Raw genomic sequence first — 144,179 nt, forward strand, 5'->3', positions numbered from 1 at the left:
AGGCTAAAGCATTTTTGTTAGAACCAACATTTCTCTATACAAAGTCTCCTACAGGCCTTACAAACCTCTGCCAATGACTTTTTCCAAAATCCAACACTAGGCATAAAAACATAATATAGGCATTCAACACAGTGTTACATATAACCACCCTATCATGGAATGGAACTCTGCTGATGCCTTCCCATTTTTTTAGTTTCAAATAGAATCTATCCAATGCCTAATCAGTTAATTGCTTGTTGGTCACCTCAACCCAAAGGGGACACCTAGATATCTAACAATTTGGCCTGTCTTAATCACCTCACACCCCCATCTTTCTAAGTCAAAATCATTATCTTCAGAGAGGCTTATTCGTTTAGATTTATGAATATTACATTTGGATCCAGAGGAATCGGCAAACTCCTGAATTATGCTTAAAGCCAATCTAACATTATCATTATTAGCTCCTCTCAAGAAAAGTAAGGAGTCATCTGCAAAGCATTGAATGACCAGTTATTCCCCATTACTCAGCTTCAGCCCAGTTACACTCCCTTCAACAGAGGCATGTTCCAAAGACACAATCAAAGGGTAGGAAGTAGTAGCAAATAATAGAGGAGCGAGGGGACAACCCTATCTGACTGACCTGTTCACTTCAAATCCCCCTATCACTCTCCCATTCAACAGCAACTTGGAATCTCCTCCCAAGGTAAGAGTGTATATACAAGAAGCCATTCTCAATACAAATGCCAATTTTTCCATTACTCTAGCCACAAATGACCAGTGTACCCTGTCATAAGCCTTCTCCAAATCAAGTTGCAAGAGAATGCATTTCTGCTTTGTTCTTAGAGCCAAATCTCTCCCCAACATAGCAGCATATATATTGTTATATATAGACCTTCCCTTGATAAAGCCATGTTGTTTCTTAGATATGATCTCTTGAAGAGCACGAGTGATCCTAATGGGAATGATTTTGGCTCACTGATTTTGGCTATAATTTTGTATATAACAGTTAGCAATGTAATAGGCCTCCAGTGATTAAATCTATCACATACATTTTGTTTGGGAATGAGCTTCACCAACCCTTCCTTCAAGTCCTTATCCAGATTTCCTGTCTTGAATGCTTTTCTACAGATTTTCCAAACAAATTCCTTTAAGGATGACCAGAAGGCAATGAATAATTATATAGATAGACCATCATACCCAGGTGATTTGTCTCTCCCTAGCTTTAAAAGGGCATCTTTCTCTCCAACCATCTAGCCCTATCAGGATCCAATCTATTGCTAATTTGTTCTAGCAAGGCTTCAACTTGAAATCTTCTAGTTGAGTAATCCTCTTTGAGACTTAGGGTTGAACCCCAAAACTCTACGCATTTTTTGTTTATTAACCTAACCCCCTCTATCTCTTGACCATTTTCATCCAGAACCCTCTATCTCTTGACCATTTTCATCTAGAACCCTCCCCATAAGCTCCTTACCCATCTTCCCCTCAGTGAAAAATAGATACCCATCTGGCTTCCTTTTGTTATTAAAGGTTTTCCACTTGTATCTAATTTCCTCCCTCCTGATGCATTTCTAATCTTCACTCCTCAACCCATCTACTTCTCTTTATTTCTCTCTTGGCCCCTTATTTTGCATATGCAATACAATATATATATCTATCTATCTTATACATGTACATAGATAGATACATGTATGTATATATATGTATATATACATGTATTTAGATACATATATACATACATGTATATATGTATCTATATACATGCATGTATATATACATATATACATGTATGAATGGGTGTATGTATACATGTATATATGACCTATATGCATGCATACACACACACACACACACTACAAGGGAATAGAAGCCTACCAATGAAAAATACCAACGTTTCACCAGCGTTTTTTGCTAAATGTCGATCATTGGATACTAGCAAAAAATCGATGGTATTACGCGATATTTCTTGTTGGTAAGAATGTTGGATACCTACGATCTAGGTTCAGGCCTTCATTTTGTATTTTTTATAGCCCGTGCATGGTCAATACATCAGCCGAAGATTGTAAAATTTATAAGACTAGCACACACATTCTCTTCCTTCATTTTGTCTTTTTTATAGCCTGTGCATGGTCAATACATCAAGAAATGACGAAGATTGCAGAAATTATAAGACTAGCACACATCCTCTTCCTTTGACCTCTCTCTCTCTCTCTCTCTCTCTCTCTCTCTCTCTCTCTCTCTCTCTCTCTCTCTCTCTCTCTCTCTCTCTCTCTAACCACCAGCACACACAAAACACACAACCAATTTCATCTTGTATAAATAGCTTGCAAAACCCAAAAAATAAGGAGACCAATACAATTATTCAATGATGCCAAATGCATCTAATATGTTTCATCAATCCCATCTTGTAGAAAATCTACTTGAGTATCATGATCAAAGTCTAGCTCAAGTGAGAGATCAATAAAAAGTCGATCCAAGCCATCATCAATCTCGAGGTCTACATCTACATCATCATCATTGTCGAGCCCTATTTTATCTTCATATACACCTTCCTCCACATTGTCTTGGTCTTCCACTTGCTCTCTTTGATCTAAACCCTCCATATTGTCATGGTTTTCATGACCTTATCATCCACTACATTATCATCCAATTCCTCCTCTACTTCTTCATGTAAAAATACGCAGGTGGATTGCGGGGTGATTTTAATCACACACCACCATCTTGTATCAACATGATTGGGTACAAATAACGTGCAAAATCCTCAGCGAAATCACAAAAGAATGAGAAAGTAGCCCATTTTAATCTATCATAAGTAAGTTTCTTTATTTAAAGATTGGCACAAACTTGCTCACAATGTTGTGGCAACACAAAAGATTCTTTCTCATCTCTCCAAAGCTTTGTGGAATCAATTGTAAAGAAAGCATTTGGATGCTTCTTCACAATTGCATGAGCACCACTACATATCACTTTGAACCACTTCACATCAAAGATGTAGATAGTAAAATATCTAAACCTGACCTCAATGATGTCTTGAATGGTTCCAAAATAATCTAAACCCGACCTCTATGATGTCTTGAATTGTTCCACAATAATCTAAGTGGTTGGGTATGATGTTTGTGTCATGTTTACTTGCTCTTGTTATGTCGTAGCCTCACCATAGCCATGGGAAAGAGGAGGGGAAGAAGATTTGGCTCAAATTCACCACCTAACCTTAGAGATAATATGTGTATGTCCACACACACTCACCTAGTTATGTGTAAGCCTACCCGTACACACTGGCCGGTCATCTGATCGCCCAGTTACCCGATCATCCCCATCTATGGTGGTCGTGGCACTCCGACTACTAGACATCTCATCCCTGAAGCTCACTAGCACCCACCATGCTTTGAGGTCCAAACTCTACTAGTGGTCGAGCCATAAAGGGTATTACATGCTACATGACATTACCCTCTCTTAAGAATATTTTTCGTCCAAGAAAACAAATCGAGGAAAAGATTTGGTAAATGTTCTTACTTGGTCCATGTTCTTACTTGGTCCTTTGACTTAGCAAGTGCCTATCGATACACAATATGCCTCATGTTCTGATCTCTGAATCCAAGAATCTTCTCTAGCTCATGTGGAAGTTATTGTGGCTCCAAGAACTCAACCAAAACTTAGGGCCAACTATGTTGTCCTGATGATGGAACACTAGAGTAGAAAGGGGCTTGGAATCCATCATGTTGAACCTTTCTGATATCTCTTTCACATACTTTGATTGAGTAAGAAACATGCTTGATATCTCTTTCACATACTTTGATTGAGTAAGAAACATGCTTGAATCCTGTCTCCATACTTCAATGCCAAGACAATAATGTAATATACCAAGATCTTTCATATCAAACTCCTGTGAAAGATTTTGCTTTGATTGAGTAAGAAAAATACTTGAATCCTGTCTCCATACTTCAATGCCAAGATAATAATGCAAAATACCAAGATGTTTTGTATTAAACTCTTGTGAAAGATTTTCCTTTATTAGTTGAATAAGACCTGTTACATTCCCGTAACGTCGCTACGGGCGTTACCACAGGAGGGGACGGCCTCTGGCTCACCACCCAGCCATAGAGGAAGAATGAGAATTGCCCCTCATCCCCCAGGCTATATGCTTATGGGTTATCTATATCTCAAGATGACATTAGGATTAATTTATGTGTTTAATTAATTTTTTAACTAGCATGGACAGTGTTTATAAGTATAGCCAACGAGAAGTGAAAGGGTTTCAATTGAGGTGTTGCACTGCATGAGATGTGCGAGGGTACCGATTGAGGTGTCGCACTTTACGAGGGTACCAATCAAGGTGTCGTATGGCTGGTGGATTGAGCGATGGTGTGAAGATGGTGATTACTTTTGTTAAATATGTATTATAATTTTATGTCATCTATAGCCTTTCATGTTGATAGGTCATTTTGTGCATATTACTTGTGATTTGATGATGAGTGCGAGGACCACCAGTTTAGATATCGCACGAGTTTTTATTGTTCCAGTCTATGTTTACCCAAGCCTCTAAGCCATGCCTTTATGCCTCTGAGCCATGCTTGGTTAATGAACCTCTGAGTCTGTTTATAGTATTCCATAGGAACCTCTAAATTTACCTTGCAAGTTATGACATCGATAAGTACGAGCATAATGTTGTTATTATAGCATTTTCTTCTACATAAATGAGGATAGTTGCTTCCTCAAACGGGAGGACTATTACAAGTATATATTTTATCATATTTTTTATGAATTAATAATCGTAGAAAAATATGCTTGATTTAATGTGTGCAAGAATCGGCTTAATGGAATGTGCAAATGTGCACACAAGGTTATTGTATATGCAAGTGTGCACAAAGTTAATTCGTGTAACAGCCCATTAGCATTTATATTTGGCCAAGGGTTTTGATATGTATAAACCTTAGGAACTTTCATTAGGTTAATAATATTTAAAACAATACCCAAAAGTGGGGAAAGCAAGCCTAAATTGTACGCACATCTATTATTAGCTCCTTGGGCTATTTTTATGAATACAATTCTCTAAATACTCAAGTCGTTGAAGTGGAGCTACACACTTGAGGAGGGAGATTGCACCCAATCTTGTCTTGATGGTGATGTTATTCTATTTCTCTTATCTTATGCTATGCTATGCTCTTTGATTCTTAATTTGATTCAAGTCTTTGTTTTAATCTTTGATGTATTTGTGAGTTTTTAATTATTTCTTCAAGAAGTACAAAAAGGATCCCGTGATAATGTGATTGCCAAAGAAAAGGAAAAAAAAATAGAGAGAGAGAGAGCAATCACACGCAATGGCCCCCACCCCAATCAAGATCCCATCTGCTATTAACTTTTTCTTTACTAGCTAGCTTCTTCATCCCTTTGGAGGATCAAAGACATGCAACATTTACTTGTCAACACCAAGTATAAACCTACCCCTCAATAAAGTCTTCAATCCTATCACGAGAATGCGATTGATATCAAGAAGGGGAGATGTTAACCCATTTTAGGGTTAACAAGGTTTGCCACACCCAATTATATGCCAAAGCATGAGTAATCTACATCAAATGTCAAGGATAGACACACTAAACTCATGTACAAACAAGATATGAAGGAATGGTGTCCAAATCTCAAACTTGGATGGGCGCGTAAAGATCCGATGAATAATTAATGGTGTTTTTTACGCTCCAAGACCATGTGGTAGTGAGCTAGGATGTGCTCCCTAGTGTTATAATGCATCAATTTATTATGAGATGAAGCAATGTACAAGTAATAGGCCAAATAGAAGCTTCGCGGTCATAGTTTAAGTGTGTGTGTGTGTGTGAACACTTATGGCCTTGTATATATAAGGCAATTTCTCTCATAATGTAGGAACACTCTCCCATTGTACAATTGATCTTTTCCTCTTTTGCAAGACCTCTCTCTAATATTCTCTCTAATGCTAGTGAATGTGTGTGAGTGATATGAGGTGAGAGGAGGGAGTAGTGCCAGTAGTGCACCGCGATGGTGTGACAACGAATAGTGCCCATAGTGCAACACTCGTGGGAGAGTACAAATGATAAGCTACCCATGGCGGTGTTGATTTTGGAGAACTCAAGGGTTACAAGGTTGACCACATCAAAAAGATCCCCACGACACGTTGAGGTTAGTGATTCTCTCTTTACTATCTCTTAGCCTTAAAATTGCCATACTTTGTGGCTTCTATTTATGCTTAATATATTATAATTACTATATGGCTGCTATTTTGATTGCTATATTATGATTACTATTTAATTAGTCTTGACTACCATACTTTATGATTATTTTAAGATTGCTACATAACAGTTATGAATCACTTGCATCTTAAAAAATCTTATTGTTTTACAAGAGTAAAGGTTAAAAGGTAAAACTGGTGACAACAGATTCTTGTATATATGTAAATAGTTAACTTAGTTGTTAATATTACTCTTGACCCATATAACAATAATATGTACCATATCTTTAATATTATCTTAGCTTAGCTATTAATATTACTCTTGGCCTGTATAACAACAATCTATACTATAAAAACAATATTAGCTTACCTTAGCTTTTACTATTACTCTTAACCTGTATAAAAACAATATGTACCATATCTTTAAACAAATATATGTATATTATGTCATATATATGACATAAAAAGTTATGTGAGCTACGATGAATGAAAATGCATTAACATTTATTAATAATTGTCCTAGACAAGATACAATAGATTTTAAACATGCATAACAAGAAGTGTGTTCACTATTCAATGTCATGAGCTTCCAAATATGTGGACAATTGGTTGAGCTTTTGATGCTACTCTTTGGATCACAAATGTATTATATCTTTAAACACTTATATGTGTATATGTCTTGTATATGTTTGGAGACATAAATGTTAAACAAATAAGTTTTAGTGAATAGTAATGCGTATAACATTTATCAATAATTATCAACATACAAGATCTACAATAAACTATGGACATGTAGCCACATTAAGGTACTTTCAAATGCATTTAAGGTAGTTTTAAATGAATTTAAGGTAATTTCAAAAACCCTTAACATGTGTGTTTTCTATTTAATGTCACCCTCACTCGTCATCTCCAAGATGGGCTTTCAATTCTTGCTCATTCGCCACCTCCAAAATGGTGTTCGCGCTATCTCCAAGATGGGCTTCTGATTCTTCTTTCCTTGTGCCCTTAAATAAACCATTCAATAAGATGCTTGCAGTCATTAGACCAAATCAATACATAAAGCTTACTGCGGATGGATTAGTCTAATGATCAAAAATTTATCACCACAAATCTCTAGCAACCTCTCCAACTTACTAGGATCCAATCATAAATTTATCACCACAAATCTCCCTTAGGATTGTCATTTCTAATGGGATCCTCATTATCTTCACCAACTTGCATTAAAACACACATTTACAATGTTACATAGCAAGAATATATAAAAGACAGCACTCTTGTATAGATATATAAAAGTCTTATGCATAATAATCACACACACAAAAATGAATAATTCCAACTCCCTACAAAAATACAAATTGAAGGTTAAAGCACATCTCTTCTTTTCTAAAGATAGAAGAAGAAGAATATGACAATGATGATAATGTTTTAATGCATTGGAGAGAAGAAGCAAGGGAGAAATAAGAAGAGAATGAAAGAGCTAATCTCAATGAAAATTTTACCATCTCCTAAAAGGTACACAAAAGAAACACAATAATAAGAAGAAGAAGAGTCTTTTTCTCAAATAGCGAAGAAAGACTAAATAATCATAAAAAGAATAAGGTTAAAAGAATATGTTGGATATTACTAAGGTTAGGTGCAAAGATTAAATGATAATAAAAAGAATAAGGTTAAAAGAATATGTTAGATATTACTAAGGTTAGGTGCAAAAAGCTTAAGGTGTGAGATAAGGCTAAAACTAGAAATAGCTTTATTGTAGATAGGTTGATTTGTTTTACAAGGTAAAACAATTTTAGGACTAGAGTGTCATGCATTTTTGGCTAGTCTATTGTAAATTAAGCAGTCCTCCCTATCATAATGAAATTACACTTTTTTGGAAACTTGCACGTATTCCGTGTACTAAATCTCAATCAAACGCAATCTCATTCTTAAGCTTTGCCTAATTTTTCCATCCATGACATCTTTCAAGATCTTTGAGTTGAAGAAATCAAGTAAGAGAGAGAGAGAGAGAGAGAGAGAGAGAGAGAGAGAGAGAGAGAGAGAGAGAGAGAGAGAGAGAGAGAGAGAGAGAGAGAGAGAGAGAGAGAGAGAGAGAAGAAAATAAAGGAAACTTAAATATTTACTCTCCATGCTTGCAATTTAAAAGCACTAAAAGATTACCATAACACAAAACCTCATAGAGGCAAAACAAAACTAAGAAATAGGTGAGGGTAGCATGTTCTCCCACTACAATAGGAGGAAAAAGATTGAAATGTAGACATACGAATACTACAAAATCATGCACATAGTCATGGGATCACTGCTATGTAGTAGACATAAGAATACTATATATAGTACATGTGCACCACTACTACATAGCATGCATAAGAATGTTATATAGCAGACATAAGAATGCTATATAGTAGGTATTACTGCTATATATCAGACATGAGACTAATTTTTTTAAATAAATCATAAAGGAGGTATGACTACTATATAATAGCTTTAATAGCAGGTATGGCTTCTATATAGCAGTCATACTTGTTGCCTACTATATTTAAAAAGTAGGTATGGCTGCTATATAGTAGTTATACTTGATGCCTACTATATTTCTCTTATATATCAAATAATAGACTTAATAATATAGTAGTTGAGATTAATACATAGCATTGTTATGTTTGCAATATTGCAATGACCTTATATAGAATTTTTGTATTTGGAATCTGCTGAACAACATTCTTATATCTACTATGTAGTAGTGGTTCCTACTTTACGACTACTATATATAGCATTCTATTGTTTGTTATATAGCAATGGTGCATGCTTCTCGCATTCATAACTTCTATATATATCGTGCTACGTAGAGGCCCTATATTAGTCAAAATCTACAAGGCTTTTAAAAAATATATTTCAAAAGTTATTGCCACGTACTAAAATTTACAAGATTGGAATAAAATTCAATGATAGAACATCATAATGAAAATAGCTATGAAAAATTTAGAGTTTCCATTCATAAGTACAAGTGATAAAGTTATGAAAAAATGAGCATGGGATAGCACAAAGATGGCTTGGGCATGAAGGCACCAAGTGTTATAAAAGCCTATCTAATGTAAATGTTCCACACATCCTATATATCATTATGAAATTCTTGACAAGCACTATCCAATGAAGCACACACTGATCTGCAAATCTGAAAATATGTTATCATTATTTCCTTTATGTCTGGCCCTTAATGATCAGCTTATTTTCCTTTACTCCCATCATGTTTCTGAAGTGGTTTGGTTAAGATATCTACAACCTAATCATTTGTAGAGCAATAAACCAACTCTACTTCTCTTGCTTGGAATTTTTCTCAAACAAAGTGATAATAAACTGCTATGTGTTTTGTCCTCACATGAAACACATGATTTTTTCTGAGCTCAATACAGCTTTTGTGGTCACAAAAATAGGAGTGGAATCTTCTTGTTCTTCCATGATCTCTCTAAGAAGCCTCCTTAGCCAAACACATTCACACACTGCATTCTAGGCTTAATTATACTCTGTCTCTACTACTGAAGATAAAGCAGATTGCTTTTTACTTTTCCATGAAATAGATCCCAACCCAAGAGAAAACACATATGCTGATATAGACTTCCGATCATCAACATTACTTGCCCAATCCACATCACAATAACTTAAGAGAACAAGATCACAAGATGATGTGTACTCAATGCCAAAATTAAACGTACCCTTGAGATACCTGAGTACTCCTTTGCTTCTCTCCAATGTGACTCTCTTGGATCAGTCATGTGTTGGCTAATTATACTCACTGCATTAGCAATATCTAGACAAGTGATTGTAACATATATCAAGCTGCCCACAAGCTATCTAAAGAGAGTAACATCCACACATGCTTCCCATGTAAAAGCTGAAAGCTTTTGATTAGGTTCCATTGGAGTAGAAAGAGGCTTGCAATCCATATCTCTTTCACATACTTTGATGGAGTAAGAAACATACTTGAATCATGTCTCCATACTTCAATGCCAAGACAATAATGTAATATACCAAGATCTTTCATATCAAACTCCTTTGAAAGATTTTGCTCTGTTAGTTGAATAAGACCATCGCCACTTCCAGTAATGATTAAATCATCCACATACACTAGAACCAAAATAATGTGATCATATTTATGCAAAATATAGAGATCTGGATCACACTTACTCCTCATGAATCCACATTTCAGAAAATACTCATCAATCCTAGCATACCAAGCTCTTGCAGCTTGCTTCAATCCATACAATGCCTTGGATAGCTTACAAACAAGATGTTATTTACCTTTCACCACAACCGTCAGGTTGTAGTATATAAACTTCTTCTTCTTCAAGAAAACCATTAAGAAAATCTCTCTTTACATCCATTTAAACAACATCCCAATCATAATACGTTGGCGATTGCAAGAGCAGTCTTGATAGTATTTATTTTAACAACTGGAGCAAAAGTTTCTTCATAATCAATACCCTCTTTTTACACATATCCTTTTGCTACCAATATTGCCTTGTAATTGTCAATGCTACCATCTGATTTGTACTTCAATTTATATACCCACTTTCTTCCAATTTCCTTATTTCCTTTTGGGAGTGATACAAGCCACCAAGTATCATTCTGCAAGATAAAATTATACTCTTCATCCATGGCTTCTTTCCACTTTTTGTTTTGACATGCATCTGCATAAGATTTAGGTTCTGTGCTTTGTAAAACTTTTTCCACCATCAATGCATAATTCACATCCCTCTTAGGTTTCCTTTCTCTCAAGACTCGCTTTGAGGCTTGCTTGCTACTCTTTGGTTGATCCATGGTGCTTCAAGAAATACACCAAACATTTACGTGAGTAGTCATTAATAAAAGTGATATAATAAGATGAACCTCCAAATGATTTAGTTGGAGAAGGTCCCCAAATGTCACTATGAATCAAATCAAGAATCCCTTTTGCTCTAAATGCTTCATGCTTTGGGAATGGTGTTCTTGCCTACTTGCCCATCATACATGGCTCACACACATGAGAATTCATATTTATCTTTGGAAGGCCGACCACCATACCTTTCTCATAAAGCATTTGAAGATTGCCATAACTCAAATGTCCATATCACTCATGTCATAAATTACTTTGATCACCTTTGGATACCACCAAAGCTTGTTGATCTAACATGGTGTCAAGCTTATAAAGCCCATCATCTCTCACTCCTCGAGCCACTACTTTGAAGTTTTGCCTCATATCTTTGATGAGACACTTGTCTTTATAAAACTCCACTTTCATATTTTGATCGACAATACATCCAATAGATAACAAGTTCCTTGCTGATTTAGGAATAAGCAAAGCATCCTTAATGTGCCCTCTTTCTCGTGAGGAAAGCTGAATTGGGATATCACCATATCACATCCACAAAGTTAGAAAACCAATCTTTATGGTGTGTCATATGGGAGGATGCACCAGAATCAAGAAACCACTCACCATCATGCATTGTGCCTTCAGCTGCTATGAGAAGAAACTCTTCCTTTAGCTCTCTTTGCCCCACAAAGTTCAAAGTTTGCCTTCCACGATTGGGGAAGCTTCATCCTCTCCCCCTTCCTCTACTTCCTTGTTGAGATGATTTCTTTATGCGGCAATCTCTCTCAAAATGACCATCTTTTCCACAATAATAACACAAGCCTTTTCTTTGGTTTGTAGTTTGATTGGATGACTTGAAATTTCCACTTCCTCTAGTGCTGTAATTTTGATTAAATCTTTGTTGTGGTGATTGATCAAATAGAGAATTATCACCTTTGACTTTGAATAGGACGATGAGAAGAAGCAAACCTAAAATTTCCTCTTCCGGCCACGTCCTCCTCTTCCACTTTGAGAGCTGGTCCTCACATTGTATGCCTTGTCACTCCCCCTGAAACCTTTTGGATTATTGCCTTTCCATGATATCTCCTCTTGAAGCAAGATTCTTGAAAGCTCTTCAAAGGAAGGAGTGTTCTCTCGAACCATTAAAGCTGTCAGCAAGCTTTGATAGCTTGGAGGAAGTGCCTTGAAAACTATGCTCAACATATCCACACTATCCACTTGGTCACCAATCCCACACAGCTCATCACACACTTCTTTTAGGCTTGTTAAGAAAGACGCAACTATCTCATGCTCTTTCATCTCCAAATTGTGAAGCTTTTGCTTCAAGTAAAGCAACCTTGTTGTATTTGTTGCTTCATACATGCTACGGAGGGTATTCCATGCCTCCACTAGGTAATCGACACCACTTATGTGTGGAATGATGTGGTCCTAGACTGATATGCTGATCATGCACAATGCCTTTTGGGATCTCTAATCATAATGAAGTGATTTGTTGAAGCTCAACCTCTTTGGCTCCAAGCTTCTCCTTCTCTTTGGGAGTCAACTCCTCATCATCAAGGGATGACCCCTCTTTGGCTTCACTTGTCTTCCTTCTATACATCTTCTAATTGGGGGTAAGAGGTCTTCTCTCTCAAACCAATGGTGAGTTCCCATAGGTCTTTTAAGACTAGCAAATTTTTCATCTTAAACTTCCGTATTTGATAATTCTTGCCATCCAACTTACTACTATCCAGCAAGACCAAGGCATGCATCATCTCACCCATCTTCACACCAAAGCTTATTGAAACAATGGAGCAAGGTAGAGAATTTTATCGGCAAAGTAGTTGAGGAGTGTCACGGTGTCTTGCCACACTTGACGCCAATATGGGCGAAAAACATAAAGATCCACGCGTCTATTGATGCACGGTTGCTCTTGTGGGGTTCTCTTTTCCTTGTTTCCCATTTGCCAAGCCTCGGGATTGTCCTCGATCAAGCTTGTAACTAGGGGAGAGGACTCTTGTCGTCACCCTAGCTAGGCCGACTTCCCACGGCAGAGGGCTGGAGTGAAAACCACACGTGAAAACTCCTTTTAAATGGTTTTTATGCTCGTTAAATTGACCAAAAAACTTGACTCTATTTTGTTTTGTAAATTGCAGGTCCACATTTCATTTGAAAATGGCTGCATGTAACATTATAATTTTGGCCGCTCCGAACTTTTTTTAAATGACCACGGTCACTTTACAAGTTTGGCTGCCCGAGATTTTGTAAGGGCTTGGACCTTTTTTTTTAATGATCAATATTTTAATGTTTTTTTAATTCCCATCCAACGTGTAGCTTTACCTCCTTAGAAAAGCCTAAGATCATTAGACCTTTGGCAAAAACTTGATTAAGCTTAACTAAGCTTTATGAAATGCCCCTGACCTACCCCTTAACCAGCCGTCGTCATCGCCATCTTCGAAGAAGCAGCCACCATCGCCATCACCATTGCCTCTCTTCTCATCACCCAAACCGCTTGAGCATCACTGCCATCTGTGCCAAATGACAAGCCTGCTCAGTCCTCTCAAATCTTCTCTACAAGTGCTAGGCCTCCATCAAGCCTATACGTGAAGGCCATTTTCTGCAAATTGGGATCTTCTCCCCTATTTCTTTCTCTACCCATGTTCAAGTCCTTATAAAGGCCATGATCCACCCGTGTGTTCAAGTCCCACCGTTGGTCGTATATGCCCTCATGTTACATTCTACCGACGTTAATACCTCTCTCTCTCTCTCTCTCTCTCTCTCTCTCTACACTTGGGCTTCACGATTGTCCTCCTCACAGATCCCCAAATTGATTTTCTTTGATACCAATTTAATAAACAACTCTCTTTGCTCGTTTTCTCCCTCTTCTTTGTAACATCCTCGTACTTTGTAACTAATTTAAAACCATATAATTTTTTCTTGGATTTTTCGCTTCCAATTCAAACGAGCTTAAAATGAGAGCTTCCTTTGATTAATTAAAGCCACCAACATCTACTTTTTGGTATTAGTCAATTAAAGCTACCAAAAAAGAAGATGTTAAGTCGTTAATGTTATAAGGTTGAAATATGTTAGTTAAAAGATCTTTCTTTATGGGGAACAACGTTGGGACATTGAGGCTATGATGCTTCCTCCCTAACGTTGATATGATGGCTTCCCTGTCGTTGATATGATGGCAAATCGTGTGTAGGACATGATGCTCGTCCTCTTCCAATAGCTATGGCTTCTGCTCGACCTCGTGCTCACTGGCTTCCAATTCCAAGTGATATGTTGGGATTTCTCTCATCCCTATCCTTATGCTCAGTTCTTTTTGTTTTATGATGTGGCTATGGTTGAATCGTTTGCTCGACCTCATGTCCCTCGTCTTTTGATTCTAGGTGATATGTTGGGAGTCAGTGGTGGTCGACTTTGGTGTTGTGATCTGTGGTGGTTAGGTTTGAAAAACACATGCATTCTTAGTTTAATTAGGGTTTTATGGGTATTTATTAAAAAAAATACCAGCTTTCACTCTTGTGCTTTGGTTAGGTTAAAAAAAAGCATGCATGCCTGATTTAATTAGGGTTTTATGGTTTTTTTCCCCATGTATGCCCATGTGTCTCTGTGCATGCCTGTGGTCTGGTTTAGTTAGGTTAATTTTTTTTTCCCCAATGCATGCTCATACGCAGGGGCTTTGGTTTAATTAGGTTAATTTTTTTAAAGCCATGCATGCCGATGTGTGTTTGTGCATGCCTAACCTCTGCTTTAATTAGTTTTTTTAATTGGCCATGCATGCTGATACTACGTGTATGTGCATGCATGTCCTCTACTTTAGTTAGGTTAATATTTTTTTGTATGGCATGCATGGCCATGCATTCGTGTGGGGGGTTTTAGCCTTATCTCTTGGTGTTGTTGTCTCGCACTAGGTATGTGCTATAAAAATAAATCTCTTTGATTTTATGTGATGCCTCATGTATGTGTGTCTGTCTTCGATGGCTCCCTCACGATGTCATTTCCTCAATGATGATCCTTCTACTTCTGTTCCTAGACGTTCTGTTTTGTAGGGTTTGGTTGATGCCTGAACTCCTTTGTACAATCCGTGTCCTCCTCCTATTGTTCGTCGACATGCACATGGCAAAACTCCTATTCGTACCCCTGTGTTGGATGCCTTACATTTTGGTGTTGTTTGTGTAGATGGACGTGGCAAAGCTATCATGGACACAACTTTGTCGTGTGTTGAAACTAAATTCACACCTTGCACTGCTCCTTGTCAACATGCCCCCTCCTAAAGGAAACCAGGGCCTGTAGAACCTCCACTCTGTCAAAAAATCGAGCAAGGTCTCGTGAATCTAGTGAACCTTTGAAAGAGAAGAAAGGTGCATCTAATCCCAACGTAAACAACAAAGTTATTTAAAAACTAAGCTACTGGAGATGTCTGTCACTATTAGCAATGTTAATACAAAAATATGTTTTTTGTATACTTTTCGTATTTCAAATAAGTGGAACAAATGCAAATCTTTGTACATTATTTTTAAGCCATTTAATTGATTTCAGATTTATGATGGCATTTTTTTATTTTCAATTTTAATACAATTATATATTTAGATAGCCACAAAGTTAGATTAAGATTATGGACTCTAAACCTTTGATTGAACCGTCGATTTAAAGCTTAGTGGGTGATTTTGGCCGTAGTTGACTGGTATTCTGTTTTCCGACAACACTTTGCAACCAGTAGTCGTCCCTGCAGAATAAATCAGGATGCGGTGGGTTCAGTCAGCTCCTGCAGATTTCCATGGCGTTCCCCCCTCGCCACGAAGGTTATACCATTTTGCGCTTTCTGATTAATCACTAATTATAGCTTCTTAGCTCCTAATTTGCAATTTTTGTTGTGTTTTTAACTAAATTTGAGCAGTGGGCACTCTGCCGTCAAAGTGGGCAAATCGTACGTGCTGATTTTTGGCGGGCTCGTGGACAAAAAGTTCCTCAACGACCTCACAGTGTACGACATCGGTAGGCTTTCTTTTTCGTACAGAGTTAACATCAAGTCCTTGCCTTAGCTCTTGGCCAAATAATCATTAGTGCACAAATTTGAGCCTTCCATGAAAGGTTGATCACACAGAGGATGCTCACACACACAGCTGATCTTCCACCCAATTGATCAATGCCCATTAGACACATATGGATGGCATGTACCTCATTATTAATAATTGTAATAATGTACTTACCCCATTGAAAAGGTGTCATATGATGATTATGGAATGTACAAGCGGACCCCACCGCCTTCATCGAATGATGAATAAATTTCAAATGTACAATCAGACTCCACATAATCAATCACGAGATTGTGGGATTGCTTGTGGCCAACAAGCTTGTTTGACATATTATTCAAGAGGATATATGACCCCATATGAGCACTTAGGGAGAGCTCTTAATTCCCAATAGTGAGGTTGTGGGCTCAAATGTCTCAGGGGCTTCACGTGGTCTATGTATCTCCCATGCAGGTATTAGTTGCTAGCCTTTGGTTTCTCTTGCAGAGCCTCCTTGGTTTTTGACAAATCTTTTCCTCCTTTGGTTGGGCTTTTGACTCCTTGACTTTGGGTTTTATGGGATGTGGTGCAAGTTGATTGGATGAGGTTTTGAGTTTACAGATGATCGCACGATTCAATAGGACCTACTTGTAGTAATGTCCATAACTTCTGGATCTTGGTAGAGATATGTTTTGGTTCTCCTTCAGCGAGAAAAAGGCTCACCGTCCGTTGTGCTAGCCTGATTGTGGCTGTCCTCATGGTCCAATTGGTCTAATCTATGCTACTATCATGTTTGGCAATCCATCCCCTTCCAAGGATGATCTCTTCCGGCATTGTACTTGCAGACATAATGTAAAAACTACCTTTTGGTACCACACCCCCACATTGGATGTTGTGAGAAACTTGCCTGGTGCTCTTCATCTTTATTTGGAGCAACTTTGTGTCAACAATGGCAAGCAATCTAGTTCCGGAAAGCTTTGTGGTCTGTGGTGCTTAGGGACATTGGTCGCCATGTATATCCAAGCTTGTGGCGTTGCTCGGATGCGTGGTAGTTGCAACATCCACAAGCTGGATGCCATTGGCAACTAGCCTGGCACTCTCCACCTTCATCTGCAGTGATCAGCATGAACAAGAAACATGATTTAGCTGAAATCTGTTTCAGTGAAACACTGAATCATTCCATGAAACACAATTGAAACTTCTGTGATTGCCGAGAATTCAGGTGTGATTAGCTTTCACAAAAAATTTAGGTTTATTTCCATGTTTTATGAGATGATACACTTCTCCTCTTCAATGAATATTTGGAGCTCCTTAAGAGAGTCAAAGAAAGCACCTTTACCTCCATTTTTACCTTTATTTTTTCCATTGGGTGTTTTAGGGTGCTGTTTTGGCAACCAAATTTTGGACCATTTTGTTTTGGCCATTTCAAAAACCAATTTGTTTCAATATTGCAACTGTTTTATGTAACACTGGTGCTGGTCTAGCTCTGACCCAGGTGGTCATGGTGGTTGCCGAATTCACACATTGGATATAATGGTAACTTGCCCATTGCGGCTCTTGTCATATTGGGACATGCAATCTCGGCTCCTTAAAGCTTCATTATCGTAGACATAGGTAAATTGGTTGCCATTGACATTAAAGATTATGACTCTGCTCCTTTGCATGATTCTCCGAACTACTACTATGCAGGGCGTTCACTTCAACATGCAAAGCTCCTCGGCTTGTCCTGGGGCTTGCTTGCTGCATTGACTACCAAGTATTTGGAAGGGCGTGTTATCCTTGTGGTACTTGGGTGTGTGAGTGCAACGTGCTTAGAAAAGAAAAGAGCTCAAATTAATACCCAGCCAGAGGGGATTACTTAGTCATGTGACATTGTGGGGTCATGCAGCATCTTGTAGACCAAAATTCATAAGAATCAAAGTGAGACGAGAGGTGGCCCTATCCCTAGAGCTAACAAGGGTAGGCAGAGATACATGGAGGGTGTACAACTTGGCTACCCAAGGGCGGAGATTTTCTTATGCCAATGTAGCTGAGGCTCTTTGTTAGAAAGCGAACATGCAACAACATTCATAATACCACTTTTTAGAAATTTTGAAGGACAAATAATATGCATACATTTTGTTTATGCTACCTGTTTCTGGGCTTTACTTGTCTTTCTATAAATTTCACTGCTGAAATGAAAGTAAAGTTGATGGTCATGTGACTCATCCAAGTCATGGTTTTGTTCCTTCTTGTGCTGTGCATCATGAATCGGAAGGATGTTTAAGTTCAAAATATTGATTTTTTCCAACAGAAAATAAAGCGTGGTTTCAACCCAATTGTACTGGGAGTGCAAGTGATGGTGAAAATGTTGGGCCGAGTCCACGGGCATTTCATGTTGCTGTGGCAATTGACTGTCATATGTTTGTATTTGGTGGGCGGTCTGGGCGAAACCGGTTCGCTCTAATTGCGATTCTTTTTGTTCAAACATGATCATATTCTGATATTTCTGAAGTGTATTCAAAGTGGGCTTATTGATAGTTGCATGCTTTTGTATGCAGGTTGGGAGATTTTTGGATGCTTGATACTGGTAAGTGTCATATTGGAAGACTAATATGAAAAATATAATTAGGGGGGGGGGTGGGGGACGGGGACGAACAATGAAATGATGCACATTTTTGGGTTATGCATGCTGTTAGGCGCAAATGCAGAACATAGTTTGCCATGCTACTGTAGAGAGTCCTGCTAATTCTCTAATAACAAGAAGTTCAAAATTGGATGATGCCGTTTTATCATTTGGAAGATGTCCTAAATTGCCTTTCTGTTTAGTGCATCATTAATCATATTAGAGTTGGTAGGCTATTTTCTTTTCCCATATACCACCATTGACTCGTGTTTGTTATGTGTGTGTGCGTGCAGGCATGCATGCATGTCTATAAATATAAGCAAATAACATTATACATAGTTATGTACGTATGTATGAATGAGGTTGTCACAGAGTGTGGTGATAGCAATTCAATCAGCACGTAATTGAATGGAGATAAGTGTTTAGACAGCATACTTAATGATGCACTTGGTCCCAATGGCCAGGAAGCCCGCTCCCCCCCCCTCCCCTCCCCTGTTAGAAGTCATCTCCTGTCTTTATTAGACACCAGGGCCTCTGTTGTGGGTGTGCCCGCCCTTTGTAGGTGTTTTCTCATTTTTCCTATATTTTTTCCCCATTTTTCCCTAATTTTACCAGGTGTGGGAGGCAGTTTTCTGCACCCTGGCTGATCCAGATGCTGGCCGCTGCTGGTCAGAGGTTCTGGATGATGGCCGACTGCCCCTTCTGGTCCCCGACCTCTCCTACATGCTGGCTGACTGTGCGCAGCTGGCCGACTGCTGGATGGGGCTGGTCGTGGAGATGAAGGCCTAGTCGGCTGCCTTTGCACAGGCCAACTGCATGTATGGGGCCATATAAAATGGCCCCATGGCCCCCACATCATTGTATCTTGTTTTCGTATTCGGGATCTTGTGTATAGAGAAGAGTTACATGCCTATCTCTCTCCTTCTCTTGTGCTGTCTATTTTCTGCACTCTACTTGCTCTTGTGGTCTCAGATTTGGTTATCATCTCTGTTGCGTATTTTTACATGGTATCAGAGCCCTAGGCTCGTGAAAGATCTTGGGAGTTTTCTGAGCAAGAGGGAGATTGTTGCGTTGCTGATTGGTGGACTGTTAGGGACTGTTCGGGAAGAGAAGAAGCAAGAGGAAGGCGGGTTGAGTTGCTGGACAGCCACTTGCAGGTTTAAAGTTTTTTTTCCCACCCACCGACCCTTTACAGTTACATCCCCGCGATGGCAGATTTGTTAGAGCTGGCTGAGAAGCATGTGAAGATCCCAACTCTCCCCACGTTCCCAGGGGACCGTCAATTGGATGGGAGCAATTACGGCATCTGGAATGTTATGATGGAGTCTGTGCTGGAGTCATATGACCTTGCTGATTTCATCGTTATCGGGGTTCCACGGCCGGAAGCAGAGGAAGGGGAGTTACTGTCAAAACGAGGAAGGACCGCGAGGCACAGGCACAGATATGGGATCGTGTCAACGCCAGGGTCCGATCATTTATCTTCCTCAATTGCACATCGCAAGTAATCAATCACGTAAAGCATGACGCTGGCCAGAGGCATATGGCAGCACTTGGCTTCCCTTTATAACAGGGTATCGTCCATGAAGAGGATTTCCTTGGAAGTACAGATGCGGGTTATGAACCTTGCAAAGTCGTCGATGATGCGAGAGCACATTAACAAGCTGCAGGCCCTTCAGCAGGAAGTTCTCCAGGCTGGGAAGGAGATCATCAGAAGATATGGCCATTACTTTGTTGTCCCACTTGCCTGCTCAGTATTCCGCTTTCTACTCCTCTTTGATTACTAGTGGCACTCTCAGCACCATTACCTGGGAGGAGCTTGTGCCCATGGTCTTGGACCAGGAGGAACGATTCACGAACCCTCCTCACAGTGGAGGTTCGGAGGCCTTAACTGGCCAACGGCCGAAAGGCCGGAGTAACAACAAGGGCAAAGGGAAAGCTTCACTGGAGAAGTCTTCTGAGAAGAAGCCTGACACAGAATGAGAGAAATTGAAGGCCGAGAGGTCCTGCAATGATTGTGGCGAGAAAGGCCACTATTGGAGGAAGTGTCCTAAGCGGACTGGGAAGAGTGCTGATTCTTCAGCCTCAGCTGCAAAGACTCCTTTTTTTTTTTCGAGAAAAGATCCTTTCATTAGTTATATTAAAAACCACCCGTTGGGCTACAAAAGACCCTCTCCTGCTCATAAGAAAACGGAGCAGAGATCCAAGCAGGGCAGCTAGGGAGATTCTCCCTAGGTGCAGAAAAGTACAAATATCAGTACAAAGAACTGAGGGGCTATATCATACAATAGGAGGGGGGAAAAGCCAAACAGGTGGCCTGTAATGCCAGCGGGGGGAACTCGCATGTAGGGTATAGAAGGGGCCGCTGCGCCAAGTGGAGTGAAAGGCCTGGCGTCGTAAGATCGCCTCATCCGAGTCGCCCCGGATGCGGTCATACTGTCCTCGTAGGGTGTGGAGCAACTCCTGCCAAATCCCCCGAACAGTCTCTGCTGGTGGCTCCAGTCTCCCCTCAAAGGCCTTGAAACTCCGGGCTCTCCAGGTGAACTAGATGGTGAGGCTGCTGAGGAGCTCCCATCGTAGATCCCTCTCCTGTGTCCAGCCGGCGGACAAGAAATCCGGTGAAGGAACAAGGCGAGGCTGGCCCCTAATGAATCTGATGGCCTGGCTGTCCGGCTCCGTCTCATAGCCCAGAGCAGGCCCTGACGAAGTCGACCAAGCAGCGGCACCCCACGTATACATGCCCTCTGGAGAGAGGGGGGCCAGAATGCGCAGCATCCGCAGCCAAATCTGCTGCGCCTGAGGACAGTCCCATAGGCAATGTCTCTGTGTCTCCAAAGGGTGGCCGCATCGGACGCAGGCCGCTGGTAGTCCACTGTAGACAAGCCAAGTGCCAACTGCAGAGCCCCTGTGGTGGGCGACCAACCACTGGAAAGTCGAGATCCTGCGTGCTTGTCGACTAGCCCAAAGCCTGGCCCAAAAATCCTCCAGGAACTCCTGTGAGAGTCCCTGTAGCCGCCAATGCTCCGATGCAGCTGGAGAAACCGTCGTCCTCGCCGTCAAAATATGCCTCCCCAACCGAACAGTGTACGGGAAAAAGGTGATCTCGGTGGCCTCGGGGGATGCATAAGGATCATGCCACTTGTACTCGCCAGGGTCCCACTGGAGCCGGGCCAAGGGGCGCGCTGCATATGCCCATATGCGCCAATTAGAGTCCACATCTGCAGGGTCTGGATCAATATGCCACTTCCAGGAAGCGGCGGCCACTACCCTTATCCTTTGAAAGATGCACTCTGCAACCAAAGGCGACTCCGCCTCCACTCTCTGAAGTCTGCCCTCATCCTGGATCTCATAGTAAAGGCATCTACCATCCTTTGTGCAAGCTCTGACAGCAATCAGGATCTCCAACTGTGTAAAGGCTCCCATCCACCGTGGGGCCACTGGCTCGAGAGGCGTGAACCACTCCTCTGTGAGTGCCTCCTGAATGTCATCCCTCATAATCAGTCCCCCTCTGAAGTGACACAGCCTCTCCACCTGGATCTCCTCTGGGAGACTGCAGAAGGCCTGCCAGTCTCCCAAACTACGTGCTGGGCCTGCCGCCAATGGTCCCCAGGCTAGACGAGGCCGAGAACCTGCTCTGTGCGTACCGCTGGGCTCCAGATGAGCGGCGCTCCTCATCACAAGAAGGTTGTCTCTGAGAGAGTCTCGGTCTTAGCAACTCCCAAGCTCGCAGGATGCTCAAGGCAAATCTGTCCTCCCATCCTCTACTGAGGCCTGTCCTCCTCATCTCTATGAAGATCCACCGTATCTTTGGTGCCCAAGTGCCCCCTGCTGGGGGAGCCCTAGCCTGCAGCCGCTGAAAAAGAAGCTCTTTCCAAGGCTCAGCGCCTGGAAGCAGCCCCCGAACAATAAGCTTCCCCAATAAGGCTCTACTCTGGTCAAATGGATCGATAATGCCCAAGCCCCCCTGGGCCAGCGGAAGTGTAATAACTGCCCAAGCAACCTTAGCCCGGGCTGGCTGACCATCCCGCCCAGACCAAAGAAAGTTCCTGATCAGCCTCTGTACCTGGCTGATGCAAGAGCTCGAGAAGATCCAGCAAGACATGATGTACCACATGGTCGCTAAAAGCACCTGATTTGCCACCACCGCCCTCCCAGCCAAGGAAAGGCGAGCTGTACTCCAATACAAAAGCTTCTTCCGAATACTCAGAAAAAGCGGGGCAATCTGCTGCTCAGGTGACAAATCTAGTCCAATCTGGCATCCCAAATACCGCACTGCTGTGCCAGGAGGAATCCATCTAAAACCCGGGTCTGGGCTCCATGCCGGAGTGGGAGCACTACTGATCCAAGAGGCCACTGTCTTGCGCCAATTGATCAATGCTCCCGAAGCTGCACAAAAAACCTGAAGCGACTGCTCTACCCGCTGAAGATTCCCCTCCTGGCCATGCAAAAACAAACCCGTGTCATCAGCAAACTCAGCATCGAGCAGGTCCTCCCCCCAGACTGGGAGCTGGAGTCCTCTCAAACCAACCTCCTCTGCCGTCAGATACATGCTCATAGCCTCAGCAAAGAAGAGAAAAAGAAACGGGGCGAGAGGACACCCCTAACGGACTGATCTGGTCAACTCAAAACTCGGCCCCCGTCCTCCTGCCATCAGCACCTGGTTGCGAGCTGTGGAATATAGAGCCGCCACTCCTCGAATCCAAACTGGCTCAAAGCCCAGGCGAAGCATAGTGCCCTCTAAGAAACCCCAATCGACTCTATCGTATGCCTTCTCAAAATCGAGAAGCATCACGACCAGGTCCTCACCGAGAAATCTAGCTCGGGCCGTCGCCTCCCAGAAGGTGAAAATGTTGTCAAGGATACTGCGCTCCTGACGAATCCTGTCTGGGTAGTAGCATGAATCAACTCCCCAAGGAAGGGCTGGATCCTCAAACTCAAGGCCTTTGCTAAGACCTTGTAGATAGTATTGAGGATCGTAATAGGTCTCCAATGCCGAATATCATCTGACACTCCCTCTCCCTTGGGGATAAGAGAGATCAAGCCCTCTGAAAAGCTCCGTGGCATCACCCCAGTGTCCAAAACATACTGAAAGCCCCTGCGGAGGCCTGGCCCCAAAAGGTCCCAATAGCGCATAAAAAAGGCAGGCGTCAATCCATCCTCCCCAGGGCAACTATGGCGCGGAAGGACCCTCAAGGCCTCAGCAAGCTCAACCTCTGAAAGAGGCGCACCCAGAACTGTGCGCATACGATCTGTGACCCTCCTCTGCACATGGGCCCATACAGTCTGTCTGCAAGCATCCTGAGCCTCAGTGGCAAGCTCCGCGGAAAGCAGGTCTCTATAGAACTCAGTGGCAATGGCTCTGATCTCCCCAGGCTCAGTGGCTACCGATCCGTCCTGCCTCCTGAGCTGGCGAACTCCTGCTCGAGCATGGCGGGGGCCAGTAATCTCAAAAAACTCCCCAATCACTCTATCACCAAGCTGCGTCCACTGAGAGGCTTGGCGACGATAGTAGAACTCATGTCTCTGCCTAACCTCCTGGCGTGCCTGGCTCAGCTGGGATGCCACCCACTCACATGTAGGCTGCTGCTCCTGAAGGCGCTGGAGCGAAGCAAGGCTACGTCGCAACCGACGCTCCCGCTCGCGAGTCTCTCCCAGCCGTGTCAAGGCTGCAGCGTGCAAAAAAGAGCTGAGCTCGATGAGTCCCTGGGCACACTGGCCTGCTGCATCCTGGTCAAAGAGCTCTGGCTATCATGCCATATCCTCTCAATGTCCTCACAGAGACTAGGATCTGTAAGTACCCTCTGTGGAATCCTCAACTGCAAGCTGGTCTCCCGTGTCCTCTCCTTAAGTGTCAAAATAACTGGCGCATGGTCTGAAAAAGAGGTGCCAACGAGAATGCCAATGGAGCCCCGCCCACATAGAAGCGATCAATCCGTGATAGGTTAGTCCCTCCCTGCCGCGGCGATCCGACTGAGAGAAACTAAGACTGTCTTGAGAGCGGGAGAAAGCCTCATTCTACCATGCATGAGTGATCCTCAGCGTCATGCAAAATTGCTCCCAAGCTGCAAGCTCCGTGCCGTGCACTATAACATGACTGCCTCCCACCCTATCGATCGGGTCCTCAAGCATGTTGAAGTCTCCCCCGACACACCAATGTGCGGCCTCTGGCAATGCATCCGTTACCTGGGTCCAGAACTCTGCTCTGGCACTAGCATGGTTGGGCGCATAGACATTGAGCACGCCAAAGAGCTCATCATGCATCCTCAGAGTGACATACTGTGCTTCACCAGGCACAATGATCCCGCGATCCACAATGGCCTGCCGCCATACATCCGTAATGACCATACATACTCCTCCTTGCCCACCCAAGGGGCCAAACCCTGCCGACCAAAATGTGTCCCATCTACCAGGCATCATCGAACCGTATCTCCGGATCCTGCTCTCACCCAAATGGTGCTCCTGCATCATCAAAATATCAATAGTTCCCCCAACCAGGCATCTCTGAAGCTCCTGCCTCAAGCAACCACGATAACGTATATAGTGTGCGCCGCCAAGGCCCTGTACATTCCATGAGATGATCCTCATGGATGACCTGCTGAGGTGGAGGCTGTCTCAGTCGTACGGCGGGCCTTCGCAAGCGGCTTGGATGGAGAATAGTCCCCATCCGAGCGGCTACGAATCTGCCCACCCAGTGTGTTGCAAGAATCTCGGATCAGGCGCCAGTGGGCAGTGTCCCATGGCGACTGCCTCCCGCTCAGACAGAGCAACCTCGTGTATGCATACATATCCCGGGTCGCGTGCTAAGTTTGCCACTATGCGAACCACCAAATGGCGAATCCCTGAGGCATCCACACTCCCGGTATCAAAGAAAAAATGAGCCAACTCCCATAGTCGGCCTATCACGTCTGTCACCTCCAGATCACTCACGTGGTGAGAAAACTCAACTGCCTGAGTCTTCAAAATGCTAAGAGCGAGCTCCAGAGTCCACACCCGATCACTAGGGCCACAGAGAGGGAATGAGAAGGCCACCGCCGCTGAATCAAGTGCCTCCTCCCCTCGGGCCGGAGGTATCACTACATGAACTCTGACGGGTGCTAGCTCATGGGGGCCCTCTGCTCCAAAAAGCCGAGTGAAAGAGTAATCAAAAGCCTCCGAACGCTGTCGAGTGTCGAGACGACTGAGCCGACTACGAATAGAGGATATCCGTGAAGCCCGAATCGGCATGGAAAGTCTCCTCTGCAGTGCTCGAGCAAGGTCGGTGCTCAGTGTCCGCCGGACTGCAGGTGAGCGCCAGGGAGCTGCCAGGACCTCCCGGGGAGCTGAGGCGAGCGGGGGGGGGGGGGGGGGGGGGGGGGAGAAGGGGGGAGAAGGGGGGGGAGAAGGAGCCACTACCAAAACCGGAGCGGGAACGGGAGGAGGCGAAGGTGGAAGCGAGGCGGGAGGGGGGGACGGGGGGTGGGGGCGAAGGAGGGGGAGCTGGCATCTCCTGGTCCTCAGTCGGCGCTGGGGTCTCCTCCTGAAGGGGAGCAAAGCTGTTCCTCACGGGAACCCAGTGATGCTGAGACTGAGGCTGCTGCTGCATCGGTCTCTGGGCGTGCTGCTGGGGCTGTCTCCCTCGACGGCGCCCCTGCCCAGGCTGCCACTCCGAGGTCGCTGTGGGCTGAGCAGGAGTCCCGAAGGCTGCCTGCCGAGCGGCATCTATGGGCGGGCCATCAAGGGCCTGCTGCTGCGGTGAAGGTCGGGGTCTCCTGCGAGGGTAGGCTTTGGCCATGCGGCCGACCTGCTTGCAGATAAAACATTGGTTCGGGAGCCCCGAAAACTCCACTCTCTGATCAATTCATCCCCCCCCTATCCTAGGTAGCTGAATGACCTTCGGAAGGGAGGAGATGTTAGGAACCAAAACTCTGACCGAAGGTAGCCCAGCTGCTCTAGCCACCGCTGAAGCTGCTGTGAGGCCAGTCTCAAGCACCGAGCCCACCAATGCTCCTAGCCTAGAAAGGAGTGGAAGGTACTAACGGCGGAGTCCAGGGAAGCAAACTGTAACATGGAATAGACGCTCTCCCTGCTTGGCCGCTGCTGGGTCAAAGCCATGCTGCCAAGGTCTGAAGAATGCCCGAGCGCTCCTGATGTCAAGGGGACTCATGGCTAGGACCTGGGCCACGCTCTGGGCTGTCTCGAACTCAATCTGGTAGTGTCCACGGCCCAATAACTGAACGTCCAGGATCTTGCCCACATCTGCAAGAAGGCAGGCTTGGAGAAGATCCCGGATCTCCCCTCTGCTGGGGCGAGTGCCGACTATACGGCAGATGGTGGAATGTGCCTAGAGGCGTTCCACCTCTGCGCGGCGAGGCTCGCTTCCTCTTCTGGCGAAAGAGAAAGCCTGATGGGGGTATCCTCAGGGGCGGGCGAGGGGGCTGCGGAAGAGTCCCTTTGAGGTGGGGCAGGAGGAGCCTCCATCAGTGTCTGAAGTTGTGTCGAAGGCGGAGCGAAAGCGGAGAGTCCTGCAAGAACCGAGCTGCACACAAAGGGCGAAGGGGGAAGGCGAAGGCAAAGGCAAAAAACCCCCAGGGGACGGAGAAGAAAAACAGAAAGAAGGGGAGGGGGGGGGGGGCGAAAGCAAAGCGAAAGGGGAAAGAGAGGGCGGAGGCAGGGGGCGGGGGGCGGGGCGCTGAAGAAGGGAGGGGGGTGCAAAGGAGAGAGGCAGGGGGCGGGGGGCGTAAGAAAAAAAACCAGGCGGGGGGGGGAGCGGATGCGGGGGCGGCAGAAGCACAGGCGGGGGGGGGGGGATCTTATGAGGTTTGGTCCTATTGGTTGGATCAATGATGACAGCTTCAGATTTGGCTCCCGTACCACTTTCTTGTTATTTCCTAGATGAGGCAGACAAGTTGGATGATGGTAACTTTCAGTCATGGAAGTTGCAAGTTACTTCTATTCTCAGGGAGTATGGTTTGATGGAGTTTCTCTCGTACAAGAATCGGTGCTTGCCGGACCTTGCCTCTGCGGAGGATGTGTGTCGGTGGAGGAAGACTGACGGACAGATCTATGGCTTTCTCCTCCTGAATTGTCAGGATTTGGTTCTTCGACACTTCATCTATGCTCCTGATGATGCTTCTACTTTCTGTGTGGGGCAGTTGCTTTGTACAGGCGCGAGGGCGGGAAGGGGGGAGGGCGTGCAGTCAGCAGCGCGAGCAGGGGGGTAGCGGCAGCTTCAAGCTACAAAGACTCGTGCATTTGTGCACTTAGAGATGATGGACTTCGATGCTTCATCGTCTTCGAGGGAGGAGGCAGTTGGCTTCACTGCAAAGGATACTCGGGAATGGATTCTTGACAGCGGTGCTTCAAGGCACATGACTCTGTCCTGTGACTTCTTTTTGGATCTGAAACGGCAGTCAGGTCGCATTTTCATTGGCGACAACTCCACCATTCCGATACACAATGAGGGCTGGATGATGGAGATTATTCCCGACGGCAAGGGGGGCAACCATGCCTCCCGTGTTCTTTACGTCCCTGCTCTTGGTTTTCATCTTCTGTCAGTGCATGAAGTATGCAAGACTGGCTTTTGGGTGGAATTTGAGGAGCATTCATTTGCTCTACGAGACCGTGAGACTGGCCAGGTTGTTTGGGAAGGTGGTGTGGAGAATGGTATCTACAAGCTCTCTGCACTCTCCTCATTGACAGGTTCTCAAGTCGGAGATTTGTGGCACTATCGTTTTGGCCACTTAAATGTGGATGCACTGCGGCGAGCTTTCCGGGACCAGATGGTGGTTGGCTTGCCAGATGTTGGCAGCAGGCAAGGACGTTGCAGTTCTTGCATGCGTGGTAAGCAGCACAGGGAATCCTTTCCGAAGCAGGCTTCCAGGCGGGCTTCAAAACCATTGGAGTTGATTCACACTGATTTGTGTGGACCTCAGCAGACACCATCATTAGGAGGATCTCTCTATTTCATGCTGCTTGTTGATGACTGTACCAGATTCACGTGGGTCTACTTTTCTTCACAGAAGGACCAAGCTTTTGCACGGTTCAAGGATTGGCACGTGATGGTGGAAAAAGAGTATGGATTGCAGGTAAAGACTATCAGGGCTGACAAAGGGGGTGAATTCTCCTCGAATTCAAGAGGGAACTGGCCAATACAGGATCGCCTTCAGAGAATGGAGTTGTAGAACGCAAAAACAGGTTGTGGTGGAGATGGCGAGGACCATGCTGGAGCATCGTGATCTTCCTCGTCCACTTTGGAGAGAGGCTGTGGCAACGGCTGTCCATACCCTCAACCGGTCTCCAACGACTTCAGTACCTAATATGACTCCGTTTGAGGCATACTTTGGTAGGAAACCTGATGTCTCCCACTTCCGTGTTTTTGGGAGTGATGCGTATGTACATATTCCGAAGAAGCAGAGGGGGAAGCTTGACTCCAAATCCCGCAAGCTTATATTTGTTGGGTATAATTCTCTTTCCAAGGGATATAGATTGTATGATCCAGAGAGGAATGAGATTGTTGTCAGTCGGGATGTGGTCTTTGATGAGCATGTTCCAGTATCCACTGTCGAGGAGCCGCCACTTCTTGGAGATCCAGAAGAGTGTGATGATGATTCCTAGACCATTGTTCCAGTTGATCAACCTCAGTCAGTACAGGAGGTTGAGCCCGCAGTTGGAGTAGAGCCCCCGCAACGGCAGGAGGCTCCACGATCTGTTCAAGTACCCAGGTGGTTGATGGATACCCTTCGGGAGTCAGGTGTCATGAAGTTACCCTTCGAGTGGACCACAGAGAACGGCCCTCGAAGATCGCACAGAGTCCGCGACAAAAGCAATACAACGGAGCTTCTTCAGGTAAACTATGCTTTGATGTCTCGTATTATGCGGGACAAGGAGCCCACTTCGGTTAAGGAAGCCCTTTCACAGGATACTTGGAGGAAAGCCATGCAGGTGGAACTTGATGCCATCGAGAAGAACAACACATGGGAGTTGGTACCGAGGCCGTCGAAACAGTCAGTCATCATTGGTGTCAAATGGGTCTCTAAGACCAAATATGCGTCAGATGGGTCGGTGGACAAACACAAAGCCAAACTCGTGGCTAAAGGTTATGCTCAGCGGCCAGGCATCGACTACGAGGTTACCTTTGCACCGACAGCACGGGTGACCACGATTCGGACCGTTCTAGCCCTTGCTTCTTCTCAGAGGTGGCCCGTGTATCAAATGGATGTAAAATCTGCGTTCCTTAATGGTGACCTGCAAGAGGAGGTGTATGTTGAGCAGCCTCCAGGCTTTGTTGTTCCAGGATCAGAAGGGATGGTTTACAGGTTACGTAAGGCCTTGTATGGTCTTAAGCAAGCTCCCAGGGCTTGGAATCAGAAGAAGATTGATTCCTTCTTTGTTCGGACTGGTTTTCAGAGATCGGTTGCAGATCCCAACCTGTATCTCTTTCGGGAATGCGGCATGGTTACGATTATCATCCTTTGTGGATGATCTCATTCTCACCGACGGTCATGTGGAGCACATCGGCGTGATGAAGGCTGCCTTGTCAAAGGAATTTGAGATGACCGACCTAGGCGGCTTACTCCTCTTCTTTTTGGGATTGGAGATCTGGCAGACCCAGAGGGGGTTTTTTGTCTCTCAGCAGCGGTATGTTCATGAGTTGCTTGAGGCCTTTGGGATGGAGAACTGCAAGCCTATTACTTCGCCGATGGACCCAAATACAAAGTTAACTGTTAATGATCCTTGTGAGCCAGTTGATGCCTCGTAGTATCGGAGGTTGGTTGGCTCATTGATCTGGTTGCTGAACACCAGATTGGACTTGAGCTTCTCCGTGGGGCTGTTGAGCTCTTTTATGCAGACGCCATTGAAGTCTCATTGGGACGCAGGATTGTGGATCTTGCGGTATCTGCAGAGTACGAAGGATCTAGGACTCTTTTACACAAGAGGGGATGGAGTCAGACTCCAAGGTTGGAGTGACCTAGATTGGGGAGGAGATCCAGACACGAGGAGATCTACTTCAGGTTACAGTTTTACCCTCGGCTTAGGAGCAGTAAGAGGCAGCCAACTATTGCCCTATCTTTGACAGAGGCAGAGTACCGGGCTGCTTGTGGTGCTGCTTGCGAGGTTGTGTGGCTGCGGAGGCTACTAGGCGAGATTGGATTTCCACTGAAGGAGCCCACAGTCATCCAGTGTGATAACCAGAGTTGTATAGCTATTGGTCAGAACCCGGTCTTCCATGCCCGGACCAAGCACATAGAGATACAATATCACTTTGTACGTGAGAAGATCTTGGCTGGTGACATCTTGCTACTTTATTGTTCGACGGAGGACAATGTGGCGGACCTCTTCACGAAGTCTCTACCTCAGGCTACGCTGAGGCGGCACTCCAGCTCCCTAGGGTTGATTTCACAGCCAGGAGCTGAGAGGAGGTGTTAGAAGTCATCTCCTGTCTTTATCAGACACCAGGGCCTCTATTATGGGTGTGCCCACCCTTTGTAGGTGTTTTCTCATTTTTCCTCACTCCCCGTATTTTTTCCCCATTTTTCCCTATTTTTACCAGGTGTGGGAGGCAGTTTTCTGCACCCTGGCTGATCCAGATGCTGGCCAACTGTTGGTCAGAGGTTCTGGATGATGGCCGACTGCCCCTTCTGGTCCCCGACCTCTCCTGCATGCTGTCCGACTGTGCGCCTCACTGTGGAGTGTTTGTTTGCTAGAAACACTATATTACCTCACTGTGCACTCGGGGCTGATTCTGACACTCTTGGTCAGAATTGATCTGTCAAAGTACTGCCTGGATCTGTGTGCTGACAGATCCAGCCAGGAAGGCGATTCCGACACTCTTGTTAGAATTGATCTGTCAAAATACTGCCTGGATCTGTCTGTTGACAGAAAGGTGCCTTGTGTACACCGATTTCCGGGCTGAGTGGGCTGTTGTAGAGCACAACAGGAATGGGTTTTTCTTGGGGGTGGGGGCGGGGGAGGGGGTTTGTAGTCTAAAACCTCCCCTCTACTGCTGGTTAGCCTAGAAAGGGCTATGTTTCTCCCTTTTCTCCCTTTTTAATGGGATTTTACATCTGCAGCCCCTGGCAGGGTTGTTTAGGGTGCCCCTGGGCTGTCCAAACCTGCTCCAACTGGGCCTTGCTCTGGCTTTCCTCCAAATGTACACCATTCCTGCGCCGGCTTTTGCTTGCCTTTTGTTTCCTGAATTGCTCATTCTCATAGGCATGTGGGCACTATTAAACCATCTCTCACAGTTTACTATACGGCCCTGTCACTGCGGAATGAGGGCTGACTATGGTCTATCTACCTTACCTATACACTGTACATGACCTCAGCTAGCGTTGGCACATGCTTCTGAGTCATTATTCAGGTGATAGAGGCATGGCAGATTAACCAGCTGAAAGACGCTGCTTTCACTTAAGGGTATGCATGCTTTTACTAATCTTTGGGGGAGATGAAAAAGAAGAGAAAGCATCTGGGCATTTGTGAGTGTATACACATCTGACAGGAAGAAATGAGAGCCTGAGCAGCAGCTGATTCTGGCTGCACAGGTTGTCCCAACCACATAGACTTGCACTAAAAGTGGAAAATTTCGATCTTTCAACAGAGGGACCAATTGTGCTATAACATAAGCATCATTCCTACCTACTAGCACCCGCTCTTCCTCCCTCTTCCCCCCCCCCCCCTCCCTCCTTCCCTCTCTCTCTCTCTCTCTCTCTCTCTCATTAGCCCCATGCTTGATATTTTGGAGAGTGGTATACCATCTACTCGGAGCTGATACTGCTCTCATGTTTCTATGTTCTTAGTATTCCATGGACAGTTTTGTATCACCCCAATGAGATAGCTATGTTTATGTTTTCTTTCTGTTTTATTTTCCCCATTCCATGATGAGATATGCCATGGACATTATTGTATCACTTTGGTCTCATAGGCCCATTGGGTCTTCATGCGTGCTTGCTGTTCATGCCCCTTCTCTCGGTTCGCGCTGCGTGATGGTGGCCGCCCTGTTGTTTGCGCTGCCCCCTGCATGCGTGCTTGCTGTTCACGCCCCTTCTCTCGGTTTGCGCTGTGCTCGGTCCCTGCTGCTAGCGCTGCACGCCCCCTGCTATTTGCCCTATACACAGAGCTGCACGCTGTCACGTGCGGAAGCTTTAGCAGTCTTCTTTCAGCCCTAAGCGCTGCATAGGAACACCTGATGCAAGAATAATCAGCATAGACAGAATAGAGAGAGAGAGATGGCTGTATTTTCAGTACATTCATAGTATATTAAAAAGGTTACAATATCCTTGGCCTTTGGCCTCCCCAAACAGGTAAACATAACCCTAGTCTATGACCTACTCCTTAAAGGAGTGAGATGATTCACTATTGGACAAGCCATTGCCTTATATAGGCCTTTGACATGCTGGTCGGCCCATTTAACTCCCTGTTGGCCTGCTCACGACCTAGATAAACAGTCCATGCTAAGGCGCGATTCCCAAGTGAGAACCGTCTTGGCCGACAACTGTCCTTATCTGCCCCTACGGCTAATACTGCCCAAACCTAAAGTTTTATCCTTGCGTAATCAGGGATTAACCTTGGAAAGCTGCCATGTCCATGTGTGCACATGACACGCGCGTACCTCTGTGCATGCCATCTGCCTCCTTTATCCCTCCCACCATGCTCAGGCCCCCAAGGCAGCAACTAGGGGCGAATAGCCAAGATGAACCTACAGGAGCTGGAGGCATACATCAAGATTGTGGAGGACAACAGCAAGAAGGTGTTGATCGAGCAAAGGAAGGTGTTGGATAGGGTCCTGAACCAACACCAAAAACAGTTGGAAGGCCTCCGCAAGGAGATACAGGGCAAGAATAACAAGATTGAAGGATTGGAGGCAAAGATGAACCATTTGGAGGAGGAGATTTAGATGCTGAAAGAGACCGAGATTCTACAACAGGCAATGCTAGTGTCACATGCACTCTACACTCAGTGCATGGTGACAAACTGGCTCATCATCAGCAGTGCAACATTGTACATTATTAGAACCCAGTAGGATGATAAATGTTGTACGTCGTGACCCCATTGTACATCCTCAGTCTAGGATAAGTCAGGCACGAGCTACGTAGGTCATTCCTCAGCCTTAGCGGGTCAGTTAGTCAGTCAAGTCCCTTAACCCACTTGGAGAGAATCATTCATGCATGTAGAGTCAGTAGAAGCCTTAGGGTTTGCATCAGAAAGCACTGTGCATCCTGCATAATATGCATTCATATGCCTGTGCATCATTTAGAACATCCCAGAAGCCTTAGGAAATTTACTCGGATTTATCTGGTATTTTTTCCATATTTTATGGTATTTATTTGGCATTTATTGTCATTTATAAACATAAATTTTATTAAATTATGACCAGCCAATTTGACCAACCCCTATCTAGTATAAATAGGCTTGCATAGGGCTTAGTTTCTCATTCAGTCTTCAGTGTGCTAAGAGCTTTCCTCCTCAGCCCTAGGAGTACCCTTGCCTTCAGCACTAGACTAGTCTCATCCAGCCCTTGGAGTACTTGAGTTTTGCTTCTCCAGCCTCTGAGCATCTGCGTTTTTTGCTTCAGTCATCCATAGTCTCAAGCGCAGCGGTTCAGCAGTCTCAACGCAGCAGCAGTCCTAACGCAGCAGTACAGTAGGACAGCCTTCAGGCGCAGCCGTACAGTCCTCCACAGTCCCCAAATCAGCAAACAGACCTGCGTTGCTGTCCAGCATCAGCCATACAGCCCTGCGTTTCTGTCCAGCATCAGCCATACAGCCCTGCGTTTCTGTCCAGCATCAGTCTCACAACAATATTCAGCCCTATAGTTTGCGTTTGCAGATCTACAGCAGTTTCCAGAATTGCGTTTCAGTCCTACAGCAGTACCCCGCCTTCTGTGCATCATCCATACATGCAACAGTCATCTGGTGAAGGTAACATATCATTCATAAGCATTTACAGCATAGTTACATAGCTTAGAATAGTCCACCGCAGTCCTTTCTCAGCCTCAGGTGTGTAGTCCTTCCTCATGCCCTTGGGAAGAGTGCATTGGCTCGTGTTCATTGAGGTGTTTCTACAGCCATGTATAGTTCAACCAGGCTTCCGATCCTCCGAGATCTTGCGTTTGGCTTATCTACAGTCCACAGTCATTCTCTCTAAAGTAATAAAGCAAATACTATCTCGTTATCGGGATAGGGGGCCCTTCAGTGGGTAATTTGGGACCCAATCTGGTGTAAAGTTCTCATCTCTCTTTAAAGTTTGAAGTATTAAAGTGGATTGCTAAACTCACAAAACTCAAGATATAGAAGACGGTGTGAGCATTTGTGTGACGGGATCTTCCAATACAAAGACTTTCGTTGCATATCACATTGGTATCAGATTCAGATTGTCCACACACACCGTATCCTAGTGTGGGGGCATCATTTGATGGTTAGATTGCGTTCTGGCACGACCACCGACTTCAGCATCATGTCTACAGAAGAGAGTACTCATCAGCCGGAAAACGTCTCCCCCGAAGGAGACCATGTTCTTCCGCCTACAGCAGACACCATAGCTCTTCTGAGAGCTTAGAACCAGCTGCTCATGGAGCGTCTCCAACGCTGGCAGCAGCAGCACGTCCTTCTCCTTGATAATGGTAGTGGTGCCATTCTCCCCTTTCAGGCCATAAGAGGCCCTGAGAATGGGAGTGGTGCCATTCTCCCCCTCAATTAAGTTAATGGGAGGCCTTGAGAATGGTATTACTGCCATTCTTCCTTGAATGTAAGGGAGAATGGTAGTGGTGCTATTCTCCCCTTCAAGATGATAGGAAGCCTTGAGAATGGCACCAATACCATTCTTCCTTGAATGTAAAGCAGGATGGCAAGTGGTGCCACTCTGCCCTTCAAAAGTCATGGGATGGGAGGCCTTGAGAATGGCACCACTTCCATTCTACCTTGAATGTAAGGAAGAATGGAAGTGGTGCCACTCTCCCATTCAAGGTGATGGGATGGGAGGCCTTGAGCCTCCAGCAGCACCTGACTACATCTCCCTCTTTTTTCAGATGGAACAACAAAGGAGAGAGGATGAGGCCCGAAGGAAAGAAGAAAAATCAGAAAGACAGGACTATGAGGGAGCCCAACGCAAGATCGACGAAGACCGGCGTCAGGCTGAACTCGCCGCTCGGGAACACCAACGTGAGCTTGATCGAGAACGTATGTTACTCGAGGACCTACGGGAAAAGGAGGCCATACACTTGAGGTATCAACAGCTCTCCTCAGTCTCCCCAGTCATAGGTGCCACCAGCCAGCAGTCCGCAGCAGCATCAACCACCGTCATTCGCAGTCAACCAAACTTCAGTAAGTATGATGGTAAGTGTGATCATTCAACAGTTAATCAATTTATTCATCAGTTTAATGCTCATTTTCCATTAGCTAGGATCACAGACCCACAAGATAAAGTCCACTTAGTGGCTCCCCATCTCACTGGTGAGGCAGTCACTTGGTGGTAGCATTGGTCTAGTATTCATACAGACCAAGCCACAGGTGTCACAGCCTTTGACTAGGACATCTTTGTCCTTGACCTGAAGACCAGATTTCTCCCGCCCCAATACATGACCGATCTGAAAGATGAGTTCTATGGACTCAGACAGAACGGATCCCTAGTGCTTCAGTTTTCCGGTAAGGTTATTACTTTAGCACAGCAGTTAGGGTTATCTGCACAGGCTAAGATGGAGCAATTCATTCATGGATTGGACATTCGGTTCACAGTTCGTAACTTTGAACCAAGTACATATGACCGGGCTCTGACTCGCTCACAATGAAGAAATGAATCTCAACGGGGGCAAGCCCAAGCAGTCATCTCCATCCAGTACCCAAACCCAGCAGCAGCAATCAGCTGCACAGACAGGGAAAGGTAACGCTTCTTCTAAAGATGCTAAGAAGGACGACAGTAATAGCTCCAGTTCAGGAGGTAAGAAAGATAAAGAACCTAAGAAAACCCTTGATGAAAAGGCTAAAGCAGGCATTACTGGAGGTTATCTTCCTCCAGAGGAGCAAAGGAAGTACTAGCCAGAAAATAGATGTTTTTTCTGTCATATTATAGGGCATGGTAAGAAGGATTGCCACAAATGGCAAGTGGCACAAGCCGCCAAAGCTCCTTCTGCCACAGTTGCCACAGCCTCCCCAGCTCCTCCAGCCCCGCCTACTACCCAAATGCAGTTCAACTTTTACCTCTATGCATCCTATGCCATCCGTGGTATTTGATGCTGAGCAGGAGGGTGACAGCGATGCTGCGCAGAAGAGCCTCATCCGAGCTTATGGCTCTGCCGCCCAGGGCCGACAGTTTGTAGTCCTTTTCGATATGGGTAGTTTTGAAGACGCCATCTCTCCCCAGTTGGCTAATAAATTGAACTACACATTAGTCCCATATCATCTGGACGTGGACAGGTTTACACCTGGTCTTCGCACCCACCTTTCCCAGAAGGCATAGCAATTTGCCTTTGAAGTTCAGAAGGCCTCATTTCAACGAGATTTCATCGTCTCACCTCTGTTGGGGTGTGACATGATCTTAGGAATTCAGTGGTTCCGTCAGTATGAGCCTATTCCCGTTTGGGGGCAGGACACTTTTACTATTTGTAAAGGTTTTCCTGAGCCTGTCATGATTTGTGGGGATAGAAGCATTCTTGGCATCCCATTGATTTCGCATCTCCAGGCCAGACGAGCTATCTGCAAGGGAGCAGAAGGAGCACTCCTTTATGTTCATGCTCAAACAACCCCTCCCTCATTAGTAGCATCCGTTACATCTTCAGTCCCTCAGTTAGCAGACCTCCTATCCCGACATTAGGACATTATGCTTAGGGACGATCTCCCACCCAGTCTCCCACCCTCTCGCCCTGAGGACCATCACATTGATTTGGTCCCTGGATCAGATCCTCCTAGCAGGTTTCCCTATCGTCTTTCCAAGACTGTAGAGGGCGAGTTAGAAAAGTAGTTATCTGAGCTTCTCTGAGCCGGATTCATTCGGCCTTCTTCCTCCCCATTTGCTGCACCTATCCTATTTGTCCAAAAGAAGGACAAGTCTGCACGCCTCTGTGTAGACTACAGTGCATTAAACAAACTCACTATCAAGAATAAGTTTCCTATGCCAAGGATAGAGTACATTTTGGAGCGTTTAGACGGTGCTAAGTTTTTCACTAAGATCGACCTCAAGAGTGGTTACCATTAGGTCCGCATTTTTGAAGCTAACATTCCAAAAACAGCTTTTCGGACAGAGCGTGGTCACTACAAGTTCGTAGTCATGCCTTTTGGGCTTACAAATGCACCCACAACCTTCGTAGTCATGCCTTTTGGGCTTACAAATGCACCCACAACCTTCAATAAGATGATGTCTAGGATTTTTGCAGTCCACATTGGGAAGTGTGTTTTCATATTCCTTGATGACATACTAGTCTTCTCAGCCACTGCGGAGCAGCATGAGAAAGATGTGGAGAAGGTCTTGCAACTTTTGCGAGATAATCAGCTCTACATAAATGCCAAAAAGTCTGTCTTTGGTGTTAAGGAAGCTCAGTATTTGGGCTACATCATCGGTTCCGATAGGATTAGACTGGATCCATCAAAGGTTTAGGAGATCTTAGATTGGGACATTCCTAAGACCGCCCAAGAAATCCGCTCATTCGTAGGTCTTTGTCAGGCCTATAGTACCCATGTCCATCAGTTTTCCAACCTTGCAGCACCTCTTACCGACTTGCTCAAGGGGGTGAAGACTCGCAAGCAGAAAGTCTCAGTTACAGGCAAGGCACTTGATGCATTCCGTACACTCCTGAAAGCTGCCTCAGAAGCACCTGTATTAAAGTTAGCATCATGGGACGAACCTTTCGAGATCATCACCGATGCCAGTAATGTAGCCATAGGTGCAGTCCTCCAGCAGGACAATAGACCCGTGGCATATTACAGTAGAAAGTTGGATGTCGCCAAAAAGAATTATTCGGTATATGACAAAGAGCTTTTGGGTGTGATCACAGCACTCAAGCATTGGAAGCCTTTTCTTTATGGACAGGCTTTCACAGTGAAAACAGACCACCGAGCACTCAAGTGGCTTCAGACTATGCCAAGTGCCTAGTGGAGTGATCGACAGGCCAGGTGGAGTCAAATCTTCCAACAGTTTGGAGGTATGATTGAATACATCCCTGGTAAGCATAACCCAGTAGCAAATGCTCTTAGTCGAAAGTCCAGCATCCAAGCAGTCCAAGAATCTACCATTCTCGAAATCACGGGGAAGGACTTAGATAGTATGAAAGACCAATATGTCGACTCCCCTGAGTTTGGTACTCAGTACGGTTTGGCCCTCAATTCTGAGCCTGGCCATTATTCAGTACAGAACGGTTGGTTGTTCTACAAGAACCGTCTCCGTGTTACTCGGGAAAAGCGTTCCGCTCTTCTCCACGATGCCCATGACTCCTTAGTTGGAGGACATAGGGGTATCAACAGTACCCTCGAGAAATTAGAACGGCCCTTTAATTGGCCAAAGATGAGGCGTGATGTCTATGCACATGTACAAGCCTGTAAGATTTGTCAAAAAGTCAAGGTTCCCCATACAAAGAAGGCAGGTTTACTTCAACCTTTGCCTATCCCCGACGGACCTTTCATCGACATATCTATGGACTTTGTAGGGCCTCTACCAGCATCCACCGGATCCCGTAACACTCAGTGTTTTACCATTGTGGATCGCTTTAGTAAATTCTGCATGCTCATCCCATGCAAGCATACGGCCACAGCCGAGGATGTAGCCCGTCTGTTTCTCAAGCATTGGTATCCAGTTTGTGGTTTGCCTAGCACCATAACATCAGATAGAGATTCCAAGTTTACCTCGCATTTCTGGAGGGCATTATTTCGGAACTAAGTTGCAGTTGTCTAGTGCATTCCATCCGCAGACAGATGGCCAAACAGAAATTTATAACCAGTTGGCCTTCGATGTTCTCAAGTCATGCTATCATGACCAGCAGTCCAAATGGGAACATTATCTACTATTGGTCCAAGCTATCTTGAACGACACTCATTTATCCAGTGTCGGACGGACTCCATATGAAGCAACCTTTGGTCGCCGTTTTTCTTCTCTTTTGACAAGAATGGTGTCTCCATGTTTAGAGGCTAATAAAACCACGGAAGCATTTTCCGAGATCATTGAGTCAATCAAGGACCGCTTGACCAAAGCTCAGGAAGCATATAGCAGTCAGGCAAATAAGTCTAGACGAGATGTCCACTTCAAGGAAGGGGATTGGGTCTATTTGCGTATCATGAAACAGAGATTGAAACAAGTGGGCAAACGTTGTCCCAAGCTTTCATTCCGTAGTTTTGGCCCTTCTCCAATAGTTAAGAAGTTAAGTGAAGTCTCCATGAAGTTAAAGTTGCCTACCAGTTGGACAATGCATGATGTTTTCCATGTTTCTTGGCTAAAACCATATGTTGGTCCAGAAGTGTTTGATGTTTCAGATGAACAGGAGCCAGACGTGGTAGACAAAGCAGAAGTTATTGAGCCTGAGTAGATCCTTCTTCATCGATGGAAGCATGGTTCCGGTCGACAGATACCTCAGTTCTATACGAAATTCCGAGATCGAGGCACCCACGAAGTCGTATGGCTAGACGAGGAGTTCTTCCAGGAGTACCCCCAGTTGTTGGCGGACTACTTGGAAGCCATGAACCTGCCGCCAAGCTAAGCAGGAGGGAATGTCACAGGCAAAATGCACTTAGTGCATGGTGACAAACTGGCTCATCATTAGCAGTGCAACATTTGTACATTATTAGAACCCAGTAGGATGATAATTGTCGTACACCGTGACCCCATTGTACATCCTCAGTCCAGGATAAGTCAGGCACGAGCTACGTAGGTCATTCCTCAGTCTTAGCGGGTCAGTCAGTCAGTCAAGTCCCTTAACCCACTTGGAGAGAATCATTCAGAATTTACTAGGATTTATCTGGTATTTTTCCCATATTTTATGGTATTTATTTGGCATTTATTGTCATTTATAAACATAAATTTTATTAAATTATGACTAGCCAACTTGACCAACCCCTATCTAGTATAAATAGGATTGCATAGGGCTTAGTTTCTCATTTAGTCTTAAGTGTGCTAAGAGCTTTCCTCCTCAGCCCTAGGAGTACCCTTGCCTTCAGCACTAGACTAGTCTCATCCAGCCCTTGGAGTACTTGAGTTTTGCTTCTCCAGCCCTCTGAGCATCTGCGTTTTTTGCTTCAGTCATCCATAGTCTCAAGCGCAGCAGTTTAGCAGTCTCAACGCAGCAGCAGTCCTAACGCAGCAGTACAGTAGGACAGCCTTCAGGTGCAGCCGTACAGTCCTCCACAGTCCCCAAATCAGCAAACAGACCTGCGTTTCTGTCCAGCATCAGCCATACAGCCCTGCGTTTCAGTCCAGCATCAGTCTCACAACAATCTGCATTTGCAGATCTACAGCAGTTTCCAGCATTGCGTTTCAGTCCTACAGCAGTACCCCGCCTTCTGTGCATCATCCATACATGCAACAGTCATCTGGTGAAGGCAACATATCATTCATAAGCATTTACAGCATAGTTACATAGCTTAGAACAGTCCACCGCAGTCCTTTCTCAGCCTCAGGTGTGCAGCCCTTCCTCATGCCCTTGGGAAGAGTGCATAGGCTCGATATCAGTTCATTGAGGTGTTTCTACAGCCGTGTACAGTTCAGCCAGGCTTCCGATCCTCCGAGATCTTGCGTTTGGCTTATCTACAGTCCAAAGTCATTCTCTCTAAAGTAATAAAGCAAATACTATCTCGCTATCGGGATAGGGGGCCCTTCAGTGGGTAATTTGGGACCCAATCTGGTGTACAGCTCTCATCTCTCTCTCTCATATCTCTTTAAAGTTTGAAGTATTAAAGTGGATTGCTAAACTCACAAAACTCAGGATACAGAAGACGGTGTGAGCATTTGTGTGACGGGATCTTCCAATACAAAGACTTCCGCCGCATATCACAGCTAGAGCCTACCCCAACGGTAGGGGAACTCCAGGCAGAAATGGAAGCCCTAAAGGCTACTTAGTACTGTCAAAGACCATACAATGGAGGAAGGGGAACTGAATATACAGGAGGGTTTAAGGATGGACCTAGAGCAGCTAAAGGCTCTGAGTGATTAATTGTGGGAAGGATTGCAGATCACCAAGAAAGATTGGGTGGAGGTGGTGAAGAAGCACAAACCCTCACAGAGTATCATACATGAGACTCTGGAGAAGAAAATCAGGAAAGATAGGGGCCTTTATGTGCGAGTGCGGGGGCTTCCCCCAAGGCAGATGCCATGATGCTTTGCCAAACATAGTTGCATGCATTCTTTTCATGCGCGCATTCGCATTCGAGAATGCCAAGTTTGCAAAAGAATGCAACGAGGGTGGTTGAGTATGCATTCGTGGCATGAAACTTGAAAGCTGAGTTTTAAAGCTAGGGACTAAAAATTCAAACATACACATCTCACAATCAGAATGTCATGACACAGACTCACACACATAAACTTCAAAGTTCACATTTAGAACTTCAAAATGGACATTGAAAGTTGAAACTGAAAAGTGCTGGAAATGTACTCACATTATGGCCATACGTGTAGTACAAAAGCAGAAGTACTAAAGAGTAAAGTACTCTAGTCCCAAGGCTAAAAGCCCAACACACTAAAGTGTGCTCACACGGGGAAAAAACCCTTGTCCAGCCAAGGTAAAAAGTGCCCGTGTATGAGACCTATCACCTACTAAACAAAATGTTTAATAACCTGGACATAATTGGCATTTGTTGCTCCATGCATGTTCTCTATATTCTCATCCTCTATACTCTCACGAACCTCTTGTAAAGCAACAAGTCTGTCATCATCTTTCTCCTTGTTGATCATCTCCAAAGTACCTCCAATTTCTCAAATCCTCTAGCCTTGATTTTGGATACCAGTCGAAGATTGGTGTGTATGTAAACCAATCTCTCAGTGTTTGATGGTTTGAGCATGGAAAGCACACGAATGGCAAGCTGCTGTAACTTAGGTGTGCTTGCACCAAAAGACTCCCACCACTTTACTCCATGCATTCTACTTTCATCTAAGGCAAGTGGGCGAGAAAAAGTACCCTTTAAGGACCTGTAATCATCCAATTCATCTATCAATGCTCCTTGCTCTGCTACGTTCCTATGTGTATAGCGCTCTATGAGCGTCATCCATCGATTTTGAACTTCCTCATCTGCCTCTCGTCCCTTACCTCTCCATATAGGATGCAATACATAGCCTGCTGCATGAAGGGGAGAGTGCATCATGTCCCAACGACCAACACAGAGAGCTTTAACCTCATTCAATTTTGTTACATCAACACCAACCATATTCTGTATGCTCTCTATCATGCGATCTGTGAGCTCATAAACCAATCCCATTGTAGCTCCTTCCTTGTCACACATTCGAAGAATCTTCAAAATGGGAGCCATTATTTTCACAATCTCCTTTGCATCGTGCCAAAACTTGGTTTCCAATACCTTGCTTGTGATCTCCAAGCCAATAACTCTGTTCTTAACAAACTTTGCATTTGTCCATTCATCACTTACCACCATCTTTCTTAAGCCATTGTAAACCCTTTCATCAAGTAAGTTTGATAGCACAATAAATGTGTAAGCAAACCGTGTGTGTGCTGGCTTTAAAAGCTCCTTCTTGCTGTATGTTCGAAACATTGCCAAAAGTGTAGGCTTTCTTGTGATGAACTTCACAATCTTCTTTGCGTGCTCAAGAACGGGTGAAACCCAGTCCAAGTTGCCAATGTCTTCAAAAAGAAGGTCTAAGCAATGACACGAGCAACGAGTAAAAAAGATGTGAGGCCATTGCTGCTCAATAAGCTCTCCAGCTACCACACAATTTGACGCACTGTCCATGCACACTTGCATAACATTACTAGGTCCAACATTGAGAATAACATCTTTGAGAATACCAAAGATGTACTCTCCAGATTTCATTTGGCCGCTTGTGTCCACAGCTTTTAAGAACACACTACCATAAATACATGATGCAAGTACATTTATTATCGGTCTTTTCTTGTTGGTATTAGACCAACCATCACATACAATTGTGCATCCATATTTCTTCCACTTGTCCCTTATACCCAGCAGGTCTTTATCTATGCATTTGACTTCTTCTTTAAGCTCCTTAACACGCAATGCTTCATATGTAGGTGGCTTATACGAGGGCCCTGCTTCACCAATGGCTTTGACCATGTCCAAAAAATAGGGACTTCTCACTTTACAATGAGCAATGTCCTCTGCGTAGAAAAACCGCCTCACTGCAATGGTTGCATTCTTTCTGGCTTGCAATTGCCATGTATCTGCAAGCTTTCCTTGTGACTGGCCAGCTTTATAGACTCTTTGTCTCTTGTTTGCTACATTTGTAACATTGGCTGTACTTGAAGAACCACATGCATTTGATACAAACCCAACATTTGATGCGCCTTGTGATTCTCCCAAATCAACCACTTGTGCATCAATGGCATTATCCCCACCTAGAGGTGGTGCTCCCACATATAACCTTCTGCATACATCTTTCACATTTTCTGGAGCATGTGCACATTTATCAACACCATTGCCCACAATGTTCAAGATGTGAGCACGTCTGCGCAAAGGCCCTCCAATCCACTCGTGGGGACAATATTTACATTTGCAATGATACAATCCCCTCCCTTTCTGCTCCAAACGAGTGACAAACTCCCACTCAGGACCAGATTTTTTCCCCATTCTTGAAGCTGGGTGATAGGATCTGATTCCTGAACAACCAAATGGCAAACAAGAGGTTTCAATTTTCAGCATTGCAAAAAGGCCCAAATTTGGGGAAAAATGTGTTTTTTTTAAATGTGTTTAAAAAAAGGCCCAAATTTGACAGAGCACTTGCGTGCTCTGTCAAATTTGGGCCTTTTTTATTTCAAATTCATTATTCAACCTATAAAATGTGTTTTAAAAAAAAGGCCCAAATTTGACAGAACACCTACAATGTGCAAGTGCTCTGTCAAATTTGGGCCTTTTTTTAAAAACACATTTTATGTATTACAAATTACAATTTGCAATTTACAATTTGCTAATTGCATTACAATGTAATTTTCAGTACCTCAAGCCCTGTGCTAATTGTATTACACTTTGCAAATGCGCACTGCCCAATGCCCACTGGCCCCTGCCCATAGGCTACAGCCCTCACTGCTAGGAGTCAGCCCGCACTCCACACTGCACAGCCTTGGCCCTTCAGTGCTCACTGCTCAGCCGGCTCAACCCGCAAGCTCATGCTCACGAGTCACTGCTCAGCCCGTTGCCCACTCGCAAGACGCTGCCCAGTGCCCATGAAGTTGTTGCACGCAATATATAACACAAAACGTTAAAAAAAACGTAAAAACGGCCAAATTTTGGCCCGGCCAAAATTTTTAATGGAAAAAAAAAATCCACGTTTGCAAAGGCCACACATTCGCAAGCAGGCTTCAAACGTTTGCAAACATCTGCATGAAGGTGCATTCGCGAATGCAGGTAACTATGTTGCCAAATGATAGGAGTGGACGGGACACCCCCCCCCTCCCCCTTGCAGATACATGGAAGGTGCTAGGGTGAGATCATCCACCATGTACAGGTGCCTGTGTGTGCGGCCTTGAGGGCAGCCCCTCTATCTAAGGTCTCTCTTTTTTTTTTCCGAGAAAAGATCCTTTCATTAGTTATATAAAAAACGCGCGTTGGGCTACAAAAAACCCTCTCCTGCTCATAAGAAAGCAGAGCAGAGATCCAATCAAGGCAGCTAGGGAGACTCTCCCTAGGTGCAAAAAAGTACAAATATCAGTACAAAGAACTGAGAGGCTATATCATACGATAGGAGGGGGGAAAAGCCAAACAGGTGGCCTGTAGTGCCAGCGGGGGGTACCCGCGTGTAGGGTATAGAAGGGGCCGCTGCGCCAAGTGGTGTGAAAGGCCTGGCGCCGCAAGATCGCCTCATCCGAGTCGCCCCGGATGCGGTCATACTGTCCTCGCAGGGTGTGGATCAACTCCTGCCAAATCCCCCGAATAGTCTCTGCTGGTGGCTCCAGTCTCCCCTCAAAGGCCCTGAAACACCGAGCTCTCCAGGTGAACCAGATGGTGAGGCTGCTGAGGAGCTCCCATTGTAGATCCCTCTCCTGTGTCCAGCCGGCGGACGAGAAATCCGGTGAAGGAACAAGGCGAGGTTGGCCCCTAATGAATTTGATGGCCTGGCTGTCCTGCTCCGCCTCATATCCCAGAGCAGGCCTTGACGAAGTCGACCAAGCAGCGGCACCCCACGTATACATTGCCTTTGGAGAGGGGGGGGCAGAATGCGCAGCATCCGCAGCCAAATCTGATGCGCCTGTGGACAGTCCCATAGGCAGTGTCTCTTTGTCTCCAAAGGGTGGCCGCATCAGACGCAGGCCGCCAGAAGACCACTGTAGACAAGCCAGGTGCCAACTGCAGAGCACCTGTGGGCGACCAGCCACCACTGGAAAGTCGAGATCCTGCGTGCCTGTCGACTAGCCCAGAGCCTGGTCCAAAAATCCTCCAGGAACTCCTGTGAGAGTCCCTGTAGCCGCCAATGCTCCGATGCAGCTGGAGAGACCATCCTCCTCGCAGTCAAAATATGCCTTCCCAACCGAACAGTGTACTGGAAAAAGGTGATCTTTGTGGCCTCGGGGGATGCATAAGGATCATGCCACTCGTACTCGCCAGGGTCCCATTGGAGCCGGGCCAAGGGGCGCGCAGCATATGCCCATATGCGCCAATCAGAGTCCACATCTGCAAGGTCTGGATCAATATGCCACTTCCGGGAAGCGGCGGCCACTACCCGTATCCTCTGAAAGATGCACTCTGCAACCAGAGGCGACTCCGCCTCCACTCTCTGAAGTCTGCCCTCATCCTGGATCTCATAGTAGAGGCATCTACCATCCTCAGTGCAAGCTCTGACAACAATCAGGATCTCCAACTGTGTAAAGGCTCCCATCCACCGTGGGGGCGCTGGCTCGAGAGGCGTGAACCACTCCTCGGTGAGTGCCTCCTGAATGTCATCCCTCATAATCAGCCCCCCTCTGAAGTGACTCAGCCTCTCCACCTGGATCTCCTCTGGGAGACTGCAGAAGGTGTGCCAGTCTCCAAAACTACATGCTGGGCCTGCCGCCAATGGTCCCCAGGCTAGACGAGGGAGGCTGAGAACCCAGCATATGACCCTGCTCTGTGCGTACCGCTGGGCTCCAGATGAGCGGATGTCTGGCCCGCTCCTCATCACAAGTAGGAGGTCTCTGAGAAAGCCCCGGTCTCAGCAACTCCCAAGCTCGCAGGATGCTCAAGGCAAATCTGTCCTCCCATCCTCTACTGAGGCCTGTCCTCCTCATCTCTATGAAGATCCATCGTATCTCTGGTGCCCAAGTACCCCCTGCTGGGGGAGCCCTAGCCAGCCTGCAGTCACTGAAAAAGAAGCTCCTTCCAAGGCTCAGCGCCTGGAAGCAGCCCCAGAACAATAAGCTTCCCCAATAAGGCTCTACTCTGATCAACTGGATCTATAATGCCCAAGCCCCCCTGGGCCAGCGGAGAGTAATAACTGCCCAAGCAACCTTAGCCCGGGCTTGCTGACCATCCCGCCCAGACCAAAGAAAGTTCCTGATCAGCCTCTGTACGCGGCTGATGCAAGAGCTCGAGAAGATCCAGCAAGACGTGATGTACCACATGGTCGCTAAAAGCACCTGATTTGTCACCACCACCCTCCCAGCCAAGGATAGTCGAGCTATACTCCAATACAAAAGCTTCTTCCGAATGCTCAGAAGAAGCGAGGCGATCTGCTGCTCAGGTGACAAATCTACTCCAATCTGGCATCCCAAATACCGCACTGCTGTGCCAAGAGGAATCCATCTAAAACCCGGGTCTAGGCTCCATGCCGGAGTGGAAGCGCTACTGATCCAAAAGGCCACTGTCTTGCGCCAATTGATCAATGCTCCCGAAGCTGCACTAAAAACCTGTAGCAACTGCTCTGCCCTCTGAAGATTGGCCTCTTGGCCATGTAAAAACAATCCCGTGTCATCAGCAAACTCAGCATCGAGCAGGTCCTCACCCCGGACTGGGAGCTGGAGTCCTCTCAAACCAACCTTCTCTGCCGTCAGATACATGCTCATAGCCTCAGCAAAGAAGAGAAAAAGAAATGGGGCGAGAGGACACCCCTAACGGACTGATCTGGTCAACTCAAAACTCGGCCCCCGTCCTCCTGCCATCAGCACCTGGCTGCGAGCTGTGGAATATAGAGCCGCCACTCCTCGAATCCAAACTGGCTCAAAGCCCATGCGAAGCATAGTGCCCTCTAAGAAACCCCAATCGACTCTATCGTATGCCTTCTCAAAATCGAGAAGCATCACGACCAGATCCTCACCGAGAAATCTAGCTCGGGCCGTCGCCTCCCAGAAGGTGAAAATGTTGTCAAGGATACTGCGCTCCTGACGAATCCTGTCTGGGTAGAATGAATCAACTCCCCAAGGAAGGGCTGGATCCTCAAACTCAAGGCCTTTGCTAAGACCTTGTAGATAGTATTGAGGATCGTAATAGGTCTCCAATGCCGAATATCATCTGACACTCCCTCCCCCTTGGGGATAAGAGAGATCAAGCCCTCTGAAAAGCTGTGTGGCATCACCCCAGTGTCCAAAACATACTGAAAGCCCCTGCGGAGGCCTGGCCCCAAAAGGTCCCAATAGCGCATAAAAAAGGCAGGCGTCAATCTGTCCTCCCCAGGGCAACTATGGCGCGGAAGGACCCTCAAAGCCTCAGCAAGCTCAACCTGTGAAAGAGGCTCACTTAGAACTGTGCGCATACGATCTGTGACCCTCCTCTGCACATGCGCCCACACAGTCTGTCTGCAAGCATCCCGTGCCTCCGTGGCTGGCTTCGTTGAAAGCAGGTCTCTATAGAACTCAGTGGCAATGGCTCTGATTTCCCCGGGCTCAGTGGCTACCGATCCGTCCTGCCTCCTGAGCTGGCGTACTCCTGCTCGAGCATGGCGGGGTCCAGTAATCTCAAAGAACTCCCCAGTCACTCTATCACCAAGCTGCGTCCACTGAGAGGCCTGGCGATGATAGTAGAACTCATGTCTCTGCTCCTCTGCCTGTCTAACCTCCTGGCGTGCCTGGCTCAGCTGGGACGCCACCCACTCACATGTACGCTGCTGCTCCTGAAGGCGGTGGAGCGAAGCAAGGCTACGTCTCAAACGACGCTCCCGCTCTCGTGTCTCTCCCAGCCGTGTCAAGGCTACAGCGTGCAAAAAAGAGCTGAGCTCGATGAGTCCCTGGGCACACTGGCCTGCTGCATCCTGGTCAGAGCTCTGGCTATCATGCCATATCCTCTCAATGTCCTCAGAAAGACTAGGATCTGTAAGTACCCTCTCTGGGATCCTCAACTGCAAGCTGGTCTCCCGTGTCCTCTCCTCAAGTGTCAAAATAATTGGCGCATGGTCTGAAAAAGAGGTGCCAGCGAGAATGCCAACGGAGCCCCCACGCTCCCCGAACCTGTCGCCCACATAGAAGCGATCAATCCGTGATAGATTAGTCCCTCCCTGCCGGCGATCCGACCGAGAAAAACTAAGACTGTCCTGAGAGCGGGAGAAAGCCTCATGCTGCCATGCATTAGTGATCCGCAGTGTCATGCAAAATCGCTCCCAAGCTGCAAGCTCCGTGCTGTGCACTGTAACATGACTGCCTCCCACCCTATCGGCCGGGTCCTCAAGCATGTTGAAGTCTCCCCCGACACACCAATGTGCGGCCTCTGGCAATGCATCCGTAACAAGGGTCCAGAACTCTGCTCTGGCACTAGCATGGCTGGGCGCATAGACATTGAGCACGCCAAAGAGCTCATCATGCATTCTCAGAATGACATACTGTGCTCTACTAGGCACAATGACCCCGCGATCCACAATGGCCTGCCGCCATACATCCGCAATGACCATATATACTCCTCCCTGCCCGCCCAAAGAGCCAAAACGTGCAGACCAAAATGTGTCCCATCTACCAGGCATCACCGAACCGTATCTCCGGATCCTGCTCTCACTCAAATGGTGCTCCTGCATCATCAGAATATCAATACTGCCCCCAACCAGGCATCTCTGAAGCTCCTGCCTCAAGCAACCACGATAACGTACATAGTGTGCGCCGCCAAGGCCCTGTACATTCCATGAGATGATCCTCATGGATGACCTGCTGAGGTGGAGGCTGTCTCAGCCGTACGGCGGGCCTTCGCAAGCGGCTTGGATGGAGAATAGTCCCCATCCGAGCGGCTACGAATCTGCCCACCCGGTGTGCTACAAGAATCTCGGATCAGGCGCCAGTGGCTGTGTCCCATGGCGACTGCCTCCCGCTCAGAGAGAGCAACCTTGTGTATGCATACATAACCAGGGTCGCGTGCTAGGTCTGCCACTATGCGAACCACCAAATGTCGAATCCTGGAGGCATCCACACTCCCAATATCAAAGAAAAAATGAGCCAACTCCCAAAGTCGGCCTATCACGTCTGTCACCTCCAAATCGCTCACATGGTGAGAAAACTCAACTGTGTGAGTCTTCAAAATGCTAAGAGCGAGATCCAGAGTCCACTCCCGGTCGCTAGGGCCACAGAGAGGGAAGGAGAAGGCCACCGCTGAATCAAGTGCCTCCTCCCCTTGGGCCGGAGGTATCACTACATGAACTCTGATGGGTGCTGGCTCATGGGGGCCCTCCGCTCCAAAAAGCCGTGTGAAGGAGTAGTCAAAAGCCTCCGAGCGCTGTCTAGTGTCGAGACTACTCAGCCGACTGCGGATAGAGGATATCGGTGAAGCCCGAATCGGCATGGTAAGTCTCCTCTGCGGTGCTCGAGCAAGGTCGGTGCTCAATGCCCGCCGGACTGCAGGTGAGCGCCAGGGAACTGCCAGGGCCTCCCGGGGAGCTGAGGCGAGCGAAGGGGGAGGAGGGGGGGGGAGAAGGGGGTGGAGAAGGAGCCGCTGACAAAACTGGAGCGGGAACGGGAGGAGGCAAAGGTGGAAGCGAGGCGGGAGGGAGGGAGGGGGGAGGGGGGGGTGGGGGCGAAGGAGGGGGTGCTGGCATCTCCTGGTCCTCAGTCTGCGCTGGGGTCTCCTCCTGGAGGGGAGCAAAGCTGTTCCTCACTGGAACCCAGTGATGCTGAGACTGTGGCTGCTGCTGCATCGGTCTCTGGGCGTGCTGCTGTGGCTGTCTTCCTCTACGGCGCCCCTGTCCAGGCTACCACTCCGAGGTCTCTGTGGGCTGAGCAGGTGTCCCGGAGTCTGCCTGCCGAGTTGCATCTGTGGGCGGGCCATCGGGAGCCTGCTGCTGCTGCGGTGAAGGTCGGGGTCTCCTGCGAGGGCAGGCCTTGGCCATGTGGCCGACCTGCCTGCATATAAAACACTGGTTCGGGAGCCCCGAAAACTCCACTCTCTGATCAATCCATCCCCCCCCTATCCTAGGTAGCTGAATGACCTTCGAAAGGGAGGAGATGTCAGGAACCAAAACTCTAACCGAAGGTAGCCCAGCTGCTCTAGCCACCACTAAAGCTGCTGTGGGGTGGGGCCAGTCTCAAGCACCGAGCCCACCAATGCTCCTAGCCTAGAAAGGAGCGGAAGGTACTCGCGCGGCGGAGTCCAAGGAAGCAAACTGTGACATGGAATAGGCGCTCACCCTGCTTGGCCGCTGCTGGGTCGAAGCCATGCTGCCAAGGTCTGAAGAATGCCCGAGCGCCCCTGATGTCAAGGGGACTCATGGCTAGGACCTGAGCCACGCTCTGGGCTGTCTCGAACTCAATCTGGTAGTGTCCACGGCCCAGTAACTGAACGTCCAGGATCTTGCCCACATCTGCAAGAAGGCGGGCCTGGAGAAGATCCCGGATCTCCCCTCTACTGGGGCGAGTGCCGACTATACGGAAGATGGTGGAATCACCTATGAAGAGGATTTCCTTGGAAGTGCAGATGCGAGTGATGAATCCTGCAAAGTCTTCGACGATGCATCACTTTGCTGTCTCGCCTTACCCCTCAGTATTCAGCTTTCTGTTCTTCTTTGATTACCAGTGGGAGGCTCGGCACCATCACATGGGAGGAGCTTGCGTCGATGGTATTGGATCAGGAAGAGCGGTCTACAAACCCTCCACAGGGCAGAGGTTCTAAGGCTTTGATTGGCCAGTGGTTGAAAGGCCACAACAACAACAATGACAAGGGCAAAGGGAAGTCTTCACAGGGGAAGTCTTTTGAGCAGAAGCCCGACTCGGATCGTGATGCCTTGAAGGCAATGTGGACCTGTAACCATTGTGGCAAGAAGGTTCACTATTGGAGGAAATGTCCTCAGCGGAGCACCGAGGAAGGTGCAGATTCCTCAGCTGTAACCGTAAAGACTCTAGCTTTTGTGCAGTTGGAGATTATGGACACTGGAGTTTCATCTTCTTCGAGCAGGGAGGCGGTTGGGATCACCGTTGGGAATACTCAGGAGCGAATTCTAGATAGTGGTGCTTCCAGGCGCATGATTCCTCCCGAGAGTTGTTATAGGATCTTCGTAGGCAAACATGTCACATCCTTATTGGTGATGCATCCACTATCCCGATTCATAGTGAGGGAAGGTTGGAGATCGTTCCCGATGGGGGAGGGGGGAAGCATTCCTCCCAGGTTCTTTATGTCCCATCTCTTGGTTTTCATCTTTTGTCAGTGCATGAGGTTTGCAAGACTGGCATACGGGTGGAGTTTGATGAGCATTTTGTTGCTCTCCGGGACAAAGCAACATGCCAGGTGGAAAGGCGGAGTGGAGAATGGGATTTATAGACTCTCAGCACTCTCTTACCAAGTACTCAGCTAGGGGATTTGTGGCAGTTTCGTCATGGCCACTTGAATGTGGATAGGTTGCGGCGGGCTTTCCAGGACCAGATGGTGGATGGCTTGTCAAATGGTAGTAATAGGTAGGGACATTCCAGTTCTTGCGCTCGTCAGTCAGAGGAGCTGTAGGTGAACTATGCTATGATGTCTCATATTGTTTGGGACAAAGTGCCCACTTCTGTTAAGGAAGCTCTTTCCCAGGAGACTTGGAGGAAAGCCATGCAAGTGGAACTTGAAGCCATAGAGAAGAATAACACTTGGGAGTTGGTTCCGAGGCCATCAAAACGGTCAGTCTCATTGGTGTCAAGTGGGTCTACAAGACCAAGTATACGTCTGATGGATCGGTGGACAAGCACAAGGCCAGACTTGTGGCCAAGGGCTATGCTCAATCGCCTAGCAATGACTATGACACCTTTGCACCGATAGCGAGGATGACCATCAATTCTTGCCCTTGCCTCTTCTCAGCGGTGGTCAGTATATTAGATGGATGTAAAATCTTCGTTTGTCAATAGATCCTTGCAGGAGGAAGTGTATGTTGAGCAACCTCCAGGCTTTGAGGTTCCAAGATCAAAGGGGATGGTTTACAGGTTACGGAAGGCCTTGTATGGTCTTAAAGAGGCTCCCAAGGCTTGGAATCAGAAGATTGATTCTTTCTTTCTTAGAAAAGGTTTCCAATGATCAGTTGCAGATCCGAACTTGTATCTCTTTCGGAAACGCAGTACGGTCACCTTAATTATCCTTTATGTGGATGATCTTATTCTCATTGGCGGTCATGTGGAGCACATAGCTGTGATGAAGGCTGCTTTGTCAAAGGAGTTTGAGATGACGGATTTAGGCTTGCTCCATTTCTTTTTTGGGATTGGAGATTTGGCAGACCCAAAGGGGGTTCTTTGTTTCTTAGCAGCGGTATGTTCATGAGTTGTTGGAGGCCTTTGGGATGGAGAACTGCAAGCCCATTTTGTTCACCGATGGACCCGAATACCAAACTGACAGTAAATCATCCTTGTGAGTAGGTTGATGCCTCCTTGTATTGGAAGCTTGTTGGTTCATTGATTTGGTTGCTGAACACCAGATTGGACCTGAGTTTTCTAGTGGGATTGTTGAGCTCATTCATGCAGAAACCTTTAAAGACTCATTGGGACGCAAGATTGCGGATCTTGCGGTATCTGCAGGGTACGAAGGATCGTGGACTCTTCTATGACACTGGAGCGGGAATGAAGGACCGAGTTAGTCTCCGAGGTCGGAGTGACTCAGATAATGTCCAGGTATATCTCATCATGGAATGGAAAATAAAACAGAAAGAAAACATAAACATAGCCATCTCACTGGGGTGATACAAAACTGACCATGGAAACTCATCATGGAATACTAAGAACGTAGAAACATGAGAGCAGCATCAGCTTCGAGTAGATGGTATACCACTCTCCAAAATATCAAGCATGGGGCTAATGAGTCACGTGGAAAGGTAGCTCGATGGCGGTGGAGCATGTCCTGGATCTAAAGCTAATGAGGTGATCGTGGCCGATGGCCGGGGAGCCGGGGGCGTCGGGGCGTTGGAGTGTGGAGGCTCGGTCCGAGGTAACTCCTCTCGAGTGAGGTAGGTTCGGAGCAGCTCGTGGAGGGACCACAAGATCCACTATATCGGTGTCCTCCACCTCTTGGGTCGGGAAGAAACTAGTGATGGTTGGTTGGCAAGGGAGGGGGCGGGGTGGCTGGGGCTGAAGCTCTCTCAAGAAGGTGTCCCTGCTCAAGCAGGAAGAGGCCTAGGCAATGCTGGTCCTGGAAGTCAATGATCCTGGAGAGTGGACCAAATCCCTCATGAAATAGACAGTGAAACCTCCCGCGGATCTCATAGTATACTGGGCAGTGGCATATGTAATACTCTGCCGTCTCAACCTTTGTGTGGCATAATCGGCAGAACCTCTCCTCTCTAGGCCTCCGTATGAACTTCCCAGCTTTGAAGATGCGCTCAGCTCTACCTGTCTCCACTCTGAGGCAGTGGGGTGAAACCCGTATTTGGCCAATCACAATCCGCATGGCATGGGACATGTGAACACTCAAGTAGCCCGGCTGCTGGATGAATCCATCCTCAGTGAGTGTGAGGAAGTGATCTTTGTAGAAGTGCATCTTTGTGGGGAGCTCCGGAGGTGTGATCCATGCGAAATGGGTGTAGAGGCTGAGAAGATCTGATCGGATAACCCGGTTGGCATCCTCGTGAGAGAGCCGGAGAAAAGGGGAGTCCAAAGTGTACTGAAGCGGGGGTAGGCGGTCCATGCGGAGCCCATATACTGAGAACCAAGTGGAAACTAGTGCATACCATACTCCAGATTGGCCCTCAAGTGCTAGCTGTCTTGAGGACTCCAAGACAAGCCTCGGGTACCTGTGGGGATCCATGTGACTGATGCGATGGAGGTATGTGACTATTTGGAAGAGTGCATCCACTACCATCAGGGTTGCAGCAAACTCTGCCTGGATAATTTGGTGTGGGACTGATGGTTTGTTGCGGATCATACGGGAGAACATCATGACCTGGGGCCTCTCAACTCGCTGCCAATCCTCATTAGATAAATCTAGGCCCCAGAAGGCTGCTCCATACATCAAGGCTGGTGTGATGAGGGTGTCAAAAAGCTAGCCCTTTGTCATGGGCTCCTGGAAACGTGCATGGAAGCACTGCCGCTCAAGTAAGTTCAAGGCTGCATATCCCCATGTCACTCTGGCATGTGCTGCAGGAAGCATGGTGAAGCGTGGGCCACTGAAGGTGATGCCAAGGTAGACATAGGATGAGACAATCTCGACAAGATCCCCTCTATATGTGAAGCTCAATCTGGATGTGAAGGGGTGAGAGGTATTGAAGACCATTACCTTGGTTTTAACAAGATTAACAGAGAGGTCCTATTGAGTGCAAAAGTCATGTAAGGCATCCAACTGTCTCTGAAGCCCCTCCGTTGAGTCTGAGAGGAGGACAATGTCACCTGCATAAAGTAGTATGGGGATCAATATGCCTGCCAGTGTGGGACCAGCCTCGCCTAATCCGTCAATGAAGCTCAAGATCTCATCAATGTAGAGGCCGAAAAGAGTGGGTGATAGAGGGCAGCCCTGTTTCACCCCAATAGTGCTGGAAATCTCCTGTGATGTACCTCTTGGAGCTCTCACTCGTCCGGTGACGGACTCATAGAGGGCGATGATGTTCCAAACCATGTCAGATGGGACTCCTATCTCTTGTAGACGGTGTAGGAGGCGGGCTCGGGGTACAGTATCAAAAGCTTTGCGGAAATCCACAAAGCAACAGTAAATCCTATGATGGCGTGCTCTACCCTCCTCAATGATGGCACAGAGGGTGAAGATGTGGTCAAGAGCAGAGTACTCCTCCGAAAGCTAGCCTGCCCTGAGGCTCTGCATCCTTGGCTCTCTACAAATGAACTGAGCTCCGCCTCTAGCACTGATCCATAGAGTTTGGCCAATGTGTGGCCAATCATGATTGTCTTGTAATTATTAGGATCAAGTGGATCTCCGGCTTTGAGGATGGGGGTAATGGTGTTGGTGGACCAAGAGGGTGGAAATCCTTCACAAAGGGCTCTATTGAACATGTAGGCTAGTAGGGGCGCCAGGGTATCATCAGCATGGGAGATGTACTCGGCAGTGAGTCCCTCGTGATCCTGGGCTCGGCCATTGCGTGGTCTACGAATGGCCTTGAGGACCATGCCCTTTGTGAAGAAGGTGGAGGTGGTGGGACGGGGATCTGATGGTGGGGGTAGGGGTGGCTGATGGGAGATATAATAGAGGGAGCGTGCATAGGAGTGCCATGTGTCCGCGCACGTGATAGGTGTGGGAGGGCAATGTTCTCGGAGTTTCCTCCGGGCCTCTTTGCAGTTCAGCCCTAAGCAAAGTCGGTATAACTCATCCTCTTTCCGAGCGTAGAACTCCCGTTTCTTGTGTTGGGTGAGCCGGTGAGAAATCCATTGCGCTTGTTACTTTGTGATTTACCCAATCTGTACCTCATGCTTAAGACAAGAGCGTGTGGCCCGATATTGGTCATCATACCAACAGTTATGGGGCATGGAACCGCAAGGTGGCTTGGCGGTAGACCACCGTGTGCAGATGAAAGAAGTGGTGGCGGATGCATGGAGTATGGTGGTGAGCGGGGGACAATAGGTTCTACATCCTGGAGTTGGCGGTAGATGTGGTTGGAGTAAACAAGGTCAAGCTTGTGATCAAAAAGGACGTGAGTGTAATGTGAGATGGGGGGTGGTGGCGGAGGGACGGGTGGTGTGCAGGTAAGAGTGAAAGAGAGGTAGGCATGGTCAGCTTCAAAGGGGGGTGGCAGGATGGAAAAGTCAGGGAGAAGGTGTGCCAAAGTTGGAGATCCCATAAGGTAGTCCATGGTGCTAGTACCTCCTGAGTGAGGGAAGGAGGTGAGGGCGTCGGAGGAGGGCCATCGAGACATCCCGTTATAGATAACGAGACCATGTGCAGCTCCCAGCTAAGAAAAATCTCCCATACACCGTGACCTCCTCACGGTCCTGTGATGATATCTATAGCCTTGTGTCAGTGATGTCTAGCTCCTGTAGTTTGATAGGGTCGTCCAGATCGAGTAGTGGGACCTGCTGACTTCTTGTCCTGGCATTGAAATCCCCGAGCAGGAGGACTTCCCCCAGTTGTGAGAACTCCATAATATCCCCATATAATGGTAAGTACGGTGACTGGCCATGCTGTGTGGCGTTAAGGGGAGTGGCGTCGTGCAAAATAACACACAGCAATGTGGATGACTCTGTCATTGCTAAGCTGTAGCCGCACCCAAAGATACCATGCATCCTCCTCCTTCCGGACGATATTGAGAATCTGTCGAAGATGGCCCATTGTGCAATTGAGTCTTGCTCTTGCTAATCTCTCTCCTTAATACATGCTAGTGAGTGTGTGTGAGTGAAGTGAGGTGAGAGGAGGGACGAGGACCCGTAGTGCAACGCGGCGGTGTGACAACGTTCGCGGGAGACACGGTGGAATTGCTTCTCAAGGAGTTGTGGAGCTTGGAGACCTCAAGGGTTACGAGCTCGGCCATTGGAAAGATCCTCACGACAGTTGTGGTTCACCAGGTAATCTCTTTTTGGATGTGTTTCAAGGAGGGTTAGGGTGAGCCATAACACCCAACTTCTTGGTGTTGTCCTCCACTGTCTTGATGTGTGCCTCCAACTCCTGTAGATTCATTGTGGCTATTTCCCCCTTGTTGCTACCGGGGGGGGGGGGGGGGGGGGGGGGCTTGAGCGAGGGTGGGTTGAAACAGGACGGGGCGAAGGGCTCAGCACAGTCGGCAGTGCTGACGGGGCGCAGCGCTGAAGGGAAACGGAAAGGCTCAGCACAGTCAGCAGTGCTGAAGGGGCGCAGCGCATAAGGCAGCAGGTGTGCAGGGTCATCAACGTGCACAGCAGGGATGCAGTGCATAGGGCAGCAGGTGTGCAGGGTCACCAGCGTGCAGCGGTGCGTGCACAACAGGGGCGCAGCACGGCAAAAAGCAGTAGGTGTGCAACAAGGGCCACCAGCGCGCAACGTGAATAGAGAAAGGGGGGGGGGGGGGGGGGGGGCTCAGCACAGTCAGCAGCGCTGAAGGGGCGCAGCATGTCAGGCAGCAGGTGTGCAGGGTCACCAGCGCACACAGCAGGGGTGCAGCGCATAGGGCAGCAGGTGCGCAGCGTCACCAGCGTGCAGCGCGTGCGTGCACAGCAGGGGCACAACGCAGCAAAAAGGAGCAGGTGTGCAACAAGGGCCACCAGCACGCAGCGCGAACAGAAAGGGGGGGGGGGGGGGGGGGGGGGCTCAGCACAGTCAGCAGCGCTGAAGAGGCGCAGCGCGTCAGGGAGGCGGAAAGGCTCAGCACAGTCAGCAGCGCTGAAGGGGCGCAGTGTGTCAGGGAGGCGGAAAGGCTCAGCACAGTCAAGGGGCGCAACGCGTAAGGCAGTGGGTGTGCAGGGTCACCAGCGCGCACAGCGTGCGTGCACAACAGGGGTGCAACGCATAGGGCAGTAGGTGTGCAGGGTCGCCAGCATGCAGCTCGTGCGTGCACAGCAGGGGCGCAGCGCGGCAAAAAGCAGCAGGTGCACAACAAGGGCCACCAACGCTCAGCGCAAACAGAGGGGGGGCCTGCGCAGCTTCACGCCATGTGAGAGAGAGAGAGATTTTATTAACGTCTACAAATGACCCAATGGGTCTACAAAAGGTGGAAAGGCTTAGCACAGTCAGCAGTGCTGAAGGGTGCAGTGCGTCAGGGAGGCAGAAAGGCTGAGCACAGTCAGCAGCACTAAAGGGGTGCAGCGCGTAAGGCAACAGGTGTGCAGGGTCACTAGCACGCACAGCGTGCGTGCACAGCAGGGGTGCAACGCATAAGGCAGTAGGTGCACAAGGTCACCAGCGCGCAGCGCGGCAAAAAGCAGCAGGTGCGCAACAAGGGCCACCAGTGCGCAGCGCGAACAGAGGAAGGGGGGGGGTGCGCAGCTTCACGCCATGAGAGAGAGAGAGAGAGAGAGAGAGAGAGAGAGATTGTATTAACGTCTACTAGAGGCCAAATTGGCCTATGAGAGAAAACAGATGTAAAAAATGTATCCATGTCCTCTGAATGCCATGGATAAGAAAAAAAAGTTACAATGATTCGTGAATATAAAAGTAAAATTGGAAATAGATCTGTCAAGTGGGAGGACGGAGCTATATGATATATCTAGATCTATATCTAGGCTCAATGCAAGGCTATCTCTAGTATGCTATAATGTGTACAATCATGCCACTAAAACTATCCCCATCCTGTGGAAGTGGGTAGGTGTAGGAGGTCATATATCGAGGATGGGGCTAGGAAAGCTCCCAAATCTACTACATCCAGTTGGGGATGGCCTCCTGTCGAGCTCTGTAAAACGACGGGCCAAGATCTCATCAATCTTTCCCTGGAGCTGGTGTTGAGGACGTGGCCCCGGTAGCTCTAGCCAAAATGGTCCATGAAACCGATGATGATACATATGTGCAAGTATTGTGGTGGGAGATGCATAGGGCATCCCTTATAACCTAAACAATGCATAGTGCGAATGAAAAAAAGATGGAAACGCTGAAGATGCCAAGAGGACACCAATAGACAATAAAGGCACCATATGTCAAAGCTTGATAGGGTTGCAAAGCCGTCTCAAGTCCTTGCCAATGACAGACATGATGAGGATCCATAACTCATGGATTGCCGTAAGATCAAGAATAGTTCTTTATCTCCGAGGAGGATTTTGTGTTTGATTGTGGTGTGGCAAGGACGGTGACCTCTACTGCAAAGCTTTGGGTCTTTGATGTGTTTTACATATTGTTGCCGGAGGGTGTCGACAACTAAGCATTTGGCTGTCAGGCTCAAAACTGCCTGTGGCAATGCGTGTCGTGGTCTGTTGTAGGCGTAGAGCCTGAAAGCTAATGCATGGAGTGTACACTAGCTCTATTCTTCTTGCCTCCTCTAGGCCGTCATGAGTTGGTGTGTGTCTTTTTCTCATGTAGATGAGTTACACACAACCTCGGTCCTTAAACGCTATGTCGTCATCTACCATGTGTCGTGGTTCCAACTTGCATGCCCTCTGTATGCAAGGTTGAAACAAGGCATCCATGTGGACGTGGTGGACTACAAACTCTGCTAGAATGATGTGGTGCGGAATGGAGGGTTTGTTGCATATGAGTTGTGAGAGCGTCATGACCTGCTCTAGCTCTATCAAACGCCCGTGCACTTGGGTGGCATTCAGAGGTAACTTCACTACAAGTGCAAGTTTTGGGTTATAAGCCTGCCAATTCTACCATGATGATTAATGATGTTAACAATCACAATCTAAGATAAATTTCTTGCGAAGCATGTAATGTTGGCCTTTTATGATCTTGGCCTAGCACTGCTTCTCAATTCATCATATTTATGCAGATATTTGGCAGTGGGCAGAGTTGACTGGCTATGGAGACGTTCCATCTGCTCGCGATTTCTCTGCTGGTGCTTCTATTGGCAATGGAAAAATTGTATTGTGAGTGATTGATGTTTTTGCTTTTTAGTGAGAAAGTAATCTTTTGTTCGATTTTCATGGTGGGGTGGAAGTTATAACCACGGAGACTCTGTTGTTTCATTACACAATGCTAGAGTACCTCAAGTCTCTTATGCCACATGATTCCTTCCCTAGCACAACACCAAGAGCATTTCAGCTTAGGACGTACCTTTTGTAACTTATTTGAACTGATAGTTTTTTTTTAAAAATAACTAATGCAGATATGGAGGATGGGATGGCTCAAAATGGTTGTCAGATGTATATGTTCTAGACACAAGTAAGGAGTCTGTCTTATGGCTCATGTTTCTATATTGAAGATGAGTACCTCCCAATCAGTTGATGGAAACCTTGTTTGTTGAACTTTCATTTCAGTCTGTTCTTGGGATAAAACTTCACTTAAAGAACGTTTTCTTGTTGGATATGAACTCTTTGATTCGGGTAATTCATGTGGTAGGTTAGAGACAATTTAAGAAACATAGTTTTTCAGTGCAGTCTCTTTGGAGTGGAGGCAACTTCCTATAACTGGACCCTCACCACCTCCACGCTGTGGGCACACGGCAACAATGGTTGAAAAACGTTTGCTTATCCTGGGAGGCAGAGGTGGGCTTCCTGGACTATTTAGCATATTGGGCTGTTTTATGCAACACATTGTAGTGCGAAAGTTTCTCTTCTAATCTTCTTTCAGTTCTCTTTTAATTTTGTTTCAATCTGAAGTATGACCATTGCACGTTAAAAAAAAACTTGAGCTAGCTCTGTGCATTTTTTAAAGAATATCAGAACATACAAAAGTTAAAAGTCAATCGAGGAATAAGGAAGACTTCTTGCAATATAATCATTGATTGAATTAGAATTGTGATAATGCTAAACAATGCCTGCAGCAGAGCGAGAGGAAGGGGCTATTATCCAGATAGTCATAAGAGCATTCCTGCTGACCTCTTTTGGCTTGGACTCAATTTCAAATAGAGGAGAGAAGAGTATGTTCATGATGTGTCTGTTTTCAATAGCTTTGTACATCTAGCCTTGAGCCTGCAAAATTTGCCAAGCTGTCAAGCTACCTAATCACCGAAACTGAGTTTACTGCTAAGGAAAATTAGGTATCTCTGCCAAGGGCATGCTATAGCTGTTCCATGAAGGTGCAATCTATTGGATTTCCATCATAGAACATCGGGGGTCCTGGATCAGGGAAGGAATCACCGTTTGAAGGGCTTCTAGGGGAAACATACATGGAAGGACCTTGTTTTGAGGCTCCTAGGGGAAACGTGTGTGAAAGGATCTTTTTTTGAGCTGCAAATCAGTGCATATGGTAGAACAGAATTGGAGAAACTACTTGTTGTCCCTTGAGGGTGACTGGGATATATCCCTGGACCATTCTTACATGACTCCAAGAGGCCATGGGTGCATCCAAGAAAGGCCCTAGGGCCATTCTTGTATGACCCCAAGGCCTCAAGGTCATTTTGGGATGGCCATGGGGCATCCAAGAATGGCCCTAGGGACATTCGTTTCATTCACAACAGGTGCAAGGACCATTTTTATCACGCCCTAACGTTTCACGTCCTAGGGGTCCGCGTCCCAAAAATAAAAAATCGAATTTAATTTTTTCGTGAGGTCCGGTTCACGACCTGAAACACTAAGGGTTCATGGCATGAGATCCTTCATTCACACGACCAAAAAAAAACGAATTTAACTTTTTCATGAAGTCAGTTCATGATGTGAAACGCTAAGGATTCACGGCGTGAGAACCTTCGTGCACGGGTCTAAAGAAATTTAACTTTTTCATGAAGTCTGGTTCACGATATGAAACGCTAATGGTTCACGACGTGAATTCCAATTCACGATGTGGGACCCTTCGTTCATAAGCAAAAAAAAAAACTTTTTCATGAAGTCAGGTTCACGCCGTGAGACCCTTCATTCATGCAGTAAAAAAAAAAATCAAACTTAGCTTTCCGTGAAGTCCACTTCAAGGCGTGAAACCCTCCGTTCAAAATTTATAAAATAGTGAATCTCGAAAAGGAAAAATTCACTCTTTTTCGCATTAATGAAGAGCTTGTGGTTACGAAGCTCTTCAAATACAATGGCCCATGCTGGCGGTGTTTCTGCTCATTCTTGGAAAATACCAAGATATCATGAATTTCCGATGCTTACGGAAAATGCGATCCATCATTCTATTGAACATGGCCGGGACATTCGTGAGACCAAACAGCATAACCAAAAACTCATATAGCCCAAATGACGTCCTGAATGCCATTTTGTTTACATCCTGTGGTGTCACAGGTATCTAGTGATACCCATTCTTAAGGTCAATGCAGTTGGAACATGCAGACCCATCGAGTTTATTGAGGATGTTATCTATGTGCGGGATTGGAAACGGATTCTTGAAAGTAAGCTTATTTAAAGCCCAATAATCCACACACATACAAAAGGAACCATCCTTCTATGCACTAGCAAGACCGGTGAGCAATATGGCAAAGAGCTTGGCTGAACCAAACCTCGGTCCAAAAGCTGCATCATCTGTTTCATAATCTCCTCTTGCTTGTCCTCCGCTTACCCTATATGCAGGTCTATACCCAGCACCAAATCAATGCGATGATCCTTAGGTCTCTCAAGAGATAGCTGTCCTAGTAATGCATCTGCAAAGCAATCCATGTATGCATTAAAAAAATTCAGCCTTTCACTTGTGAAAGTATCTACACATACATCATTACATTCAACCTTATCACGAACAAAGACCAAGTATGCGGAAACACTCTTCTTCATTGCTTTATTAATTTGGATATGAGATACAACGGGGGTGGAGTCTCCCTCATGGCTAGCATCTATAACATGCATGTGGCCTTTATGCATAAAAGTAATCATGTTGGTTCTATACTCCTTACATAGCTCTATGCTGTGATGCCATGGTTTCCCAAGCAATACATCACATTCATTGAGTGGTGCAATCAAAACGTTCTCATGATCAAGTGTTATGCACACCTTCCAAATGATTGGGGTTACCTGCACTATTTTACCAATAAATGCGGCCTCCGCTTCTATTTGGAGTCCCATGTCCCCTATTTCAATACTCAAAGCGGCTATCATTTCCACAAAAATGAAATTATCTATGGCACAATCATCAAACATAAAGAGAGCAAGCTGATCTTTGAGCTATCCCCATGCTTTACATACCACTTTCTCTTTGTTGTCATGCTTTGTATTCCTGTGTACATCGGGAAAGGTATGTACATTTACATTCTATTGCTTCTCATTTTCCTTCTTCTTAAGTTGCAGTTATTTCCTAAACATGTGATCTTTGCTACCACATGAGAAGCATTTACCCTCCTTGGCATATTGCTCCCTTTGCTCAAGAGTGAGGCTAAACTTGTGCTTTCTCTGAGAGGCATCCTTGGGCTACATATTTTCAGCCTTCCCACCACTCTTTACATCTTTCACAAAAGGTTTAGCATGCTGTCCCTAGGGTGTGCCACATGGACATTCTAAATAATTAGTACAATCAGGACACCTTTTCTAATGGGCACTGTGCATGTTGTGAGCCCTTGTCCAGGGACATGTCGCCACAAGCCATCTAGGTAATAGGTATGTCAATGTGGGGTCATTTGTGCAAGTCCCGCACACATTATATGTAACCCACTTGCAAGCTATAATAATGTGTGTCTGCTCCAGGCACTTATTGGCCCCTGATCGTCTGTTGTATGGGTGCTTAGACAACAGATAAGGTCAATCAAAGACTTTAGTTCATAATTGAAGCACCCAAGTGTGGACAAGTCATAAACGCCAGCCGCATTTGTGGAAGCTCATTGAAAGGGCTTACCATATGCCAGCAGTCGGCCAGATAGCTTGTAGGAAGGGTTTGACCAGCAGTTTATAACCCTATAAAAGGGGTTGTTGGACCTCATTCTCCCTGATCTCATATGTGTGCAGACTAGCAACCTAAACACAACCTGTGGCCAATTATCTGTGAGGAATGAGCCAGGCCTCCAAAGTCTCAAGAAAGCTTCCCGCCGCTTCCACATGCGGTCAGAACCTTTCCTACTGACTTCTGAGGGTGTGAATGATATCAAGCCATGTGCTCCTGATGGTCTCTGCCGGCGCAGTGTGGGTACCCTTGATGGCCTTGCTGCATCTAGCGTGCCAAATGTGCCAGGCTGCTATGCTACTACAAATCTCCCATCTCTAGCATGAGCCTGGCCGCCAGTCGCGTGTAGGTGGGGCTGTGACTGGTACTGCTGCAATACGTGGTGAGAGATCTGAAGGCCTAGCCGTCCCCCCTCCTCCTCATAAGCCTTGACCACTCCAGCCTCTGTGGCCTAAGCTAGTGTCCCATGTGATGCTCCGGGTCGATGCCTTGTCCATAGCAAAGAGGTGGAGAATCCGCTGCCAAATCTGCTGAGCCTTCGGGAATCCCAAAGGCAATGTTTGAGAGTCTCTTGGGGGTGGCCGCACCGTGGGCAAGCCATTGGTCAACCACCAACTGCCAGCCAAGTACCGACCGCCAAACTCCTATGTGCCATCAACCAAAGAAAGAGGGTGATCTTTCTTGGCCGAAAGCTGTCCCATAGTCTCTTCCAGAAATCGAAAGGAAACGCTGTGAGAGGCCTCTTCCAAAAATCGAAAGGAACACTATGAGAGGCCTTGAGACTGCCAATGTGCTGCTTCTGTGGGTGTGCCATCTATCTCAGGCATCTAGATCCCGTGGCCTAGCCGCGCAGTATATGCAAAGAAGGGGGCATCCAGAGTCTCTTCCTGATCCGCTGGATTGTGCCAAGTCCACTCTCCCGGATCCCACTGAAGGCGCGTGAGAGGTCGGCATTCCCATATCCATAGCCGCCATAATCTCTCCCTGGCCACCTTGGCCGGTGCTGGATCAATATGTCATTCCTGTGCTCGAAAACCAATCACCCTCACCCTCTACGAGGTGCAGCCACTAAAATTCTCCAAGGGAAGTTCAGATCTCTCTAGTCTGCTATGGGATCCAATAGAGAGTGAGTAGACCACTGTCCTCATCTGCTCCGTGTCTGGTAAACACGCCTAGCCACACTGGGGGGGGTCGGGTCTAGGGGCATCAGCCACTCCTAAGGGATAGCTGAGTCGATGTCGATGCTAAGCCTATCTTTACCCCGGATCCCTGTCAGGCCTCTCTCCTGCATCTCCCAGGGGTAACTGCCTGTGAGCGATCCAGTCTCCAAGAGAGCTGGCTGGTCCCATGCTCAAGGCGCCCCAAGAAACATGCGGTCAGCCCCTATCATGTGGCCAGTGGGTAAACAGATTAGGGGGTTCCAGACCAAAGGCTGCTGAAGCCGCTCCTCTGAGGCGATTGGAGCTATCTGTCTGAGGGCAGGCCGGCTGCAACCTTTTTATAAAATGTGACACGTAGATTATCCCATGTTTTTGTCTCTTCTAGTAAATCCACATATTAGTCTTTATGATCATTTTCAATGAGTGTTGTGGCAAATCTATGAACAACAACTGCACATGTTATCTCAAAGTGTTGTAGATATTTGAGTGCATCACCTTACTCAGGGTACTTTTGCATATGCTTGGCAATGGTTAACGGCTATGGAGTGTTTCTTGCTATATCTTCCTCTTTGTCTTAATCGAAATCTGATCTAGGTTCAAAGAGAGGATTATCTCTAAGTTGCCATAATTGCTCATTTGAACTCCTGTTGTGGACCTGCTGTAGCTGCCTACTGTACCTGACTGTGTACCTGCAAGTACAAGCTGAAACCCTAACTATACCTGCAAGTACATGCTGAAAACCTAACTGTACGTGCAAGTGCAAACTGAAACCCTAACTATACCTGCAAATATATGCTGAAACCCTAACTGTACCAGCAAGTGCAAGTTGAAACCTTGACTATGCTTGCAAGTACAAGCTAAAAACCCTACTGTACTTGCAAGTACAAGCTAAAAACCCTAACTATACCTGCAAATATATGCTGAAACCCTAACTGTACCAGCAAGTGCAAGTTGAAACCTTGACTGTGCTTGCAAGTACAAGCTAAAAACCCTACTGTACTTGCAAGTACAAGCAGAATATCATCCTACATCTACAATGCCAGATGCACTTGCTGTGAACTGGCACCAAGTGTACCCGTTTGAGTACCTACTACTATTGACACCGTGTACCAGTACCTGTTTGTGTACTCGTACCAGGGAGGCTCGAACCACGGTCTCTACGAGGGTTTGAGCCAAGCTCTAGTACAAGAGCGCTTGTTTGTGCATGGTCACGGAACATTCACTTCCCTCCAGGTGCATGGGACTAGTGGCCAAGCTATTTAGACTCCTTTGGCAAGTCCGGCTGGCAAGTCCGGCATCGACACACTTCTGTTTGGGTAACTTGTCTTCATACTTGCATTGCATTGGATTATCTGGCTTGCAAGCCCTTGGAACTTTGTACAGATTTAAATACTGCAATAATATACTTTAGTATTGAGGGGGTGTCGGCCCGTTCGTGGCCCTAGTGATGGTGTAGTGTGCAGTGCTTGTCTCTTTTGCAAATTATCTTGTGCAGTGATGCATCATTCAGTTGTTATGTGCAATGTGGCTTTTACATATTAATTGTGATGTGCTTATTGTTCACAAGACAGTGCCCAAGGACGTTGACACCTAGCCGGTGTAGTTTAAGTTACATGGCAACTCTAAATATATTTGTGAATTGCTGTAGTACTCGCACTATTAAATCCACTTTTTAACTGTGTTTCAGTTACATGGCAACTCTAAATATATTTGTGAATTGCTGTAGTTTCAGTTACATGGCAACTCTAAATATATTTGTGAATTGCTGTAGTACTCGCACTATTAAATCCACTTTTTAACTGTGTTTGAGCTATTGTAATGCTTGCATCTTTTGTAACTGTTGGCTTTGAATGGGAGAGTTAATTAGGGTTTCATGTGGGAGACATACACAGAGAAACAAGGGAGAAATGAAATGAAATGTTATATTAACGTCTTCAAAAGGCCATAATGACCTATGAGACCAAAAGTTACATCATGGTGGATCTGATACAATGTCTGGATAAAAAAACCCAAAAAATGAAAAATAAAGATGATACTACTGGCACCTAGAAAATGAAACTGGAACTGGAAGGTACACTATGGAGGTACCTCCATCTCATAATATGTGCCGCATCGGACACTGGCAGATCTCCTCAATATCCTCTGTGGTCAGCACCCTGACTGGGTGTCTCGCATGCCTCGCAAGAATAATCCGAATCTGCCGCTGCAACCTCCGTCTATGCTGGGATGCCCTCCTCCGTAGTCGTGGGCGTCTGGACCACCCAAGCTCAATCGCACGATCAATCAGTGTACCCCTGGTGTGGGCGGTATCCATGTCCTGCTGCTGCTGTGGTCCATCTGGCGCAGTGATGGCCGGACTAAAGAAGTCTGTAATGTGCCTCTGAGTCTGGCTCTCTGTGCGCCTAAGCAGGCTATCTCTATGTCTCCGCAGCTCAAGCAAGAACAATCCCAAACACCTCTGGTCCTGGTACCCCATGACTCTGGAAAGTGGTCCAAAACCCTCTCTGAATAAACAGTGGAAACGACCACGTATCTCATAGTATGCAGTACAATGGCATATATAATGCAGCTCTGTCTCTGGCTCCCCATGGCATACTCGGCATATCCTGGCCTCAGCAGGTATACCTCTATATCGGCCAATCTCAATCTCAAGCTGGTGTGAGGATGTGCGAATCTGACCAATAGCACATCGTACTGCATGAGACAAGTGTACATCCATGTAACTGGGTCTGATCACAAAACCATCTGTTGTGAGCTGAAGAAAATGCTCTCTGTAGAAAGCCATCTTCGTGCCCAGCTCCTCAGTCGGCTGTATCCATGTCCTCCTAATGTCCAGCTGAACTAAATCCTGACGGATGAGTCTGGTAATCTCTGTCCGTGTAAGAGTGAGAGAGGGTGCCTCCAGAGAATACTGGAAGGGAGGCAATCTGTCCATGCTAAAACCATGTGCCTGGAACCAAGATGTCATCTGTCCATACCAACAAGCCGTGTCTCCCTGTAAAGCTAACTGTCGGGAGGACTCCAGGGCGAGGCGTGCATATCTGTCTCGGGGGAGATCCCACAAGCCATGTATGTAGGAGACTGATCTCGTAAGAGCCTCAATCACCAGAGGGGCAGCCGCCAGCTCTGCTCGAATAATCTCATGAGGTACCACAGCCTTGGCTCTAATAAGCCTAGCAATCATAGATACCAAAGGCCTCTCCATACCTCTCCACCCGCCTGCGCTGTGATGGCCCACTGAAGGTCCCCATATCTGCACTCCATAAAGCATAGCTGATGTCACTAGAGTGTCAAAAAGCCAGAGTTTCGTTCGAGGTTCCTGAAACTGAACCTGCGAACACATCCTCTCCAAACCACCCAGGGCTGCATGTGCTCTAGTCAATCTAGTCTCTGCTGCTCTCCTCGTCGAAAACACTGGCCCACTGAATACTACCCCAAGATATGTATATGCATCTGTATACTCCACAATCTCCTGCCCATATGTAAATGTGGAAGCTGATCACCTAACCCACTGTGGCGTGGTGTTAAACACCATAACCTTGGTTTTGCCAAGGTTGACAGACAATCCACTATCATGTGCAAACTCATGTAAAGCATCCAGATGACGCTGCATACCCTCAGGAGAGTCAGAGATCAACACAATATCATCAGCATATAACAATAGTGGGATCCATGTACCTGCTAGCTGGGCTCCTCTGTCCCCCAATCTCTCAATGTAGTCAGAAGCCTCATCCACATACATACCAAACAGTGAAGGAGATAACGGGCAACCTTGCTTCACTCCTATAGTGGAGTGAACCAAAGTAGAGACCCCCTCTGGGGTGCGTACCTGTCCTGCAACTGATCTGTATAAAGCCATAATTCCCCATATGAGCTCTGTGGGTACCCCCATCTCCTGTAATCGCCTCATCAATCTGGCTCTGGGCACTGTATCAAATGCTTTGCGGAAGTCCACAAAGCTACAATAAATCCGTCGCCCATGCGACCTGCCCTCCTCAATAATGGCCCGCAGAGTCAAGATGTGGTCAAGAGTAGAGAAACCGCTCCTGAACCCTGCCTGTCCCTCTGCTCGAATGCCAACTCTCTCTGCCCATCTACTCAACTGCTGCTCAAGAATGGATGCATACAATCGTGCTAGTGTGTGACCAATCATAATAGTGCGATAATTCCCTGGCGGGTCCCCTGACTTGAAGATAGGCACGATGGTGGACCTACTCCAAGTCTCGGGTAAGCCTTCGCACATAGCACGATTGAACATCACTGCTAGAAGCTCTGCCAGCATGTCTCTCGCATGAATAAGTGCTCAGCAACCAATCCATCGTGATCATATGCTCTCCCAGTCTTCATCCTATCAATGGCCTTCCTTACCATCTCTGCGGTAAAGAAAGTACATGTCTGTGGGCATGGTGCTGGCGGGTCAGGAAAAGGTGTCTGTCCAGGAACTGTATATAGAGATGCTGCATAACTACCCCAGACCTCTGTAGAAGTGATGGCCAAAGCAGGGGAGGACTCATGAAACAGACGCCAAGCCTCCCTCGAATCCTGGCTCAAGAACAGCTGGTATAATTCCTGCTCTAGCTGAGCAAGGAAGGCCCGCTTCTTCCTTCGCACAAGGCGTCGGAAGGCAATACGTGACTGTCGGTGAGTAGTGACTCCCAAAGCAACCTCCCGCTGCAGTCGGGCTCTGGTCTCTCTGCACTCCTCATCATACCAGCTGTTCTGGGGCATACATCTAGAATGCTGTCTCTGTCCAGGCTGAGTATGTGGATATGCCTCTCTCGCTGCATCATGTAAAGTCTCTGTCAGTATATGGGTCAACTCCTCCAAAGGTCTCCCTGGCTCCTCTGTGTACAAACGTCTATAAATCCCATCTGTGTAGACAGCATCAGTCTCTGAGGTAAAAGTATATCGAGTGTGATCTGCCCCTCCTGTCCTCTGAGCTGTGGTAAAGTGAAAAGAGATAGTCAATGTCAACAATGCATGATCCACTACTACCCCAATGGGCCGAGATCCAACTGTGAAGTCCTCAATGCATGAAACAAAGCTGGGCATAGCCATAACATAATCCACTGTGCTAGCACCATGTCTATGTGGAAAGCAAGTAAATCCAGCTGCTGACGGAAACCTCTGCAAGCCATTAAGTATGGCCAACCCATGCGCAGTCCCCATATCTACCAAATATCTCCCATACTCTGTGCACTCCACATCCTGTGAGCGTCTGTCTAATCCCATATCCAGAGTGTCCAACTCTCTCAGCATCTCCTCCGAGGTATCATAAAAGGCTGTCTGGCGGTTGCCCGTCCGGGCATTAAAGTCCCCTAACAGGATGATGTCTCCATCCCTAGAGAACTCCCATATGTCATCATCTAGCACAGAGAAAGGAGACTGCCCTCTAGGTGCTGCATATGTCGATGTACTAGGAGCAAAATAGCATATGGCAATATACAGGAATCTGCCTGTGTCGGCCCACAGTCTCACCCACATATATCTGGCCTGATCATCTCTCCGAACTATGTGTAGAAGCGGTTGCAGCTCCTCCCTGAAAAGAACTGCCACCCCTCCTGATCCTCTACTACTGTGTACCGATCTCGTCCCTACTCTGCAAGCTGTCTCCCATCTGTATCCTGTCACCTGTGGCATCATCTGACCAGGGGCCTGGTGAGTCTCCGAGTAGAAGACTATATCTCTATCTCTAAAGCTGTCCTCAAAGGCACCTACATCAAGTCTGAGGGATCCATTGCAGTTCCAGGCTGCCAGCTTTAATTTGGTCCCATAGGTCTCGCACCGTCATGTAGAGCGTCGCTCCACGATGACCACCCTCCCTTCTCTATAAAATGCTATCTTACCCTTTTCTCTTGCTGCTCTAATCTCTGGCATGACTTCCTTCATATGTGCAAGCTGTGAAAGAGTAAGATCATCACCAAGAAAAATGCCTGTATTCTTTAAAGTGGGTCGTCTCTTCAAGAACTCCTTCTTCGCCTCAATAGAAGGGAAGCGAAGTATGAGAGCTCTTTCCTTTGATGTTTCCCCGTTGCCTCCGCTTTTTTTGCCCACTCTCCAGGCTTTTGCGTGTGTCGGACTGTCAATCCCCATCAACACCATAAGCTCTTTCACCTCCTCTTCAACTTTATCCCCGTCTTTAAGGCCGGTAATCCTCACATGCAAAGCACGTGTACGTCTTCGTTGTTCCTCTTCCAAAGTCATGTTAATGATTGTAAGTGTAGGGGTTGTTATCTCCTTACCTTTACCCTTCTTGGCGACCTCTATCCACTTCTCCGCTTCATCCATCTTCTTTTGCGTCTTGGTGATGACTTCCACCCATGAGGAAGTCTTTGCTTCCTGTTGCTTCTCTTCTTCCTTAATTGCCCGTACTTGTTCCTTGATAACCTTGAGCTCGTCTATCATGGATGGCTGAATTTCACCTTCTTCAAGTCCACCATTTGCCTTGGCCTCTGCAAGCTCCCTCTGAAGAGCTGAAATTACGCCTTTGAGCGTGTTGACTTCCCCGTGAAGGTCTTTGACTTCCGCTATGAGGTCCTCCTCCTCCTCTTTCCACCGCTTACCCTCATTGAATACCATTTGGAGAAAGTTTGCTTTCTCCTTCCACCATCCCTCCATCTCTGCCTTCCATTCCTTCATTTCCTTTTCCACATTTGTTATCCTCTTGTTTGTGACCATAAAGGTCGCCTTCGTCGGGTTGCGCAAGGGGGAAGCCATGGAAGAAGTGAGAGAGAGAGAGTTATGCTGCTGCCTTGGGGGCCTGAGCAAGGGTGGGTGGGTGGGGAAAGGTAGACTGGCCATTGCCAGCAGACCTGTGCGGCGTACAGCGAACAGGGCAGCAGGCGGGGGAAGCGAGCAGGGTGGCGGCGGCGGACAGGGTGGGGAAAGGGGAGCACACGGTGGGTGGGGAAAGGTAGACTGGCCATTGCCAGCAGACCTGTGCGGCGTACAGCGAACAGGGCAGCAGGCGGGGGAAGCGAGCAGGGTGGCGGCGGCGGACAGGGAAGGGTGTGGCCATTGCCAGCAGACCTGTGCGGCGTACAGCGAACAGGGCAGCAGGCGGGGGAAGCGAGCAGGGTGGCGGCGGCGGACAGGGTGGGGAAAGGGGAGCACACGGTGGGTGGGGAAAGGTAGACTGGCCATTGCCAGCAGACCTGTGCGGCGTACAGCGAACAGGGCAGCAGGCGGGGGAAGCGAGCAGGGTGGCGGCGGCGGACAGGGAAGGGTGGTGGCGGAAGCGAACAGGGAAGTGAGAGAGAGAGAGAGAGAGAGAGAGAGAGAGTTATGTTGCTGCCTTGGGGGCCAGCGCAGCGAACAGCAAACAGAAGGCGCAGCGAGCAAAGGTGAAGCGATGGGCAGGGCAGGGCAGGGCAGCGCAGCGCAGCGCAGCGCAGCGGAGCGCAGCGGAGCAGGGCTGGGCGGCAGACAGCGAACAGTGAAGGGGGGCAAGGCAGCGCAGTGGCGAAGCAGGGCTGGGCGACGGACAACGAACAGTGAAGGGGGGCAAGGCAGCGCAGTGGCGAAGCAGGGCTGGGCGGCGGACAACGAACAGGGTGAAGCAACGGGCAGAGCAGGGCAGGGCGGCGTAGTGGCGAAGCAAGGCTGGGCGGTGAACAACGAACAGCGAAGAGAGAGAGAGAGAGAGAGAGAGAGAGAGAGAGAGGCGAACAAAGCTGCTGACTGTGTGTCCTTGGAACTGGAGAGTTGTGGGGATAAGTCAACTCATCAAGATATGAGTGTGACTCCCCTATCACACATGTATATTTGCACTAGTACACATAGTGCACTTAGTACATTAAAAGTACTAAGTGTACTATGTACTATAACTTATGGGCTTGTACACACTACAAGGGTGGGTATTATGCCTTTACCCCAACAACCTCCCACTTAAAGGCAAAGTGCCCTTAAATGAAGGAAAAGAAAAAATCAGCATGTACATGATAATATACAAGGCCATATCAAGGCTGAAACTGGCCTCATCCAATGCCCATCAAGTGTCTGCAATGAGCAAACCGCTCCGGAGGCAAACTCTTTGTCAACAGATCAGCCGGGTTGTCATCCGTATGAATCTTAACAAGCTGAATTTGCTTGTTCTCTATCACCTCTCTGATGAAGTGATACTTCACATCCACATGCTTCGTCTTTGCATGAAAGACAGGGTTCTTTGCCAACTGGATGGCACTCTGACTATCACAATGCAACAATGGAACATCCCCTGTATAGCCCAAATCAACCACTAACCGAGATAGCCATAATGCCTCCTTGCAAGCCTCTGTGGCTGCAATATACTCGGCCTCTGTAGTAGATAAGGCAGTGCACTTCTGCATCCTGGATATCCATGACACAGCACCTCATGTGAATGTAAACACATAACCGGTAGTAGACTTCCGGTTATCTGGATGACCGGCATAATCCGAATCCGTGTAACCATGCACTAATGCATCCTGTTTGCCAAAACAAATGCACATATCCTGTGTGCCCTTCAGGTATCTCATGACACCTTTCACTGCTTCCCAATGCTTCTTGCCAGGTTTGGCCATGTATCTAGAAACCACTCCCACTGCAAATGCAATGTCTGGCCTAGTAGCAACCATGGCATACATGAGACTGCCACAAGCGAAAGCATACGGAATCTTGGCCATATCAGCCCTGTCACTATCCGACTGTGGACTGTCCATAGCACTGAGTTTCACATATGGAGGCAAAGGAGTACTAGTCTTCTTCCCCCCGTCCATATTGAACCTCTGCAAAACTTTGCCAATGTATTCCTTCTGAGACAAATACAACACATGTTGATTTCTGACCCGAAGTATCCGCATACCCAAAATGTGATTTGCATCACCCAAATCCTTCATATCAAAGGTTTGATGCAGCCTCTTCTTCAAGGCATCCATCTCTTTACGAGATTTCCCGGCAATCAACATATCATCAACATACAAGATGAGGATCAATAGACTGCCATCCAAAGCTTTCTTGGTGTATAAGCAGTGATCTATGTCACTTCTCCTGAAATCCTGGGATTTCATGAATGTATCAAATTTATGATACCATTCTCTTGGTGCCTGTTTGAGCCCATAAAGACTCTTTTTCAGCTTACATACAAGCTTCTCCTTTCCATTCACTGCATAACCCTCTGGCTGTTGCATATATATCTCCTCATGGAGATCACCGTGAAGAAAAGCAGTCTTCACATCCATCTGAATCAAGTCCAGATCATCATGAGCAACCAAAGCCAATACAGCTCTAAGTGTGGTCATTTTGACCACTGGAGAGAAGATCTCATCAAAGTCCACACCATATTCCTGCTTGAAGCCCTTAGCCACTAACCTGGCTTTGTATCTTGGCTTTGCATCAGGTGCAACTTTGAGCCTGTAAACCCACTTGCATTGGCAAAACCTTTTTGCCTTTAGGCAAATGCACCAACTTCCATGTTCCATTTTTGTGCAGAGAATCCATCTCTAACTTCATGGCACGCTCCCAAAGAGCCTTGTCTGCCCTCTGTAAAGCCTCCTTGTAACAAGAGGGCTCCCCACAGTCAGTAAGCATCAAATAGTCAACCCCTGGAACAAACCTGTCAGGGGCTCTGGAGGGTCTTGTAGACCTCCGTACCCAATGACCATCATTTGCAGGTTGCTGTCCAGCTTGCATATCACCCATTGGTGGCTCTTGTTCCATGCCATAAGGTTGAAAGATCATGCCCGGAATCTCCTCTAACTGTGGGATATCTTCTGCCAACTCTGGCTGTCCATTTGGACCATTTTCAGCACCATTTAAGGGCTGGTTTTGCTGCTGTAATGGCTGATTTACAGCCCTATGTTGTTGTCCATGATGTCCATCATCATCAAAGATGACTCTGCCAGGCTCCTGTTGCCTTGCAGGCTCCTTATACATGCATGTTTCATCAAAAATGACATCATTGCTGCGTATAATCTTTTTATTCACTGGATCCCAAAGTCTATACCCCATTTCACCTCTGTCACCATATCCTAGGAATATGCATTTGTGAGACTTAGGATCAAGTTTGGTGCACATTTCCCTGCGTATGTGCACGTACGCAACGCAACCAAACACTCTCAAGTGCTTGTATGACGGAGGCTTCCCTGTCCATACTTCCTCTGGCACTTTCCCACCAAGCCTCGTTTTAGGTGACCTGTTTATAAGATGAACGACTGTCATAACAGCTTTAGCCCAAAAACCATGAGGTAATGCAGCATGTGACAACATAGAACGGACCTTCTCCTGAATGGTCCTGTTCATCCTCTCTGCTGTCCCGTTTTGTGGAGGATCATAAGGAGTAGAGAGCTCTCTCTTGATGCCTTTAGCATCACAAAAGTCCTGAAACTGTTTGGACATATACTCTCCACCATTGTCAGAACGCAAAGCCTTCAGTGTTTTGCCAGTTTGATTCTCAACATGAGCAACAAACTTCTGAAACACTGAGAATGTATCACTCTTCAAACGAAGAGGAAAAACCCACACCTTGCGTGTGGCATCATCAATAAAAGACAAAATATTTTGCCCCTCCCAAAGAAAGCTGAGGCATCTCACATACATCTGTATGCACAAGCTCTAACTGAGCATCTTTCTGTCCAAGAGCTTTCTTGTGGGGGCACTGGAGTTGCCTGCCATATATACAATGCTCACAAAACTGAAAACTTGAAAACTTTAGAGAAGGCAAGTAACCAAAACGAGACAATTGCTCCATTCCTTTGACACTCATGTGTCCCAACCGGCTATGCCACAGAGATTTCCGGCAGCTCGGTTGCATTTACATTAGCATGGTGACAAACACCTGCATGCATGAAGTAAAGAGTGTCCACCTTAGAGCCTCTGGCAACAACCAGTGAGCCCTTACTAATCTTCCACTTTCTACGACCAAATGTGGTAACATAATCAGCATCATCAAGCTGTCCAGTAGAAAGCAGGTTCTTCTTGATCTCAGGCACATGCTTGACATCATGGAGCATAAGCTGTGAGCCATCTGAAAACACAAGCCTCACATCACCTCTGCCAAGAATCTTGCATGCATGGTTGTCACCCAAATAAACTACTCCTTCATTGCCAGCAGTATACCTGACAAACAAGTCTCTGCAACCTGTGACATGAAAGGAGGCACCTGAATCAATGATCCATGAGTGCATACCATGACCATCTCCTGCAAGTAGTGAATGGGCATCAAGTGAAGACGTGAATAGGACCTCATCCTCACTGTCACCTGCATGTGACACATTGACTTCTTCAATCTTGACTCCACTTTTGCCCTTTGGCTTTACATCTTTGGCTTCATCTTTGTCTTTGTCTTTTCCTCTGCCCTTCTCCTTTTGATCATTCTTCCATTTGTGGCATTGCTTTTTGATATGTCCCTTCTTGCCACAATAATGGCATTCCAAATCCTTTTTGGAGCGGGACTTGCTCCTTCCCCATTCTTGGCTTTTACCCCTTTGCTGGGATCTCCCACGTGCATTCATTGCATTGGACTTTCCAACAGAGTTGTTTTTCCTGTTCATCTCCTCTTGAAGAAGAGCACCCTCAACATCTGCATATGACAGCATAGCATTCGAATTGCTAGTGGCTGTCCTGAATGTGTCCCAACTCTCTGGCAAAGTGCATAAGAGAAAGGTGGCTTTGAACTCATCGTCCATTGCCAACTTTTGATTTATAACTTGGCTGACAATACCATTAAACTCATTTAGATGGGCTGCCATAGACGCCCCTTCCTTCATTTGAAGACCTATGAGTTTCTTCAACCAATACACTTTGCTTGAGGCACTTTGCTGGGCATACAAGTCCTGCAATCTTTGCCACATTCCCCAAGCTGTCTTCTCTTCACGAATGCTGAAAAGTAAAGTGTCTGACACAGACAACATGATGGTGGATCTTGCTAGCTCATCCATATCTTCCCACTCTTCAGCAGTAAGAGAAGCGGGCATTACACCCCTTTCTTTGATAGGCTTGTGTTGCTTCTTCTGGAGCAACACATTATAGCACTGGGTTTGCCAAATATCATAGTTATGTGAGCCTTCAAGCTTCTTGATGTGAAGCTATGAAGAGCTCTCACCTGTGGTTGCCATAGCAATATGCAACCTGTCAATGCCTGACTCCCTGCAAAATGTGCAAACACTGCACCAAAAGCACACAAAGTGCTCACAGTTGTTCTCCCAAGCTTTATCTCCCACTGCGGAAGCACAAATGCAACTCTACTCCCACTGTATGTGATAAAATCACCAAAATCTGGTTGCTGCAGATTTAGGACAGCACCTTAAATGTGCTCTGTTGCCCTTCCAAAGTACTGTACAACAGTACCAAGTGCTCACCAATGATGTACCAAACCTGTACCGGCAAGTACAGCAGCTGAAAATGAACCTTTTCTCACTCAAATCAATGTGCAGCCATGCCAAAACTTGTACAAAGCTGTACCAAATTTGTACCAGCAGGTACAGTAGCAATAAATGCTCTCCTGGCTGTCCAAATGAGTGAAAATCAGACTTTTACAGTCACGACCACTGCATACAACAGTCCCGAACAGAAATTGGGCAAAAGCCCCTTGACTGCAAGCTGATTTCTGAGGATTCAAGGCATAAAAGTGTTGCCTGCTGCTTTGCCAAGCTCAACAAGCCTAAAATCTTGAAAAGCCCCTTGATTTAAGATCAATTTCTGATCATACATGGTACATTGACGCACATGAAGGCATCCAGAGTCTTCATAATGCTTCCCTCTGGCCACATATACATCCAATACATGAAAGCCCCTTGATTTACAGGCACATTGAGTGCTTGACAGGCATCAACACATTGCCCAAAGCATCAAATGCGATTGCCTGCATGCAAATCAATCCAATCGGCACAAAAGCCCCTTGATTTGCACTGCAATTTGCTGCAATTTTGCCCGAATGTGCGATTTCTCACATCATACAGCATGTATGAATGCTTAATTGCACAATTACATCAAAAGCCCCAAATTTCGACATCCAATTTCCTGCAAATTGACTCTGATTGTGACCAATGTCACCCAATTTTGCCAATTTCGCTCAAAATTGAGCCATTTGGCACCTGTACCTGCTCAATTGATAATTGTACTTGCTCAATTGCAAATCCCAAAAAAAAAATTGAAGCATGTACCTCTTAATTTTTGATTTTTTTTTTTTGTGTTGCAGGAAAAGGGGGGGTTGGCTGAAGCTGCTGCAGAAAGAATTGTGCTGATGAAGGACTCCTCACACTTGCCAGTTGAATGATGCTGTTGTTGCTTTTGTAGTCGGGCTTGGGCTGGTCGCAGACGGGGCCCTGTTTGGGCAGGCGAAGGACCAGATGGCGCTGGTAAACACCTCGCACCCTCCTTCGCACGGCGCCCGACTCCTCATATCAAAAAGCAATGCTGGGTGCTATCGAGTCGACGACGCACGGCGCCCGACTCCTCAGATGCGCGTGAACCTGCAGCACGGCGCCCGTTGCTCTTCTTCTTCGCTCGCCTGCCTAGTGTTCGATGGACGCCCGCCTACTGTGCGCTGACTCATAGACGTGTTCGCTCGCTGCTGAGCGGTTTTACGCCTTCGCCTAGTAGCGCTACACGCTTAGGCTGATCCAAACGCTGCGGAGCTCTGCTATACAGTGGAGAACTTGCTGTACAGCTAACTGTACTGGTCATACAGGCTGTACGGCGGTATACGCTGCTGTTTTTGCAGCAGCAAGTAGCTCAGCAGCAGCAGAAACGTAGCAGGACCAGCAAAACGTGCGCAGCTTGCAGCTGCAGCAGTAGCGTAAACAGCAAAACAGCAGCTTCAGGTCACGTAGGTACAGCAACGCGCAGGTACAGTAGCGCTTTAGGCTTGTACATCAGCAGAGATGCACAAAGAACGCGAGCAGAGTGTGGTGCACCGGAAAATGGCAAGCTCTAGGGCAAAGGGAGAGGATCAAGACAGCTACCTAAGCTCTGGTACCAGTTGAATGGGAGAGTGAATTAGGGTTTCATGTGGGAGACATACACAAAGAAACAAGGGAGAGAGAGAGAGTTGTGGGGATAAGTCAACTCATCAAGATATGAGTGTGTGACTCCCCTATCACACATGTATATTTGCACTAGTACACATAGTGCACTTAGTACATTAAAAGTACTAAGTGTACTATGTACTATAACTTATGGGCTTGTACACACTACAAGGGTGGGCATTATGCCTTTACCCCAACAGGCTTTAGGAGCATAAACCTACTCCAAAAATGAACATGGTGTGGAAGCAACAGATGTGACAGATTTAGGGTTTTACTTACAATGGCTTGATGTTGTAGGGTTTTCAGAAAGCAGTATGGTGCATGAGGATATGTGCTACTGTACACTACTAGATGCTATAGAAAGGTACACAGACTTGGCTAGAGTTTCCTTGGTTTGTGGAGATCATGCTGCTAATCAGGGTGAGGACACTATAAAACTATGCTCCATAAGGAGCAAAGGTTAAGAGAGAGTTGTTACCAGAGTATTCTAGAGTTACATGCCAAAAATATGTGCAAGATTACAAGAGCTCATGCGACAACATCTTATGGTGGAACTAGTTTCAAAGACACAAGAAACACATACTAGAACTTGCATTGGTGAAAACTCGAACAACAAAACAAGTTAGGGATTGAACTCTTCTTACACCAAGCCTAAACTCTTTGAGAACGTGTCTCACACAAGCCTCCTTAACCTTTTTGACTAGTGAAAGGAGCCATTGGATTTTAGTGCGATACCAGAAAAACGTAGCCTTGTGAGACTCTTTTTTTCCCAGAAAAAAGGTCCTTACATTAGTTAAAAATCAAGCAACTAAAGGCTAGATGTACATGCTCAGAGTCCTCAAAAGAGGTGAAGAGAATAGCTGGGGAAGGTTGTTCCCTTCATAGCTGGCTGCTCTTACCTCATACAACCGCGCACACGAGCGCGGGGGGGGGAGGGGGGCGGAGGGGGGGGAAGCCAAAAAAGAGGCCTGTAATGCAAAATGACCTTGCCCTCTCTGATATGGGTTGGAGGGAGAGGCCTGTAATGCCAAGTGACCATGCCCTCCCTATCAGAGAGAAAGGGACCCTAGCACCATGTGCACAAAAAAGCCTCTCGTCGCCTATGCATGTGATTTGATCCTTGCTTTGAAGCTTCCCGCACTAACCGCGGAGGGTATGAATGATATCGGTCAAAACGGAACAGATGGTACTCTGTAATTCGCACAAAGAGTATTTGAGTGAAAGATGTATTAGGGAGAGTTTGTGACGAACTTCACTAGTCACCTCTAGCAGGTGGCTTAAGGTTGAGGAGAGTTGCAAAAGGACAAATTTTAACAACTTTATATTTGAGTTCCAAATTTTTTTGCAGTGCAATTTAAGTGTTTGTTTCCCCCCATCTTCTCAATTAAAATTAATACATTCTGACATTTGGGATTTTATAGAACCTTAGGAGCTAGCAAGTTATCATATTGCCTCATGTTATCGAGTCATCTTATCTTTTTAATACCCCTTTTTTTTGTGGTTTTTAACTTACAAGAATCATATATGTCTTGAAAATTTAGGAGGTGGTGGTCCAATCATGGGAGATTTGTGGGCTCTAAAAGGATTATTTGATGAAGGTAAGCATCTTTGTACCTTTCAAATTTTATTTATTGAACAGGAACTCTCATATCATGTAAGCACGGACTTTTTAAAGCAAGAACCTTCATTGTTAGATGCTGATTGCAAACCTTTTTTGCAAGCAAGAGAAGGATTCACCAGCATGGACCCAGTTGAAGCTACCTGGTCAAGCCCCTGCCCCTCGTTGTGGTCATAGTGTCACTGCTGGAGGTCATCAGGTGATGGGAGATTCATTTCAAAACAGTTGATTTTCTTAGCCTATGGCTTACCTGGTAGTTCTACTATACCATGCATCATGCAGCATATTAAAGAAACACACATGGACAGCCATAGGCTAAGAAAATTGAGTACTGCTTGAAAAACTTTATATTGCTTTTCTATATTATCTATCTTTGTAGGATTTAAACTCATGTTAGGTAAGCGCTAAAACTGATGGTTTGTGTACAGCTACTGGTCTTTGGAGGCCACGGAACTGGTGGATGGTTGACACGATATGATATCTATCACAATGATTGTGTTATTCTAGACCGTGGTACGTTTTTCAGCAGACACTCTTAAATGACCATCTGTCTATCACAAATAAATGTCTGGTCTGTTAATCAAAGTTTTTTGTGTTTAACTTGCAGCATCAGTGCAGTGGAAGCGGCTTGCACTAAATAGCGAGCCTCCACCTCCCCGGGCATATCATTCGATGACACGAATTGGAACTCAGTTTCTGCTCATTGGTGGATATGATGGAAAGTCCACCTTTGGTGATTTCTGGTGGCTTGTTTCAGAAGGTATTGGGAATGGCTGTTGCAACTTGCAAGGCTTTCATAGACCAGCTTTTGTTTTGGACTTGAATAATACTATCTTAGTGCAGATGATCCCATGGCCAAGCGAGCATTACAGTCATCTCAAAAGCAGCCAGATGCTACACCCTCTCCTCCTCAAAAGCATTTGGACTCATCAGCAATCCCAGCAGTAGCTTTACAAGATACTATGGTAAAAATGGCATGCCTTTTTGGCTTTTCATTGTGCAGTTTACAAGCTATGTGCACTCGTGACTTTAAAGAGCTTCTTTGTACACAGGCCATAGAGGCAGGACTGCTCTCTCCATTGGTGGAGTTGCGTAGACGACTGGGCTTGTCCCCAATTGCCATTGCACCAGAGTTCTCTGACTTCAAGGCAGTCGATGAGCAAGTTGAGAAGCAGTTGATAGGTCTAGGCTTGACATCACTCACAGAGCAAGGTGCTTCTGTGGACAGAAACTCCATTGTGAAGGTAATATTTGCTCTAGTGGCCAATAATAAATGAATGCATAGAAGGTGGGCTATTTAGGCTAACGATCTATGCTATCTGTCTCCTATGAAGTCTGTCCGCAAGCAGTGGAGTGACTGTGATCCAAGGTCGATGCATTTGAGGGAGTTAGGCCCTCTGCTTCACGACTATCAACAACTTGTAGCTTCAACTCATGAGTATGTTGAACTTTTTCATGTGTGATCTTACCGAGTATCTGCTTCCTTGCCGTTAAATGGGTCAATTTCATAACTTTTCTCCATTGAGAAACCTTTTTCTAGTGATTGTTTTATTGGACTTTGACCAGAAAATGCTGGATGCAGTCGGATCCCACTATTGATGATGCAGGAATCTACAAAATGAAGTATCGATTCTTCCACTTAAAGAATGCTAGACAGGTGTGATAGTCTTCCAATTTTATCTGTATGTCTTATTTTGGACAAGCCATAGATTACGGGTCTCTACCATTTTTTCTCGCATATATTTCAGCCACAAGCTATTCCGCATCTGGGCCTTTAGTAGACGCTTAATCTCTCTCTCTCTCTCTCTCTCTCTCTCTCTCTCTCCCGGATAGGTTATTGTGATTTGTCCTTGCCAGGCCCGCATAGTATGCAGACCTTTGTTTCTTAGAGTGTTTTTTCTCTTTGTTCTATCTCTTAGCCTATTCATGGCACTCTTGTACTACTTCTTGGTCTAATAGACCCTCTGAGTCTTTCATAGATGGTAATTTTCTTAAAAGATGCCTTCACAAGTTCTCGCTCCCAAAGGTTGGGAACTGTGTTGAGCAAACTTGAAGATGCCTGCAAGTTCTCGCCCCCAAAGGTTGGGAACTTTGTTGAGCAAGTTTGAAGATGCCTTCCAGAAATTTGGGCAAGCAAAAACAGAAATCAAGTTTGGTATTGTAGTGAGAGAGGGAGTCTTCTTATGTTTATAGAGACCTTTCTAACATATGCAGAGAAGATCGCAGTAATGGAAGCCGATATAACTGTTCTGCAAGAGGAAAATTTCCTAGAGAAATTGCAAACTGATCTGAGAACATTACAGGAACAAAACATGTCACTGCAGAATAATACCTTTTAGAAAGATCAAGAGGTTGATTTCTCTCTCCCCCCCGCCCCCGAAAAGAGACTTCTATTAAGTAATATAAAATTATACAAAGGGAGATCTCAAACCAAAAGGTAGGGAGATCTCAACCAATCAGGGGCACTATGCTGCTGCCATAAAAGCCCCGTAGGAGTGGAGAAGAAAATACCATGGTTCCACTCTCTCATAAATCTGATGCGTTTGGTTTGTGCAGCTCTAGAAGATCCCTGTATACTGGCCCAGGTGGCCAGTATACTGGCCCAGGTGGCCAAAAGAGAATGAGCGATGTCACTCCATATACTGCAGATACACTGGGATAAACATGAATACCCTCGAAGGCCCCTGAGCATCTGGTTTTCTAGATATGCCACGCTGGTGTCAATACTCAGCGGAGGTGGTGTGTATCATAACTGAGGGATATCCTGAAGCAAACATCTCTGAGCTATGCCCCTACGGACAAGAATAGCAGGATCTACATCACTACCCTCAAGAAGAAGCTGTGGGCCAGACTGAGTCAACCATGCAATAGCACCCCAAGTAATATAGATAGGATCACTCCTCAATGTGCCTAAGAGCTGGGCTATAGATACCCAAATTCTCTATGCTCCTTTGCACTCCCATAAGAAATGATATGCTGTCTTGGATGGAGCTGGGCATCTAGGACAAGAAGAATACATGCCAAAAATCATAGTTGCACCTGGTTCGCGCACCGCCCCCCAAGTTCGATACGGTCGGTTCGGTACGGTTCGGTTTGATACGTGCGTTGGCGGTTCGATCTGGATCTCAGGTGGTCGTTTTTTTTTTCTGCCCGTTTTTTTGACCGTTTTGTTCGCCGTTTTTGGAGAGCCGTTTGTTGGGCTTTTTTGGGGCTGTTCATTGCTTAGCTTTTGCTTGCTTGCCTTGAGGCTTGGCCCTTTGGTTGCCATTGGCCAACTTGCCTTTGCTTGAGCCTTGAGCCTCTCCCTATTATCTATATAATAGGTCCTCCCCCAACCCCATCCTCACGAGTGCTCATTGCTCAACCCTCCCCTCTCCCTTGAGTCCCCTCTAGGCTCTCTCCCTCTTCCTCAAGGCTCAGCCTCCCCGTCAAGGCTCAAGCCTCTCCCTCTTCCTAAACTTTCAAGGCTCTCGCTCTTGAGTCTTCCTCAAGCCTCCCCCTCTTCCTCAAGCCTCTCCCTCCCTCTCCCTCTCTCCCCCTCTTCCTCAAGCCTCCACTATATTTTTTAGTATTTTTTAATGGACTGTACCTCCACCGTATTTTTATTTTCAAAATTTAGCGGTGCGTTCCGAGACCGTATTTGAACATACCATACCGAATTGAACTTTTTGTACTTGACAACTATGCCAAAAATAGATCTCAGCCATAAATACTCTGTCACACCATTACGAGCGTCCGTCCAAGAGCTTTGGACACTATTGCTTTATATCTTGAATGTATGACCCTTTGGTGTATCTACCATGACTCTTTGATGTAAGATAATAGCGGTAGCTCTTGTTAATCCTAGAATTGAATTAACATTCCCCCCTTCCTCATGACGATCACGTCTGCGTGATCGCGTTGAAGACCTTTGTATAGGGAGAATGAACAAGCTTTGTCGATAGCTTTGATGTTGAATGACGTTCAATGGTCTTTGTTCCTCCAGAAGGAATAAGAAAAGCTAGTTAATGAATGAAGAGATTAGTTGTGTATTGGGAATTCCTAACGGGGTGGGGCGTTTTTGCGAATGATTGCATTTTTATATTTTGTGAGCTCTTTTTTTTTTTTTTTTCTCACTTTATTTTTGGCAATCATCGGGAAGGTTACATGTGATTTTTGTTAGTGGGGACACTAAGAGATGTTAATAATGGGAGAGAAAAGAGAGAAGGATTCGGAGGAACGTAGACTTAATCATAAGAACAAGATGGTGATTCTCAGTTCCTCATTTGATTCATTGAAGCGACATTCATCATTTGAAGTAATTGGCTTGTGATGATGTCCCTTTGTGTGGCAGGATTCTTGTCAAATGTTGTTGAGTAGGACCTGATCCTGTCTTCTTCTGTCCATGTGCTTTTTATGTTTATATGCATAATTAAGTGCTCTTAGAAGTAGATTTTCATGAAGTACAAGAATTGAGTCATATAGACTCTTATTGAACTGCTCTCTGTTGAAGTAGCCACTTGTTGGTGATGATTGAAAGAATTACGTCGACTTGCGAGGCTAATATAAATATCCTCACTAAGGATTGAAGATCATTGATTTGTGAAGATGGTGGCGTTATTTGGAGAGGTTTGTAATTTGAAGGGAAATTTCAGGTGATGGGTTGTATCATTGACCAGGCTTTCGCCCACCATGGCCCCCCCATCCAGAGATGTACCTAGAAGTTGTCGATGTATGGTGAGGCTTTGGTGCAAATGTTCTCGAGTGCATGAGTATGGATATGTACTCATGGAGTAACTGCTACATTAATTTAGCCAAAAGAATAGTAAGCGATAAGCTTAACAAATATATTGTGGCTATTGTGTGATATGGCTTAATCCGTGATGAGGCTTAAATTGTGAAAGTGCAGGTTCTTAAGCCGTGAGATGGAACTCCTTGAATTGTAATTCCGTGAGATGGAATTCCGTGAATTTGCTGATTTTGACTCCTTTTTTTTTTTGGTCTTCTAGGTCATGACTTGCAAGCAACAGCTTCTTGTGCGCACATTTCACACTACCTGAGGGGTGACAAGAGCATTATTATTTTGTTCTTGATGTGCTCCTAAGTCTCCGTATTTGATCTTGAATTTGTTGCTAAAATGATGTTGAGGCAGTAGGGAAGACTGCTAATTGTTTGCTTGAACAGACAAGCTCTTATGTTGGTGCTGAATATATGAGAGTGGTGGAGGGATTTGCTTGTTGTTGCTTGGGATTCATTCTTGTCGAACTATAGGTGAAGTTGTTGGGGTTGAAGTCGGTGGTGAGGTTTTCTTCACATTGTTCGATTTTGGCAACCATATGATGGAATTATCATCATAGTATCCTTGTTATTGAAGTACATGCACAGGCACCCATCTTTGATGAACAGTGTAATTTGGTTGCCGATGTGCTTGTGGTGTTGATGCTTTCTTCTTTGTGCAAGCTTAGGGGACTTTGTGATGCGCTTGGGGACCCAAGCTTTGGTATTTCCTTGGTAGTACCCTTGTGCTTGCAGCAATGTTTTTGGTACCCACACTTATTGCATTGGTGGAGTTCTTTGAGGAACTCGCATAGGCTCTTGTGGACGGTGTTGTGGAATACTCTTTCTCTTTCTTGGATTTCGAGTGCTTTGTTGTTGTGAGGAAGAGTTTTTGACTGTCGAGGCACCCAAATTTGATTGGCACCTTCATAGTAGCCTTGAGCTACAAGTAGTTGCTTCTCCACCCACATTTTGATACTATTAAGATATCGTGATTGTGGGAATCTCGGTGGAGTTTTCTTTTGGGTTGGTGTGGAAGATTTGGGGCCCTCCATGACTTGGGTTGGCGCTGAGATACAAGTAGTCGCTTCTCCACCCACATTTTGATACTATTAAGATATCGTGATTGTGGGAATCTTGGTGGAGTTTTCTTTTGGGTTGGTGTGGAAGGTTTGGGGCCCTCCATGACTTGGGTTGGCGCTGAGGCTGCAAGTTTGAGACTCATTGGCATTGTTGATGATGAGGTTAGAGTCTCTTGTGGAGTGGCTGTCGATGACGAGGCCTTTGAGCATGTGGTTGTCTCCTTTGTTGAGGTTTGTTGATGAAGATGCATAGGAGTCGGGGCCTTTCCTTTGAGTTCCCTGTTAGAGTTAGATGGTTGGTGGGCTTTGGGAACTTCTTCAGGAATAGCTGCTGATTGCGAGGTTTTGGCATCGAACTTCGTAGGTGTGCATATGGTAGGTCATTTGTAGAGGGGCTTTTGTGGAAGAGGCTTGTATCCTTTTGCGTTCAGCATCATAGATATCCATTAAAGTTGGATCCTCTTCTCGGCAGTATGGTATTGTCAACTTTTTGTTGTTGATCGACATGATAACTCTATCGCTAGCAAAGCACAGTGGTGCTTGGGCAGCAACAGTCCATTTATGCCCCAAGATCAGATTTGCTTCCAACACATACTCAACCACAAAAAACTTGCAAGTGAGGGGGTTAGTTTCAATATACATTGTATGTTCAAAGTACCCTAAACATGGCATGTTCAAGTCTTGTGTAAAGGTAATCCTTTCAGGATGTGCCGTGAGTGTTGGTTGACCTAATAAATCCCATAGCTCTAGGATCATGAGATTATGTTCTCGTGTTGGATAAAGCTGTGCTTGAGCTATGGTAATTTTATTTGCAATTTCCAATCCAACCAAAATCCTAGGAATCTTTTCAGTAAGATACGCCAACGTGTCCTCACTGTGAATAGGGATAGTGGACTCGTCACCAATAAGGATGTGACCTGTATGCCTGCGTCTCTCTGCTCGAAGAAGGTGAAACTCCAATGTCCATAATCTCTCCAAGTGTACAAAAGTTAGAGTCTTCACGGCAACTAAGGAATCTGCACCTTTCTCGGTGCTCCGTTGAGGACATTTAGTGACCTTTCTCGCCACAATGGTTACAGGTCCGCTTTGCCTTCAAGGTGTCACGATCCAAGTTGGGCTCTTGCTCAGAAGACTTTGCCTGTGAAGACTTCCCTTTGCCCTTGTTGCGGCCTTTCGACTGCTAGCCAGTGAAGGCCTCAAAACCTCCGCCCTAGGAGGGTTCATAAAACACTCTTCCTAGTCCAAAACCATAGGCACAAGCTCCTCCCATGTGATGGTGCTTAGCCTCCCACCGGTGATCAAAGAGGAATAGAAAGCTGAATACTGATAGGTCAAATGAGACAGCAAGTGATGGCCATGTCCTTTGAAGATATCTCCTTTCCAGCCTGAAGAACCTCCTGCTGAAAAGCCTGGAGTTTGTTGATGTGCTCCCACATCGTTGAAGACTTTGCAAAATTCATCACTCGCATCTGCACTTCCCAGGAAATCCACATCATGGGTGATACCCTGTTATACAGAGAAGCCAAGTGCTGCCAAATTCTTCGGGCCAGCGTCATGTGTTTGATATGATTAATCACCTGGGGTGTGCAATTAAGGAAGATGAAAGAACGCACACGAGCATTGGCACAATCCCATAACTGTGCCTGAGTCTCTCGTTCTTTCCTAGTAGAAGGTAAAAGCTCCCCATCCTCCAACTTTGGCCTTGGAACACCAACCACAATGAAATCAGCCAAGTCATAAGACTCCAAGACAGACTCCATCATTACCTTCCAGATGCCATAGTTGGTCCCGTCCAATTGTGGATCCACCGGGAATGTGGGGAGAGTAGGGATCTTCACATGCTTCTTAGCCATCTCAAGCAAATCTGCCATCTCAAGGGTTCACATGGTCTTGTAAAGGGAGGGTGGTTGGGAAAAAAAATAAAGAAGAGGCTGCAAACACTATGCAAGGTGGCTGTCCAGCAATGATGGCCTCCTTCTACCTGCTTCTCCACGTCCTGAACAGCCCAGAAATTCTCCAATCAACACCAAAAAACAACAAACCCTCAAGCTCCCACTGTCTCCAAGCTTCAAGCCACCTGGTGCTCTGATACCACGTCGGAATGCACAGCGAAAAATGAGACAAATGCTGTGAGAAAGAAAACGCCAGAAGTGTAGAGAGAGAGAGAAGTTGTATAAACTCTGCTATATACACAAGATCCAGTACAAAATACATGTGGGGGACAAGGGTGGTATAAATACCACCCTAGGCTGCTGGTCGGCCAGCCCAAAAACAGCCGATAGCGACTGAGGAGCCCACGATTGGGAAAACCTCCAATCAGCCAGCACAAAACCAATCGGCCAGCAATACAACAGGTCAGCTAGGAGAGAAAATAATCGGCCAGCTCTCAGGATCCCCCACGACTAGCAAAACTGGAAAACAACACGGAATATGAGGAAAAAATGGAGACTACTCCTAACTGGGTGGGCACACCCACAACAGAGGCCCTCGCTCTCTTCTGAATAATATGGTACAGACAGGAGATGACTGCTAACATACTCTTCATTGACATGCATTCGTGGGGAAGTTTCTAAACTTCCAAAATTATCAATTTTGTTCGAGTCATGGGGTTCTTTGCCCAAGAAGTCTCCCAAAATCTGAATTAAATATTGTGTGGTTCCTTTTTTGTAATGCTCCACCAACTAATCGCAGCTGCCCCACTGCCACCGAGCAATTGGAACTCAAATTGAGTCGATCCAATAAGGCTAAAAAGGCAAACAGAGGGCTGTCCAAAACCTACAAAATAATGGACAGCCATCTAAAAAGAACCAAAACCAAGATAAAAATGGTCCAAAGGCTAAAAATAACTCTACCAAGAAGGATCCCTTCAAAGTGAGAGACTATGATCTCACTCCGGAGCAAAAAAAAAGCAATATATGAGCGAGGGGAAATGCTTTACTTGTGGTAGCATTGAGCATATTGCAAATGCATGCCCAAACAAGAAAAAGCGTGATAATGCAAATGCATCAAAGCCCAATGTGCACATGGTTCCGAATGTGCAAGGCAACACTTCACATGATAGCAAAGACAGGGTTGTATGTAAAGCTTGGGGACAGCTTAAGGATCAGCCCACTTTGTTCATGTTTGATGATTGTGCAACTGAGAACTTCATATCTACACAGATGGCAGCTGCTTGGGATATTGAAGTGAAGGACATGGATCTCGAATTGAAGCAGGTTATGCCTATTATTGGCAAGTTGCACATACACATTCAAGGCTATGTGGATCATGAGGATTTTCTTGTGGCGCCTTTGAATGGCTGTGATGTATGCTTGGAAAGCCTTGGCACACACGCATTGATCCTTGCAAGGCTTACAAGACCAATAGGATCACCTTCATGCATAAAGGCGAGCATGTAATTGATGCTGGTGAAGAGGGTGATACTATTCTCCTTGTATCTTATGTACAAATTAAGAAAGTAATGAAAAAGAGTATTTTTGCGTACTTGATTTTTGTACGGGGTCTTTTTTTAGGGAAATAATGTGCATGTAAACACTCTTAGTAATGAGAGGCTGCAAGAGTACAATGATTGTTTTGCTTATGAGGTACCAAATGAGTTGCCACCCATACGACTGGAAGATCATCGCATTGATCTTGTGCTGGGTAGCTCACCACCTAATAGGCCAGCCTATCGTGTAAGTGCATCCCAAAAAGAGATCATGAAGCAGGTAAATGAGCTTCTTGAGAAGGGTTTGGTTCAGCCAAGCTCTTCCCCATATTGTTCACCCGTCCTCTTGGTTTAAAAGAAGGATGGATCCTTTCGTGTATGTGTGAATTATAGAGCTTTAAATAAGCTCACCATTAAGAATGAATTTTCGATTCCACGCATAGACGACATCTTTGACAAGTTTGATTAATCGGCATGCTTTAGCCGAATTGATCTCAAGAGTGGGTATCATCAAGTGCGTGTGGTGCCTGAGGATGTACATGAAATTGCTTTCAGGACAACATTTGGACGTTATGAGTATGTTGTTATGCCTTTTGGTCTTACGAATGTCCCGGCTACATTCAATAGAATGATGGATCGCATATTCCGTGGGTACAAGAAATTTACGGGTGTCTTCTTTGATGACATCCTAGTCTTCTCGAAGACTGAAGAAGAGTATAGAGCTCATTTGGCTATTGTTTTTTAGGAACTCCGTAAGCATAAACTCTTCATAAATGCAAAGAAGAGTGAGTTCTTCTTGTCAGAGATACATTATCTTGGACATATTGTGTCCAAAGATGGAGTGCAAATGGATCTTGCAAAGATTGATGCAATTCGGAATTGGCCCGAATTGAGTTCGGTGCATGAGATCCATAGTTTTCTTGGATTATGCTCTTATTACTGCAGGGTCATGCAGCACTTTGCATGGATTGCTTTTGCTTTGCATGATTTGACAAAGAAGAAGGCCACATTCAAATGGACTAATATAGAGAGAGATGCATTCCTCAAATTGAAAGATGCAACTACTCATGGTCCAGTGTTGATCATTCCGGATTTGCAAAAGCCTTTTAGTGTGGAATGTGATACATCTGGAAATTGCATTGGAGCTGTCCTAAATTAAGAGGGACATGCCGTGGCTTATGAAAGCCGTAGATTGCATGATGCAAAGCTCTCTCTTTGCATTTATGAGAAAGAGTTCTTGGCTGTAATTCATTCACTCACCATATGGAAACATTACCTTCTTGGGGCCGATTTCACGGTGAAGATAGATCACCAGAGTTTGAGGTATTTTCTTACCCAAACTAAATTACCAGAGAAGCACATGAGGATGGCCGATTTCCTCTCTATGTTTCATTTTCAGATCTTACACACCCCACAAAAGAAGAATGTAGTGGCAGATGCATTGTCATGAAAGCCGTATGTAGCAACTATCTCGGTTGCTTCTCATGGGGACTTGTCTGCCATGCGTGATTTGTATCATACAGATGCTGATTTTACCACTATTTGGGCTGAGTTAATGGCTGGTCATGCACATGCCTCATATGTGATCAAAGAGGGTTATCTCATGAAAGATAATTACGTATGTGTAGTGTTTGACTTGAGGCAAAAGGTTTTGGACGAGTGACATGCTCCTCCATATGCTAGTCATAGAGGCATAATGCCTACTATGCACATGATTGAGCGGTATTTCTTTTGGCCAAGTATGCGGAAGGACATAGAGACACATGTATCACCTGTCAAAAGGTGAAATTTAATAGGCAAAAGGCACGAGGTTGTCTTCAGTCATTGCCTATTCTCACGCAGCCATGGAAAAGTATTTGCAAGCAAGCTCACTTCTTGCCGGTCAAAAAGACCATCAAAGCTGAGCATATGGTTAAAATATATCTTGCACAAGTGTTCAAGCATCACGGAATGTCGAAGTCCATTGTGGGGGATAGAGATCCCAAGACTACAAGTCTCTTTTGGCGAGCCTTATTTGATAACATGGGCACCAAATTGGACTTCTTGTCAGCTTATCACTCTCAAACGGATGGGCAAAGTGAGGCTGCAAATTCAGCCGTGTTGGATCTCTTGAAATGTTATGTGGCGGATCAGAAGTCTTCTTGGGAGAAGTACTTACCACTTGTGGAATTTGCATACAACAACACGATGCATCTACGGGAAAGGCCCCATTTGAGATTGTTTATGGTAAAGTGGTTTTGCCAGCCATCCTTCGCACAAAGGACGAGATATATGCAGCTGATGAGTATGTAAGAGACTTGGATATTACTTTTGCTCAGGTGTGGACAGCCATTGCAAGGTCACAAGACAAGCATAAAAAGGCTGCCAGGTAATTGGATATTAAAGCGAATGATTTGGTATTGCTGAAATTTGAGAAAGCAAGAACCTTTTGGGTATGAACTCTAGTTCTGTGAAGTTGCAGAAAATGGTTCATGTCGGGAACCGGACGGAACTATTAAATTCGGGGATTGATGCCATTCATGCGATACTGTGAAATTGGCTTTCCATTGGGACTTGTACCTGGAAATGCTTGGTGGTTTGGTGTTCCATTGGGTCTGGTACCTCGTGTACTTGCATGGAGCACGTCTATTTTGGTATAGACTCATGAATGGGGATTGTCAATACCAATGCTGCATTGCATAGCATCTTTATGTGCTTACTTGCAATTGAAATTGCATGCTCTTTTCACGCCTGCTTAACCAATGTGTAGTTCCGCGTAAGGGGACGCTCGCCCGTGAACCGTGCGTCTGAAACTGTTATAAGTGAGTGTGTACACACTTCATTAAGTTTTGAGCGACCAAAACTCACTTATAAAATATGACCAGCCCGGTATTCACACATTGATGTCCCGAGGTGGACAAAATCCAATGCCCACCGCCCAGACCTTATCCCCTTTGTACAAAGGGAGTAACCAGTCATGTGTCCATTCTAGCTTGCACCACAAAGTTGACAACTCACCACCCCACTCTTTCCTCTCTCTCTAGAAGTAGGCGCCTCCTTCATGCAGCCTCTTGGGCCGTATTTTCTGCACTCTCTCCTTCCCAACTCCATATCCAAGCTTGCTAGGGTGTTTTCCAAGCTTCCAAGAGTGTTTCCAAGTGCTATACACTCTCCTACACACTCCCAATGATTGAAATTCAACAAAACGACTCATTTTTGCTTTAATTTTTTATCTTTTTTGCTAAAAACCCTAATTTCAGCCTTCCTTTCTCAAGTTCAACCATAGGGGAAGCTTTCCCAGGATTAATCTTGTGAGGTGACAAAATCAGAGTTTCTTTAAAAGTGTCAAAAAATAGACATTATTTCGATGTCACATGAACACATTATTTAGCTCTAAAAGCTTATTTCCAAGCTCATCCATTTCTTCTTGATAAGAGGTCAAATTCCATTATCTTGACCCTCAAGTAAGACCTAAAAACAAGTAACATGGAAATCTAGGCAGAAACTTAGCGCAAAAGCACTTTTATAGCAACTTATGACCTTCGTTTTGAAGACCAAGATGATTGAAGAATTAGCCCAAGCTCAAAGAGACAAAGGCTTTTTAATCAAAAAATATTAATTCTTCCACATACAACAACACTTCTCTGGATTCCTCTTCTAACATGCTCAAAAATCTCTCAAAACATAAATTATCCATTTTCTATAATATGACCAAAAGAGTAAGATAGAAAAAGACTTTTGTCGCGAAGGATTGCGACAAAACGAAGATTTCAACACTCCAAGCACTTCCATCGCGAAGACTTCTGTTGTCATCGACTCTACTTGCAATTGGTAAGCTTTTATGCTTAAATATAGAAGCAAGTAGCAAGAGGGAGGAACCGGATTAGAAGATCACATACCCTATGTAGTGTTCTCTCTTGTAGATTATTGCTACCATGCGCATTGGTGGAACAATAGAGAGCAGATGGTAGAGAACATGGGCACTTGAGAGGGTAGTGTGAGTTGCAATTCTACACCGACAACAACATTGTTTGCAATATTGTATACATATGCATTGGTATGCAAATCTGGTCAGAAATGCCCATGACACTATGTACTTGATTCTCCCAAGATCAATATACTTTATTTGAGGGAGGTGCCAGCCATTCCGGCTCATTGTGCGTCTCTTGTCAATTCAACAAATTACTTTTTGTATTAAGCATATTGTCCATTAAATCTTGGTATATTTAAGTGTATTGATTAGCATTGTGTTCAACCAAGTTACACTAACGCAAGAGGGAAACTTATAATTACACCTATCCAAACAAGCATCCATCAAGCAAGTAAGAACACAATAGCATGCAAGCAAGCAAGAAGAGAAAAGGAGGAGAGCTCACAAGAAAACTATTGTAAGGGAAAATTTGTCTATTGTTTATTGTTAAACATGACTTATATACAAGTGACTAGTTTTCACAGTATGCCGCAAAACTTAAAAATGGTCCTACCTCTATTGCTAGTCTTAAGCAACTATGTACACTAAGTCCATAGACTTTCCCTATTTGACATTAAGCTAATGATAAGATTGCTTTATATGTTCTAGCATCGTCTTACAAAAGATAAGTGTACGTTCACGGGTAAGATGGCAAAGCACCTTACGGTGGGTCGGGCGGCGAAACCATGTTAACCAACGGAGTGGTTAACAGCTCCCTTCATAGGAGCACATGGGTCTGGGGCTTTGCTATCTATTGTATCAATACAATATTCTTATCTACCTCTGTTATTGTGCAATTTGAGTTTTAGATCCTACTTCTTGTGAGTGTTCTCTTGTATACACTGCACGTTAGACCCTGTTCACCAAGCTTAACGACACCAATTATCCTCTCTTGAAGTTCAAGCTTAAGGCTATTCTTTCCTCCTATGAACTCTAGACACCGTCATTGGTGTTGATGTTCACCTCCCACCAACAAGCTATGCAGACGACAACTCTGTAGCACTTGCTACCAACCTTGTCTAAGCTTAAGAGAAATAGCATCTTCCGCAAGACCCCGCCCGCCAATATCTTTTGGTGTTGATGGAAAGCTTAATGGCACCAATCATCCTCTCTTGAAGTTCAAGCTTAAGGCTATTCTTTCCTTCTATGAGCTTTGGACACCGTCATTGTTGTTGATGTTCACCCCCCATGCAAACAGCAAGTTTGTACCACCTATTGCTGTAAGAGAAATAGCATCTTCTGCAAGACCCCACCCGCCAACATCTTTTGGTGTTGATGGAAAGCTTAATGGCACCAATGATCCTCTCTTGAAGCTCAAGCTCAAAGCTATTCTTACCTCCTATGAGCTATGGACACCGTCATTGGTGTTGATGTTCACCCCCCACTAACAAGGGATGCAGACGGCAACTCTGTACCACCTGCTGCCAACCTTGTCTAAGCTTGGAGAGACAAAGGGATGCAAATGCTCTTTGTGCCATTGTTGCTAGCGTGGAAGATAGCGTGTTAACCATGGTTCGTCTCCACATCTACAGAAGCATGGGCTTTATTGCAGAGCATAAGACCATGAATCCCTCAAGGATTGAGAATCTCGAAAATCTTCTTCAATGAGAGAAGGTGAATGAAGATGAAGTGGTGGAGATATTTCTCATGAGAATCAATGATTGCGGTGACCAAATGACTGCAATTAGTAGAAGTGTGCTCTCACTAGATCTCGCTCGTCACTGCCTAAGGATATTGCCGCCTAAATATGATAGTTTTGTTACATCTTTGAATGTTCATTTGCAATCCAGGCCAATTTGGGTAGCAGTAAAGACAAAGGGATCCATGGTGCCACGGTAGACCCCACTTTGTCTGCCACCCCTCAGCTAACCACATCTTGGCCCATGTCTCAAGAAGGCCATGTCTCAAGAAGGCCTTGTCCCCCATGTTGATGAGTCAAAACTTCTTGATTGGCTTCAAGCAGCAATAGGCCTGACATCCTACATGGTGGACATCATAGAGGTACCAAGTGACTACCAACTCTCAATCAGAGCGCTTTGAGACAGTCGGTCTAGGAGAGCGGGTCACGGGCCACCATAGAGGATGAAGGGTTGTCAAACCTCTCTCTAGTAAGAGACAAGGTAAGCCCTCTCCCTTCCTCCTTGCCAAGACTCTATCCAGGAATTCAACCTTGGCACTAGAGAGGAGCCACGACCCATCTTGTTAGCCTCTTGGTTGTGGGACCACCCAACCCTACTTGAGCAAGCTGTTGCCTTCTTCCCATCTTACAAGGATGTCTTTGCCTGGACATACAAAGACTTGGATGGTGTCCCAACTGACACTGGTGTTCACACCATACCCCTCTAGGAAGGAACTTGACCAATCTGTGGGCGGGCCTACAACCTCAACCCAAAGTATGCGGAGGCAGTCAAAGTGGAGCTGGAAAAAATGTAGAAGGTCCACATCATCTCCACAATGGAACGCTCTGAAGAGGACTTCAATGATTGCCTAGAGAGGAAGGAAACTGTTTGCTCACTTGGTAAAGCAAACAGGTAGAAATTCGGGCATCACTTGATGCCTGAATTTCTGCGTGATGACTCGATTTCTGAGGAATGATTTATGGCTGTGAACTGGGCGCATGCTTTTATAGGATGGCTGCTAGTCGGCCAGATAATCCCCAAAGCTTACGGTATTTTCTGACGCAAACAAAGCTTTTGGAGAAGCATATGAGAATGACCGTTTTCCTCTTGACATTTCATTTTCAGATTTTGCATACTCTTGGCAAGAAGAATGTGGCTGGAGATGCTTTATCAAGAAAGCCATATGTGGCTGGAATTTTAGTTGCCTCTCATTAGGACTTATCTGGGATGCGAGACATGTATCATTTGGATGCTGAATTTGATGATGGATGGGTTGATTAGATGGCTGGTCGCACATGCCTCTTATGTAGCGAAAGATGGCTATCTTATGAAAGATAACTGCTGATGTGATGGTTTCAAACATGGGACAAGAAGCTTTGAATGAATATCATGCTCCTCTCTATGTAGGACATAGAGGAATAGTGCCTACCACTCAATGATTGAGAGGTATTTCTTTTGGCTAAGCATGAGGCGAGACATAGAGGCTTATGTACATGCATGTATCACCTATCAAAAGGTGAAATTTGAGAGGCAAAAGGCTCCCAGTTTGCTTCAGCCTTTGCCGGTTCCAAACCAGCCATGGGAAAGCATTGCCATGGATTTTATCATTGATTTACCTTGTACATAGTATGGTAATGATGCAATATGGACAATTGTAGACAGGGTTTAGCAAGCAAGCTCACCTCTTTTTTTTCCCCCAATAGGTGTTTTAAGCATCATAGGATACCCAAATCAATTATGAGGGATAGAGATCCCAAGACAACGAGTCTCTTTTTGAGAGCTCGCTTTGACACGATATAGGAACTAAGGTGAATTTTGTGAGCTTATCGTCCTCAAACAGATGGGCAAACTTTAGCTACAAATTTAGCCGTATTAGATTTGCTTAAATGCTGTGGGGCAGATCAAAAGGTTTCTTGGGAGAAGTACTTACCACTTGTGGAATTTGCATTCAACACAGTACATGGAAGGCTCCATGTGAGATCATGTATGGCAAAGTGGTATTGCCACCCATCCTTCGCACAAAAGATGAGAACTAAGGTGACTTATGAGCTTATTGTCCTCAAACAGATGGGCAAACTTTAGTTGCAAATTCAGCCGTATTAGATTTACTTAAATGCTATGTGGCAAATCAAAAGGTTTCTTGGAAGAAGTGCTTACCACTTGTGGAATTTGCATTCAACACAGTACATGAAAGGCCCCATGTGAGATCATATATGGCAAAGTGGTATTGCCACCCATCCTTCGCACAAAAGATGAGATTTTTGCCCCGTTGATGAATATGTCAGGGACCTAGAAATTTCCTATACACAAGTGCAGACAGCCACAGAGCATTCTCAATCAAAGAGTCCGGATCATTGGCTCACGCAGGTAGCCTAAGAGAGGTCCTGGAGACACTGGCTCTAGGAGGGCTTGTGCAGTGGGACCCTAGTGAGTGGGAGTGGATAGACCCCTCTAGCCCAGAGAGTCCACCACTCGCTTTTTCCACTACTCGGCGAGGGTAGGTGGCAGGTCCAGATGCACTAGATGGTACTCCCGCTTCAATAGACTACTGATCCTCCCATGACATCTCACCTAGTTTTCCCAAAGACTACTAGAAGCGTCCATGGGACAACTTCTGATCTCGGAAGGTCGCTCTTTTCCTTTGGCAGATAGCTCATAGGAGTTTAGCAGTTGGCACATCCAGCACAATGCACAAGATCGAGTCACTGGCAGGAGTCGCAAGACTGCCCCAAAGCACAACAGGTTTGGCTAAGGATTCCTCGACTGTTTACCACCTCTCGGACTTCTTCCCACATCATCACTGGGGGGGTAGTTGCGTGGGCGACGGAGTCAGGACCCACCCTCCATTATGAGGAGATAGACCATGGTCAGGATCAGGCTCACCCATGGGAGGATATAGTCATATACATCCCATACTCCCCAGTAGTGGCCTAGTCCTCCGGCACTTGTCAGAGGTGGGAGATCATCAATAGCATTGTGGCATGGCACATCTGGCGGGCATGGTGCAGCGAGGCCATTGAGGGCTTCCTCCCCCCCCCCCCCCTTTTTCCACGGCGGAGTCCATCCGTGCCATATGGACAGATATCATTCATACCCTCCACGGTCAGTGGGGAAAGCTTCAAGGAGATTCGGACTACATGCGCAAAGACGTCGAGAGGCCTTCCTTGGCATCAGGCAGCAAGGCCCCTTCCTCTCGGACAATGCTGGTGACCTCACTTAGCACTACAAGCCACCGGTTTGGCTCCCCCCCTCTCCTTGTATGAGGTAGTTCCCTCTGAGAGCGGCCATTGAGGGAGGGGACTGCCCTCACCGGTGCTTTCTCCTCCTTTGGAGGTTCTGATCGTGTACTTCAGTTTGTTGGGTGGTTTTTTATTTAACTGATAGAAGAACCTATTTCTCAGGAAAAAAAGACCCCAAAGGCAATGACACTAAGACTCAGCGTTGGCAACTGCCAGCCAGGTGCCCACTACCAAGCTCCTGCGAGCTATCTGCCAAAGGAAAAGAGTAATCTTCCATGGCCGGAAGCTGTTCGATTCATTTCCATTTCCTTCCATTGCTAGATTAGTTTCCTACCGTTGATCCCCTCTTCTTCACCCTAGAGAACCAGAGTGAGTAGATTGCCTTCTATGTGGATTCCAACGCCACGTCAACGGCCAGAGGTGTAGACTTTCTACTTAACAAAGCATTGAAGTCCCCCAAAAGGAGAATGCCTGCTTGTTTGGCAAACTTCACAATGTTTGCAAATAGTGGGGCAGGTGATTGGCTATCCTGCAATAATTCCTATGCAAAGGCGGATGTGCGGAAAGTAACAAACTGTGATGTGTACAACCGTGGCTCTTGGTAGTGCTAAGTGGATCCACATCCTCATCCCGTCGAAGGACTGGGAGCATCGTACGCCAGCAAGGCTGGAATAAGACCACCACTCCGGAACCTTGGACGCCTCAAGAAGTAAGAGTCTGGGAGCATTGTATGCAAGTGAGGCCAGAATAAGACCACCACTCCAGAACCTCGTACACCTCGAGAAGTATGAGTTTGGCCCCTATAGGTGGACTCCCATGTATATCCCAACACCGTCGGTAGCCCTTGCTTTGATGTGTCTTTTTGTAAAAGATAACATACCATCGTATATATGTCTGTGTCAATCCTCATGGTTTGACCCGAGTGTTCCATTACGGTTCCAAACTTTTATGTGTGGTCTTGTAGATCCCGCGTCCCTATTTGGGAGGGTGCTACATGGCCCACTTCCTGACTCTCCTTGCCTCCACTTGTACCATCTCGGCTGTACATTGCTCCACAGTGATGTGAGGTCATCCCCAACATAGACCTCGGTGCCTTGCAGGCTGCCCTTTTCCTTCAAAAAGGCAAGGCAAGACTCCATGTCTTTAAACTTAAGTAGGGGAGGCCTCTCCCGCGTCAAATCCTCACCAGCCTCCATGCATCAATGAATGGCGTGAAGCCCATTTGTTTGCATATTGTCTCCCCATCTGGGGAGTTCCCTGCAAGGTCTATCACTCTCACATGGGGGGTCCTGGCTTGCGTATGCTTCTCCTCCTCGAGCATGGCATTCATGATTGCATTTGCGTCTGTGTGTGGGGTTTTCTGTTTCTTTGTGACTTCTACCCATTTGGAGGTTGCTTCATGTCCTCCTTCACCACCCCGTTTGGAGCTGTCTTGATCTCTGTCCTTGTGTCTTTAATGTCCTGGCAGAACTCTTAAATTGCTAGTTTAGTGTCTTGCAACTCTTGAAAGAAAGAGAGGTGTCTTAAGGGTCAATTCAGGCAAAAGGTTTTGTTTGGACTTTGTTGTTTCCTAACAGCTGCGCATGGATGACATTCCACATCTTCTGGCTGAATACAAGCAGTTAGTTCAGCAACACTTCACTTTGGAACCTCTGAACACGTAAACTCAATTACTCATCCTTGCAGCGTCATCATTGTTCATAGCATTGGTTTCATAACTCTTTTGAGGCAGCAAAGCTAGAAGAAAAGCAATTTGTGAAGTTAATTATTGTGCAGTGTGATCATCTACAGGTATGGATGAAATGGGCTGTGTCTTGCCACAAGGAGCTGTGAAGGTGTGAGTCTTTGAGAAGATCGACTTATGAAGTTACAATATAACATTTTCATAGCAGGCATTCATCATTCAAGCAGATGGTACTTGCATTTGATGTTCTGGACTGTACAGTTGCCTAGTAGTGTTGAGGTAATTATGGGATTGCATGCAGCTTCAATGGCGCATAAAACCTTGGGTTAACTAAATCTTCAAGCAATACAGGACCCATCAACTTGTATTGCAATGACAGAGGGGCTATTCAATACACTTTTTTGAAGGAATTTCACCATCGGATATAGTTGCTGACTTCTTCTAGTGATTTTTTGTTGTGATGAATGACATTTGATTTCCAGCTAGTCTACCAAGTGAAACTCTTGTTTGCATACTCGTGGAGCCACATTTCGAGTCAAGTCCTAGTCTGATCTTAAAATGTGTGCCAACTTGTGCGTTGGGGCCAGGGCTACCCATCACCACTGTGGGATTGTAGTGAAGGGTGTTGGCTAAGCTTAGCTTTCATGCAAAGGGTACCTTTTCATATATATTCAGTGACACACAATTTATTAGGGGGGGGGGTTTCTCGAGGGTTTAAAAGGAGCCTTTCAATGGGTTTGGCGCACTGGTTCAAGTGGGTCAAACAAAATGGGCCTTGAGTACAAGCAAACACTATGTTAAAGTGGGTTCACCATAAGCACCTTAGTGCATTACTGTTCTATCTCACTTCATTACACCATAGAATTGCTTATACTACAGGCTTTGAGTACCAGCAAACACTATGTTAAAGTGGGTTCACCATAAAGCACCATGGTGCACTCATCATGCATCTCCAACTTCGTGTTCCATCTCACTTCATTACGCCATGTAATTGCCTATACTGGGTTTAAGTGCAACGCAACTTACCATTGCATTGTTTGTGGTCTCCAAGCTTTGACATGCAACTGGTCGCATGTTCAGTATTGGTTGGTTGTGCTCAAGCTACATGATGGATGCTAGTACGTGAATGTATTATAACGCCTATATCTAGAACCTTTCAAATTGCTATGTGCATGCGCATGTGTGTGCGTGTATGTGTGACAGCAGATATACACCCCACATAGAATATACATAGCAGATGCCACTTTCCTCAATACAAATTGACATAATTGGAAGACCTTCTTATCATATTTTGTACAAGGGTATAGAAGACCTCTTTGGCAAGGGTAAAGTATTTCTTGGTGGGGGGGAGAAACATACAGAGGTGCTAGGGTTTCAATTACCTTAGTATTCTTTAGAATTGGAGGTGAAGATGGACCTAGCTTAAACCCTAAGGTGCTTTTTAAATTAAGAACCCTAAAGGCCTAGCCTTCTACACATTCAGCTCAAGCTGTGAAGAAGGGAGCTACTGTCTAACAGCTTTGGCTGCTCTCTCCTTGCTCAAAGGTGAGCATGGTGTGCTCAGTTGCAAGCCTCTCTGAAAGATCTGGCTGAGCTCTAGGTGAAAGCTGCTTTTTAAGTAGAGTAGAAAATGGCTCCTATGGTTCATCTTCTCTTGGCACCACAAGGGCAGACAATTTTGATAAATGCCAAAATGGCGAGATAGATGGCAACACATGGCCTCTCCATAGGTGTGTTGCTAGGGTTAGCTAAGACCATGCATTGACATCAACAATCATTCGAGACAACATTCATCATATATGTATTCATACAAGTTTAGACATCCTCTTTAGAATGAACGTCTATCAAAACCATTTTTCACACATTCTACATAATGCATTTGTATAGATGCGAGTACACTTGGGGATTCAAATGTCATATGCACTTAAGATGTCCATGTGCCAAATCAAGGTGTCGCCGCACACAAACTCACGATCAAAGATGGAAACAGGTGAGTACAAGATGAGACGTTGCTTCCATTGCCTATTTAGAGAGTGGTTTGATCCTCCTTGTTGAGTCATGGAGTATGTGGCCCATATATATGTGACACTTTTCTTGCATTTTTTTTGCCCGAAAAAGAGGCTTCTATTAAGTATGAAAAATAATACAAGAGGGAGATTTCAAACCGAACATTTCTTGCATTGGATACATAAGCATAGGAACAAACTCTTATAGGGGCAAAGAAGGCACAAGGAGCATCACGAAATTCTCCTCACATCTTTATTCTTACCTAGAGAGTCAAATAATGATGAGGAGACAACTAAATTCTATTTTGTTTTCATTCTTGTTATAGATTTTTGGGATTCTCTATGCATCTCCTAATACACAGTGTATCTTCTAGGTCTCATGGTCATTTTGTCTCTTGTAAATGTTAATAAATCAATCTCTCTCTCTCTCTCTCTCTCTCTCTCACGTACACACACACACACGACTGAAGGGAGCCCGAGACGGGGCCGAAACACGATCGTGGTTGAAAAACTGCAGTACAAAGTATTATATATCACAAAAGCACCTCCAAGCCTGTGAAAATAGCTCCTCAATCGGAGATGTGTAGCTCTTGGAGTTACCGCAGGGTATTGTACCTAAACCAAGAAGGGAAAGAGATGATGATGCTCTTACTTCCATGCTTTTTTATTGGAAAAATTCAAGCTACCATCATGATGACGCTCAATGATGTAGGTATGCTTGCCATCCATATCTAACTACTTTTACAAAGTTATGCCTACAACCTCATGAATCGAACTACACATTGTCTATGAGTTTTGTTTGGTGAAGGTTAGTACAAGTGATCTTTCAAAATAGTGAGTGCTTAGGTAGATAGCATTTCTTATTACAATTGTTGCATATGTTGTTCAATAATGCCCTCTTGTGGGAAATGCTGCTCTTCATATGTTGAGAGAGGGTATCCTCTTGTGGGAATAGCTAATTACTTATTAGTCAAAGCTTATACATATTAATCTCTATGTGAGGTTCTTATTCTTCATTACTAGTAATGGTTTTGAGTGGCACAAATGGTGATTAGTAGCTCTCAATATTTTACTAACTAGAGCATTGAGTCCTTTTCGTCGATGAGCAGAAGTAAAAACCATTGAATGTCACTTTGGTATGGGATTTCTCATCTTTTCGCATCATCTTTGAGCCCATGCCTTTTCCTTCATTTTGCAGTAGCATTGTGAGGAGAGAAATGGAATAACTCCATGGTTGAGTGACTTTAATAAGGCATTCAATCTAGTGAAGTGAGGGCAAAGAAAAAGGTTCTCTTCTAAACCATTGGAGGAGGGTCTTAAAGAGTATTTGAAGAGAACTTCTTCAAAGGGTATTTGGAATGCACTTCTTTAGAAAAGAGAAGAAGAAAAATTCGTGAAAGCATTGAGGCCATACCTCGAAGCATTTAAATGTTATATCTCACTATAAGTGAGTAGAGAGGAGCAAAGAAGAGTAGTGGGTTTGCACCTTCCATACATTGTCAAAGTGGTTGGGAAAAAACAATCAAAACCTATGGGGAGCATCTAGTAGTTGTTCTAGTAGCATTTTGTTGCAAATAAAGCCTTTGTGGCTACATTGTGTCTTTGTGATAGCCAATGGATAAACTTTGTATTTTTCACTTTTTGTGGGTTCTTTGATCTACACACCATGTTAGTATGTATGTAGATCAAGCGAGGGTGTTGAATAATGTGATCTACATACATTAGTTGTAGAGGTCACATAGTGGTGGTGGTTCTAATGTGTTTAGGCTAAGGGCTATGATCAAGCGAGGGTGTTGAATAATGTGATCTACATACATTAGTTGTAGAGGTCACATAGTGGTGGTGGTTCTAATGTGTTTAGGCTAAGGGCTATGATCTAGCTAACCATGGTTCATGTGGGGTGACCCTGGCACCTTTTGGGTGAGTGAACGGGCAAGGTAGGCTCTAGGCACCTCCTTCATCTCCACCTATAGAATGGCCTTCTAGTCCTTTTTGTGGACATGCGCTTTGTATCTTGAGCCTTTGTGGTTCTACTCCTTTGTGGAATATATTTTTGAGTGATCATTTGTTCTTGTGTGTATCTTTTAAGTGCTTAGAGTGGTTAACCATCTCCTCATTAGGATATGCTTGGTCTCATTAGCTAGCTAATCAAGCTCATTACTTGTTTAGTTTAGAGCATAATCCTATTTTAGTTGTAATTAAGTGTGAGATTCAATACTGAAAGTTTGTTTAGCTTAGCTTAGTGCGAAGCTTTCTAGACTTCACACATATATGCATGGTTTTAAGGCCCCATGCAAACATCCTTTGATATGCCATTATTCATTTACATTCAACCTAAACTTTTAGGTGAACATCACAAAAGCGGCACAAATAAAGGCATGCCCTATTTGATGAAGTTTATGAAAACATAAGAAACCTCATTTATTTTACTCATGTTTTATTGGATATGCTTATACGAGCAATTCTTCAATTGATTATATTTGCTAATTTGGAAAGTTTTTCTTGAAGACCTAGGCCATCCTTTTTGAACAACAAGAGACATTATTTGAGATAATCAAACGAGCATGAATCTATTTCCTACCTTGCAATTTTGTGCTTATACAACATTCCTTTTACATATATAGAATTGTGTCATTGTGTTGCCTCTTTATACATTTTGCACAATAGGAATACTTGAACCATATAAAGAACTACAACTAGCCTAGTTGTTGATTTCATTTGGTTGGCCTAATCATTGATTTTAGTTATCTTAATTTGATTAATGGCTATTAATTTGATTATAGTCTACAATCAATGACCATTTCATAAAGATTCTTACCTAGTATCATTTTAGTAATGTGATCGTAATGTCATTTCATGTTGACTCCATTCAATGTGTGTTTTGAGTCCTTTTTTTAAAGGACATTTTTCTTTTTAGGGGTGGAAAAGCTACACTCATGGATTTAGTAAAAGGTATAGTTGAGGGAATTTTCTCTAATGTCTTGCAAGTGCTTTTCATACAGATGTGATTTACACAATCGATGAAAGCACAATAAACTTCACTAAATATTTATAATTTATATAATTTAATATCTATATTCTTTGTTTTTTAATCACTTTTTGAATATCAATCTAATCATGTCACAAAAATCAATAAGGTGTTTTTATTATGTTTCAAGTAGTAATCCAGCTTAGTCTCAAAAAGAGACATGTGACATTTTATATTGCTTTCATTTCACTTTGCTTTTTAAAATTCATTATATGGGTATTAGGATAATGATGGCCCAAACTGTTATATGGGGCATTATGATAACCAAGGATTGTAATTGTCTAGGACTAAGTGTTTGTGTCTTGAATTAGGATGCTTTACCTACTAAAAATGACAATAAAATACTAGCCTTTAGAAAAACAAAAAGTGTCCGAGTGTAAAATCCACATCCATCATGGTGTGATAATTCAATAATGTGCAAGGGGTACCAAATATTCAAGGGGGGATTCTCCTTAGTTTGTTGATTTCATCGTGTATAAACTCCCTAATTCATCTTATGAGCCTTTAAAATCAAATTCAAAAATGGATGTGGTTCAATTTGTGACCTTTCAAATCGATTACCAAGCATAGCATTGAAGTAAGGTTATCCATACTTGGGTTAGTCTCCATGATGAAATGAAAGACAACAAGTTCTAAAAATTGTCCATATTCTAGAAGCAAGGTTAAATCAAAGCTAAGCAAAGAATGATGTCCATGATTAATTGAGGAAGATAATAATACACTTAGTTCTACCTATCCAAAACCCTTCACCCGAGTCTTGCCTTCTTATACTTATCCAATGGGGCCATCAGGCTTGTACTTGGCCTTCTAAACCAACTCAATGCCAAAATAACCTTTCGTTTTTTAGGATCCCAAGTGAGGTTTCTCATAATTGAGTCATACTCTGACTGCATTACCCCCCTCCAATTTCAATTTGCTAATGCTTCCTACAAGCTGGCTAGCTCATGTACTTTCATTATCTCAGCCTATCAAGGCCATATTGACAATGTGAGCAGAGGCCCTCCGTTGCTCCTCTGTTCTCTTGGACCTACAAATAGCTTTTGGTTCTTCCATGATTGCCAAGATGGAGCTTTTCCATCCTAGAGCTTCTTCATCCATATTAGGATGTGTCCCCTTCTTATATGGTGTTGCAGGCTTCTCTTCTTCATCATCTGATGAATCCACCTCTTGTGCAGTTGGTACTGTCACTCATGACCGTTCCTATTGGGCTACTAGTGTGGACAGAGCCGTGTCCTCCACTTGATGAGTTTGTTCCTCAAACATCACTTCAGAGCAGGGCTGACAACTATCTTCTTTTCCTCTTGGTCGTATAGTTGGTAACCCTTTAACTCCATAATGTACCCCAAGAAGATACACTTCTTGCTCTTGGAATCCCACTTAGTTTCTATTAAGGATATGCATAGTAGTGTCAATAACTTCCTGGACCCAAAAAAATCATGGCTTTACACATGGGAAAGAAAATCTACCTCGACAATTGATGCATCATGGTGGGTCACACATGTATGGAATGCCTATGCAACAAACTATGATGCAAGGTTCGTCATCAATGCAAGGAAGAAACCTTAACAAGGGCAAGGGTTTAGCTTTGGATAAGCCAATTGTGGATGGAACATGGCACCACCTATGGTCATTCCTCACATAAGCATCATAGAGGTGATGGGGACGAGTTTAAAGGGTTAAAGGACAAAATTACCTTTACAAAGTTCAAAGGTGAAGGCTCTTCTAATGAATAATTTGAAGAATGGATCGACACGATGGAGCTTTACTTTGAGCCTAGTCCTCGTCGTAGTGATCAAGCCAAAGTGTTGTTTGCTGCATTGTATTTGGAGAGAGATGCTCATGCATGGTGGTGGCTGGCTATTTGATCATCACTACTTGGGTGGACTTCAAGAATGAGATGAGGAGAAATTTCATTTCAACCCTTAATATATCAACGATGGTGAAGAAATGGGATGATCTCACTCAAACGGGCAATGTCAAAGATTATGTGCACAAGTTCATGAAGTTTTCACTTCATGTGGAAGGCTTGAGTGAGGAGCACAAATTGAGAAAGTTCATCATAGGGTTGCAAAACAATATTAGGGTTGACGTGGTGGATGCTCAAAGACCCGAAACCATCAAGGAGGCCATGCTTCTTGCAAAGATCTATGAGGCAAAGTATGCACATTGTATTAAGAGACTAAGGTTATGTAAAAGGGGAGGAGAAGGGTGTGTGTGTGAAGGGACTTAAGGTCCACTAGCTCATCTATTTAAAGGTGGAGCTAGAAGGCTTTTTTGTATGGAGCAAGAAGCCTAGTTGTATTTGAGCAACTTAATAAGTAAGATATTTTCTTGTATTTTGTGTCTCTCTCCTCCACATGATGATCTAGCATGAGCACCACGAAATTCTAACATGGTATCTAGAGCTTTGGTTGATTAGGTCTCCTTTGTGGTGTAGAATAGGTCAATTTTCTTATCTTTTCCCTTGTGGAGCTAAACCTCCTGGCAGTGGAGGCCCTCTAGCTACTCGTGGAGGCAAGATCTCAACGTGCTTTCAACTGGAGAAGTGAAGAGGAGGCCTGGGCACTCACGGACGTACGGTCAATCATCGGGTTTTCTCTCTCGCTGCCGCGGCATTGCCGCCTGAGTGCACCGGCGCCAGTTTCTGTACCACCGGATGTCATACAGCCATTTGATGCCTACAGGCGATTATTGGCTGCATGGGCTTAGGGCTTTTGAAGCCCATAGCCTCCACTATCTACAACTTGAATTTCAGCTCGAATGACGGCCCGACGCGTTTGCTACAAGAGAAAAACCAGGGCTGCCCTCTTGAAATCCATTGAAGCTCACCATTAAAGCTTCAAAATCAAGTCTTTTCTTGCTCTAATCCCCTCTTCTTTGCTCTAATCACCTAAGTGCTCTTGTGAGGCGCTTGCTGATCTAATTTTTTATTTTGAAGCGGTGGCCATACACCATGAGGTATTCATGAGCCTCATTCTCATCAAGCTCCATCATCAACATCATCTTCAAGTGCACAAAGCTTTTCAAAGTGTGCTTATAAGCACTAATAGTGTTGATTAACACTAATGAGGCTTCTAATCCAACAAAGGGGAGTTATTCCAAAGTGTTTTTAAACACTAAGAGTGTTCTTAAACACTTAGAGTGTTCTTAAACACTAATGATGAATCTAATCACCAATGCGTCATTAGATGCTAGAAATGTGCTCTTAAGTACTAATCGTATTTTTAAACACTAATGGTGATCTTAATCACCAAACAAAGTGTTGCTTAACACTAATGTGGTCTTAACCATCAAAGGAGGAGGTCTATAACACTAAGGAGGCTCTTCTTCATCAACATTAGAGGCCGGGCACACACCATAAGTGCCACATTATAAGTCTTCATCGTCAACCCGCTTCTATGCTTACCTTAGCAAGCTTCCAAGGAGAAATGGTGCAACCATAAGCCATTGTCTTCATCCCATAAGCCAAAGAGGTTGAAGTTTTCTGGTTTTTAATCAACAAAATTAATTTTTTTGAGTGGTTTAAAGTTGGGCACATGTACACCTTTAATGTTGTTATGTATCACCCTTGAGGCTCTTGTTTGTAAGAGACATAGGCATGTCATAAGCCATATGCTCTCATTTCCCAAGCCCAAGGCATGTTATTCCGCTGCATATTCAACATTTTCATCTTCTAAGATGAGTTTTAAGGTTGAGCATAGCATCACTAAGTGCTCTACCTTGTTGTTTGTCATGTTTTTAAGCATCTCTTGGCATTGTCTTTGTAAGAGGCATAGCATTGTCTTTGTAAGAGGCATAGGCAACATAATGAGCCATGCCCTCACCTTCTTTAGCCAAGAATGATGTACCTTATTGGTTTGAGCATTTACCTCAACCACTTACTCACTTTCATTAAGCTTGTACCTTCAAACCCTAATGGGTATCATGTAACCAACATGCACAAAAGCTTTTGTTGTAATTATGGAGTAGACACTGTCCTTGATCAATCTATAAGGCAAGTGGTAAGACCCTCCCTTTCCCTTTCCCATATAAAGCTGCCTCATAACCATTACTCTAAGGAATTCCCTCATTGCCCATGGAGGAGGTATGGTATGCAGAAAAGCATCAAGCATGTTGAAGGAACATCTATGTGCAAACCACGTAAGCAAGGGTGGCAGCCTTGTTTTGATCATGTGTGAGAATGGTCAAGGTGGAAAGCATGTGGAAGCAATGGCATGTATGTCTAAAGCATGTCAACTACAAGAGGTCAAGCAAGCACAAAGAGTGGGGTGCACCATCATTAAGGTGTATATCTTCATCGTCGACATCAACTAAAGACTTAGATGGCATCATTGTATTAGCCTCTAAGACTCTAGGAACATAGTTGTAAGTCCTAGAGATAACCACACCACCATTCTTGTAAGCCTAATGTTATAAAGGCAATATTTTTCATATGTCCAATACCACCTATTCCAAACACTTTCATAGTTGGTATTGAGGGGGGGATATTAAGAGACTAAGGTTATGTAAAAGGGGAGGAGAAGGGTGTGTGTGTGAAGGGGCTTAAGGTCCACTAGCTCATCTATAAGGTGGAGCTAGAAGGCTTTTTTGTATGGAGCAAGAAGCCTAGTTGTATTTGAGCAACTTAATAAGCAAGATATTTTCTTGTATTTTGTAAGTCTCTCTCCTCCACATGATGATCTAGCATGAGCACCACGAAATTCTAACACATTGGAGCAGAGCAAGTGCTTGCAAAAACTGATGATGGCTATCCATGTGCTAGGTAAGGAGCTTTAATGGTGATCTAAAGTGACTCTAGATGGAGGATGTCTTACTTACTTTGATTACAAAGCACTGGAATTACATGAAGAAGTGGATAATAAACAAGATTTTTGCTTGCAAACTAATGGCTATCGTGTGCTACAAGTATGGAGCATTGATGGCGATCTAGACTGACTCTACACAGGATATCTTTCTTACAAGAGTGCTCAAACACAATGAACTTGATGATGAACAAAGATTGCCAAACTAGTTTATATATAGTGACCATGGTTGGCATGGACTTGGGTCAACCACATCGACCAACCCATCACTTGGTCCAAAATGACCAATCGACCATACCACATCTAACTAAGACCATATTAGACTACAACACTGTCCTATAAAGATATTGTGTAGCTCCCATGGCCCCATATGTGAGACCATCTGAACCCTCAAACTACCCTCAAAACACAGTCCTATAAAGATATTGTGTAGCTCCCATGGCCCCATATGTGAGACCATATGAACCCTCAAACTGCCCTCACAACTCGAGAATAGTGTGTCAATTTGTTGTCCAACATTCACTAATGTGGTCACATAGCCCACAAAAGGTGGATGGAGAAGAAGCTACTAAGAGGGAGAAGCCTACAAGCAAACATATTTAAGCATGCAAACCATCTAACATGCAAGAACCCTTGTTAACAAGAATCCAAGGAGTCAAAGGCTAGAGCATGTTGTGATAGACTAGTTATAACCTTTAATATCCAAGGAGGTGGCCAAGAACCTTTGTATAGAATGAGGGAAACCTTGTTCAGGTTCAAAGCTAGTGAAGTTTGAGGTGCCAATCACACATAGTTATCATTGTATGGATGCAACATGATTCTTATAAATAATCAATCTTATAAAAGAATGATATACAAACTAGGCACATGGTCATAACTACTAGGATTTGAACCTAACTATCTCTTATTATATGCGTCATTGCCACGTGTATGAATAACACCACAGGAGGGTACCTTGGGTACCTTTTGGTGGTGTGATTATGAAGTGTTACTTGTGAATTTAAATGAGTAAACGTGATATTATGAGGCACATGAAATATGGTAGCCACATGTTTTGTGCCAGGTACATGTAGTACAAAACATGCGATTCATTAATGCTCTCATGGCGCTTTAAGGTTTATGATTAGGTTTTGCATTAAATCTCTCTAAATTTCTATAAGAAACCTTAAGTAGCTCTTGGCCTCTCCTCATGCATCAGTAATAATCAATCAATAAAAATAATGAATCAAAAAAGCACACACCGAGAGAGAGAGAGAGAGAGAGAGAGAGAGAGAGAGAGAGAGCCCGAAGTATTCTATCAACAATGTAACAACTGAAAGAAAGAACTTCTAAGAATATGCATATTTTTAGAAGTAAGAACATAGCAACACAAGGCTATTTTCTCTTGGCCACAAAAGGTTGTTTTCTCTCGACCACAACCTCAACACACATAACAATGGTGCTCATCACGCAACTCCTAGGAACCCTCCTCTATTAACACTATTACTAGACCTTTCAAGATTAGCTGGATGAAGTGAACAAGCAAAAAGTTAGCATAGCAAAAGGTTGTTGCCTCCATTAAGCAAAAAAGTATAGCTAGCATTATAGTCTCCTCAACAAATTGGTAAGCATTAACCTAATAAAATCGACCATTCATGTATCTCATTACTACAAGGAGTAGGTAGTCTTCTCTATACATCATCCTCCTCCATGATTTCTAGAGGTTGCAGCTAGATTATGAAATGAAACAAGTTTTGTTTCCCTTGGAAAACCTATCCCTAAATGTTGGTGTAAGAATGCTAGTATAAAAAGACTTTAAGTCTTTATATTTTAAGGCCTAAAAGTGAAAGGAGAAAAGGAACCGTAAATTATTATGTCCTAAGAACCATTATAAAATGGATTTTTTCATCATGGATCTTCTACAAGGAGCTTTCATCATTGGTTTATTCAATGGGGCACTCACATGTGCAATTCAAAATCCATTATAATAAATGAAGTCCACATGGAATCAATCTTAAAATCCACATCCAAAATCAAAGCAATAGTGCCATAAGCAATGTTTAAAGACCAACCTAAAGGATGAAAGTAAGTAGCAATGTGCAAAGATACGTATAGCAAGATACTTCTCCAAAATCAAAGCAATAGTGTTGTATGCAATGTTTAAAGACCAACCTAAAGGATGAAAGTAAGTAGCAATGTGCAAAGATACATATAGCAAGATACTTCTCCAAAATCAAAGCAATAGTGTTGTATGCAATGTTTAAATACCAAACTAAAGGATGAAAGTAAGTAGCAATGTATGAAAGATACTTATGGAAGCAAGAAGAAGTGCTATAGGCCTCCTTGTTTTTGAGGTTATGTGGTGGTATAAGTGCATAAGATTCCTACAAGTGAACATGATAAGACCATATGTGCACAAGATTCCTACAAGTGAACATGACAAGACCATATGTGCACAAGATTCGTACAAGTGAACATGACAAGACCATTTATCCATATGTAGTACAAGCTTCAATGGCCATTATCCATGTAGCACAAGTTACCTTGTTTTTTAGATCTTACGACCTCCTTTAATTTTTCACTAAGGGGGAGTGTTAAAACTTGGAGTCAATTTGCCACTACGGAGGATTGTTAAAACTTAGAGGTAATGTCAATGAAAAATTGAATGGTGATGATCGAAGTTTGATTATCGAGGGTTATTGGTGAATGCAAATAGGTCAAAATAGTTATTAATAGCAACGAAATATGGAGGCTCAAATTGAGCTCATAGAAGATGAAATTGAAGGGGTTTTTACCATGGCCTTGAAGCACTCCTTGGATGAAGCCTAGCAACCAGCTTAAAACATGCCCAAATTGGTGTAAATCCACAGATTTTAGCGATTAGTTTTTCTGCTCTCCCAGCATGCATAGTTGATGATTTGAGTTGACCTTTGGACTATAGAGTCAGGCTATGGGTAAACACCTCCTAGTAGGGCATCAACTAACTATGAGCACACACTATGAATGGAGTAGTGAGCACAGACTATGAATGGAGCAGATGCACATGTCGACGAAGAAATGTAAATACCTCCTAGGGGGGCTTCAGCTAACTATGAGCACACGCTATAAATGGACTATAGAGTCCTTAGGCTATGGGTAAACACCTCCTAAGAGGGCTTCAACTAACTATGAGAACACACTATTAATGGAGCATATGCACAAGCGGTGAAGAAATGTAAAATTTGGGAAGTAGCACACGATGTAAGAGTTGGCAATGGAAAGCTTGGGAAAAATAGGCCACAAGAGAAGAGTGTGGATAAGGGTAGGATTAGTGAGCTTAACAAGTGATTAGTAATAATTTAAATGACTAATAACCTAATGAAAGCTAATGTAGCTATGAGAGAGCTTTAGTTGGCTCTGATACCATGTTAGAAAACATGGATCTAGAGCTCTTCATAGCCATGAAGGTGATAAAGCAGGTGAGCTAAGGTGGATAGAAATGAAGGGAACTAATCATGAGTATGTGTGTGTGCTAATTGAAAATGCACTCAAGTAAATTAGGTTACAAGCTTGAGACTTGTACTCATATAGAAACTTGAGACGTGATTGATTGATTCATTGCTTGGAAAGACCCCCTTTATATAAGGTGAGTACAACATGGGCTTTCTTTGCTTTATGGGATAATAGCTTTAATGATGTGGCTCAATGCTAGGCATACTCACTCATGTCCTCTTCTAGTGCACAAGGCACCACAAATCTCAACATTTTGATGATAAGGCAGTGAAATGCATTTTTTTAGCTATAGTTAAAAAACCAAAGGCAATATATTGTCTCTACAATCCTCTTACCAATAAAATTTATTGGCTATAGTTCAAAAACCAAAGGCTGTCATCTCTATAATCCTCTTACCAAGAAAATCATTGTCAATGAGGATGTTCTTTTAGTTAAGGATTTTGTCTATCCTATGATGGAGTTCAACAAACATACCTATACTTATTCCCTGAACATGTTTGATGGTATGTTGCCATTGCCAGTGTCTATTGATATACTCAGCAAATTTGGCATACTGATCCTCATTTGTTATAAGGGGGAAATGCTCAAGAAACTGATGCACCAACTTCTGATCAGCTTGAAGATGCAGTAAATTCTGAAAGATCAGTAATCAATGAGTCTAGGGTCTTTTCTAAATGGGTTAGAAGCACCTTAAAAGATAGCAAATTTCTTGATCCTTTGCAGAGAAGAACCAGATATACGATGCTAAAACCATCTCTTCAATAGATATTGGTGAGTTTTTGTTTCTTAGTTCTCTACATGATGTAGATGAACCCAAGTCTTTTGAAGAGGCTTAAGAAGATCCAAATTGGGTTAAAGCCATGCAAGATGAAATTCAAGCTATTTAGAAAATGGTACTGGGATTTAGTGGATCTACCACTTGGTAAGAAAGCAATTGGTATACTAAGTCGGTTTACAAAGTCAAGAGAAAGGGTGATGGATCTATGGACAAGTAAAAGGTTATGCCCAACAAAGGGATTGATTATGATAAAACTTTTGGCCCGACTTCTTGTATGACCATTATCAAATTTGTTACTACTTTGGTAGCCCACCATGGATGGAAAGTGCACCCACCGGACAAAACATCATTCTTGAATAGTGGCTTACAGTTTATGTGAGTCAACCAGTTGGAGTTACCCAACTGGGTCAAGAATAGAAGGTATGCAAGCTTAAGAAAGCTTTATATGGTTTAAAACAATCCCCCAAGGCTTGGTACCAGAAGATTCATGCCTATTTGACTGGACAACGATTTCAAAATAGTCCTACAAAAAGCACTTTATATGTTAAAAAGGATGAGCAAGATTTGCTTGTTGTCATTATCTATGTTGATGACATGCTGATAGGAGCCAATGAAGGATTTGATTACAACCTTTAAGACTGACCTTGCCTAAAATTTTGAGATATTAGATCTTGGTCTTTTGCACTACTACTTGGGTATGTAGTTTATATTGCAAGATGATGGTATAGTCATTAAGCAGTCCAAGTGCATCAAGGCATTGCTCAAAAGGTTCAACATGGAAAGTCACAAACCAATCTCTACACCAATGGAACTTGGTATAAAGCTCAGTCTGTTGGATCTCCAAGAACCATTCGATATAAGCACTTATGTCAAGCTGTTGGATGCCTTGTATATTTGTGCAACTCACGACCAAACATTCAATTTGGTGTGTCACAACTTAAGGGTTTAGAATTGCAAGCCTTCTCTGATTTCAACTGGGTAGGTGACTATGATTACAACTGGGTAGGTGACTATGATACATGACAATCCACATCTAGAAATTGCTTCTTCCTTGGACACTCATGCATCTTCTGGCTAAGCAAAAACTGCAAGCCTTCTCTGATTTCAATTAGGTAGGTGACTATGATACATGATATTCCACATCTAGAAATTGCTTCTTCCTTACTGCGGAATTTTGTTGATATGACTAGGAGGTAGATGACTCTTATGGACGAGATCCTCGGTGAGAGTGATCCGGCGATATGACCCATCTGGCATCTCAACCTTCCTTGAGTTGTCAGTGTTATGGTAGGACTCAATGAAGAGTAGGGTGAGAGGGATATCTAGGGCCCATGATGATTGCTTTTAGAGGGTCGTGAGGCCGACCTTGTTGAGGTAGGGGACTACTTTGGTTAGTTTTGAAAGACGGCATGACATTCTATCGAGGCAACAGATAGGTGACCCTAAAGTGATTCACGAAGGTGGTCTTGACTTGTGCATGAATGAGGGTGCCTCAGACTTTGTGAAGCATTTCCGAGTCGAGGGAGCATGAATTGTTCCCTAGTAGTGACTGACATTGCAGAAAATGGATCAAGAGGATCCAAATGCCACTTTCTACGTTCCTTTTATAGTAGGGAAGAGGTGGACGTGGCTCTGTCAGCCATGGTGTGTGCTTTGATATTCCTTATGCAAGGATTAATCTCCTTAGTTTTAGTGCATGCACATTCGTTTTATGTGAAGTGCGATGTGGGGAAGAGGGCTAGACGTAGCAAAAACAGGCCTCAATAAATAGGAGGGGGCTACGTTAAAAGAAGATCACAACATGAGGAGTTGGTTGTTGGGACAAGGTTGATGTGTAGGATGCATGGAGCATGGAATGGACTATGTGCACTATGCATGCCTGAGTTGACTAGATTGGGATTAGCAAAATGAGTGTAGGTTAGATGCTTCGTGCTTTGGGCTTCTCCTTGCCATCTTGGCTTCTCGATTTGTTTTCCATTGGTTGGTGCTGCCTTCGTGTGTGGGCTTGGTTTGCTCCTTCTCATGGCCCTTTTTTGGTGTGGGAGTTCTTGGCTCTCAATTGTCTTCTCAGTTTCCCCACCCGTCTTTTCTCTTGCCTTGTAGGAGCTAGTAAGTGGTCTTGCTCTCTCTCTCTCTCTCTCTCTCTCTCTCTCTCTCTCTCTCTCTTTTTCCTTGAGTCTCTTCTTTCACTCTCTCTCTTTCCTTTCACACACTCTCCCCTCTCTCTTTCTAGTCTCTTCTTTCACTATCTCCCCCCTCTCTCTTTCCTTTCTCTCTCCCTCTCTCTCTCTCTTTTTCCTTAAGTCTCTTCTTTCACTAACTCTCTTTCCTTTCACACTTTCTCTCTCTTTCTAGTCTCTTCTTTCACTATTTCTCCCCTCTCTCTTTCTAGTCTCTTCTTTCACTATTTCTCCTGTCTCTTTTTTTCCCCCTTTTTCCTTTCACTATTACTCTCTCTCTCTCTCTCTCTCGCGCGGGCGCGCAAAGGCATCGACAGAATTTTAAAAAATAACAAAAATAAAAATAAAGAAAAAAATTTGGCAGCGCACTCAAAACCGAGAAAGAAAAAAACAAAAACAAACAATAATTTTTTTTTTAAAAACGGCCTACGCAGAAAATAGCCGGACGGGAGCTTGGGCAAGGGTCGTCGGCGTCTACAAGCGGGCGGTGGAGCGTCATGTTCGCCATGGGCCACGTGGCCATGCATATGTTGTTTTCTTTATAAATAAATTTTATTATTATTTTTTGAAAAATTTGAGGGGTGGGTTTTTTTAATAAATAAGAGAAAAAAGAAATTAGGAGGGAGTTAAATAAGAAAAAGAAAATGGGGGAGCTTTTTTTGGGGGGCCAAGACCGCAGGGTGTCCTTTTTTCATCAAAGTGTGTGCGTATGTGTGTGTTTATGCAAGTGTGTGAGTGCAAGTGTGTGTGTGTGGGTGGGTGAACTCATTCTTGAAGTCCACCCAAGTAGTGACCAAACAGCCGGTCGCCACCACGCATGAGCATATCCCTCCAAATACAATGTAGCAATCAACACTGACCAAACAGCCGGCCGCCACCATGCATGAGCATATCCCTCCAAATACAATGTAGCAATCAACACTTTGGCTTGATGACTACGATGAGGACTAGACTCAAAGTAAGCTCTATCTTATCGATCCATTTTTCAAACTCTTCATTTGTTAACCCATTCCTAAGGTTAAGAAGAGATACTACCATTATCTTGTATCAAGGAGTCAAGGTACATACACCAAAAGGTCACCCAAAATTTATCCCATGAAATATATTTAAGTACACTAACAAGAAGTGTGGGCTCACTCTTGTGTTGGGGCAAATTGGACCCAATATTATGTCTTGAGTATTTATTTGTTATATTTGTTCTCAATATTTTATTTATCAATATTATGGGTTCATGTCAACCTCCCACAATATATTTGTTATATTTGTTATATTTGTTATATTTGTTCTCAATATTTTATTTATCACTATTATGGGTTCATGTCAACCTCCCACAACAATGGTATCAAAGCCAAGAGTGATTGCAATTGCAATTGATTGAAAGCGGTGAAGAGCTAGTGAACATAGAAGTGGAAGAGCTTGGCCAGAGATAAAATTTTCAATACCAAGCATAGAAAGTCTAAGGTTTACACAAGAAATGCATGTTATATTTGTTATATTTGTTATATTTGTTCTCAATATTTTATTTATCACTATTATGGGTTCATGTCAACCTCCCACAACAATGGTATCAAAGCCAAGAGTGATTGCAATTGATTGAAAGCGGTGAAGAGCTAGTGAACATAGAAGTGGAAGAGCTTGGCCAGAGATAAAATTTTCAATACCAAGCATAGAAAGTCTAAGGTTTACACAAGAAATGCATGTTTTTGTCCAATGGGTAACAAAAACCCATATATCTTTTACCCAAAATTCCTTCCAAGAGGTGGAATACCACTTGTCCAATTTGAAAACTACCTATAAAAACCACCCAAAATCTCAATGGTTTTTCTATTTTCAATTCCTCTTTGCAATCGGCCACCACGGATACATTGCTCCCAAAACCCATCCAAATTCTTTTTTTTTTAATCCTCTGCTCATAAGCCCAACTTAGCCTCTAAATTTTTCCAAGTGCTCATAAAATTTTCACAATCCCAAAAATTGTCTTTCTTCTTCCATAGCCCATTTATTTACCCAAAATACCCTTTTGAGCTTGAAAATTTTCAAAAATTCTCAGAAATATACAAAAAATTTGAAGATTTTTTAGAGGTTTCCCAAGCACCTAAGAAAAATTCCAGCCACCTAACCCAATCAATTCAAGCTTCTTCATCACAAATCCATGGATTCACGTCAAATTCAAACAACCCATCAATGACACCACTACCAATGAAGATGCAACGCCTGAGATAGTGGATTTACAAACTCACCACTTCCACCACCAACTTTTGAAGATCTCATTCCACTTCTCGAGCAACTATTTCAAGATGAACAACAAAAGCGCCTCACCCTTGAACAACTTGATGGTAATGAAGTTACTACTCCACAATTTGAAGATGCACGCATTGCAAAAATCATCAAGGCTACTTTTGATGCTCAACAAACAAATAAGGACAACAAGATTAATGGTCATACTTTTTCTTTTATCAAATTTGATACTAAAAATAATGCTCGTCTTGCACTTTCATGGTAAAGTCAATTGGATGATTATTTTTGTGTGGAGACCTTTTCAGAAAGAGATAAGATCAAATGTGCTGCCAACCATATGGTTGACCATGCATCATTATAGTAGAATGTTCTTCGTAAAAGCAATAATAGACCAACTACTTGGGTGGAATTTTAATGTAAAGTGAAGTCCAGCTTTTTGCCACCCCAGTTTACTCTCAAAGCACGCCATGCATGGGATACTTTGACTATGCTTGATTGTGAGACAATGTCACAATACCCAAAGAAATTTTGGCAAACTCTACTTCAACTCCATATGCTTAAAGAAGTACTTGAAGATACAATTCAATGTCATTACAAATCAAGACTCGAAGAGACTATTCAAGCCAAGGTAAACATGTTTAAACCTGCTCAACTGACCAACAGAGTATACGACATCTCCTCACTCAACTGTTGTTGATATTTGACCATCACATTAAGTGGGCATCATTTATTCAAAGTTTTCATTCTCTCATTCAATATCAACCAGTAAAAGAAAATGTTGTAACTAATGCACTAAGTAGACGTCCTTCAATTATAAACATTTTTGTTCTTAATATGCATTCTTTTGTTACTATACGTGACACTTATTAGAATGACCCTGAATTTCACTCTAATAATTACCTACCTACTGATAATTATTCATATTATGATGGATTTCTTTTTTTGAAAAGCAATTATGCATAACCATTCCACTTAGACAACTGCTCCTAGAAGAATTGCATAATCCCCCCCTTACATTGGTCATAGAGGAATCATTACTACTCTCAAAGCTATACTAGATTATTTTTATTAGCCTAACGTAAAGAATGATGTTTTGACTTTGTTTCTAAATGTCTTATTTGCCAACGCGTCAAGCAACATCATGGAAAATGGCATGGCTTACTAATGCCTTTGCCTATTCTTAAGGTCCTTGGCAAGAAATATCTATGGATTTCATTACTGGTTTACCTATTACTTCTGCACAAAATGATATGATTTGTATTATTATTGATAGATTTAGTAATCAAACATATTTCATTTCATGCAAAAAGCCATTAAATGCTTCACAAGCTGCACATCTTTTCATCAAACATGTTTTCACACAGCATGGTCTACCTAAAGTTATTGTATCCGATCATGACTCTAGGTTTTGTAATCATTTTTAGATTGCTTCATTTTCAAATCTAGGATCTAAAATTGATTTTACATCCATTTTCCATCATGAAAGTAATGGCCAAACTAAAGCAACTAATAGTACCATCTTAGACTTATCAAGATCTTACACAATCTCCACACCTGATTGGAACCAACATCTTCATTTACTACGATTTGTTTACAACAATATAACATCTTCATTTACTACAATTTGCTTACAACAATACACCACACTTAGCTACAATAAAACCTCCTTATTATTACGAAGTCATACATGGTAAGAAATTACCAACACCTACTTTCACATACCGTTCCTACTACCCAATGATTTCACTAGAGATCATACTCGCATACTACAACAAGTATATGAAGCCATAGCTAAATCCCAAACAAAATATACTACTCAAGAAAATAAGAAATGCAATCCACTTTCTTTCAACCAAGGTGATCGTGTGGGGCTTTGTGTTGAAAAAAGAAGACTCAAAAGTATAGACAAACACCTCGCAATTAAATTAGCCCCTAGATTTTATGGCCCATTCAAGGTTCTAATAAAAACTAATGACAATGCCTATTATCTAGATATTCCATCACATTGACATATTCATAACTCTTTTCATATTAGTCTACTAAAACCATTTACAGGCCCTCTTCCTGCCTATCTAGTATGTGACGACCCTCCAATATTAGATGAAGATTCTGAAATCATAGAACCAGAAATTATTTTGGACAGTGAGTAAACAACCACAAGAAAAGACAATTTTTATCATCAATATGTAGTCAAGTATAAAGGTCACCCCATCAATATGTAGTCAAGTATAAAGGTCACCCCATCAATATGTAGTCAATATGTAGTCAAGTATAAAGGTCACCCCATCAAACATTCTCAATGGTTACCTGATCATGCCCTCACCACCTATCCATCCTTGTTTGCACCTTACAAGGATAATATCCCATTATTATTATTGATGATTTTTTGACAGCTAAGGAAAGTTGCTTGTCACCCCCCAGGGCATGTTATGATGATGAATTCATGGAATATTTTATATATTCCCATGTTGTGTTATTTATGGATTCTTAAAAGAATTCATGAAATATATTATTTCCAAGTGTTTATGTTATGAATTTACTAAATGCGGGTTTAGATTGGGATGCCTTTCTAAATCTAGAGATCGTAGCTTACTTTACGCATATGCCGGTGAATCCGTACATGTGTGGAAGTATCATTTCCATCATCTTGTTGATATAAAGTTTCATATGGCTGTTTATTTTTAATCAATTAATTTATTGATTAGTTGGCTTAGTTGATGCAAGTGTAGTTCATTGGACTTGATAATGGAGATGAGCTGGTGTCAGGAATATCTTGAGATGATCGATTTTTGAATATCGACGAATAATATTAGATTTTATGACAACAAGCACCATTAATTTATTTTGGGTGTCATTCATACTTATTAACAATGTGTATATATTATTTGGGACATGTAAAAGCTCCCTTGTGCATATTTGATTTTTCAAGATATGTGTACTTTTATGAGGTTCAAGGCTCACATCTATTTTTAAAGAAGCCTAACTTACACACTTAAGAAAACTATTCTTGAAGAAGTTATCTTTGTAAAACACACTATTTTGAGCCCCAACAAAAGCTATCCATAAGTACACCAAGAGGAAGTGTGGGCTCACTCTTGTGTGGAGGAAAATTGGACCCAATATTGTGTCTTAAGTATTTATTTGTTCTATTTATTCTCAATATTTTATTTATTGCAATCACTATTATGGGTTCATGTCAACCTCCCACAACATATGTCCATCCTCAATATTTTATTTATTGCAATCACTATTATGGGTTCATGTCAACCTCCCACAACATATGCCCATTGACTAACTAAATAGTAATGGATCTAGGAGTTCAATGGCTTTTCTCAATGCTCTAAGGGATTACTCTTGGAATATGTAAACACTTTCATAAGGTATAAAATAGGCTATGACTGAATTAGGGATTTTACTTGCAGTTATTGACCTTGCCGGTTGGGATGGCATATGGTATCGTAATTGGGATCTTGATAGGTCGACCGTGAGGCCTACATCTTCTCTCATCTTGTGATTGCGATCAAGCTACGTCTTGAAGCTGCAAAAGCAACGCTTGACTGCTTTGGTGGCTTCATGTATATGAGCACAAGAGCATATTAGATTTTCTGAGAGCTAGAGAGGGTGTGCTGATGATTAGTTTGATATCATGGAGAGTTGTACTTTGCATTTTTATTATTATATTATTGGTGTCTCACTTTTTCTCATTGTTATTTGTATCTTTTTATGTCTACTTGTTGCATCTTTTGACCTCTATTTGTTTGGTGTTCAAATTGAGCCTTTGGTATGCACATTGCACACAAATGTGATTCGATGGTGACTAAACTTTGCAATTGGGTCTTGTCTTTAATCTGCAATGCAACTCCTTGATGTGGGTCCCTCATGTCAATTGAGACATGCCTCTTTAGGGAATGCTCCATGCCAATGGGAGTGAAGGAAGAGCTCTATATGCCTAGATGGAGAGATAACCTTTATGTCTCACAAAAGGTGGATAGGGAAGAAGCTAATGGAAGAGAGAATCAAACCTAATCTAGCATGTATATATTTCATAGCATACAAGCAAGAGTAGATAAGATAAGAGCTTATAAGTATTCTATTACAAGAAGTAAATAAATGTGTATTGCTTATTATCAAAACTGACTTATATATAAGTGACTAGTTTTCACACTAGGGTAGACAATATGGTCTAATCTTAAGCAAGTTTGACATTAACCTCATGGTAAGGTCACTTGTATAAGTCTTAAGGTCATGGTAAGGTTACTTGTGCAAGTCTTAAACAAGTACATATACGAAGTTCTTAGACTTCCCCTATTTGGCATTAAGCTCATGGTAAGGCCGTTTTATATGTTTCAATGTTGTCTTACAAAAGGGAGGTGCCCATTGGAGCAATTAGATGGCATGCCTTATGATAGGATGCACGGGTGAAACCATGTTGAACCAGCAAACAACGTGATTAATAGAGGCACATAAGTTGTGCAATGGAATGAAAAAAGTGTGAGTCATTAATGCTCCCTTATAATTATGTAAGGCTTTAGTTTGAGCTTAATTGGGAATTATAACCTTGATAATGCATAGTATTGTGTTTCTTTACGAATAGCCTAGAACCAAATACAATAAAAAAAATCAATCACATGCATAAACACTATTAATTAAGATTAAAAACCTTAATAAGCCCAATCAAGTTCAAAAAATCTCAAACTCTACAAACTAGTTCAGACCATCTCGGCTTTTGGGAGACATGAGTCCATAGTTTGAGCCCATAATCCCATGAAAATAAAGACATGATTCTAGCAAATGTGAGCCTATAGATGTGGGCCTAGAGATTTGAGCCATGAGTCTGCAAGAGCCTAGAGACGTGAGTCTAGATGTAGGTATACATAATATTGTACCACCCAATTAAAACTACCTTGAAGACTTACAAGGGCCTAGAGACATGAGCTTAGAAATGTGTTCCTAGAGACTTGAGCCGTGAGTCTACAGACATGAGCCTAGAGGCGTGAGTCTAGAGGTAGGTATACTCATTTTTGTACTAGCTAATTAAAACTGCCTCCTTGAAGACATACCTGCTCATGTCTTATAAAGATTTTCATGCTATACAACATGTACTAGAAAATTCTAAGAAAATTTATAATTCTTTGTAATTATTAGACTATTAAGTACAATAATTGCCCAATAGTTACGTTTACCAAACCTGTCATAGGCTTGAAGCCCCATGTACTACTTAAAATATGTGCCCAAGTAAGAAATTAAAAATTCATCTGTTTCATTGAAAATTTTGTAAGCCCATAACATATGAGCCCACAAGACACGAATCAATAGGCATGAGTCCACAAAACATGCCAACCGTGAGTATAGAGGCATAAGTCCACTAGTCGACTAGAAGTCTAGTAGAGATGAGTATAGGGGCATAAGCCCCCATAGACGTGGGCCCATAGATATAAGCCTATAGACATAAGCCTAGAGAGGTGAGCCTCACAAAAAAGAAAAGATAAAAAAGAACAAAAAACTCACACATAAAAAATATTTATTTTTTATAGCTTGAGTAGAACACGCATATATGAATCTATTCATACCTACTTCAGGAAGTACTAGCGTAGGAAGCACTAACATTCACTCGAACCCTTTAATATGGACTCAATCTAGAAAAATTATTGGGAACAACCATCTAGTCGACTATAGTACATCAAACCACACCTTTTCAAACCCACCTAGCCGTCAGTCCCAGTAAGAAATAACCATCACTCGATACAGTGCACTTGATAGAGTAATCCCTTACTATAAAGGTAAGACTTCTTTGGATCGACCTCAAGCGAGGAGTTTTACGAAGAAATGGGCTAATTAAACTAGAGGATCAATGAAACCCCTGGAAATGGGAGCCACCATGGTTCTCTGAGCCCCATATTCACCGATTGGCTCAATAAAACATCATCATTGACTTTGTGAAATGGGCATTAAACTGCCCTATCTTTGTTGAGAGAAGCTCTAGTGAGACAGAGCTGGAGCATGACCAGGAACCTCAAGGTCCTTTGTTCCCACAATTCGCCTGGACGCCACAATTCTCTCCCATGTCCAAATGCCACAATGTTTTAGATGTTTAGTGTTGATCATGAGTTAGGTTTGTCCTAACTGGCCATGGACAAATAGCCCAACAACCAGTAATCAAGATATGAGTTTATCCCAAGCTAGCCATGGCCAAGCAGCCTAACACCCATGGTTACGACAATCGGGAGCTATCTCTTTTATTATACCATCAAGGCAGGCATTCCACCAAAAACTCTACAAGCAAAAGTCCCACCTTCTCAAGGAGCCTATTATGGAAGCTTCTTCACCCCCCACGGAACCAAGTTCTAGCTTCTCTAGGTTAGGACAAGGAACAGGGAACATGGGCAAGGTTAAAGAACCAATGATAGTGATTACCTCCAACTCGTGTTCTACAAGGGCAAAATGTGTCCTCAGAGCTACCGCAAGCTTGTAGCCTTTGAAAGCTAGGCTAGTGTAGGATATGTGCCATTGGAAACCACATAGACATTGAGATACAAAACACCAAACCCAAAGATTGATGATCTCACATAATCATTCCCTTACATTTTACTACCACGTGGATATGCATAAGATATGTTTATAGGATATAAAATGGGAAGGGGGGTTACCACCACAAACATAGAACCTAGAGGCTCAAAGTTGGGAAAAACCAAGCCAATCCACATCCTAAGGATATGATAACCAAACTTGACATAACTAAAGATCCAATTTAGTACCTGGAGAAGTTCGATCAAGTTTAAAAAAGGTATGGGAAGGATTGATAATCCCACTAAGATGTGCTTATTTGGACTTAGCCTTGAAGGCAAAGCACGCTACTGGTTTAGAGTACTAAACCCATTGGAAAAGGTCACTTACGAGGTCTTTGAGGAACAATTTTTAATGGGATTCTCACCACTGGAGCTAGATGGAGCGCCATTGCAAAAATCTACAACCTCAAGTAAGATGAAGAACAAAAAACGCAAGACTACATTACTAGAACCAACAAGTATCTCAATATAAGATGCAATCCCATGAAAACTTAGATGATTTATCACTCATTGATCGATTTATAATCGGTCTCAAGAGAAAGAGACTTCATGATCATCTCTATAGTTCTAGACCCTATGTCTTTGATGAGTGTTATCTCATGAGGGAATAGACCTCATAAACAATCAGCAAGATAGGGATGTAAAAGTTGTCCCCCCAAACTAAGAGATAGGGGACGCCAACATCCAAAGCCTCTATAACTAAGGGTGCCTAACCAGCTCTAGTAAGAGTTAGTCCTAGTAGTCATAGACATAACCATAGACAAGTAGGTAGAAAATCTACTCAACCCAATAATAGTAGGGCCCAGCACCAAGGAGGCAGCCGACACCCCAGCCAATAGTTCCTCAAGTTGGACACCCACACTTATTCCCATGAAGAGAGATGGTTTAATGTGCATTTTTTACTGCAAAAAACCATGGAAGCATGGAGTGTCCATTACTATGGCATAGACATAAACCAAATTGTGCTCATTATGGCCATAATATATCTAATCATTGTGGTACCAAGGAAGACGGGCAGTAGAGTGGACTCCGGTATCACAACCTATGCTCTTGGTGCTAAAGAAAATACTAGCTCTACCATTTATACCAAACTCTCGCCCCTCAATCAACATATAATCCCATGCCTATTTATCAGAGGTATGTAGTACAGATCACAAAAAATGCTATACCCACCTCCAATATTACTATCCCGACTAAACCGCACGAATATAATAGTACTCATTGACTTAGCTAGCAAATATGCCACCTTATTTGAAGCCATGGTACAACGTGAGAGACTTCAAGAACATGTCATGTAGGCAAGGGCCTGCACCGTGTTGTCGAGTGTGCTTGTAAAGCCATCACACCAAACATCCCAAATCTAGTGCCTAACCCCAATGTCATTCCTTACAGAGGCACATGTTACAAGTGTGGATTTGAACATGCTTTCAAGAGTGACAATCACCTCAGTGGGTAGGAGCATCAGCCACTTTGATGAGCTTCAACTTGTTGAGTGTACAAGGAGGACTTATTCTTAATTTCCTCACAAGGCTCCAAGCTAAGATGAGGGTAGTAGCCAAGGTATTATCCAAGGCTATCAATGAACAGAAAGCTCAAGCTTCAACCTCAAAGAAGCAAGCTGAAGCTTTAACCTCAAAGCAAGTATCTAAAGAGCTTGAGGCATAAGCCCGAAAGGTCACAGTAGCCCCTTAAAAGGCCAAAGGACCAAAACCAGAGGGCTAATGGAAGAAGACCTCAAAGAGTATACATAAACATAAAGCACGGTTAGGGACCATTGGTTCAAATAGTTGCGTCCCCGAAAGGTCACAGTAGCCCCTCAAAAGGCCAAAGGACCAAAACCAGAGGGCTAATGGAAGAAGACCTCAAAGAGTATACATAAACATAAAGCACGGTTAGGGACCATTGGTTCAAATGAAGTTGCATCCCCCTTACAAAAATAGTGAGCAATCTCTTGCTCAAACCAACTCTTCCCTAAGAAAATATTCCCATTGATTATACAAACCTTCCCAAGAAAATCAAAGAGTACCCCAAACTTTGTTGGAGAAGGAAAAAATGAAATAAGCCAGAGTATGTTCTCGAGAAAGTGGTCGAGTACAAATTAACGACCCATATCCCTTACCCTATTCCAAAGCCAATCATAGAACCTCCATAGCTTGTGCATGCTGATGAACTAGAGTATGTCCTTGTGCAAGTGATCAAGTACAAATAAACTAATGATCAAGTGATCAAGTACAAATAAACTAATGACCCCGCCCGAGCATATCCCTTACCCTATTCCAAAGCCAATCATAGAACCTCTAAGCAAGCCTCAAAACATGCGAAAGTCCTTGATTGAACCTGTAATTATTCTCAAGAGACCATAGAAAAAGTCAGGTTTTTAAGCCTCTACCTCTAGAGCCAATTCACCTAGACTCCACATTGTTATATGCAGTAAAGGAGGCAAAATTTAGCCTTCCGTGGATCATCATAGTCACCATAATATTTTATTTAAGGTGATTATGACTTCATCATGGTCACCATAATATTTTCTCCAAGGTGGTTATTACTTCATTTCGACCCGTTAGAGGCACCACTTCCTAGGGCAGATTTAATGCATATCCTTTACACATTATCAAGTCCCAACTCACCTCCAAGCAAGTGTAAACCAAACAAGTGCGAGTATCACACACCACTGCGAGACATAGGAGCCTCACAACCTTCTTGTCCTTGGAAGTTTAAGTCCCATTTTACAAGAAAGTTCTCAACTTTGGAGAGACTTATCCAACTAGATGACTAGGAACCTAAGACCCACACAGCTAAACCTTAAGAGGAGTAGGAAGTTCTCAACTTTGGAGAGACTTATTCGATTGGATGACTAGGAAACTAAGAGTCCACACATTGCTAAACCTAAAGAGGAGTAGGATGATCTATGCCACATTGAGCACTCTCCCCCCATACCCCAAACTAAAGGATAGTGAAAGGGCCCATGAACAAGTTGGGATACTACTTTAAAGTGACTAAATGAATGTTGTATTACCTATCGTTCACCTATCATTTATAAATAAACAACAATTTCCATAATCTTGGATGGTGGTGTGAGTGTCAATATAATCACCAAGGTTGTTGGGAGACTTGGGGAAGCCCACCACTTGTAGACACTAGTCTCGTGATTAAGCTTGCCTATGGGAACATAGCTAAACCATTGAGTGTCCTTTAGGATGCAAAAATTAAGACATTTAGGCTAAGCTTCCACCACTCATTCATGGTAATGTATTTTTAAAGAAGAAGAAGATCATAGATTATGATCCTCAGAAGACCTTACATAATGTGAGACATAAAACTAGTTCATGATTGGGAAACTAATAACATTTACATACGTAAAAGTAGCTAGTTCATTAGACTTAAAAATAGGGAAGAATCATTCCATGGGTTGAGGCATTCTCACCACGAGTCTGCCATAGCCATTTAGACTGCTTCAATTGTCAATATATGTAGAACATGCAATACATATAAGCTCACACCACTTCGATTGATATTTATAGAGCTTGTAATAAAATGTTGAATGTGAAGATGAGGATCCTAAATATGAGCCCCTCAAAGCCTAACCACTACGAGGACTCGATTCACTTTTTGAAAACCATGGACACTTTGTCCATAGAAACTCTTTAAGGTTTGGCACCATGTGTGGCTCTTCTTTGATGGGAATGGAGTTAGGTATAACCACCATCAACCATTGCCAGGTGGCCTTAGCATATGAATCTATTAGCACGGCTTTCTTTCCTTGTATGGGCCCAACTCATTAACCCATAGATGAGACCTCACATCGAGAAATTTTGTACCCACATTACACCATTGTCAATCAAATAAAAGTAGCCTTGGTGTGCATAAATCCGTAAGCATGCCATGGGCTCTCTTTCCTTGTATAGGTCAACCAACTCACAAACCCATTGTAGGAAGATGTTGGACTTTATAAAGTGGCCTTACCTTGAGCTTAATGCTAGATGGGGAAGTGATAAACTTTATGTACATATTACTTAAGGCTAGAACTAGTTCTAATGGAATATTTTAAGTTTTGTCTAGCTTGGTGTGAAAGTTATTCATTTGTATGTAATACTAAAATTAGTGCCGATAGACTATTTTAAGTTTTGTCTAGCCTAGTGTGAAAGCTAGTCATTTGTATATGTCATTTCTGAAATTTGTATATAAGTAGTTTATGACATTAAGCAATACACGTTCATTCCCTTACAATAGAATACTTATGAGCTCTCCCTCTTCTCTACTCTTGCTTGCTTGTGTTCTATTCTTGCATGCTTGAATGGTTTACTTGTAGGTTTCTCCCTCTCATTAGCTTCTTCTCCATCCACCTTTTGTGCCACTGTGAAGACCATTCTCTTCTTGCATCCATCTAGGAAAAGAGAGCTCTTCCTTTATCTCCATAGCCATGGAGCATTCTGATGCGACAATGGAGTGAGGACACAATGGAAAGGCTAGCACACCTCACATTGGGAAGTTGTGATTGTGGCTCGAAGGCAAGACCCAACGACACTTGATTCGGTAAGCCTAAGGTATACTCTTAACTTGAACACTTATTAATTTGTAGGTCTAGAACACTGGCACCTACATAGAATAACTAATCTCTCTAAAAAAGAATGGTTTCCTTTAATTTCCAAAGCTTGAGTTTTCCAACAATCTAAGATTAGAACATTGGCACCTACATAGAATAACTAATCTCTCTAAAAAAGAATGGTTCCTTTAATTTCCAAAGCTTGAGCTTTCCAACAATATTGGAGAGTATCCCTTGCATTGTTTGATATTTTCTAGAATATATTTCGAAGTGATTTTTTGCTAAAGAAAGAAAAGAGAAAGGTTTACACTAAGGTAAATTTATACATAATCTATGTACCTTGAAATTAATATGCCCTTGAATTGCCTATCCATGGATGCTTTGGAAAAAGAAAAAGCTCACCTTAGTTGTTTTTCCCAATAAGTCAATCCAAATACACACTAAATCCAAAATTTGAATCATGGAAAGAGAAATTTGGAGAGAGCGTTAAAAACATGCAACACGTCCTTAAAAAAATAAAATATATGACCGTCGAAATGGCTTACCAAATGGCAATACAGCCAACCAATTAACATAATCTTTATTTTAATACACAAATAAAACATGTGAGAATATGTGCTCTTGGTGAATGGAACCTCTATGACCTCTACTAATATCATACCATGGAATCTCAAGGTCTAGGAGCCTTACATGAAAGTGGAAGAAAAGTGGAAAGGAAGGACTATGTAAAAATAGCATGAAGGGTTTAAGAAAAAGTGGAAAGAGAGCTAAAAAACAAGAAGAGTCCTAGAGTAAGAAATAAGGCCTTATGATACACCAAGAAGAGTCCTAGAGTAAGAAATAATGCCTTATGATACACCAAGACGCATGAAAGGAGAGTGAAGCTAATGGAAAACATACCACAAACACCTAGATCCATCTCCCTAATTTCTACTTGTGAACCTATTTATCACTTAAGGATTGGCTTTGAAAGCAACATGTACATTAAAGGAGATGCTACAAACAACATGGGTCTTTCACCAAAGTAGAATACTTGAAAGAAAGGAATCGCACATAGAAATAAAAAGGCTAATAATATACTTATCATAGCAACATCAATCCATGGTAGGATATATGCTAAAATGGAATTGGAGATTTAACTAAAATGTGTTTATTTTTTTCCAAATATATATCTTGCAAAAACCTTAAATCTATGTATGAGGAGTTGAGAAGTCTCAATTTATTTATTGAGTTACTACTCAAAATTAGTGGTTAAAAAACACCAACCACCATAGCTCCACATTGCCTGGCTCCACCCTCCCTTATTGCCTTGTGCTTTCTCTTGAACCTTTCCTACATCTATCCCTAGACTACATGTCGAACGTAAAGGCATCAAAACTCCCTCCCTCCCCCCCTCCCTCGCTCCCTCTCTCTCTCTCTCTCTCTCTCTCTCTCTCTCTCTCTCTCTCTCTCTCTCTCTCTCTCTCTCTCTCTCTCTCTCTCTCTCTCTCTCTCTCTCTCTCTCAAACCATAAGATGTAGGAGGAGTTAGAGAGACAAAGGAGCGCCCCCCCCCCCCCCCCCTTATAGGAAAAATTGTATGGTTGCAATGGTAAGTGTGCATTCACATTAGGAGTATTTTTATAAAGTGGGCCTCAACCACAATAACGATATGTGTAGATATAGGGTATATTCTCTTCTTTCTATGTGATATACATGGTAGATTCCTTATTTATGATTTATATACAAGTTAAAATATTACAACAATATTAGAAGTCTTTGTGTGGTGGAGAAAATGGATGGATATGGTGGATTGGAGATTTTACAATAATATTAGAAGTCTTTGTGTGGTGGAGATTTTTCAGCAATATAGAAAATGGATGGATATGGTGGATTGGAGAGGGGAATGAGGTGCTCGCCCCCCCCGTGTGGGAAAAACCATGTGTAATGTAGGGACTTGGCATGCAACATGCTTCACATGGCACTAAGGAAGGTGGCCTCAAAGCCAAGTTGATACCACTTAGTTATAACCTATTTCATTAGTGGAAGTATATCAACAAGATGGTGGAGAGGGGAGGGAAGAGCTATCCCCTATTTCATTAGTGGAAGTATATCAACAAGATGGTGGAGAGGGGAGGGAAGAGCTATCCCCTATGGAGAGGTGTCTACACGTGGACACTTTGCATGCAAAACTCTACATGTGAACAAGGAAGTTGGCCTCTTTAGGACAATTGGCTAGAGGGCATTCCCCTTTGATGACAACTAGCTAGAGGGCATTTTGTTATTGAAGTATAGATGAAGGATGTGGAGCTTCATATCGCACATGTCCTTGTGAGGGTTGAAGAGGAGCAGTGGTTGGGGGGGTTTATATAAGTATTGAGACAACTAGATGGTATAAAAGAAAAAGGCCAAGGACATTTTTTCAGGGAATATGTAGGGAACTAGAATCATTAGATATGTGAAGGGAATGGAAGGACATTCACTTGAACAAGGCCGTAATAGAGACATTACCATGGGAAGTTGCTAAAAAGGATTAGCATAGCATCCTAAGGTATAATAAGCCACTCTAAAGATTTAAAAATATGGGGCTCTTGGTTTTGAGAGCTAACACTCACACAAACAAAAGTGATAAAAAAAACTCAATATGCCTTTTACCAAAATATGATGTCATTCTCTTTATTAATATTTTAACGCATGCTTTTGTGTAACATTAGAAAAGGTATAGTGCAAACTTATAGGAAATTGAATCATTTTCCCTTTACACTATTTGATATGATAAACATGTCTTCCCATTGTTTCACGATTTCCAAAAATTATAACTAATATGGACAAGTTTTCATGCATTGTGAATTTCTTCCTATGAAATGCGAAAGGAAGAAAGGGCTTAGAAATTAAGCATCTCATTTACAATGATTAAGATACGTGGAAGATATAAAAATGCATTCTAACCATCTATCCGTGAATTAATAGTAATATTGTGCATATGCAAGATCTTTCCTTTACATGTACCTTAGATAGCTCATTCTTGTCTCTTCTATGGATGCTATTAAATAAAATTGACACATGGTTTGTCAAATGATTGAACTTAAGCATATCTAGTAGCAATTTATTTGCTTAATTTTTGAGCATATCAACATGTTGATAATAAATATAAGACCAATGAATAATAATATCCATCCAATGTCATTAAGGCCTCCTCAAAAGCACAAAGTAGATGGTATCTCTTTTTTGGGTGGTGGGTGTTATTAATCTTGCTGCTAAGGTTAGAGGACACTTCACTTTGCATTGTCATGGGTAGTTGAGGCCCTTGAATATTAATATTGGCTTTCTTTTTGTGTGTTTCTCTTTCTTGGTTATATCCTCTTTATGTGCGTGTGCGTGTGTGTGTGTGTGAGTGTGTGTGTGTGTGTGTGAGAGAGAGAGAGAGAGAGAGAGAGAGAGAGAGAGAGAGAGAGAGAGAGAGAGAGAGAGAGAGAGAGAGAGAGAGAGAGAGAGCATATATGTGACAAGATGTTTTACTACATAAATTACTTTAAAGCCTTAGATCTAAGAGTGCATGCATGTGATTAGACGTGTGATTTATGTTACGATACATAACGTACTTTGAAACCTTAAATCAAAAACATGTTTATGTGATTAGATGCTACATTATGCAATTCACTTAGATGTCCTTTGATATTAGAGGCAAAAACCTCAAATCAGAAACATGTTTATGTGATTAGATGTTACATTATGCAATTCACTTAGTGCATGTGTGTGTGTGTGTGTGTGTGTGCACGAGAGAGAGAGCATACATGTGATAAGATGTCTCACTACACAACTTTAAGGCCGAGTGCATGTGTGTTTGGATGTTACATTACACAACTTACTTGAAAGTATCATCGCATTTATGTGCCTAGGTGTTACCACACAACTCACTTTGGAACTCCTTATTAGAGGCAAAAATGATGTATAACCATGCCCTCCAAGATGTGTGAGTGTGTGCATGCACTTGCACGCATGTGGCCGTGTTGTAAATTGTACTAGGAATTAGTTGCGCAATTTTTTTTTATAAAAAAGAAAGGTCACCTTAGCATGTGCCTTTGATGTTAAAAAAGATGTCGTTCTTTGGCCTTTGAAATGATTGCATTAGGAAGCGCATATGTCGAGTAGATATTTTTGCCTATATACATTACATTTTTTATTAAGGCATAAAATACTTGTGTGAAGCCACTAGCCATAAAAAGAAATTTTATATAAATGGCAAATAGAAATGATTGGACACCAGAAAGGGGAAGGCACAAATGTAGGGAAGTAGCAAGTGGAAAGGAGCTGTCAAAAGCTAGGTAAAGGCCTTCGATTCTTAATAATTATTAAAAATCTTTTGAAAGGCCTTTAATCCTTAATAACATTTTCAAATATTTTTGAAAGTCCTTTTATTCTTAACAACTTTAGTCTTAGATGTTGAAGAAGTCCAGGCAAAGGCCTTTAGTTCTTAATAACTTTTTCAAATATTTTGGTCTTAGATGACAAAGAAGTCCATGTAAAGTGGGAGCAGATAGTTCTCTTTGATTAATTCAGATAGTTCTCTTTGATTAATTCAAATGCTAATAAATAAACATTAATAATAAGCTAGGTAAAGTGGAGGCAACCTTTACCTTGTAATTTCCATTTCCAATATGCTTGACATGTAAAGGGGAGACACCTTTTATTTACAAATTTATTTTTAACAACTATTTTTGAGATGCTATTTTTAAAAAAAGAAATATATTTTGATTTTTCCTATTAATATACAAATTTCTCTTTCTTTCATAAGTAAAGTGGAAACAGTGTGTTTGGTTATGTAAAGTGGAAACAGTGTGTTTGGTTATGTAATTCATTGTGATTTTAGCACTTAATTTGAGTGGGGATCATTTTTAATATGTGTAATTTTAATCACGACTTAGCTTTTTCCACAATTTTTTTTAATTTTTTAAATGGGACATCTTTTTATTTAATCTTGTTTTAAATTATTTTAAGCTCCTCTCTTTTTCCTCCCATTGTTTTCTCCCCCACCTACAACTTTGTATTCTTCTACCTGCTTCCCCCTCCTCCCATTCCAATCTGCCAAACCAAAAAAAAACCCCCACCGACTGCCTGTGTTTTTATTTGCCCTAATCTCTGCTGCCGACTGAGAACGCCATAGCCGAGCATCTCTGATGCATCAGAAAGAAGCAGCAGGCGGCGCTTTTTTGCTGGTCATACGAACAGTGAAACGCGGGGAAGGAAGGGGGTTTCCTTCTTCCTAAACTCCATGCTGTGCAGATTAGGGTTTCTCCCTGCGCAGATTAGGGTGCAGAATCGGCATTTGCAGCAGCAACAGTAGGAGCAGCGGAGCTCCTTCACCAGGGCGGCATTTCATCATCACCACCAGGGCGGTTAGCGCAGGTATGGTTTTGTCTTTGGCCATGGCCTTTTTCTCCATCTCTCAGATATTCCATCTCCATCTTGCCATAGCTCTCCATTTGTCCACGATTTTTCATGTGTGTTTCTTTTCTCCCCTCATTTCTGCCTAAGCACTAACAGGCCCGATTTGCCGATCCAACGCGTTGCCTTCTTCATTTGCATAGAGATCCGTTGTGATCTTCTACGGCCTTGATCTGCAGAAACGTCATTCTACTTTGTTGACGTGTATGCTTCACATCTGGTCATGTGTAATGGCACATTGCGAACCCTGTTCGACAATCTATCTCGTTTTTGGACAAATCAGGGTTTCCAGGACAAGGTTCTCATGTACCTCATTTTTGGACAAATTATGGTTTGCAGGATTTTTCTCAGATCTTGTTCTCAGGGGTGTATCTGAAAGCTTGCACAGGAAAGCTTGGTGGAATTTGGGGGTTTTCAATGGATCTCAAGAAAGTTCTAGATCAGACTGTAAGAGAATTGTAAGTTTTCTCTTCTCAAAATGAGAACTCCGTCTTAGCACCTTTCCTCACCATTGTCTTGACCTAATATTGCTCTCGTGTTTCCCTTTTCTCAGCAAAAGAGAGGTCAATAAGAAGGTTTTGAAGGTCCCTGAGATTGAGCAAAAGGTAAGCTGAATTCATTCAAAATTCTTTGTATATCACATGAAATTGACAGTTTGACATTAACCCAGTTATCATTTTGTGGTTAGATTTAGATGTCGAGTTGAAAATTTTGTGTGTGGCATGAGTTGGTTTGGTGGATCTATGCAACTAGAGTGTCGAGTGTGGCTAAAACTGGCTTTACAATACTTAGTGCTGGTCAGCATGGATCCATCCAGAGGGTACTGTAAAGCTGTCCATGGGGGTTTAACGTTTTGTAACCACCCTAAGTCTCTTCTTTTCATCAACAGCGCTCGTATCTTTTGGATGTTTCCGTCGAGATAGGGTCACCTTTTTTCAATGATGCAGGCTCAAGTTGGATTCTATTATTCAGAACCCCTATTATGCTCATGCAGGTTTTGGACGCTACCAGCAATGAGCCATGGGGACCGCATGGAACGGTTATGGCTGACATTGCACAGGCAACTCGGAACTAGTAAGTTCTCATCAGTTTTAAGATTGTGCTCATCAATCTTCACATTTTATTTCATCTCCAGTGCTAGCCTTCATCTTGGTCAAGTTTACCCTTCGCCTATAGAAACTTAGAGATGGACACATAAATCAAGGTTGGGAGATAACCTGAGATTTCTTGTATATAGCAACGATTATCAAATGATTATGTCAATCATATGGAAGCGCATAAACGACACAGGCCGAAATTGGCGGCATGTATACAAGGTAGGCTTTTGATGTGATGAACATGCCTTCACTGTTGTAAAGCCTAAAAAAGCTTATTATTAATGTCATTTTGATCTTGCTCTTCTTCCCTCTTTCAGGCGTTGACTGTGCTCGAGTATCTTGTGGCCCATGGATCAGAAAGGGTGATAGATGAACTCAGAGAGCATGCCTATCAAATCTCAGTATGCTTCCACTCATTTGAAAGATTTTGATCCCAAAACATTTTCAATTTTGGAAAGTTTCATTGTGAGATGGAATGGAGACTCAGCTTCTCACACTATTGGCCATTTGGGCCCATCAATTTAGAGCTGCTTGTGCAGCCATGCATGTGTGCACATGTGGATGGCTGGATGCGCACATGAATGCATGTATGTATGTATTTTTGAAGCTTGTATGTAAGCATCTGTGCAGTATGTCTGTGCTGTGTATATGTAGTATGTCTGTGTAGGCAGCATGATTAGAGATCACCTTGTTGCTTTAACTAATGTAATGAGGGCACGGAAGTAAGAGATCAACATCATCTAAGTCTTCCTATATTCTAAATGTAAATTCTACCTGAGATATGCATGTGGCTAAGATTTGGTTGCTTAATTATGTCCATGAACTGTCATGGGAAAGATAAGATACTGTCTATTGTTTTGTTTTGTAGACCCTTGCTGACTTCCAATATGTGGAGTCCAGTGGTAAAGACCAGGGCATTAATGTGCGACGGAAGTCACAGTCTCTCGTGGCACTTGTAAATGACAAAGAGAAAATAAGGGAAGTGAGGCAGAAGGCTGTTGAAAACAGGGATAAGTAAGTTCATGATCATTTTGAAAAAGCTTTTTTCATGTCTTAGTAGAGGGGGCTGTGTTTGAAGAGGGCTGTTGGTTCATCATGAAATCGCTGCAGCCAAAAAGCAGGTCATATAAAAAACCTGATTTATCCAGGTACCGAGGTGTCTCCTCCACCGGAGGAATCTATAAGCCCAGTTCATATCACAGTACAGGAGGGAGCTATGGTGGTGATCGATATGAAGAGGACAGCTATGGAGGCACCTCTCGATATGGAAGTCGCGACGATGATAGGTATGGCAGAGATGATGACCGATACGGCAGAGACTGGGATCGCAATGGCAGAGACAGTGACCGATCTGGCAGGGGGGGTGATCGTTACAGAGATGATTACAACAGGGACTATGATCATGAAGAGGATCGAAACAGCTCCAAGAGAGGAGACGATCGGCAAAGTGAGAAGTACAGGAGTTTTGAGAAAGATCGTGATCGAGCATACGAGGACGATGACCGTCATTCTTCAAGGTACTCCTACCTCTGGTTATTATTAACTTGGGTTATCATGTCTTTGTTGTTTGTTAATGCATATTGTCCGGTTAGCATCCAAATAGTTTTAATTTTTTAAGTGTTTGTTGCAAGTAACAGGAGTGGTGGAGGTAGAGGTGATGATTATGGGCAAGATGACAGGTGAGAACCTGAGCCCTGCTTTGTTTTTCTTGCTCCTCCAAGCCATGCAATCTTTTTCTACAGGTTTTATAGATGGGTTTTGATTGAATGTACTTGTGGTTGTTTCAATAGGAGGGCTGATCGCAAGCCATCAGTTGCAAGAATGCCTGCCCCTCCAAGTTATGAAGAAACTCTAGGAAGCCCTGAATATCAAGCCACAGATGACCAAAGGTGGGTGCGCAGCTCCATTGTTGAGTCATGCTTCTCTATGATCAAATATATGGCCCTTGTGTTTTGTGTTCTCTCTAACTGAATTTTCTGCATAGCAGAGATGGAGGCGGCTTGGCTGCTGCTGTTGCCAGGGCCTCAAAGTCCAATACAGACCAATTTGAAAAAGTGAATGCCATGAATAAGACACCTCCAGAAAAGAATCAGTTGGATGATTTTGATGAATTTGACCCACGTGCTTCTTCAGGTATTCTCTATGGCAGTGTTTCCCTCTTCATATTTGCTTGGTAGCTTGGGTGCTTTGCTACATTTCAAAAGACATGTAACTGGTTTGCAGCATACATCAGGGGGCATGTAACACCTTGGCCTTCTGATGATGGTTGCAGTGCTCTTTTGTTGTGAGCTTTCTTCTGATCATGCCAATGTTATGCAGTAGCAGCAGCAGCACCTTCCCCGGCTGATGATTTTTTTGGCCAAGCAGAACCAGCTGGGGCTGTAAGAGCGCTACCACCTCCAACTGGTCTTTCAAGTGCTCTAAGCAATGGAAGTGACTTTTTTGGAGACTCCAGTACCGCTGGTTTTACACCAGCTGCTCCTGCTGTGAATAATACACCTTTGCAGGTGAGTTTCTTAGCCACTCTTTATGTTGTTTTGAGCAGTTAGTTGCAGGCACATGCTCTTTATAATTAATCCACCATTGTTATTCAAGTTTCAGCAACTTGATGGGGATGTCTTCGGAAACTCTCCGTTTAAAGTGGAAGCTCCAGCCTTCTCAAACTTAAGCATTGCACCTGCTGCCATCAATCCTCCACCTACTACTTTCACAACTCTACATGCAGGTAGTGGAGATGCATCAGCTGCTGCTATGGGCAGCAGTTTCAATGCATTTGCAGCTACTCCACCTCCACCACCAAGTCAAGCTGCACCTGTATCATTTGTTGGGGATGAATTTTTTGGGAATGATTCCTTTAGTGCTTTTGGTGCCGCCTCAAATGGCGCACCACCAGCAGCCTTACCATTTAACATACCAGCTCCTCCACTGGAAGCTGTCTCAGGGGCCCTTCAGGTGAATCAGGCCCCACCAGCGCCTATGCCAACTACACCTCAACTGCCATTTCAAGGTGCAAGACAAGGACAAAATGTCAGTCTTAATACCTATGCAAAGCCACAACAGGAAAATGTCAGTCGTAATACCTATGCAAAGCCACAACCCGAGAAGAAGTTTGAGACGAAATCTACTGTCTGGGCTGACACCCTAAGCAAGGGTTTGATTGACTTGAACATAGCAGGGCGTAAGTGTTTGGTTCTTCATGCATGGCTTTTTCTTTAGTATGTCAAAACGAAACATGCTTACTAACATTTTATCCCTTTTTTTGGCAGCAAAAAGCAATCCTCTTGCTGGTATCGGTATTGATTTTGATCTCTTACGAACAGAGAGGATAAAGGAAGAAAGGGCATCAACCAAAAGCTCGACGACGACTGGTATGGGGAAAGCCATGGGCTCTGGTTCTGGACTTGGTATAGCAGGAGCAAGTGCTATAGCTCCTCCTGCTGTCCCGGTAATGATGAGTAACATGGGAATGGCTCCCAGCATGGGCATGACTCCAATGGGCATGGGCATGGGCATGGGCATGGGTCCAGCCATGGGGTCGGGGATGGGGATGGCGCCACCTATGGTGCAGATGGGTTTTAACCCTGGAATGGCCATGAGACCTAGTATGGGGATGGGGCCAGCTCCTGGCATGGGAATGGGCATGGGAAATTATTCAAATCAGCAGCAACAATACAGTGGGTTCAGATAGGCTTGGATAGAGTCGGATCTTTAGCCGCCTGATCGAAGCGTTTGTCTCCAAAATTCATTAAGGTTGGTCTTTATGAGCCAACGTAGCTAATAATTTGATAGTGTCACTCATCTTTAACAGCGTATTTGAGAGCGTAGATGAGATTGGTTTTTGAGGCACTGTGTTCCTGGTATTTGGATTTTTGGAATGTATATGCTGAAGGTGTGCACAGTTGTCCTCTTGCATTTATCCCAGTTCCATGTATAGAGAATCATCCCATTCCAGGACAAGTTCGTTCCAAAACTGTGGCTCCATCGGTTTTCATTCACTGTTGACTACATGAAGAGGCTGTACTTGACTGACTCGGTTGAATAAGTAGTGGCCTGTGGAAGTTGATGGAGTTCTATTTTGCCTGTGATTGTTGAGTTGTGGTGACTGTGGGCTTAAAGCTCGGGACCTTGAATTTTACTTGCTCTACTGTTTGATGTTAAGCTTAATCTAGCCATCTCTGGGCTTGTAATGAGTGTTATGGTTGTTCAATTCTGCCATTGCTTGTCTTAATGTGGATGTGTCAGTCCTGCTGCATACTATTGATAGGTGTCAGAGTAGTTTGATCAGTGTTCTCCTGTCAAGGCATGTTTTTAGTGCTGCTTGAGGCAACTTTGCCTGTTGACTGCAATAAAGTATGCTCAAGTAACTCTGCCTCTTGGCTGCTATGAAGTGTGAAGTTTGGAAGCTTCCCATATTGTGATGCCACACCGAAAGACACATTCTCCTGAAGGGCACATGGTCATTTTTTTCTCAAGGCAGAAGACGTCTTTGGACAGCCATGCAGTTACCTTTGACACATGGACCTTCAATGACCATCACTATCTACTAGATAGACTTGTTAGATTTCTCTTTAGATCAACGTTATCGTTGTTTTGGATTTTGAAGATACCTTAAACCATTTTACTGCTGCATATTTGTTTCATGTGCCATTTGTCCTATGACATAAATTCTAATTTAATATTAAACACAATAAAAGGGTTTACTTTTAATGAAATCAGGCTGTGTTGCCATAGGAAGCTAAAACCAGACCGGCTGAAGTGTCTTTATTTTGAGTGGCTGATTTACCCTAGAAGCATCCTGGTGTTGTGTATCCTAATTGCAGGATCTCTAAAATGTTCCTAAAGCTAGGCGACCTAGAAGGATCGTCAAGTGGTTGGGGAATGATTATTAATCGCAATATTTGAGGATTAAATAAGAAGCAACTCCGAATGGTGTATGGATGAAGTTCCTCCTTTGTCACCCGTCATTCTCATTGGGCTATGATGGGGGAAATGAAGTAGGGAATTGTCCTGTGGGAGGACCATTCTAGCCGGTCAGGTGACTGGCATAGCTGGGAACCTGTGGACGGAATGGTTTGTCTTGGGACCATTCTTGGCTGTTGTTGTCCTCGGGAGAGGGCAAAAGGAGATGCAAGGAGATCTATGCCATACATCAATCATGCAAGGAGATGCTACACATCAGCTTTCGGAATGCAGAATGTAAGGAGATCGTTACAAGTTGGCTTTTGGAATGAAGATCCTTACATGTCAGCTTTTGGAATATCAAACTTCAATGTAGGTGTCATTGCCAGTCGCTGTTTGCCACATCAGCACGTTGTAGGAAGTTTGGCCTTTGATGTTGTAGAAGCCATAACATGTGGTGTCATGAGAAACACATATGAATGAATGTACTCTTTCATCAAAGGTCAAGGAACAAGGTCTTTTGTTATAGAGATGTTTGAGTTTGAAACATCGTGCTTGGAAGTGTTTTAAAAAGAGCGATGAAGGTGTAAAAGCAAGTAAGCCTCCATCTAAACAGGTGCATTCAATGCAAAAACTATTACATGGTGAGGATTAAGAAGGTAGAGGTTTTTATCGTGAGGATATCGCTCGAGTTATCGATCATTGGCTATGTGGCAACCCCTACATTTTGGGGTTCATGATATAATGAGAATACATGGAAATATACGTCATGATGTGACAATAATGGGTAATGATAGTGTAACACAATTTCTTCGACTATGCTTTCATTGAGAAATTGAAGTTACAAGAAAGTCAAAATGCTCACAAGTAAATGGTATCTTTGGCGAAGGGTATTATTGACGTACATCAAGCGTTTTCATGTAAGTCGCTTGAGAAGAAAATTGGGCAGTGTGGAAACCCTTGTTGAAGTTATAAAAAACATAGTCTTTTGCATGAACCTAAACCAATCCTAGATAAAAGAGGAAGATGTACTAAACATGCTGAGCATCTAGAATATTTAGTGAAGTGGCAACTTAAAGAAGAGGTTTCTTTGTTTTGTTAATGAGAATAACATTTGTTAAGGGAGAGAAGTGCTACATATCCTATATTGACAAGATCTGTAAGACAGTCGCCTTAATTTAGAAGACCTAGAGGGGTCTCACCCATGTGAGTGCAAGTGACTAGGGAATCATTATTAGGCCCAAGTAATTAACGAGTACATGAGAATCAACACCTTAAGGTGTGAGCACTAAGGTCTAGCATTACCACTTTCATTAGAGTAGGGGGAATAGGTAGCTATAGCCTCAATACTCTAAAAGTGAAACCATGTAGAATGATGTAAAATGTACACAAGAATGAAAACATTCAACACCATTGGTGGTGTGGTACATAGATGCACTGTCTGCTATTTTCTTTGAGATTTCATGATGAGATAGACACCTACAATAGATGAACATCAATGTGTGTGTGTGTGAGAGAGAGAGAGAGAGAGAGAGAGAGAGAGAGAGAGAGGTTTATAATGTTGAGGTTCTAACATGAAGATAAGGTGGATGACATCCTATGGATGCTCTGTCACAATGTTTCAGAACCTTGTTTGAAATTGAATAAAGCCATAAAAAATGACATGTAGTAAACATACAACATCCATAGGTCATGGATGTTGCAAGATATTATTTTACATATATTGAGGTCAATTTTAGCATTTACATTTATCAAGAAGCCACAATACTGAGGGATACATGCACTTAGGATCTTGAAGGGCAAGATTAAGGCACGGAGAGGTTCCATCCATGTGAGAATTGAGGGCCATAAATATGCCAAGGAGCACAACATTCTGTGAACATGTAACATGATGTGGTGGCAGTGGACTTGTGAAATTAATATTATGTCATATAAATGTGGTTGGTTTTCCAATAATGAAGAACCATCCTTCCTTCTCTCATGTAAGGAAGGTTATAGGTTTGGGATGGTGACCTTAGATCTATCTTAGTTGCTTGGCTCAAAAGCCGGTTGAATCATTCCTTGAGCTCTTTACCTCCAAGCGTAGCCTTAGGCATTGGTGCTACCTTAGCTTTGCAAGATCCTTGTGAATTTTTTGGATCTCTACATTTTTGCCAACTTCACTTACAGAGCTTCTCTAGTGTTATGTTGAAAATAGTACACCAAAATATCATGTGAAATTGGGGATATGGGCATCTTGTCATTAGGCCTATAGACCTCTTAGTAAGAGTCAAAAGATAGGGATTTGGTGCCTATAAAACGGTATTGTACTTACTGGTTTATTTAGC

At 44.1% G+C, this 144,179-nt stretch overlaps 2 protein-coding genes across 5 annotated transcripts; both read left to right on the forward strand.

Annotated features, from left to right (window-relative positions):
• The first annotated feature begins 15,643 nt into the window (after positions 1-15,643).
• LOC147608989 (Galactose oxidase/kelch repeat superfamily protein) lies at positions 15,644-101,333 on the forward strand. Its single transcript, XM_086788248.1, has 17 exons — positions 15,644-15,802; positions 15,898-15,995; positions 18,306-18,447; positions 18,553-18,581; positions 60,342-60,438; positions 60,678-60,733; positions 60,949-61,056; positions 80,990-81,046; positions 81,174-81,265; positions 81,495-81,579; positions 81,674-81,826; positions 81,910-82,031; positions 82,119-82,310; positions 82,401-82,504; positions 82,633-82,723; positions 100,715-100,797; positions 100,929-101,333. The coding sequence occupies exons 1-17, from the start codon at positions 15,744-15,746 to the stop codon at positions 100,936-100,938; spliced, it is 1,578 nt and encodes a 525-aa protein (XP_086644374.1). The 5' UTR covers positions 15,644-15,743; the 3' UTR covers positions 100,939-101,333.
• A 34,073-nt stretch (positions 101,334-135,406) lies between these two features.
• LOC147608990 (ENTH/VHS family protein) lies at positions 135,407-141,026 on the forward strand. Of its 4 annotated transcripts, none has more exons than XM_086788221.1 (14): positions 135,407-135,817; positions 136,196-136,314; positions 136,410-136,461; positions 136,851-136,930; positions 137,094-137,172; positions 137,271-137,354; positions 137,822-137,967; positions 138,102-138,470; positions 138,591-138,632; positions 138,744-138,842; positions 138,941-139,086; positions 139,273-139,460; positions 139,549-140,131; positions 140,220-141,026. In XM_086788221.1, exons 2-14 carry the CDS (start codon positions 136,274-136,276, stop codon positions 140,639-140,641), a joined length of 2,331 nt encoding a protein of 776 aa, XP_086644347.1. In that variant the 5' UTR covers positions 135,407-135,817; positions 136,196-136,273; the 3' UTR covers positions 140,642-141,026. The 4 variants fall into 4 exon arrangements, with proteins under 4 accessions (XP_086644347.1, XP_086644348.1, XP_086644349.1 ...); XM_086788222.1 differs by having other exon boundaries at positions 139,555-140,131; XM_086788223.1 differs by having other exon boundaries at positions 135,408-135,817; positions 139,279-139,460.
• The last annotated feature ends 3,153 nt before the right edge of the window (positions 141,027-144,179 follow it).

Source organism: Cibotium barometz, chromosome 52 (assembly GCF_041138505.1).
Source record: "Cibotium barometz isolate CiBa-2024 chromosome 52, ASM4113850v1, whole genome shotgun sequence".
Taxonomy (NCBI): Eukaryota; Viridiplantae; Streptophyta; class Polypodiopsida; order Cyatheales; family Cibotiaceae; genus Cibotium; species Cibotium barometz.

Bases quoted from the DNA above. Each gene is read 5' to 3' on its own strand.
- LOC147608989 (XM_086788248.1), top strand. From the start codon at position 15,744: ATGCGGTGGGTTCAGTCAGCTCCTGCAGATTTCCATGGCGTTCCCCCC. The intron at 60,439-60,677 runs GTGAGTGATTGA...TAACTAATGCAG, and splicing joins GGCAATGGAAAAATTGTATT to ATATGGAGGATGGGATGGCT. The intron at 61,057-80,989 runs GTGGGCTTCCTG...TTGAAAATTTAG, and splicing joins GCTTATCCTGGGAGGCAGAG to GAGGTGGTGGTCCAATCATG.
- LOC147608990 (XM_086788221.1), top strand. From the start codon at position 136,274: ATGGATCTCAAGAAAGTTCTAGATCAGACTGTAAGAGAATT. The intron at 137,355-137,821 runs GTATGCTTCCAC...TTTGTTTTGTAG, and splicing joins AGCATGCCTATCAAATCTCA to ACCCTTGCTGACTTCCAATA. The intron at 138,633-138,743 runs GTGAGAACCTGA...TTGTTTCAATAG, and splicing joins GATTATGGGCAAGATGACAG to GAGGGCTGATCGCAAGCCAT.